At 41.5% G+C, this 117792-nt stretch overlaps 5 protein-coding genes across 7 annotated transcripts; 2 read left to right on the top strand and 3 right to left on the bottom strand.

Moving 5' to 3' along the window:
* Positions 1-10611: 10611 nt before the first annotated feature.
* Positions 10612-18122, bottom strand: LOC130250882 (serine/threonine-protein phosphatase 4 regulatory subunit 3B-like). Its single transcript, XM_056486996.1, is given in 12 exon segments — positions 10612-10695; positions 11280-11454; positions 11906-12045; positions 12388-12557; positions 13211-13369; positions 13817-13919; positions 14564-14695; positions 14888-15004; positions 15764-15877; positions 16085-16162; positions 17413-17966; positions 17969-18122. Coding segments are annotated over 12 exon segments (1980 nt in total).
* Positions 18123-56536: 38414 nt separating this feature from the next.
* PROKR1 (prokineticin receptor 1) lies at positions 56537-63732 on the top strand. Its single transcript, XM_056487677.1, has 3 exons — positions 56537-56701; positions 58203-58871; positions 61473-63732. Exons 2-3 carry the CDS (start codon positions 58375-58377, stop codon positions 62167-62169), a joined length of 1194 nt encoding a protein of 397 aa, XP_056343652.1. The 5' UTR covers positions 56537-56701; positions 58203-58374; the 3' UTR covers positions 62170-63732.
* Positions 63733-71104: 7372 nt separating this feature from the next.
* On the bottom strand, positions 71105-90098 carry APLF (aprataxin and PNKP like factor). 2 transcript variants are annotated; one of them, XM_056487680.1, is made up of 8 exons: positions 90010-90098; positions 88490-88641; positions 87585-87708; positions 85215-85393; positions 83058-83446; positions 77746-77871; positions 76500-76546; positions 71105-71998 (listed from the first exon to the last, which is right to left on the bottom strand). In XM_056487680.1, exons 2-8 carry the CDS (start codon positions 88586-88588, stop codon positions 71790-71792), a joined length of 1173 nt encoding a protein of 390 aa, XP_056343655.1. In that variant the 5' UTR covers positions 88589-88641; positions 90010-90098; the 3' UTR covers positions 71105-71789. The 2 variants fall into 2 exon arrangements, with proteins under 2 accessions (XP_056343655.1, XP_056343654.1); XM_056487679.1 differs by having other exon boundaries at positions 89980-90061.
* A 21-nt stretch (positions 90099-90119) lies between these two features.
* FBXO48 (F-box protein 48) lies at positions 90120-92471 on the top strand. Its single transcript, XM_056487683.1, has 2 exons — positions 90120-90630; positions 91947-92471. Exons 1-2 carry the CDS (start codon positions 90259-90261, stop codon positions 92106-92108), a joined length of 534 nt encoding a protein of 177 aa, XP_056343658.1. The 5' UTR covers positions 90120-90258; the 3' UTR covers positions 92109-92471.
* Positions 92472-100371: 7900 nt separating this feature from the next.
* Positions 100372-116869, bottom strand: PLEK (pleckstrin). 2 transcript variants are annotated; one of them, XM_056487682.1, is made up of 9 exons: positions 116680-116863; positions 116020-116175; positions 111140-111264; positions 109979-110070; positions 108956-109140; positions 107485-107589; positions 105772-105855; positions 105046-105115; positions 100372-104239 (listed from the first exon to the last, which is right to left on the bottom strand). In XM_056487682.1, exons 1-9 carry the CDS (start codon positions 116725-116727, stop codon positions 104100-104102), a joined length of 1005 nt encoding a protein of 334 aa, XP_056343657.1. In that variant the 5' UTR covers positions 116728-116863; the 3' UTR covers positions 100372-104099. The 2 variants fall into 2 exon arrangements, with proteins under 2 accessions (XP_056343657.1, XP_056343656.1); XM_056487681.1 differs by having other exon boundaries at positions 102490-104239; positions 111083-111264; positions 116680-116869.
* Between the last annotated feature and the right edge of the window lie 923 nt (positions 116870-117792).

Below are 117792 nucleotides of genomic sequence, written 5' to 3'. Positions count from 1 at the left end.
CCTTAACAAGAACAGACAAAGTAAAGATGAGGCATTTACTTTTATAAATAAGTCAAAAATCTGCATCTTGAAGTCCATATTCCAAGTGTTCCACTCAACTGTTACCTCCACTTTTATATTCAGGAGAGCTGAAAGGACACAAGGGATAAAGGCAACCAAATGTTCAGAATTAAACAGAATCAAATTAAATACTATAGCTCCGAAAAGAAAATCAGGGTATGACAATGTAATTGATATTCCTGTGCATTAAGACATAGCCTTTTAAAACATGATATTACACTGTTTTATATAAGAACTTCTAACCCATCATTACTGGATATTTTCTCATTGAATGCCTATAGACTCCAGACTAAATTACTTTATTAGGGTGAATACAATACTAAAATTTTCCCTGTTGGCACTCCATGCATTGCTGTAGTTCTGCTCGGGGGAAGTCATCAAATTCAGAAGTGGGAAGTCCAACATGAAAAACTCAGGTCTGTCATGTGAGAACATGGTGTTGATGCTTTGGGTTTTAGCCTCTATATTTTTCAGATTCTCTGCTGCTTAGTGTGTAACTCTGAAACTTCATATTAGGTGTTAGTAAGTTCTCTTCAAAGGGAAGTTAGACAAAACAATCCCTTCCTAGCTAGAGAATCAAGGGCGACTGGCACCCAAAAAAGCATAAACAATGGCGAAGGAAAGGGGGCAAGCTGCGGGTTGAGACTTCATAGGAGGCTGCAGTTGAATAATTGACCCCAAATCATAGATGAACCAAAACTTATACAAATGTAAAGACTTGTGACCAGGATCCATCTTGGATTTGATTTGGGTGTAGCCGCAGCCAGGCTCTTGCACTGCCCAAAATGTACCCTTTTAATAAATACCTATTTTATCCCTTTTGCCCTGTCTAGTCTCTGTTTCAGATCGACCTTTCCAGGCATCAGTTTGAGGGATTATCTCTAGGGATAACTGGCATCTCTAGCATTACACTGAGCTACTTTGAACAAGGAGGACAGATATGAGTTTGCCAAGAGAAGAGCTGGTAGTGTCTGTCACTGGAAATGTAGGGGAAGGTCCAAGCAGCAGCTCTGGCTCTGCGCCCATTTTGCCCCAAGTTCATGACAGACCACACAGCAGTGGTGGTCCTTGGAAAAAAAGCAGTAATCCAGAAGAACTTAAGTAATATCCATTTGCCATCTGACTTCCAGGAGCCAGACACCTGCCTCCATTATGGCATCTTTGAAAATCTCTACAAAGAAATTTCTCAGAAGCCTGCAGTTACCAAGTGCCAGTGCTCCCCTTCACAGTGCTAAGATGATAAAGTGCATTATTATGGATTCAAATGGTACATTCTTATTCCAAAATAATCATTGTATAATTGGGATAATGCCCTTGATTGTCTGCCTAAGTGGAACTTGGGTAGTAAATAACTCCTGGCTTTCAGCCATTTGACCAGTAGTCAGAGCTGACTGAAAACTTACCCTTAAGGCATTGAAGAATAATTAATCTTTTCAAGTAAACAAAAAATGTCACAGTAGTACTCATCTTCCTTATAATATTTTATAGTATTTTAGATCAAAATAATAAAAAACAGTCTTTTCCCTCTTCTAAAAACGTTTGCAATAATTATGACAATATTTCCCACCTCTTCTCCTCATTAACCTCTTCCCATCATCAGTCCTCTTGTATAAGTAGATGACTGTCAAGATTGCAATAGGGAATTATTACCTGTGTGTAGACAATAGGTTCATGCCACTGCAGCCTTGGGAAGATCTCAGAAGGAAGTCAAGAAAAGGTCTCCAGATTCCAGAGAATTTTACAACAGGGGAAACAGGGGAAACTGGATCAATATAGCATCTAAGAGAGAGGATTAAGACTGATAAATTTACTGTATGTGTCCACAGTGCCATAGAGAAAGTAAATATACCCAAGTTATGGTAGGATCTCTGTAGCTGTACAGCCACAGTGACATATGTTTGGCATGTTAAAATTAAGTCTGAGTTAATTCTCTCTGAGCTGGTTAACTCAGGAGTTAACACAGCTTTCAGAGCAAATATTTCAGATAGCACCAAGTCCTAGTTTTGCTAAACTGGAGAAGAGAACTCATCTTGACAAGTTTGAAGACACTTGCTACACTGGAAAGTATTTTTTCATCTTGATTTCCATGTCTAATTTGGAGAGATTCCACTTTTGATAAACTTATGAAAACTATCCTTCTGCCCTGCACTGAAAAATAAAATTTCAAATCCAGTCCTTAAAACACCTTTCAGAACCAGACCCAAGGGCAGGAATTGCACCACTAAAATATCATGGATTATGATATATGGAATACTTGTGAAACAACAGGTCAGCATCAACACATCAACTGTGCACACCAGCATTGAGCACCTGTGTGAGGCCAAAGACTCAGACACCCATGACTGCATACAGATACACTTCTTCAGGCTCACCATCTCAGGCACCATTGGAATATAACAAATCACTGCCTCTCAGTGCAGATTTTGCTTCATAGCAGACTCTTGCCTCTTGGCAAATCCTGCAGCTTCTAATTAACAGAATCAAAAAGATCTTTTGCAGTAAGTATTCAGCATTTCTACTTGGAGGGCTGAGCTCCAAACAAGAGCAGAAGCATCTCCTATGAAATTTTCAATACTCAAGGCATTTAACACCTTCTGTTTTAGTACTCCTGACCAGAGTCTGCATCTGTTGCTATTTGTCTGTGTGGGCTGTATTTCCACAATTGTAAAACATGATTACAGCAATTGTTTACATGACAATGACGTGACTTGACTAGACTTCAACAGAGTGAGATTACAATTCAACATTTTAGGAGAGATTCTCACAGACAAAACGCTGATTTAACTATGGAAAGATTCACTGACCAAAAGAACCCCTCAAAACCTAGTTTCTTATGTGACATTCAGGTGAGGCTACAAGCTCCCTTTCTCCTCTCTTTGATATCTGAAGATGTTAAATGAGGAAGACTCAAGAGGAAGTAGCTAGCAAAAGTGCAAACGAGAATTATACAAGAATCAAAATATGTGAATGGAGAGTAATTTTCTGAATCTAACCATCTACACATACAAAATGAAATTATTCCTTGAGAATTAAATCAAATTGGAGATAAAGTAATTTGGTGTAGTAGTAGTAACAGACATCTATCTAGGTTAGGAACCTGGCTGTAGTATTATATACCAAATGACTGATATTTTTCAGCTCAATCTTCTGATCAAACCAGGAAGATAAAGAAAAGAAATAAGAAGAAAGTAAATACAATAATCTGTAGCAAAGTATTTCTGAAGGTTTCTAATCTAGTAAGGAAGCAGAGAGAGGAAGAACTATTAATCAAAGAAGTGTTGCTTTTTGCCTTAGTGTTCTGCCAAGCAAAAAAATCTACCTCACATATGTGATATAATTATTTATATACATTGACAGTAATGGTACTGAAAAATACCATAAATCTTCCTCAATCTTTTAAAATCCATGACAAACATTAAATATATTCAAATGGCAACAGTAAAGTTGTTCTAGAAGAGTTGGGAGCTTGGTAATGAGCACCCTTACTCCTGGTCCCCTTAATCTCATGTGGTAAAGCTGAGGACTCCTAAGTCAATAATATAATGATTTATACACAATCCTTCACAATGGTGAAAACATTTCACTTCCTTGCATTGAATGCATAAAGACAGAAGAAACACAGCCCAGCAAGCAGAGGACTAGGCTCTAAGACACTACAAGAAACATGAGCAGCAGCTCATATTTCTGCTTTTTATCCTCTCATTTTCTTTTCTCCATGCTTTCTCTGTAACAATACATCTACTCCTTAATTTTTGAGCTTGCACTGATGCCTTAGAATTTCAATTTTTGTATTTTTCATGCATTTATAATCCTGCAATTCTTTAGTGTATAACTCTAGACTCCATGCAGAGTGTTAGCTATTGGTTTTCCATTTTGGTCAGACACAACAATTCTTCTCTAGGCCTGGGAATCAAGGACACCTCACTGTCTCAGGCATAGGGAAATGTATACAAAAGTGAGTTGGGGGAGGAGCAAACTTCGGGTAAACTACTTCATTACCTGAAGATGTAATTGAAAGATTAACCCCCAATTTGCAAATGGTCCAAACTTATAAAAGTATGAAAACTCGTGACCCATTGTCCATTTTTTGAGTGTAGCCCCTGAGGGGGGCATCATCTGCCCTATTTTTTTTTTTAAATGAGGCCTTGCCTCTGGTTAATCTTTGCTTAGTAAGACAGTTTGGTTCAGCTGCTTTTCCACAATTAGTGGAGAGCTAAATTAGCAATGTGGAGTACCAAGAGAGCCCACATACTCACTGCAAAAGCATCACAGCAGCCAAAAGGCCTGTCAACCTGAGAACCTGAGTGCAGCATGTTGCCCGCAGGCAGGGACACAAACATGGAATTACTGATGTAAGATGTTGGAAACTTCTTCCACAGTGGGGCATGTCCTGGATTTGTATGAAACAGCACAGCTGTGAATAAGAAAAGTGGCTCCATGTGGTTTTATATGGACTGGCAGCTCAATCCCCAGGAGCATCTTCCAATCTAGTTACATGGGACTGCACCAGCTAAGATGTCTGCCTGGCTGCTCTGAGCTGGACAGACTGAAGTAATTTGGAAAGCCCAGACTGTGTGGCTAATTCCTCCAGGGGCTGACACACAGTGGAGTTGCATTCCTGAACATCCCCTGTGCTTTGGAGTCCATCCTATTTGCGCTCTTCAGCCTCAGTGAATGTCATCTCAGTCATGTCCTCTAGGAATGAAAAGTGGAACACTATCTGCAGCCAATGTACTGCTGCATAAAGAATCAAATGACGACCCTCCAGCTTGCTTCCCTGCCTCCAACTGGAGCCAAAATTGATGTCTTGGGAGAAGAAGGTTGTCAGAGCAAGCAAATATGAATTATCATCTCCCAAGGGATAGTATGTAGCAGAGCCTGCATGGACAAGATCACAGCAGCTGGCTTCACACCCTGAACAGATGTAGAGATCCTCTCCTTCACCAATAAATCTAACAAATTTTCAGGTGTTTCCTCAAATATTATTAGTTCTGCTCAAATTAGGAAGCATTTCCTGCTGTTAGAAATGGGTATTGGATATGTTCGATTTTGTCCAATTAATCAAACAACAAAGTTAAATTTAGCAGTAATTTATTAATAATAGCAATTGTATATAAATGAATCTAATCAAAATATATGAGTTATATAAATTTGAGTAAATACAAAATTTAGCAGCAATTTAAGTATAATAAAGGTATAGTTCGGTTGAATAAAGCATAGCAAAACTGACTGGGGGATACCCTGACTAGGGGTACAGGTAGGGCCATTCCTCTCACACCGTACCAAATCAGTCAAGCTAAAAATCTCACTTATATACTGTTTACTAATACATATTAATACAGAATCTTCTAGAAAGCTCCTCCTAGTTTCTATTCCTAAAATCTACATCACTATGTTGTATTGCGCATGCTTCACCAGTGGTCAGGGGTCTCTCCTCCTTTCGGGGCTCTTGTTTCCAATGAAGACTCTGGGTCTTCCTCAGCGTTCGCTGTTTGACCTTGCAGGTAGCGCAGGCACACTGAGCTTAAAGTTATATAATTAAATATATGTCCCCAAAACAGGCCTTAGTCCAGTGTCCAGTAGTTTGGAAGCATCCCAATTTGCCTCAATTCAAGGTAAAAAACCTATTTCTAGACACTGTCTTAGACCTATACCCTTCCCATCCTGCCTCCCGCCTAACATCTGGAGGATGATTTTTTTCTGCTTTGTTTAACCATTTCCTTTATCTCTTTTTGCTTTATAGTAATTAAAAGCAATTTTTCTATTGATTATAATGCCACAATTTTGCCAATATTGTTACAATTTAATTAGCATGAATAGCATATATAGTACTGCTAAGAGGCACAATTAACCTGTGCAGGCCTAGGGCTTGGTTGGCTACAGCTCCTGCATTCCATGCAGTCACTGCCATGAAGTGCTGCCATGGCTCTGCAGACTTCTCACTGAACTCACTCAGAAATGACCGCTGTCCTCCTGCCTTGTCACCTGACAGGCCCAAACTTAAAAGCCTCATCTACATGAAGCAAGGAAAAAGTGTGCTATTCACTGACAAAATATGCGATTCACATTCAAAAAACCCCAAACAATTCAGCTTCATTGGTTTTTGTGGATCAGGGCTCTCTGCTGGAAACAGTGACCATGAACTATTTCAGTGTTCTGGGGTAAAATAACCAGCTGTTCTGTTCTGTGGGCCTTTCTCACATTTGTTTTCCAAGAAAAGACATGGTCTTCTGTAGCTGAGATTTGCTCCAAATTACAACAACCTACAGTTGAGGTGACAACTTCAATCATGTTTCAAGGCAGTTGGACTTCTTCAACTCCTCACATTTCTATTCTGTAGCACTTCTGAGGATAGCTGTGAAATTTCAACTGATTTGAACTGATTCCGGATATTGCCTTGGACTTCTTCATGAATACAGAGATAAATAGGACATACTGCAGTAAATACAGTAAATATCTCATTAATAAGTGGATATTTTTATTGTTTGTAGCAGAATTTGGATGATGACTGATTTGTCTCTGAGTAGTCAAAGTTGAGACATATTCTAATATGTGAAAATGCAGTGAAAGAAAGGGGTATGCACAAAGCAAATGTATGGAATCAGACTGCATGCCATTTCCAGAGTCCTGTGATATTTCACTGTCACAAACTCTAATGTTTGCTCTTTGCCTGTTACTAGGAGCAAGTATCAAGTATTTATCAGAACAAATTATTAGAAAAAATAAGCCAAACAGAAAATAAATAAAGACTCATTTGTGTGAAAAAAAATTGCTTCTCCCCATGTCTGATAAATAGCCAGGCAGGCAGAGCTGAAGGATCTCTATGTCAAATTAATATTTGAGGTACTGTAAAATAAATTTCAGTGAATTACAGCAGGTTCACCTAACAGGGTGCTAAATGTAGCTTAATTTTTTATTCCTACTGGCATGAAAAAATTTTATACACAATGAAATCACTAGGTGAAACTACAACATGTATGTGACTTAAGCTTATTAACTTGCCTTTCTATTGGTTTTCCCAATTTAGATGAAAAAGATTAATAACTATAGAGTTCCTCCTTATTTGGAATAAAAGGGCTCAGTATCCAGTCATTTTTATTTTCTGATTTCTCATATTTGTCTTGTTAAACAAGCTCAATTGTTTGTAACCTTATGTCATGGCAAATATCTATCAGGCAATCATTTTTCCTCAGAACTGCTCAGCCCACAAGTTTAATAAAGGCAGACCACATGGACATCCACCACCCATTTCCTGGCACTCTAAAAAACCTCCTGCCACAAGACACTCTCCAGTTATTTCCTTTTTCTTCCTCTGCTATTATTTTTTCTCCATTTCTGAGCATCATCCATCATCATCTTCGCTCACACATGTTAGTTTTTCCCTATGACTTTCCTGTGTCTTCTTATGGTAGGATCATTCTGCTCGTTTTATAGGTGGGAACACTGCAGCTGTGTCACACCATATTTGGTGTGAAGATGCGGAAAGGTATAGGCAGCTGCGGGCCTCTTCCAGAGTGGAGGAGGAGAAGGATGACAAACATTAAGATACAACAGAAAATTAGGAAATAAATAATAAAAAACAAAAAACCAAACCAAACAAACAAACAAACAAACAAACAAACAAACAAAAAAAAAACAAAAACAAAAACAAAAAAAAACCAGAAAAAGAAAAAAAAACCATCTAATTTGGATTGGGCATTTGAGAAAATAATGCTTTGAATACTTTCAGGGCACAAAGAGCATAAATTGTATAATCACTATTAATAGCTTTTTTAACATCTCTCTCTGTCATTCAGGTTGATGCTGTGTTTTATTTCAGTAGATAGTAACCACAGAAATAAAAAATCAAACAAAAAAGAGCTCTCAGTGATAGAAGCATGGTGATATGACACAGAATCATATTCTATGCCTTTGTTATCTGTGACCGCCAGAAATACAGACAGGAAGAGAGAAAACACCAGGGTTACTTTAATATGCATTTAATTCTCAGGTTGTCAAAGCACACCACCAGAGATACATCTGCAGCAAACTCCTGAAACAAAGAATTCTGTTATGAGACAGCTTCAGCGGACGAAACTGCATTTTTTCACCATAAAACCAACTTCATGATTTAGTCTCTCCAAAATGTTGGATACAAGCTGTCAGTAGAGAGAATGCTCTAAAAAATAAGTAGCTTTATGTGGTGAGCAGTCTGCAAACTGCATGTACTTCTTGTGGCAGTGTCTAGAACATTCACGAGAGTCACCCAAAACAAGCACTCCAGATTCCACAGCTAGCTGGAAGATATGGAAGAACCATGAATTTAGCCTATTCTTGAACGTCCACTTGCACAAAGTTTTTTGTCCACTCATACATCGAACCTTTAGAGATAAAACCACCCAGATTTTTCCTGCTTTCTGGTGACAAGAAAAGCAACCAGTGTAAGAGTTGCACTTTAATTTCGTTTAGAGAGATGTTTATCCTCTTGCACTTCTCTAATTTGGAACAGGACAGTCACCAATATGAGCTGTATCTAAATAGCCACAAAAAAAGTGTTTGTAACCTGGTTTACTTTCCATGCAGAGAGATTCTGTAACAGAGAGATTTCTCTAGCAAAGAGAAATCTTAAATAGACAGATAATTCAGAGAAACACTTTGAACTCATGATTTCATGATTTCTGCGCGCTGCCTTATTAAGTGAGGCCTAAATTTCCCTGTATATGTGGCAGGAGAAGTAATATCTGTTCACACAGTCCTAGTTTGAAGGACAGGTGTCTGCCGATAAAGGCAGAAGTTTTCCTTTGAAATACAGACTTTAATTCCACTCCCTCCAAGTATTATAATTGTTTGAATCAAGGACTCTGAGGCAGAGATAAGGGGGTAGGAATAACAGCGCTTTTACTAATATATCTAACCGTACAAGCAGAAACAACAGCAGTTGTTAAAATTACCAACAAAGCAGAATAGATAACTCAGTTCCAGTCCTTTCTTTAGCTGTGGGCACGCTCTCTCTGCACTCGGTCCCGGCGCTGCAGATGAGCAAAGCCCGACAGCTGCAGAGAGCAGACGGGAGTGGAGGTGGGAGGGGGTGGCCGCGGCCATAGCGGTCTCAAGTGGGAACGGGCTGGAGCGGGCAGCTCCTCGCTCACCGTTTGTGCCCGGGTGATTAGCTGTGTTCTCAGAGGCAGGAGGCTGGAATGGGGGAGATGCAGGCCAGGTGATTGCAGAGGGTCTGGCTCTCCTGCGTTCGGCCTCATGGGCTGGAGATGGGGGCAGTCCTCCTCCGAGCTCCCGGAAACACGAGTCCCGTCCGGAAACAAGAGTCCCTCCTGAAGCCCAGCTCCCACCTACCCCTTTTATCTAGAGTAGTCAAAGGTCCTGGGTGTAACCCAACCAGCTCCATTGGCATGATAATGGGAAAAATTCTTTAAATTGACACAGTAATAGAAAAACACTCAACCCCCAACAATACACATTTGAAATAAACAACTCAAATATTTCAAAGTCTAGACTATCATTAAAAAGCCAGCCTTGGTCAAGAGCAATCGTAGTTATTACATTTCTTCTAGTTTGGTCAGTTTTGGTTGGGTTTGGTTTTTTGGATTTTTTTTTAAAGATAAATTTATTTTCAGCATAAAATGTCTCCACTTAACTAAATTTTATCCATTTTCAGTTTTCCTAATTTTGCCTTTCACTTTCTGCTTTTGCAGAGCATCCCTGCAGTGTAGATTTGCTCAACCACTGGCCTCAGTCTCTTGAGAGCTCATAAACAACCAGATACTGAAATCTGCTAAAATAAAATTGGGAAAAAAGAATTCCTTTAGTTGCGAAGTTTGAGATGTCACCTGCAATTCAGTCGAAAAAGAGTAAAAATATTTTTGAAACTCTGTACTGGCTTGGCCATGACAGATTGAAAGTGAAGCCAAGAATATGGTTACCCTTTGCACAGGGCATGACATCACTGACTGAAGCAGTACCTCACAGGAAAAGAAGCAAACCCACCCAGTTAGGTTTCATGTAACTTTTTATTAAAATAGTACTTACAAATAACACATCCTATGAAATTACGGAGTTAGATTTTAATTCCTGAATTTTACAGCTCAGCATTAATATTGCCACATATTTACAAATGGTGTAAAACAAGTACATTGGGATCTTTAGTACAAAATAAACTTGTTTGATGGAACAAACTATCTGAGCATATCTATACAGAAAGCAATATTTTTCCAAACAAGAGTTGCAATTAAAACTAGCTACTACCCTAAACTAACTACTATCTATATCTCTAAACATAGTAATGGCTTCACCTTAAACTGTTCCAGGAGCAGTTGACCTAACATATGTTGCTACATATTACTACTATACTGCATAATATTAATTATATTACTTATATTATATTGTATTTTATTATAATTTAAACATATATTACCATTACATTATTATTCTATAATAACATATATTACAAGAGAGATATATGTGATGTACTGCAGCTGGTTCCATACTTTAACATTAAACAGTTGCAGCATTGGAAAACCTGTAATAAAAGTCCTTATTTAAAAATTTCAGTTTCCTTTAGGAATCCAGACGAGCTCTTTTCTTTGGAGATGTTTCATCATCTTCATCACCTGGATAATCAAATACTTCAAATAGACCTCTCTGCCAAATAGAAAAAGGTGCAAAAATGAAATTCACACATTGAAAAAATACAGTCTGCACATCTGTTTTGCCCCCAGGTCAAAAGGGGTGAGCAATAAAATTCTTGCCAGAGTTTTCTGTAGCTGCTTGGAAGCTAAGATTCAAATAATGCTCAGCTGTAAAAGGCACAAAAGAGGTATCACTTCCTGCATTTTGTCTGCTTAAAAACACTTATTCATTCCCTAATGGGGAATAGACTCCAAAAAAGGGAATCCCATCTGTATATCACACACACAGGGCACTAGCTGGGCAGGGAAGGAAGCCAAAGAGCAGGAACAGTTCAATCATGCAGAAGAGGCAAAATTAACCTGTGTCCACCAGATTAAGAACAGACTCCAGTCCCACCCTATCATCCTTAAACCATACCCTAAACTAGTCAGGGTTTCATTCTTGGTGAAAGTAATCTGGGATTTGGATGAATTTATCCCTAAGATACCCTGTACAAGGCTATGGTTGACCATGCCGCATTAGAGCCAGTAAAGCCCTAGGAGGCTGCTCTGCTGTCCTGCATGAGGATAGGAGCTTCCATAAAAGTTCTCTCCCACCTTGGGTGCTGTCACCACTGTGGTCAGGGTTGTGTATGGTGGATAGGAGCCATTGGAGCTTGCTGGTGGCATTGGAGCTGCCTTCTCTTCACCTTCACTGAGCTGCAGATCTTCATCCACCTGAAAGCTTATTGCTTCTTTGACAAATGTCTCACCAGGCAATATGGAGGGGACACTGCGAGAGACACAGGACAAGTGATTGAAGCTTTGCCTGATGTTTCAGACTCAGCCAGGCCATAAATGGCTTCCAAAACTTTAGAATTAATTAGGTGACTTGGGGAAGACAATCCAACTCCATCCCTGCTTCCACCCTCACCATAAGCTTCACAAATACCCAGCTGATAACAAGGCAGACTGAATCCTAACTCAGAAGAGCAGAGCAAGATTCTGCTCTCCATAAGCTGACAATTTTCTCAGTGGAACATTTAATCTACTGACCACATTAGCTCTACTCAAAAAAGGTGGATTGGGGGGTTACTCTAACCCACAAAGTTTTTCAGAAGGAATGAAACCCAACCCCAATCCCAGCTACCTGCTTCTGCTGCTCTATGGGAAATTAAAAACCAACCAGCAGGCCTGAAGAATGGCAGTCACTGCATCCTCATTAGACAGAAACTGGGCCATACCTGTTTGGTTTCTCATTTTGCCGGTCTTTATTTTGCTCATATTTTGTCTTCAGTCTCTGGAATGTGTGAATGTATTTGAGAGATTCCAGTGCATCAGAGAAGTTCTCAACTATATGTGCAATAAGGAACTGAATGTCCTCCTGAATAAGAACAAAACAGGGCTTCACTCTCAAATGTTCGCATGTTCAAAGTCAGAAAGCTTTTAACTTTATTTTGGAAAGTAACTGATTCCTTATCTAGAACCATAATATTCTTGTCAAGAACAAATGGGGAGCAATCAGATTTATTCTTAGGAAAAGAGCTGAAATCTAGAGAGAATTATTAAACTTCCCTTATAAATGGACAATAGACTCAGCAATGTCCCTGTTCCATTTATGACCATTCCATTAAAACAGGATGTTTGCTATCTTGGAAATCTTCCTTTTGCCTCCTGCCCTGCAAGGTCATGGACATGTCAGTGCTGAAGCTGCTGCTGAACTTACCATTCGGATGAATTCAAACAGCTCTAGCAAGGCAGAGTTGAGCAGATTGTACCTATTCCTGTTGTCCAACACAGCATTTACAACTGGTTCAAACAGGTTTCCCAGAGTGATGTAGCGGTTATAAAGTTCATCTTTCAGGCCAATTATCCTCCTCATAAAGCGAAGAGCACCTGTGTGAAGAAAGATATTCAAGCACTCATCAACCACATGCCAGGGCTGTCACCTTCTTGCGGAAGAATTTAAAAACTTGGTGTTATCCCAAGAGGAAGATGCACCCCCAAACCGCAGAAGCAGATTTGTTGACAGGTGCCCTTTCTTTCCTTCTTTGACTTTCATGGGTATTTGAAGATCATCAGGAACCATGGATTTTTTTTCCTCAAGTCCAGAAGCAATGCATTCCAGCATGCATGAAGTTAAACTATCAACTCCCTTGTATTCTTCTTCCTTGTTCCCCTCTCAGAACCAGCCCTGAGTCTTTAAAGACCCTGGTTCACAGGATTTCATACTCTCCACAAGGAGAACCAGATTCAGAACAATTTCCACTGAAATGAGGCAAGAAATCTGATTATGAAGGGTCCTGTCATGGAGATTTGAAAGGATCCCTGTAGACTTCAAAAGGGACAACAATTCTCCTTTCACCAGAAACTGCATTGGTCTGTGCTTACAGACAGCTGCTACCTCTTTTTTTCCAAATTACTTAATTGTAATGAAACACAGCAAATGAACATGAATTCTGAGTTCAAGTGTACATCGACACTCTTACAACTTCCACATAGGACACACAAAGCCTTTAAAAAGGAAATCACAGCAGTTCCATACTCACACAAGGCCAGAAATTTGTGTTTGGATTTCATCAAGACCAGTATTCTTCTTAGGAGATCTTTGTTCATAATGTAAATCTTCATGTGATACTTGTGCCGTTCCACACAAAAAGACAGCAGCTCCAAAACTGAGGCAAGAATTTCTGCTGTTTGATAATTATCTACAAAATAAATTAATGCTTTAAGTTGTACAAAAATTAAATAATGTACTGTCAGCGTACACTAAGTTCAGTTGCTATTGCAGTTCCTGATATATTTTTAGTGGATTTTTGTTTTACTGTTTTGCTTTGGGAAGTCAGAACAACTGTGCCTTTTTTTGCCTTTTTTGATATTATAATAAGTAAATATTCTTTAAAATTAGACTAGTAAAACTATGACAATATTCTCAATACACATGAAGGAAGTTCATCTTTACAAAGTACACCATCAAGCTATGTCAGCATTCACAGCTTCAGGAAAGAGCTATGAAAACTCCTGCCCACATAATCCCTGTCCCTGGAGGAACAGAAGCTTGCAGTTAGCCTGTTCCCAGCAGGCGCCACAGGTCTGTTGCTATTACCAGGACTGCACTGCCCTTCAAATGGAAAAAAAATTTAAATTGTCATTACCTATTTCATGCCATTCTTCTGATGTATCAGCCAGAAGTGGTGCAGTAAGAACATGAATGTAATGGTCGTAGAAGATATCGAGAAATTCAAATATTTCTAAATTCTAAAACAACAATAAATTCATTAAACACTGATATACATACAACCTTTTAAATTAAAAATAGTGGTAACAGAAGAAACAGCCTACAAAGAATTCTACTGAGTTCTTTAGGTCTGCAGAACTGTCTTTACACAGGATCAATTTCTTTATTTTGGGAAAAATTTGTGAGACATCCAACCAACCTAGCTGTCATTAAAATAATCCCCAGCATGGGTGCAAATATATACTGGAAAAAATATCAAGGACTCAAAGTGCTTGATGAAGTGTCCGTAAACCGTTCTAAAATGCATGTAGTTTTGCCCAGAAAAACCTGTAAACCATTTTACAGGTATTCTGGTACATTGCAATGTATTTAAATCATTCAGGATTTATCATCCAGATGGAGAGAGCTATGGTCAGACTGTTCTATGGCACTGACACATGGTACTGTGTGGTTTAATACTGGCACAATGCCCCAGACACATACCTTGCATTAGCAAAATTAGCTAATCTTTTGCTTATTTAAAGTTGCTGTCAGCCCAAATTCCACTCAGTTAAAAAGCTCCTATAATTTTTTGTCCTCTGCCCACAATAACAGCAATAGAGAATATCAGGCTTTTAAGTTTGACAAGACAGTATCATGTCTTCTGCCATTCCTGTTCTCTTACACTAGCTATGGTCAGCATTTTCTCTGGATCGATCAGTGCACGCAAAATCTCCATTAACTGATTGTCACCTCCAAATTCAGGGTCAGGACTACCGATTATCTGCTTAATGACCTCAATGATGAGTTGGGCATCCTGCAAAATAATCCAAAGAAAGAAATCACAAAATAATTATTCACAAGAATGGAATGAGTTCCCCATTTTCTGCAATTTTTTAAAAATAAAAATTAAAACAAAATACAGAAATTTAGGTTTTATTTTGCTGGTTACTTTCCTGTTTGCCCTAAAACTGGTATATTCAACAAACTCCAAATCACTTTTACTCACATTTTCACTCTGTCGGGCCTCTTGCATTACAAATTCTTGGACCATGGCTGGACTAAATTCTACTAGATAAGACAATATATCTGTAGCAGCAGATTTAACTTGCAGATCATCCACTCCCTCACACACAAAAATAAAAAAAAAAGAGATTAATTTGTTAGAGTAATAAAGTTTGCTATTTCTTATTGCATGAAGCTGCAAAGAAGAGGCAGTTTAAAAACTAGAGAACATTTCGTTACAAAACTTTTCATGAGAAACACGATAATATGGTTACAGAAAAACCACAAGGAACCAGGCAAATCCTTCCCTTACTATTTTCATCCTTTAGAAAGGGCAAAAAGCTTTCTGTGAATTTAAGAGCCCTAACTTAGGCTGGAAACATTCACAACATCCTACTTGCTTGAATATCTAAGACGTTATTGATATTCTGTATCTGCTGTCCACAATTTATTCGTTTTGTACTAAAGAACCACTGTACAAATCAAGGTGTACAACAGTTTCTGTACCCATTTAGAGGCAACAAGAATTCAGACCTTTCCTTAAGGGATGTGATTTTCTCCAATAAAAAAAACAACAATCAAGCTTCCACATGAAAAAGTCTCTTTCACGTTTTGACTACCTTGTCACAAGGACTTCACTGCCCTCAGACTTCTCCATTATGAAAAGTAAAATAGTAAGAGGAGTCAAGTCAAGTATTCCAGAGCAGAACTGTGGCAGCGTCTGGATTCTGCACATTATCAGAAACCTCCACTCTCAGCAGAGCAAAGGTCTCCAATCAGACTTACAAAAAGATGCTCAGCAGATAAAAAATATTTTAAAAGGCTATATGGCTGTAGGATTTTATAGTTTTATTAAAACCAGTTCTAAGTTTTTACTTACCATTAACATTTCAAGAGTTGGAAGAAATCCCAACTTCGCCAAAGTTTGAAGAAATTCATCTCTTTTTTCAGGTAACGTGAAAGAAAAGGCACAGAATTCCTTGAAAAACTTCATCTGGTGCACAGAGGAAAAAAAGTTTTGTGCATTTAAGTCAGAAACCCTCTGAAAGAAGGAAACAGTTACAATTTGTACTGCGGGGTGGTGTACTGGCTGCTTCTCCAGAAGTACTTCAGTAACTGCAGAATTCTCAGAACAGTTTCACTTTCTAATTAATCCCTCTCACTTAAAGCCTTTGAGGAACCACCAAGACTACTGACTTACCAATTCACATCGTTGCTCTCCAGCTGTAGCTTCATTTCTTAATTGTGCAAAAATTTCAGGCAAAAATTCTTCATCCTGCTGTGGAGCACACAAAAAGAACACAAATTACACAGTGCCTTCTGTAAAGTGCAAGCATGATCTTTCTAGGATTCCACACTGCATGAAGTCAAACTTTCCACACTGCCATTATTTTTATCACAAAGAAGGCAAATGCTAGAGTACACATCCAGCAGGATCATTTCCAGTCTTTCAGCACAACTTCAGTGCAGCTGGAGCATCTCCAGCACACCAGAGGCACAGTAAAGCTGGCCATAGGAGATGATCCCCAAAGATGATCCCTGAATTAGTGTCTACAGAGTGTGACATTTCCTTTCCATCTCTGCCCTGCCAGCCTTATGCTTTGCAGTTCCGCCCAACCCCATAGACTCCCTGTGTGATTTGCCACACCCACACCCACATCGAAGGGACAGAAAGGACAGTGCTAGTTTGTTTCAGACTCCCTCACAGCACTTTGCACATAAACTTCTAGGTAAACCACTCCTACACTTCTGATGTAAAAAGTGCTAACCAAGAGAAAACTTTGGCCCTACTGTACCTGAGCCATTCCTACTACACTGTGAACATCCCAATGAGATCAGTTTCCCTCTTTTGGATCTGCAGCATTGCAAAGCACCTTCTCAGTTCATCTCTGTGAGATTAACAGATTACAGGTTGGCTGCAGCCGCATTGTTCTGAATCCTACTTGCAGTAAAACCAGCTCTCCCACATGCAGGTGCTCCGCTTTGCCAAGATGGGAAACTTTTGTGACTATTATTTGCTTTTCAGATTCACATCCTCTACTGATACGAGATATTTAAGGATAATACAGGACAAAACTGCACTTCTTGTAAATCATTTCATGCTTCAGACTCCAAAAACCTGGGAACATCATCATCTCTCAAGTGTTTTGGCGCTTTCTGCCATATCTGTCCACCCATTTCTCTGCGCCCCTTTACATGGAACACAGTGTAATAAATGTCCCTGGAACAGAATACCGGAAGTTGCATGTTCCTTAAATACTTATACAAAACCAGCTCCAAAGATTTGCTTGGCAACCAAAGAGCAGGACTTTGTCTTGTTACAGCCCATAAAAAGTATTAAGATAGTGACCTGAAATGTATGATTTTGAAAATACAAAATCCAAGGGATCAGAAGGCAATTCAAAATATTGTGCAAATGAAAGTGCTTGTGATTAATTTATATAGTGTTCACCAGCTGTAGACCACTTCCAAACTACAGCCAGAGGGATCTTTACAGATCCCATCTATGCCACATTAAAAAACACTTACCTGCAACCCACGTAAAATCTCCTCTTTGCTGGAGCTGATGAAGGAATTGAGGGTAGAAAGAAAACCCTCTTCAAAATCTGATGGATTAGGCATGATGATGGCCCGAATGTACTGTGCCCTGGACACCTGGTGGATTTTCTGCCTGAGTTCAGGGTCTCTGGTAGGAATAACCTCCTGTAGCTTTGCTCTTTTGGTCAAGGATTCCCTGTGCCATCTTGGCTGAGCCAAACAAGGATCATACTCAAGGCATCCGACAACATCCAGAATACACTCGTCAGAAAACATCACCTCAAACAGAATGGCTTTGTCCAGGTACAGAATTCCTCTCACAATATCAAACAGAAGATGCAAGCCTTCAGTGTTCTTTACACGCTCACAGACTCGGAAAAGCTGTAGCAGCTTTGGAATATAGCCTTCATTCTTCAAGGCCAGCGCTAGCTTTCCCTTACGGATGCGTGAGAGGCGAACAGAGGTCACTAGGTCTGCAATCTCTCCAAGTTTGGGGAGTTCACAGGTAGGAAGGTCCATGAAACGACTAATTCTACCCATTTCTTTAGGTGCTCCTCTTCTGACTCAAGAAGGTCCTCGGTGACTTCCACAGAATGACACCAATACCCAAAGGGGACAAGAGGGAAGCAAGACCAGAGGCTACTCTGCAATGTGTTTCTGTTGCTCTGCCCCTCCAACTGCTTAAGGTGTTCTTCAGTCATTATGATGTACCTGGATCAGAGCCTGCTGATTGGTCCGTCCCTCTAACTCCCAGACTTCAGAATGTTGGGCTCATGACTGTCAAGGGTCACGGCAGATGACCAACGGCTACTGTTCGTTGTTGACCTTTTGGACTTCTCGAACCCCTTCCAGAAACTTCTGAGGGCCTCTAAGAAGGCTGGAGAAGGCCTCTTCCCAAGGCAGGCAGGGAAGACAGGGAATAGCCTTAAGCTGTTTCTATTAGATATTAGGAAGAAATGCTGGTGGTAAGGCACTGTCACAGGCTGCCCAGAGAAGTTGTGGCTGCCCCATCTCTGGAAGCCAGGCTGGATAGGGCTTTGAGATCCTGGTCTAGTAGAAGGTGTCCCTGACTATGGCAGGGGTGTTGGAACCAGATGAGCTTTTAGGTCCCTTCCAAAATTGTCATCATGGAAGCATGCTAGAACACTTCTCCAACTGGAGCACTATAGCTGAGGGCTATGAGCTTTTCAGAAGCAAGAGGTTAGCAAGGGAGAGTCTCAGGGTTAAGGAAATTTCCCTGTCCAACTACCCAAGACCACTCTGGAGGCATTCTCACATTACCTCATGTGGGACCAAAGTCCTTCACAGCTATACCCTCCACTTTCACATAGTCAGACCAGGCTTCCTTGCCAGCTTAACCCTGGGTCTGCCATAGCAGAGTCACAGATGTCCAGATCCTCAAAACAATTTAATCATGATGCAGCAACTGAATAACAAAATTACACCTCAAGCTGGTGCCTCTGAGAAGGAACCTGGAATAAAGAAACTCCTGTGCTTTTATCCCCTCACTGTCTAAGTTCATGAAGGTCTGGAGCTCATTAGCTCATACTGTGTCTCTGAGTGTCTGATCCCCTGGCTGCCCCACAAGGTCCCTGTGCCCTTTGTAATGCAAAGGGTAGCTCATGGCCTCTTGCCTTGGGCTTTGACTCCTGACCCCCAGAGTTCAACCTGCATCTTGTACTTCAGCTTCATCTCCACTTACCTGCACTGAATGTATTCTTGAACATCTACCTCACCGACATCTGCTGGGAAAGTAATACAGGTGGCTGCAAGCAACAAAGGGCATTCCTGGAGTGTGTAGAGGCCAACTTCCTGATCCAGGAAGACAAGCCATTCAGAGGTTGTGGATGCTCCATCCCTGGAAGTGTTGAAGGCCAGGCTGGATGGGGCCCTGAAAAACCATGTCTAGTGAGAAGCATCCCTGCTCATGGCAGAGGGCTTGGAACTGGATGATCTTTAAGGTCCCCACCCATGAAAACCATTCTGTGATTCTATCATTTGGAAGAGATATAAAAACAGTAATAACTGGAGCATGGTTCTTACCCTGTGTTGGCTTGGTAATAGCAGCTGTTTTTGGCTTTTCAGTAAGCGCAAAGAATAATTTGTGTTCGTGCAACAACTTAGAAATTTCAAATTACTGGGACTACAAATACACTAATAGGCTGCAAATACATGTGTAAAGAGTACAGAGAATATATAAAAGGACTAAAATAAATTTGGCATCAGTTGAAAACTGCATCTTAAATAGGCATGGAATGAGTCCCGTGGAAAGCAACACCGAAAATTTTGTGGAGGCCTTGAGCAAACAGGAGACCACATTCAGGCACAAGCTGTGATGCTTTTTCTCATCAGAATCCCTTTCACAGAGAGTTTTTACTGGAAGATGTTGATTTATTTTTAGCAAAATAATCATAGAAGTGACTTCACCTAGAAGTCAGTTTTGAGGAATTTCTTGTTTGAGCCTTATGCTATGAAGCTTCTCTTTATAATTCTGATATTCTGCTTCCTTTTGCCTTTGAAAACACTTTTCTAAAAAAAAGAGAGAGCAAGTGTTATAAATGAGAGAGATTAGAATTAAAATGTTTCAAGCCTAGTCATATATTTTTAATTTTCATTTTATGAAAATGCTCAGCCCTGGATTTTCACCTCAATTAAACATCAAAAAATCAAGAAAAATGTTTCTACCTACTCCATTAAAATATGCAAAAGTACTTTGTGGAATATGAATTGAAGGGTATTTGATCTCAAAAGAACCAGAGATCTGTCTTTCCATTTGTGGAGGGTGAGGGGTTGGGGGGAAAGTGATGAAAGCATTTCATGGAAAACATCAATTTGAAATGTAAAAGAAAGGACTTTTAAAAAGACTGGCTAAAGGGTAGGAGACACTTCAACCATACAGTCTTACCTTCTTTTCAAAGGCTATGCCAATAATCTTACTTACAAAGTCTCTTGTTTCAGTGCTTCCCACAACTGTTTCTTGAGTGACTGCTTGGCACTGAGTGTTTGCTCTGGACCTGCCTTCAGCTGTGTTGCTCTTTGCAGTTTTTCTGCTCTAACTCCACATTCACACAGTAGGAACTCCTCAATGCTGATTTTAAAATAATAGGCGGCCTTTTCCAGTGTTTTTTCTGTATAGATACAAGAGAAATAACAAACTGGTGAGTCGTACCACTGTCACTCAGATGTGGAGGTGGTAGTGAGAAAAACAATGCCAACAATTAATGTTTACATTGGAAAAAGGCACATCAAATTGACTTGCAATGGTCAGCTGTAGCATTATTCTAATTGGCATCTCACTGTGTAATTAGATGATCATACTTCATACATACTTCAGCAACATACTTATAATAAAAAACTAGATAATTTATGGGAGAAAAAATACTAGACTGGGTAATCAACACTGTGAAATACATGTGATATATCTCATTCATCTTTTTAAAAATTCCTGAAATGTGGACACCATTACTGCCCTATTATGGGGGTGCCCTCCAGAAACCACTAGCCTTTCTGCCTCTACACTTGAACAGCTCCTGCCCTGAGGGGCTTTTCATAGCACCTATTCAATGAAAAAAATCCCAAACAAATAAAACCACACATTCACATGTTCATACATGTGCCTCTGCCACAATGAAAACTCCAAGTTTTGTCCTTCTTCTGCACAACCCTCTCTAACTTATCTCTCACAAAGTAGCTGTAATGGCAGCTGAAGACATCAAAAATATGATGCCCATGAGTTTTTTTGTAGAGAGTTTATCCACATATGGATGGGGCTTTTTACCACATAGGGATTGCACAGAAAGACTATAAGAATAGTACGATTCCCTGGCTCTGTTTTACAGTAACAGGCTTGTCAAGCGATAATTTGGACTCCTCCTCTGCAAAGAACTCCATGATGTCAAAAACTCACAAGTGTTGTCAATAAAAGTGTCTGCTGAGAAATGAAACTGTTTTGAACTTGTGTTTTTTTCTCCCTGAGTTTCTACTTTCTCTCTGCTTCCCACCCTTCTCTTGCATCTATTATCCAGCTTGAGTCTAAAAATGTCATGATCTGAGCAAAGGGCATAAATTGTCTTCATCTAAATGCAGGAGGCAACTGCTCCTGCAGCTTATGTGTGTTTCACAGTCATGAACTGCATAGAAGACAAAAACTTCAATAAAATAACCTTAAATCTTCTCAGCATCATCTATGGTAAGTCTTTGTCATAATGATAAAAGGACATTCATTACCCAGTCACATAACTGCATTATATCATTCGCAATAAAAGGACATTAAGACTGAAATTCTTGGAAATAGCATGACAGTTGTAATGAAGCTCATGCATCATTCCAACATTATTCATTCCAAATTGTAAGAGTTTCAGATTAGGATGCTTCAGTATGTTGAATGTAAGCACCCTATAAATCCAGATAAAAAGCTTGAGATATGTCCCTTCCAGTCTATCCTCACTAGTGACAATACGAGGCAGGGACTGAAGAGAAAAACTACTGTGGGAGTATTTTTTAAATAATTATCTGTAACACCAAAAATACTCTGTTTTAAAATCAAAATTTTGCTAATAATTAGAAAGTCACCAAGAATTACATTGTGCCACTGCATTTTCTTAGCACAGGAAAGGCATTCCTAGGAAGAAGAATTTCCTCAGGGCTGAGAATATTTTCTTTGCTCTCATCCTAGCTGAGGTAAAAAGAAAATTGCTTTTTAGACAAATGTGCAGCATGGCAGACTGTGCTGCTTAGAAAATCCTCATGTCTAAACTTCCAATGGGCAAGACCTGAAGTGTCTTTTTTGTCCAAGTCAGGATCCATGGAGAGTGTTCTGTGCTTTGCAGAATAGGCTCATCAGCATGCAGGATCTGACTGACAAGGATCTGATTGACAACAATCTGTGAGGCACAATGACATCCCAGTAACTTGGAGCATTTCAGCAGGTGTATTTCTAGCTTTTTTCCCAGAGAAAGCTACTCATATGACCCCTGCAACACTCATGAGAGAGTCCTAAACACAAGTATGAAAGCTCAAAATTTCAGTTGTTTAAGGGTATATTTGAAAAGCTGATGTTTTCTTTCCCTTCCCCTAAGAAGAGAACCGACAGGGAACTCACAATTCCTCCCAGTCTCCCTCATTAAACAGCTCTTCCTCTTAGCGCTTGCATTCACAGTATCAAAAGACAGATGTCAATTAGTCTGGCACAGACATAACTTCAAGGTTCACTGCTTCTGAATATCAGATTGTGTGAAAATTTAAGCGTCTGTTCGCACCTCAGAGATAAATAGATGTCTTTTCCAAATACACAGGTTATAGTTATTCATATCTGTGACTTTTGGGACAATCACAAGTAATAACAGCAATCAAATCATTACAAGAAAGTGGGCTGGGTAAATAGGAATTGCTGAGATTCAGCCTCCCTGGGAAAAACAGACATGTTACCATTCATTTTGGGTGTTTTCTGTATGAAAAAAAAAAATTATTCACCACCAATATACAACATCTGTATGGATTACAGAGAAGTAAACATTGGATACTAACTTGTGCTTTCTGCACAACTCTTTGGAGATAAGAAGAGTGGCAAACAAACTCTTAGAGTATCTACTAAATAATGCATCTTCATATAATTATATTCTAGTTAGTAGCCTTCAGCTCTTAGACTTTTTAGACAATTCTCAGAATGATTATCTGACAAGTACAATTAGGACCATGAAGCCAGCATGGATTTTATTCTGTTTATTTTAAACTTATGACTGCATAATTGAATTTTTATCTGATCAGGGCAAAATTATTTCTGAAACTTAAGGGTACTAAACTATCATGGTTTCCACTGCTATACATATTTCTTCACTGACTAAGCCCTCACTTTTCTACAGCCACAGGACTGTTAATTTTACCAGGAAACTGACCCTAGCAATTCACTTGTAACAAATTTTGCAGAGCATATACTTGGCAGTGGTTGGAAATGTCATCCACTTAAAAAATGCCAAAACAGAAGCCAATTCCTGGGAGCTTTGACAGTAAGGGAAAGACAGAAGAAACCACTGATACAATGCCTGTGAGGCAGGTGTTCTGCTACTCCAGGGGCACTCATGCATCCACAATTATAATGCCAATGTGGATGCCACCTTCCCCTTCTCCTAACACTACTGTTACTCCCTCAAGCAGCCAGATTTCTCACACCTTGCAATCCCATCAACAATAACTGGACTAGTGAATATAACAGACAGAGAAATCAAGCGTGGAAAAGGTGTCATTAGGAAAGTTATTTACAGATTGAATTGCCACCTCTTTCAGCCATATCCTAGTTAAATTCACAGAGTCCAGCAGATAAATGGGAATACTGGTGAATCACACCTGCTCCAACATTAATTGCCTTAGGCTGCATGAACTGGTGTTCATAAATTTATTTCCCCTTCGGTTTCAAAGCCAGGTAATAATTGTAGGACTTCCCATGCTTAAGGCACAAGCAAACCAGATTAGTAGGCCCAAAAATACCTTTGTTATAAAACAGAAGAACAAATGAATGGCAAAAATATATTTTTTTTGCAACCAGAAAAATGCACAGTAGGGAAGATAAAAAATTTCAACTTATTTTCATGATTTTGTCACAAAACTGGTGCTTTGGAGGACAAGATGTTTGCTTGCTCTGCTCAGCCAAGTGGAAAAGGCTTAGAAGAGGCTCAGACAGCCTGTGCTGATGCCACCTCATAAGTGCTCATGTGATTCCTGGGTGAGGATGCAGGGATTCACCCCATTCCTATTGCAGGGTATGTCAGGCAGTCAAAACTGCAGCTGTGCCCTGCCCACGGACTCAGGAGCTATCCTGCAGGTTGCACAGATGCCAGAAATGCTAACATAGTGTGCTATATTACATCCAGCTGTGAAAAGGTCCCATCTGCACATCCTTTTCAATTTTCTGCATCAGAAAAAAAGAAGATTCTAAACTATTGAAGCTGTTCATATAAATAACCCTTCTAATATGCAACATGCCTACAATTTTATTTCCCCTCTAGCATGCAGCTTAAGCATTACCATAGACAGAGAACTTCTTTCCTGCTATTTTGATGAATGAGAGAGTCACTGGCAGTAAGCCTTAAGAGCCTGTAAATGAAACAACACATACTAACAAGATAATACTAGTATAGGAGGTAATATAAAGCCTGGTCTTTATTGGAGACCTCCAGGGGTAGATATGAAAAATTTCTACAAAAGCCCACCCCCTCGGAGGTGAATACTGTTTTATAGGATTAGGAAATTAGTATGTTTGACAAAAATCGCCAATTGGGAGCAAAAATGGCGATGTAATTTCCCATCCTCAGCCCCCCATCCTGTCCAAGCCCCTTCTAAATCCTCCCTCCTCAGATAGGCCTAAATATTGTTGATGAAAATGTGTCCCAAAGAGCTGTTTCTTTGCCTTGGTTTCTAAGGAGAAACAAGATAGGATAGGGGCTTCTGAATGTGTTTTGTCTTTCTGTCTATCAGGGTGTAAGAGATGGTCTGAAGTTTTCCTGATCTGCCTCATGACTGCCACAAGAACTGACCCTAATATCCTGAGGACCCCACCACTCGCTCTGGACAGGGTACCAGGCCTGGCTGAGGTGGATGCTTGCCAAATGACTACAAGTGCTGGCTGTATTGCTATGGTACGCTGCCTTCGAGCAGGTACATGGATGAGAACACCATGTTTCTGCACCTGTTTGTTGGAGGAATGGTCTCCACACACAATAGTCCATAAATCTCCCCACCTTTTGGCCAGAGGCGACTCACTTTGAAAAACGATTATAAAAAGATGACTTTCTGAAGAGATTTTCAAGATCTCCCCGCAGAAGACACATCTATTGGTTGGACCATGAGGACACCGTGTCTATTGGCCGACCACAAGGTGCATCCCATCTGTTGGTAACTATTCCCCATTCCCCTCTTTCTCTCTCTCTTTCTTTACTTTGTTTCCTTTATTTCTCTTCCCTCTATCGCAAAAAATGAGTTGTTGGTACTCAAAAAAGGTTCTTTGCTGTTGCTGTTGAATAAAAACCTTAGTCCCTTGATGTATGTCTTTTGCACCCCGAGGTCAAATGAACCATCACAACTCCCACTTGTGTTGAGCCGATCATGACACAAGGGAGGGAAAAGTACTGGGAAAACTAGCTACAAATGCAATAATAGGCTGCAAAACTACAAATATATGTGTAAAGAATGCAGAGAATATGAAAAGAAAAAGAAAAGAAAAAGAAAAGAAAAAGAAAAGAAAAAGAAAAGAAAAAGAAAAGAAAAGAAAAAGAAAAAGAAAAGAAAAAAAAGAAAAGAAAAGAAAAGAAAAGAAAAGAAAAGAAAAGAAAAGAAAAGAAAAGAAAAGAAAAGAAAAGAAAAGAAAAGAAAAGAAAAGAAAAGAAAAGAAAAGAAAAGAAAAGAAAAGAAAAGAAAAGAAAAGAAAAGAAAAGAAAAGAAAAGAAAAGAAAAGAAAAGAAAAGAAAAGAAAAGAAAGAGAAAAATCATTCAGCATCACCCCAAGCTGTAACTTGCTGTCTCTGTGCTGAATTCAACCCCTGCCAGGCAGTTCTCCAGCCACAAGACTGCAGAGGGAGAAGTGCTGAAGTTAATTCAGTTTTCTGCACTGCATCTCTGCAGCACAAATCTCCAAGTCTACTTCTTTGGTAGATATGGTGCCAACTGTGAGGCAGATAGAGAAGAGCAAAAAACTTGGAGATATATAGAGTTACAACTAATAACCAGTAAGATCATGAGTGTTAAGCTATTAAAATACAGCTACTGGCCAGCCATCCGTAGGAAGCTATGTTGGAGAACTGATAAGGAGAACTTAGGCACAAAGACTTTATTTCAAAGCCAGTTAAAAAGTAGCTCAGCTATGTTTCCAGTACAGTGTTGAAATGAAGCTGGTATACCAGAAATCCTTTGTCTTCCCGCCACACAGCCTCTGAGAGACCTGGGTAAGAGAACTCAGGAGTTAGAAATGGGTGTTACTGGCACTCTTCTGTGGTCATGCAGGAAACTGAGGGATACACTTCTCCTCAATAACCTTCCATCAACAGACTCACAAATACAAGCCTCTGACATGCTGATCCTTAAAATCTGGGGACAAAGTCACAATCCAACTTCCCAGCTATTCTCTTCCTTCTCCTCCTTACTTCCTGTAGGAGTAAGCAGGCACAGAATTTCAGCCCTACTGTATCGATTTGGTTGTGGAAAGCCAAGTTTCAAACCTAATCAGCAACTTCAAACTCCTTTTCCCAAGGAATCTGCTATGTGGAGGGGATAGAAATTGCAGTGAGAGCCTGTCTGAAGTGCAGATTTTTGATTTTATTTTCAGGTAACATGAAACAATACGCAAAGCTAAACTTCAAACATGCTACTTTGTCCTTTCAATTTGAGCAATGCTATAAAATCTGTATTATAAGTTTAGGGTATAAGAACAGAACACTAAAATAATCTATCACCAGTTATTTATTCTAATTTCAATTAAAGATTGTATTTTTTATGTTTCCTACCATTTTAAAGCAATTGGCCCTTCACTGAACTTCAACAAATAAGAGCTTTGAAAATACAGCTATTAAGAGAGATTAATAACAGCTTCTAATTTCTTATCCCAGGAACCCAAGATATTCTTCCATTATTGCTATTCCTCTCAACATGCAGAACTAGAAAAGGATGAGAGGACGTGGAACCCATTAGCAGTTTCCAATTGTAAAGATCTGGCAAGACAGGCAGTAACATTTTGTTTCAAAGCATAGCCCATTTAGTCCACTGAAATTATTTTAGCCTCTAAAATTGCAAATCCATTTAAAACTAGAGGTCACTGAGCATCTAAGCTGCCATGAAGCATGAGTACAGTCAGGTGCCTTTTGACACTTGAAAGCTCAGTATTAACAGATCTGTTGTCTAATGCTTATGCCTGGTTTTAATGCTCTCTTTCATGTATATGTTGCTAACAAATATATTCCCCCTAACTTAATACTACTTGTGTAGCTACAGCATTTTGGGTAATCAAGGAGATAGAATTTCCAAGTAAGATTTCTTCAGAGCCAGGTCAGAAAGTGCTAACACAACATAATTGCCCTGAATATATGCATCTTCCTTCTGAATCTATACGGCTTCCTTTTATTAAGGAAAACAAACAGTGAGCAGTTATCAAACACCTGTAGCAGATAACCCCATGTGAGAAAAATACTGAGACTTCAATAGAGTCAACTATCTGTTTTGGAGTTTTGTGGATATGGGTAATGCAAATGAGACTGATAGTACTGCAGATTTAATCACCATATGCAGCTTCATAATGAGGGTGCCATGTCAAGAGCAAACAGAGCTCTGAAGATTGTAAGAAGATAGAATCAAGTCTGGCTGATGGGAAATAAGATGTTACTAAGTAGAAGTGTAAAGTTTGTCCATGCGATGTTTAACTAGATGATTGTAGTAAAATATAACTAGCTTTCCTGAAATGGTATATAAACATATGTAGTCCTCAGTAAAGTAGGATTCTGATCACCGTTCAGTGTCCCCATCTCTCATCGTCGATAGAGGTTAGATGATATTTACAGAGAGAAATCCTGATAATATTTCTATGAGAAGTACAGCAGCTAATGTGATACAGTACATTTATAAAGGAGAATGTTTAAGGCAAATTACCTCTCTTTGGTAACATAATTTCTTGTTATAAATCAAGACAAGGTTGTCACCTGTTTTAGATCAAGGTTAATCCACTCATAGCCATTAAATTCACGTACATGCATTATCAAGGATGTCTTTTACAGCTTCTCACTTTAATAATTTGAAGCATTACCAGCTGAAGATGACACTTTCTATCACCGATGCAGAAGAGCCAGAAAGGATTTGCACTGTTCTGTCTAGCTTTCAGGCAATGCACTTAGCTGTACAGGAACAAGATCAGTAAGAAATTTTAGCAATACAGCAAGTCAAAGCAATAAAAACAGATTGTCACACTATTGAGTTTTTTCCCCCCAGCAGATGATGGAGAATATTTCTGCACAGCAACAGAAGTGTTAATTCCAAAAGCCTAGGTAAAAGGTGACCAAGCTAAGCCTCACCACTCCCAAAGGCTGGAAATTATTGCATGATAAAACCCAGCCCACACTCTCCTTGCTAACAAACTAAAGTTTTATTCCATTTAATAGACTTTGCTGCACTGACACATCTCTAATTTAAAGATACCAAGTTTTAGTGTGAAAAATCCTGAACCAGAAGGGAAAATCAGAATCCTATTCCACATTCATATTTCAGAAATCCCCTACAAAAACCTAGCAGAAGTAAAAGCCATATGTTTTGGTAAGAATGGACAGACTACTGTTTAGCTTTGAAAACAGAACAAATCAACAGCAATTTTACACCATGTGAAGATTTATGTCGCTTTCTCCTCATTGCATGCTGCAAACAGCTGGGCAATTTGTGAGAGCACTGCAAATCTCCAAGAGCTCAAATGTCTAAATGAGAGCAATGATAAACACGAGGTAAATGCAAACTTGAAAACTCCACAATCAAAGAGGACTGATCTCAGACATATGAAAGCCAGGCTAAGTGCATTTAGTGACCCACTAGCATTTGCTGCCAAAATCAGCTGGATTTGAAATGTTAGCCTCATCTTTGATTAACTACCTAGTAATCTATAAGCTGCTGTAAGACACTAAACAGATGCATCTCTAAGAGGAAATAGAAAAGAAAATGTTTCCTCTGATTAAGTTTTGCAAAAAACTTGACATACAGTTTTGCAAACAGTTGAGACGCAGCAAATACAGAGATCAGACTATCAGAGAGATGAGGCACTGTTTTTTTACAGCAGGAGTAAACACCAAATTTTAGACTAATTGTCCTACTTTAATGTTACCAGATGTATTATTGGTGCTTGACTAAACTCAAAGCAGTGGCACATTTAGTATACGCACTGCATTACTGACTGGAAAGCCAAAGTCAGAGGCTGAGTAGTTTATTTTACATGTAACAAAACTCACAAGATCCTCCAAGATTCCTCCTGCATGAAATGGCTGTACTGATTACATGAACATTCCCTGAGAGCACTCAAGTGGATGCAGAATGAACAGACAGGCAATGGATTCACAGCACCAGGCCCTTGGAAACTGAAATGTGCCATCCACAAACAGTCCACTAAATTAGTTTTAAAATAGGTTATAAAAGAGATTTCAGGGAATTAGAAGTTCAGTGAGTTCATCCACTGACATGTGTCTCCAAAGTGGCATTTTCACAGACTAAAGCAGTATCCCTGTCAGTATATTACAAAAGGTGTAATTACCTGGCAGCAAATTATATATTTTTGCTAAGGAAGAGGACTGAGGCTTTTTATGAAGACCAGTGTAGGCAGCACACAGGGATGAAGGTTAAGTTTCTTAGATTCAGAGTGAAAAACAATAGCACATTCAAACATCCCACATAGTGCCTCATCTCACACAGCCAAAGGACTCAGAATTTTCTCACAAGGATCTTGTAAATATGCACCTCCAGGAGAGATGAGGGAGGGCAACTGCTGACCCTGGGAAAGCATATGGGAGAGCACATGGCCTCAGCAGAGCCGGGAGCTCCAGAAAGGCTTCTGCTACCATGGAGGTTCTGATCCTGCTTCTTTCCCTTCTGGCAGAAAACACTAAATGTACATGACTTCTAAACACTTTCAGCCAGACTTCAATACATTACAGCCCATGTGGAAGAAGTGAAACTATATGGAAATATGTAACCCACATACCTGGCTTCCTTTTTGTAGCAGCTTTCCTGACACAATGGAAACTTCCCTGATAAGAAGTCCTGCTGTTGTCAAAATAGAGAAGATTGGCATTGGTTTCAAAAGACTCCCTGGGGAAATTTTTCCACAATTTCTCAGTGCAAAATTTCCCCTGCACTTTCTCTGCCAGTTGTGTGCTCATGGCACAGTTTTAACCTGCTCATACTTTGGTGAAAAGACAACTGCAACAAAAAGTATCCATCAGTTAATGCAAAAATGCAGAGGTGACCAAGGTTGTCAAATCAGTCCAAGTACTGTGGCAATGTCTGTTCTTGTACAGACTGAATCTCAAAAAAATGGTGATGCTTCCACTCACTGCTCTGAGTGACTAATTAGGTTAAATGGACTGCTGCACTATGGGAGTAAATGCCAAACTCAAAAGAGGTTAATGGAGCTTTCCCTTCCAGTGGCATTTCTTTTAAAAATGAAGGGAGTATCTACTCAAATTGGACTCCCAGGCCAGAAAAGGAGCAGTGTCTAAATGCAAATACAGGTAAAGACACCTGGAACAGCCATCTGGAACTACTCAGCGTCAAGTCAGTCAACATGACAGAGTTCTTCTTGTCTGACCACGTGTTAAGAACGGCGATATTCTCTGTCAAGATTTACCTTAAAATGGATCCAAGCATAACCTGAAGTGAACTGCAGCACAGCTGTATTCATGAAGGTGAGGCAGGGATGAGAGCAGCAAGCTTTTCAGCCAGAAGAAAAGGACACAGCTGCACAGCCAGATACCAGTAAGAGCACCACAGTCGCAATCAGGACACATGGTCATCACAGGCCAGCCAGATGTCTAAAACAGTATGAAAAGCACTTAATGAAAATAGTCATGCGATCAAAAGAGCGCAAATCTTATTTTCTGTTTATCTGCTTTATTCTGTTTATGTACTGGTTTGAAGACAACCCAGCAGGAGGAATTAAGTCCACATAAATATATTGTGAGAGATGCCAAGTCAGAACTACAATTTAATAGGAAAATTACAATAAAGGCAATAGCACAGAAACAGTGGCTTACACCAACAAAATCAGAATGCAATCTGACACCCTGTTGGCCACGGTGGTGGCAGCAGTCTGATTGGAGTGATGGATGTGGTCCTGTTGAAGTGGTGATCCTGTAGAAAGGTCTGGTCTTCTCTGGAGGTCCTGTGGTAGTTATCAAGAGCTTTTCTCCTCTGGAAATCCAGTGGTGATATTGTGGTGTCCCAAACTTCAGATTATATACAGGTAGGAATGTTCCATTCCTCCCTCAGGGCAGGGCATCTCACAATAGGATGGTGCAATTTTATGAGAAATTCTGGGAGATCTTGATGGCACATTAGCAGAGATGGTCCCCCATCTCTGGATGGTGGCTGCTTCCCCAGAAGGAGTTATCAGGGCTGAGTAATGGAGAAGATAAAGAACACTTCTCCAACCATTTTAACAGCTCATGTCGATGGTAGCAGAATATATATTTTTGTTTACACCTTACATTGGAACCCAAGACACCTCATTTTCTCTGACCTTCATGAAGCTTTCTGAGCAGGCATACCCTAACCTGTTTGAGTAACTAAGAGAATTTTAACCCTTCTTTCTCAAATAGGCAGAGGGAGGACAGATCTTCAACACAGTGAATGCTCCCTTTATTTCCATACCTTTATATCAACTATTTCAATCAACCAGGCCCTCCTACAACATTCCTAATCACTGCTGCATGTTCAGAGCCAAAGCATATTAATCTCAGAATCTGCAGTTCTAAAGACAGTATAGTTGAAGAGAAGTAAAGTATTTAAAACCACTAAAATAATAATGAAGTGATAAATACCATTATCTACCAATATTATCTTAATTTTACAGAGTGCACACATAGACAATGTAAGAATCCCTTTGCGCTTGGAAAGGATTGCAACTTGCTTTAACATTACAGGGATTTTCTTGATCTTTCTTCAAAGCATTGGGACAATTCTATAAATTTCCTGATTTAACTTGCAAATTAATTCTGCAAATACAACTCTAGAGCCTGCTTCTCTCTATGCCTGCACTCTTAATTTTTCTCAAGGAATAGCAGCAGCAGCTGAGGACAGAATGTTGCTGCTCTCTGCCAGGGAAGTGTTCACCAACCCTGCCAGCAGCAGCAAATGCACTGAGTGTAACAAGACAAATGAGATCCAGCTGTTTTAACACAGACCCACAATACAGCTGGATAGTGCACTGCAAGTGGAGTGGCAGGTCTAGATACTTTTTTTCTCTAAATATTTCTACATCTAGGAATAACTCATGCAGAAGAGGCAAATGTTGTTAGATACCCCAAACAAACAGTTTGTCTGACATTTTGGAGCTTGGCAGAAACCCACATGACTAAAAGCTACAATCAGCAGCTTGGCATTGGACCATCCAGTCATCACATTTGGTCCCATCATTCCTGCCACAGAACTATAGGCACAGTAGGAGCAAAGCATCTTTTATGATGCAAATTTCAAAGTCACCAGAAGTTTTAATCGAAGAAAGCCTCTGTTGCAGGTCATCTGCCTCAGTGGGGTTCCGGGTTTTCAGCCTGATTTTTAGTGTGTCCCATTTCCTCATAAACAGAAGTTTCACTTGTCCACATTGATCTCCTGTGCAATACACCTGCTGAAAATCAGCCTTTCATATTAGTGATGGTTAAACAACTTTCTCTGTACCTGCTCCCAGCAAAGTAGATGACTGATTTTCTTCCATATGTTCAGGATTTTTGGCTGCCTGGCTCCAATTTAGCCTTTTGCAGTCACCTATATTTTTCCTTGTTTGGCAGTCCAGAAGGCACAAATTAATGAGAGGAAAGATGTGTGCTAGTGTCTTTAAAAATAATTTAATGAGTGGAGGTATGGCTGTTAACATCTTTGAAATGGGTCTTACTGACTTTGGGCAGCAGGTTTGTTACAGAGCTCAGATGTCTTGGCTTCTGAAACAGACAAGGGCCTCTGCACAAGGCTAAACTTTGGGATAAAACAGTAGGTTCAGTGGGGATACGTGGTAGGCGATTTGGGAAGGCTGTACCTTCCTAGTACCTCAGCCACTGGGGAAAGGAAGAGGGCAACATGCGGCTGGGAGTTTAGATAAAAGGAGGCCATGCCCTCCAAAACCCCAAGAGAGAAAAGCCTGTAGAGGTGTGCACTGGTGGACACTCTCCCTTTATTCAAATAAAGTTGAAGGACTCCTCTGTCTCCTTTTCAGTTGTATGTGTCAGGAAAATTAATCCACAAATGTCGTTGGATACTGCTGGGAGACAAGGAAAAAACACCCTTGAAGCCTTGGGTTTCTCAGGCTGCAAGGACAAGAAATAATAACAATTATTAAACACCTGCTGGAGATGTGATGTTTTGCAGAAAGCATGTTTTCAAAGAGATGTTGCCTTCTTGGACCAATGAGCCTTTTATATTTTGTATTGCACGAACTACCGTATATAACTATAGTGTTTCTTTAAATAAAGCTCTCTTTCTGTTTGTCCATTGCACGAAGAACTATGTTGCATTATCCTTTCTGCCTCTCCTATAGTCAAAATGCAACATTTGGAGGTTCCACCATCATAGCTACTCAAGTGAATTGAGATCACCTTAAGTGATTGTCACCAATGGGACAGTACCAGGATAAACTCGGAGCTGACAGTCTGCAGACCCCCCGAGGCTGTCAACAACCAAGGCTGTGGTCCAAGCTAGGTTTTTCTAGCCAGAGCTGTGCCGAGAGCAGACTGAGTTACCCAGAGACTAGGATTGAAATCCTGGGGCCAAAACCAGCCCCGGGAATCAGCAGGTCAAGAGCCATCTGGGGACATCGCAGACGCCCCCTGACTGCAGCAGAACGGGAGATCCACGGAAATTGTCAGCTGTTTCCTCCCTCACTGAGAGAGGTAAGATGAGCAGCAAATTCTGGAGCAAATGGGCTCGTTTTGGAGAGGGGAACTCCTGGCTACCTGCTAGGAGGATCAGAGGTTTCTTTAAAATGGGGACTCAACAATCTAAAAAAAGGGGAAGCTGCACTCTCAATATGGAGAGGTGCTTTGGCAGAATTAGACTGCACCGGAGGCTCTAACCTCTGTAACTTTTCCTAAAAATCTGCCGATCGCGGTGGTTCCATGTGCAGCAAATCTCAATGGAAGCTTTACTGGCCGCCTATGCGGAGCAGCCCATGGCGATAGCGCCCGCGTCTGCGGCGGGCGTCGAATCGCGGCAGTCGTGGGCTGCGGGTGGCCGGGCCACAGGGGCAGGAGTGGTGCCGGCCATTCCTTCTTTACTGATAATGAGCTTGGCCTATTCAGGCAGAGCTGAGGGAGCCGTGGGTGCCACCCACTCCACATAAAGAGGTGGTGATAGGTCTTCCCTCGCCTCTGATGTCAAAGCTTGACCCGCCGCCCATCGGGGAGGGGTCTTGGTTGCCCTCCTCTGCCTCAGCAGAGGCATGGTTTTCCTCTGTTTTCCCCTCAGCATCCCAACTCGTCAACCCGGAAGCGGTGACCTCCTCCTCCAGGTCACCGGAGATGGTGCTCCCCCCGCTGCCTCCAATGCTGCTGCTTCCATCCACGCCAGCCAGGGAAGACGTTCCTGTCAATCAAGCAGCCAAGCCTCAGGCGGTGCAGCAGGGTGAAGGGGGTTCAGTGAGGCACATGGAAATCCTGGGGGGTCCCAGGGACAAATGGCATTTATGTGTGTGGGGGGGAGGGGGGAGTCAGAGTCCTCGAGCAAATGTTTCTAAGCTCGATCTAATTTCTGGGAAAGAATTGTTGGAAAATTGTAATAATAGCATCCAAATGAAAGAAAGTAAAGCTGGACAGCATATTTGGAAAAAGAGAAAAAATATTTAAATAATCCCGTTGTTACAGGCTTCATTACAGGACATGCGTGCTTCGTGCTGAGGTCCTTGCTGGGGACCTGCAAGGTTGTTGCATTTTGCTGACCTGTGATGCAGAAGGCAGAGTGTGTTCAATGTACTGCCTTCAAGTGCTGATCACCATCCCTCTACGAGCAGGGAATGGACATTCATCTGTTCCTGTTTGGACTGTTTTGACATCAGAACTGTTGAACTGTTGTGGTGAACTGTTTTGAACTCAGAACTGCTTTGAACTTAATGGACAATTTTTAGATTTTTAGTTCTGGTGAATTGTATTTATGTATTAGACATAGTACCTTCTGTTATGCTTTAAGCCATATTTGAAAAATGTATTAGAGTATTATGTATTAGACATAGTACCTTTTGAGTTTTAAACCAGATTTTTAAAATGTATTAGTAATGGTAATGGATTTTATTGAACCAATGGACAATTTTAGATTTTGGTCCTGGTGAATTGTATTGATTTTAGTTCTGGGGAATTGTATTACATTTTGTTAAGATTTTTAGCCAGAATTTTACAATGTATTAAGATAATAATGAGTTTTGGTTCTAGTAAATTTTATTACAGATGGATTTTAGTTAACTGCTAAAACTCCATGAGAAGTTTTTGCCAGATTTTTTGAAATGTATTAAGAATGGTGATGGATTTTAGTTCTGGGGAACAGTGGCAGATTTTACTGCTGTATTAGAAATAGTGCTTTGGTGGTGGATTTTTTGCAAGGAAGGTCAACAAATTTGGAACGTTCCCAGGCCAGTATCCTCAGGTCTTCTGCATGTGTTTGTCCTCCCTAGCAAAGGGCCCTGCTAGGGAGCAGAGATACATTTTTTTCCTTTTTTTTTAAATATATTTCAGAAAGGGGGACATGTCGTTGGATACTGCTGGGAAGTAGGGAAAAAGCAGCCTTGAAGCCTTGGGTTTCCCAGGCAAGGACAAGAAATTATACTAATGATTAAACACCTGCTGAAGACGTGTGCTTCGTGATGTTCTCAGAAAGCATGTTTTCAAAGAGGTGTTGCTTTCTTGGACCAGAGTCTTTTCTATTCTGTTTTGCATGAACTACCCTATATAACTGTAGTGTTTCTTTAAATAAAGCTCTCTTTCTGTTTGTCCATTGCAGGAAAAACTATGTTACATTATCACTTCTGCTGCTTCTGTAGTCAAAATGCAACACACAAACACCAGAGGTTTATGTCCAAGAAGGAGACAGAAGAGTCCTTTTGCTTTATTCTAATAAAGGGAGAGGCCATGGGGCATCCCCCTGGGATCTCTCAAATTTTTGGAGGATGCAGCCTCCTTTTAATCCTAATTTCCTGCTGCATTTCCCTCTCTCTTTCCCCATTGGCTGAGGTACTTGAGAGGTACAGACTTCCCAGAATGCCTGATACCTGAGATTTCCCTCTAATGTGTAAGCCTTCCTTTTAATTTTTAATTCTTATAGAATTAATAGTTTTTCCCCATTGCTTCTTTCATCTTCCAATATCCAATTTCATTTATCAGCAAACCTAAGTTTTGTTTGTAAAGGCAAATATCTTTTTCCATTCATCAATCATAATTTGCTGTCAATACTCTTTCCTCAAAGAATAGAAACCCAATAAAGAATTAAGGTCTGAAATGTGAAAGCACAGCAACACATTTTGGAAAGGTGTTTTTCTTATACTGAGTAAATGAATATGAAGTGTTGTCTTGAAGTGAGTGTATTCCACGATTCCATGTATTCCTGGATAGTGTATTCCATGATCCTCTGCCTTGTGCCCAAAAAATGGCTATTGTATCTTTAAGGCCAGGTTCCAGTGTATAGGGGGCCAGGGAGGCTTCTTCTTTGTTGTGCAGGCATTTTGAAACACCACTTCAAGGCCAGGTTTTACCATGTCTCTGGTCAACATGCTTTTTGCTTGACTGGAAAGCTTTTTTTTTTTGGCCCAGGCAAAAAAGCTTTTCCTTGACTAGTTGTAGAGAGGCTGCCTTAGACTGCCTTGAGCTGAGCAGCTGCTTTGTCAGACACCAGGGACTCCTGGCTGGCAGGAGCACAGTGGCACCTCTCCAGTCCAATGCCCCTGTGAGCCAGCCAAGGAAACACACTGAGACTTCAGCCCAGCCTTTCCGCCATCATGGGGAGGAGTTCAATGCTGGCCCTGTCTTGTACTGCATGTCAGGAGCAGGTATTTCTTTGGGCTTTTGGGTCTTCTGTCCCAGTGTATGTGCATGGGGTAAGGTCTGACTGCTTAATATCTTAACAGTTTTGAGGATTTTTCCTTGGTTTGTGGGCATTCTGTTTCTTAACAAGCCATTGGGATTTTTTTCACTTTCATTTATTGGTAATACTTCCCTATTGGTGGAAAGGGATTATTGGAACCTTGTAGAAGAGATGGCACTCGTTCCAGTGTCCTCTTTTAATATGTTTCTCAAACTCAGACAAGTGTAAAATTCAGAAGAGAATGTGCCCCCAGCCAAAAGCTCCTGTTTGCTCAGGTTTCTCCTGAGGCTGATTGTAGCTCTCCTGTCAGCCAAATTCCTACAGCTCTTTTGCAGACAAGTAATTTAATTTCTATAATATTTTAAAAAGCTCCATGTGAATACTCCTTTCACTAAGAATAATTGGGGGGAGGGTGTGTGGGGGAAGATTATCATATGTATGGACAATACAGTTAAACAAAATTCTTCTAGATCAATATGTCCTCGTGCTGCATTTTCAGCCCTGCCTTTTAATTCACGTAGTTGCTATCTTCTCCAATAATTGTTTAAGACTTTGTGCAGGTTTTGCCTGAAAGTTTCAGAGAAGAAGAGCACAGACACACACACAGAGAGATTTTTTCTCTGAGAACTTCCTCTGTGAGCTGCAGGGACCAATCGGAAAGCCGTTTTAATAATTGACAGTTTGGGTAACTAATTCAAAACTTACTTCGCCTTTATGAGTCACATGGGTAAAAGTGAAACTCACTCTTTTCTCTTCTGGCTTGTGAAGAAGTAAGGCCAGCTAGCTTGGCTCAGCTCAGCTCAGCCTGGCCTGGCCCCTCTCCTCATGCGGCCTGGGGGGGGGGGGCAGCTGAGGCCCCCCTTGTTTTCAACTAGAGACCCTGATGGCTAGGGGAATGGGAAACGTTTGCTAAAATCTTGGTTTTTCCTTTCTTCTAGTGTGACCACAGATAAGCCAGGGCCCTGCCACCGTCTTAGAGCAGCTGTAAGAAGGTGAAGCCCCCCAGCTGCCCATGTAGCTTGGGGAAATGCACCTGGGCTCTGTTTTAGCTGAGCTTCTCTCTCACATTTGCTTGCTGGGCTCCGCAGTTTTATTTTAGCCTCTTTTACAGGGCCTGCACAGCTTGAAAGTCCTAGCATGGCTCCAAGATGGCCTGGTCCACCTCCTTTACCTTCTATGTGCAACTTTAACCCTTCCAATGCTCAGATAAGACTGCAGATCTCTTGAGCTCCCTTGAATGAGAAGAATAAAGCAGAAAGTATACTAGAGTTAGTGAAGTAAGAGCCAAGTTTCTAGATGGGAAGAAATTGAGAAAATGCCATAAATGAGTTGACTAAAAAACCTTTTTTTAAGCTATGGAGTAGACTAGATTACACTAAAAATTTCTATAAATTATAGAGAAATACATGGGAGTGTTAAGGTGTTTGAAAAAAAGATTCTATAGTCCGAGGAAATGGGGGTTTCTGCTCTGGAGAATGGAAAGATAAACAAAGACATTTGATGGAAAAAAGAGATGAAGAGGACTTCTGCTTTTGAACAGTTTGTCCTTAAAAGTAATACCTCATGAGTTTTTTCACATTACCTTCTGGAAAGACTGTAAAGATACAAGGAGTTCCAAGATTTGCAAATTTTCCCGGGCAGATGCAAATTTTGAAAGTAAAGACAAACCCTATGGCTAAAACAAGAAGGTATTTCTCTCTCTAAAGTGAACTGAAATGATTATTTAAGTAAAAGACTGACTAAAGTGTATTTCTGTGTTGTTGTTAAGAAATATAGAAGGTAGGGGGCAGGAGGGAGTGATCTAGAAATCTTATTCCGAATTTCTTATTTTCTCTATGTTATTAATAAATTTTTTCTTTATACTCTTTTAAATTTTAAGCCTGCCTTGTTTTTGCTCCTAAATCCTACCTCAAAGAAAAATTAGGTATATTAAAATTAGCAAACCTAAATTAAACCAAAACACTTTTTGGTGGAGAATGCGGGCAAGGAAAATTAATATAAGTGTGAAATGAGATCAATTAAGAAGAGTAAAGGGAAGGCATGTAATAGATTATAGGATTGTGTTGGTTTCACGTGCTGGGGAAGATGGGTGGATTCGCCTCGGGGGAGGGCTCCATGAGGCTGGGGAGTGGGAGGGACTCTCCTGTCTCTGGGAACTTCCCCTGTGAGCTGCTGGCACCAATTGGAGAGCTGATTTGGTAATGGACAGCTCGGGAAGCCAATGGAAGGTTGCTTCGCTTTCACAAATATCATGGGATTAAGTTAACTGCTCTCTTTCGGTTTCCAGCTCCTGGGAGGAGAAGTGGCTTTGGCCGGGGCCTCCGGCCTGGCTCCAGGCTTGGCCTCGGCCCTGGCTCGCGTGGCCCCGGCTCCACATGGCCCCCGGCCCCGTGCTCCTTTCAGCTCGGCTCCGCTCGGCTCGGCTCGCCTTTGCTACCCTTTCCACGTGGCATGGCCAAGTGAGGGGATGGGGCAGCCAACAAAGGCTCTCCCTTCCCCCCCCTAACCCCATCCCCCCATGTTCTGAAAAGAGAGGCCCCAGATGATGCATGTGGCTTAGAGTTTTTCCAGCAACAGCCTGGCCTGGCTTCTTCACGACCTGGATGCAATTTTAACTTCTTAATGCCTGGATAAGATTCTCGATCTGCCGAGCTCCCCTGAATGAGAAGAAATGAAGCATGGAGACTACAAAGGTCAGCGGAATGAAGATAAAGTTCCTGGTGGGAAGAGATTGAAAAGATGCAACTGATAAGTAGCAGAAAACCTTTTTTGTGGGCTAAGGGGATTGTGGCTACACTAAAAATTCCTTTAAACTGTTGTCCTGGTTTGAAGGACAGGGGTCTGCCAATAAAGGCAGAAGTTTTCCTTTGAAACAGAGATCTTAATTCCACTCCCCCCAAGTATTATAAACATTGGAATCAAGGACTCTGAGGCAGAGATAAGGGGGTAGGAATAACAGCTCTTTTACTAATATACCTAACTGTAGAGACAGAAAAAACAGCAGTTGTTAAAATTACCAACAAAACAGAACAGATAACTTGGTTCCAGTCCTTTCTTTAGCTGTGGGCACTCTCTCTTTTGGCAGGAATGGGCGCAGGAGGGGGCGGGTGCGGCCATGCCAGTCTTGGGTGGGAGCAGGCTGGAGCGGGCAGCTCCTCACTCACCGTTTGTGTCCCAGTGATTTGCTGTGTCTGGAGAGGCAGGAGGCTGCAGTGGGACAGATGCAGGGCAGGTGATGGCAGAGGGTCTGGCTCTCCTGCATTCTGCCGTGTGGCTCCAGATGGGGGAATCCTCCTCCAAGCTCCCGGAAACACGAGTCCCTTCGGAAGCACGAGTGCCCATCTTCAAGCCGATCCCACCTACCCCTTTTGTCTAGAGTCCTTAAAAGTTCCTGGGTATAACCTGGCCAGCCCCATTGGCATGATAATGAGAAAAATTATTTAAATTGACACAGTAATAGAAAAACACTCAACCCCCAACATTATCCACCCCGAATTTTTCCCATGCCAACATGCTACATCAAATTAAAACTACTAAATCATATACATACATGCAGTTACAGGCACAGTATCATAGATAGCCCACCCTAGAACAAGGTCTCCTTAGGGTATGCATCGGGTCTCTCCATCCTTTTGCATCACCCACCAAGTGCAACCTGGTCCTTGAGCAAAAACCACCCCATGAACAGGACTGTCTTTGCTGGAGGGAGAGTTCACCCAAACAGTTTTTCCTAACATGCCTCTCAGGTGTACCACTGGGACCTTATCTCCATCTGGTGCTCCCAAGGGCTCAGATTGGGCAGGGCCTGCTAGGTTAGTGGAACCTTTGGTATTCACTAACCATGTGGCCTTTGGTAGATTGATCTCCCAGTTCTTGAAAGTTGCCCCACTAAGTGCCTTTAAGGTGGTTTTAAGCAGGCCATTGCACCGTTCGACTTTCCCAGCCGCTGGTGCATGGTAGGGAATATGGTACACCCACTCAATGCCATGTTCTCTAGCCTAGGTGCTTATAAGGCTATTTTTGAAATGAGTCCTGTTGTCTGACTCAATTCTCTCAGGGGTACCATGCCTCCAGAGGACTTGCTTTTCCAGGCCCAGGATGGTGTTCCGAGCAGTGGCATGAGGCACAGGGTAGGTCTCCAACCACCTGGTGGTAGCTTCCACCATGGTCAGCACATAGCACTTGCCTTGGCGGGTCTGAGGCAGTGTGATGTAGTCAATCTGCCAGGCCTCTCCATACTTATACCTGGACCACCGCCCCCCATACCAGAGGGGCTTCACCCGCTTGGCCTGCTTGATGGCAGCACACGTCTCACAATCATGGATAACCTGAGAGGTACTGTTCATGGTTAAATCCACCCCTTGGTCTCGTGCCCACTTATGGGTGGCATCTCTGCCCTGATGACCTGAGGCATCGTGGGCCCATCGAACCAGGAACAATTTTCTCTTGTGTTCCCAATCTAAGTCTATCTCTGACACCTCTATCTGTGCAGCCTGATTTACCTGCTCGTTATGCCGGTGTTCTTCATTAGCCCGACTCTTGGGAACATGGGCATCCACATGACGGACTTTCATGGGTAGCTTCTCTACCCGAGTGGCAATGTCTTTCCATTCATCAGCAGCCCAGATTGATTTTCCTCTACGTTGCCAGTTAGCCTTTTTCCACCTTTCCAGCCACCCTCACAGAGCATTGGCTATCATCCAGGAATCAGTGTAAAGGCAGAGCTTTGGCCATTTCTCTCTCTCAGCAATGTCCAAGGCCAGCTGAACAGGTTTGAGTTCAGCAAGTTGACTTGATTCCCCTTCTCCTTCGGTAGCTTGTGCAACCTGTTGTGTGTGGCTCCATATGGCTGCTTTCCACTTCCGGTTCATCCCCACAATGCGACAGGAACCGTCGGTGAAAAGGGCGTAGCATGTTTCATCTGCTGGCAGTTGGTTGTACGGTGGGACTTCTTCAGCCCGGGTCACTTGCTTCTGCTCCTCTTCATCAGCGAGACCAAAACTTTCACCTTCTGGCCAGTTTGTAATTATCTCCAAAATCCCAGGGCGATTCAGGTTTCCAATGTGAGTGCGCTGCGTGATGAGGGCAATCCACTTGCTCCATGTGGCGTCGGTGGCGTGGTGGGTAGAGGAAACCTTTCCTTTGAAAATCCAGCACTACCGGTCAGGGTGCCAGGAGAAGTTGTGCTTCCATGCCAGTCACCTCTGAGGCAGCTTGAACTCCTTCATAGGCAGCCAGGATTTCCTTCTCTGTGGGAGTGTAATTGGCTTCAGACCCTTTGTAACTTCTGCTCCAGAATCCCAGGGGTCGGCCTCGGGTCTCACCAGGCACCTTCTGCCAAAGGCTCCAGGACAGATCATGGTTCCTGGCTGCAGAGTAGAGCACATTCTTTACCTCTGGTCCCGTCCTGACTGGGCTAAGGGCTACTGCATGAGCAATCTCCTGTTTGATCTGGGCAAAGGCTTGCTGTTGTTCAGGGCCCCAGTGGAAGTCGTTCTTCTTGCGGGTGATCAGGTAGAGAGGGCTCACAATCTCGCTGTACTCAGGGATGTGCGTTCTCCAAAAACCTATGGCACCTAGGAAAGCCTGTGTTTCCTTCTTGCTTGTTGGTGGAGACATTGCAGTGATCTTATTGATGACCTCAGTGGGGACCTGGCACCATCCATCTTGCCACTTCACTCCCAGGAACTGGATCTCTCGGGCATGTCCTTTGACTTTGCTCTTTTTAATGGCAAAACTGGCTTCCAGCAAAATCTGGATGATCTTCTCTCCCTTCTCAAATACCTCCATTGCCGTGTTCCCCCACACAATGATGTCATCAATGTACTGCAAATGTCCTGGAGCTTCACCCTTTTCCAGTGCACCCTGGATCAGTCCATGGCAGATGGTGGGGCTGTGTTTCCACCCCTGGGGCAATCAGTTCCAGGTGTACTGCACACCCCTTAAGGTGAAAGCAAACTGAGGCCTGCACTCTGCTGCCAGAGGAATGGAGAAAAATGCATTGGCAATGTCAATGGTGGCATACCACTTTGCTGCCTTGGACTCCAGCTCGTACTGCAGCTCTAGCATGTCTGGCACAGCAGCGCTCAGCGGTGGAGTCACTTCATTTAATGCATGATAGTCCACAGTCAATCTCCATTCTCCATCAGATTTGCACACAGGCCAGATGGGGCTGTTGAAGGGTGAGTGGGCTTTGCTCACCACCCCTTGGCTCTCCAGCTCACAGATCATCTAGTGGATGGGGATCACAGCATCTCGATTTGTCTGGTACTGCCGGCGGTGCACTGTCATGGTGGCAATTGGTACCTGTTGCTCTGTTACTTTCAGGAGTCCCACTGCAGATGGGTTTTCTGATAGGCCAGGCAAGGTGTTCAACTGCTTAATGCTCTCTGTTGCTACAGCAGCTATTCCAAAAGCCCACCTGAACCCCTTTGGGTCTTTGTAGTAGCCATTCCTGAGAAAGTCTCTGCCTAGAATACGTGATGCCCCTGGGCCAGTTACAATAGGATGTTTCTGCCACCCCTTCCCTGTCAGGCTAATCTCAGCTTCCAGCAAAGTGTATTCCTGTGATCCCCCCGTCACCCCAACAATGGAAACAGGTACCTTCCCCACATGTTCTGATGGTATCAGGGTGAATTGTGACCCACTATCAACTAGCACTTTATGTTTCTGTGGCTTTGATGTGCCAGGCCATCGCACCCACACTGTCCAATACTCTCTGTCATCCCATGCCCCTCCCTGGCTAGAGGCAGGGCCCCTCTAGCCTTGGTTATTATATCTTTCCTGGGCATACATAGTGGAGGTTCCTTCCAGGCGATCAGACAGATAATCCTCCCTTCTGTAATACCCTGTACCTTTACCATGGGAGGTTGAGGCTACCTTCATTTTAGCGCGGTTCCCTCGGTTAGCATTTCCCTCCCTGAGCTGACGCACCCATGCTGCCAGGACAGAAGTGGGTTTCCCATCCCATTTTCCCATGTCTTCCCCATGGTCTCACAGGAAGAACCACAGGTCAGCTCGTGGGGTGTACCCTCTCTCCCTCGCTGGGGGGCATTGGGTTCTAGATTTGGGGCCTGTGACTCGCACTGGTGCTGCACTGATCTTCCTTATCTCCTCCCTTATCTCCTCCCTCATCTCCTCCCTCATCTCCTCCATCCTGTCTTGGACCTCTTGGAGGTCCCTGGCCATGGCAGAGACATTGGCCTGCATTGGGCCATTCATCATACTCTCAAAATTTCTGAGTTTGTTGGCAACAGAACCCACTGTCTCTCGGTGGTTATCAGCATTGAAGGTGGTATACTGAGATGGCCCCAGGGTTGCCAGATTCCACAGCATCTGCCCTGTGCACCTGACCTTGTCAGGGTCATTGTCATGCTGTCCATCCCTCCCAAAGAGTACCTCTAATACTGCCACTTCTCTCAGCTGCTGGATCCCTTCCTCAAGGGTCTTCCAGTGCATTCTACGGTGGTGCTCCTGCATTCTCTCTTTGTGGATAGAGCTCTCTCTCACACTCATTAAAAGCCGGTCCCAGAGGGAAAGGAGGCCTTGCTCCCTTACGAGTATCTGGTCCACACCTGAATCCTGGGCCAAGGATCCCAAATTCCTGGCCTCAGTTCCATCCAGTTGCACACCTATTCCTGTAAGGTCCCAGACCTGGAGTAACCAAGTTGTAAAAGGCTCACGGCCCCGCCATACATTGTCTTTACACAGGTTACGGAGACTATCGTATGAGAAGGACTCGGTGATGATCTCAACCTCTGGCTCCCTTGCTGGTTGTGAGGACCCTCCTGGCTGATCCCCATTATCTAGGTACCTCGTTTTAATCTTAGATTTTCTAGTTTCCACAGGGGCAACTGCTGCTGGCTGTGGCTGCCCTTGTGATCCAGCTGGAACCTGGACAGATACAACATCTACGGGTTCCACTGCAGCACCATCAGACTCTCCCTCTTTAGGGCAGGGGGAGGGTTTCTCACTAGCTGGAGAAAAGTGCTCCTTCAACATCTGGCTGTGCTCCTTCAACGTCTGGCCTATATCCTTCACTAGAGTTCCCACCCACTCTGGGTGGTTCATTTCTGTGGTGGGCTGTGGGGCAGCATCAGGCTCTGGGGCAGCATCCCTACTCCCTTAGGTAGGGTCAGGCTCTGGGGTAGCATCCCTACTCCCCGGAGCAGAGTCATGTTCTGGGGCAACATCCCTAGTCCCTGGAGCAGAGTCATGGTCTGGGGCAACATCTCTAGTCCCTGGGGCAGTGGCAGACTCTGGGGCAACATCCCTAGTCCCTGGGGCAGGGTCATGTTCTGGGGCAACAACCCTAGTCCCTGGGGCAGGGGCAGACTCTGGGGCAACATCCCTAGTCCCTGTGGTAGGTATCAGGGTTGTTATCCAAGCCAATATTCCCTTGTCTCTGAATGCTAAACAGAACAGGCATATCAGCAACACCAGCCACTGTGTGATTTCATTAGCATTTAAAGCAGATCTGAAGTCCTTGAAAACTGATGGGGTAGCCTCAAATAACTGGGTGATGGGTTGGGAGAAAATTTCCATTGCGTTCATTACCTCACAGTAAGTACCATTATTGAAATAACCCCAGAAACACACAGTTAGAGTATGATAGCTCTGGATCCATGTGGCCACTTCCCAGACAAAATTAAAAAACCATGAATTCCTGACATAATCAATCCACCAAACTAATCAGATAATAGCTACAGTAACTTTGGCGAGGGGGCCCATATTCAAATAAGGGCTTGCAAATGGGAGAGAGATATCTGTGGCCACATGGAGCCCAAAGCAGATTAAACCGGACAACATGTTGCCACTTAGGAGAGCTGTTACTCCTGTCTTAACTCTCCACACAGTGCCCTCTGCCCCGCGATAGGCGTCAAAATCTGTCCTGGTTTGAAGGACAGGTGTCTGCCGATAAAGGCAGAAGTTTTCCTTTGAAACAGAGATCTTAATTCCACTCCCCCCAAGTATTATAAACATTGGAATCAAGGACTCTGAGGCAGAGATAAGGGGGTAGGAATAACAGCTCTTTTACTAATATACCTAACCGTAGAGACAGAAACAACAGCAGTTGTTAAAATTACCAACAAAACAGAACAGATAACTTGGTTCCAGTCCTTTCTTTAGCTCTGGGCACACTCTCTCTCGGCAGGAGCGGAGGTGGGAGGGGGTGGCCGCGGCCGGTGGGAGCAGGCTGGAGCGGGCAGCTCCTCACTCACCGTTTGGGTTCTGGTGCTCAGCTGTGTCTGCAGAGGCAGGAGGCTGGAACGGGGCAGATGCAGGGCAGGTGATGGCAGAGGGTCTGGCTCTCCTGCGTTCGGCCGCGTGGCTCCAGACGGGGAATCCTCCTCCAAGCTCCCGGAAACACGAGTCCCTTCGGAAGCACAAGTGCCCATCTTCAAGCCAATCCCACCTACCCCTTTTGTCTAGAGTCCTTAAAAGTTCCTGGGTGTAACCCGGCCAGCTCCATTGGCATGGTAATGGCGAGGAGAGGAGAGGAGAGGAGAGGAGAGGAGAGGAGAGGAGAGGAGAGGAGAGGAGAGGAGAGGAGAGGAGAGGAGAGGAGAGGAGAGGAGAGGAGAGGAGAGGAGAGGAGAGGAGAGGAGAGGAGAGGAGAGGAGAGGAGAGGAGAGGAGAGGAGAGGAGAGGAGAGGAGAGGAGAGGAGAGGAGAGGAGAGGAGAGGAGAGGAGAGGAGAGGTACTAATTTACTTTGGGATCAGTAGTCAAGAGACACAAATGACCTCTGAACAGCTAAATTTCTTTCCAAAAAATTCTGGAGATTGTATTCTAGCTGATTAATCCATTGTCCTGGTTTTGGCTGGGAAACAGTTCTTTTTCATCTTAGCAGCTGGTAGGTACATGGCTGTGTTTTGGGTTGGGATGAGAATAATGTTGATAACACACTATTTTGGCTGTTGCTGAGCGTTGCTTGCCCTAAGTCAAGGACTTCTCAGTGTCTTCTGCTCAGCCAGCGAGGAGCAGAGCAAGTGAGGGAGCATAGCCGGGACAGCAGAACTGGCCAAAGTGATATTCCACACTGTAGAGCATCATGCCCAGTACATAAACTGGAGGAAGCTGTCTGAGAGCGGCTGATCACTGCTAGAAGACTGGATGGGCTTTGGTCAGCAAGTGGTGAGTAGCTGTATACCTTGGGAATCAGTTATCTATTCTTGTTGTTCTTGTTCTTGTTATTCTTGTTCTTGTTATTATTATATTTAAATTTACTTCCATTATTAAACTGTTCTTATGTCAACCCACTAGGGATTTTTATTTTCTTTCTGATTCTTCTCCCCATCCCTCTGAGAGGGGGCATGCAGTAAGCGAGTGTCTGCATGAGGCTTTGTTGCCAACTGGGGTTAAACCATGACATTCCCAGTACTGACGGATGCCAATTTGGGCTGAACAGTTAATTCCTCCTGAGCTAGATTTGTGGCACTCTGTCATAGCCCCTCTACAGGGAGTCTTTTAGGAAGATCACAATTAATGGGATCTGATTTCAAAAGTGTGGGATTCTCTGTTGGTGGGACAGTTGTCAGGACAAACTCAGGAGCTCTCTGTATTTTGATCCAGAAGTTTGCAGTTTATTGTAACAGGCTTGGGTATACAGAGTCCTGCTGAGAGCTGCCAGCTGCAGCTCAGAGCAGAACTGAGAGAGAGAATGGGGGCAGGAGTTCTCAGAGAAGAGAAGGAAATGATGTAAGAGGTAAGAGTGAGGGGTAAGAAAGTGGTGGGAGAAGTAAGAAGTAAGAGCAGTAAGAGAGTTAGGAGAAGTAAGAGAAGTAAGAGCGTGATTTTCCCGTTTACAACACAATATATCTTCTTCTATGTTGAATATTCTAATTTCCACTAACCAATCTATTACGAGATACAAATTCTCTAATATTTGCATGCGACCTATAGGAATTGCTATATTATCATGTTTTATTGCTTTCTTATCTAGAAACCTTATCTCTAAACCTTTCCTGCCATACTTGGAAGAGGATGTCTGCTTGCTTCTTTGGTATTTCTGGCATTTGGCATTACCTAAACAAAGGAAGGAGGCCTCAAACATTCACCTTGTTGCTCTCAGCCCCACAGTCGAAAACTGCTATCATTTCTATTTCGCTTATGGTTTCAAAATCTTTTGCTAAGCACTTATATTTATAAGGTTTTCCTGTTTCATCATTCCCAACACAAAAGGGCAATATAACCTTCTGATTTTGGTCTCTATCAAATAGAAATTATTTATAAGTAGATGCCTTAGAAAACATTTGGACTTAGCATGCATTTTATTCCTTAAGAAACTGCAATACTGGAATTGAGGGATATGCATTCCCACACAGCTGTAGCCATGCCACATTCTCCTATTGCCTCTAATTTGACCACAGCATTTCTAAATATTCCCCGAAAAGCACCACCACTGTTTTGAACTAAGAGGTGCCAATGTTGTGAACATAGTAAACAAAGTACTCAAACTTTGTATTTTATCACCTAAAATGTGTTTTCTTACAGCTAATATGACAAAAATGAGAGCATGGATAATCTTACCTGACTCATATGGGACAAATGAGCTGTACTCAGTGGGTCTCCAAGTACACCATCCTGATGGACATCCATAGAAAGGTTTCCCCACTTTGGTGTTTTGAGCTTTGACACAATTTTCTCAAATCCTACTCATCAGTCCTACTACCAAAGAAAAAGATTTTTTCATAAGAACGTGTGGCTGCACGAGAAACATGGGGGTATAATTGCTTGATGACTGTGACCACCAGCAGAGAGGAGGAAGGGTTTTCCTCCTCACCATTACCAAATGATAAAGAGATTCCTTTCACAGTGTGGGGGCTTTGTCATTCCTGCCCCAAAGTATTTAGCTCTGTCTGTCTGTCTCACCAGAAGTGAGATGATGAGCCCTTGGCTCTGACATCCATGTCCCTGAGCTGTCCCTCTCAAACAACCAGCATCTGGCTCCTTTTGACCGTAAATAACCTGTATTCCACAGAGCCCTGAACAAGAGCCTGTTCCACCACTCTGCCAGCCATATGGTCAGCAGTCAGCCCTTGAGTGCCTAGGAGGACACAGACTCCATCTCAAAATATGGATGGACATCTTCTGGCATGGATTTACTTCATCTCCACTGAGTTTGGGGAGCACGGACATGCCTTCAGATTTCAAACAGAGGAGGAAAAGGAAGTCACTGAAGGCCCTGCACTTTTGACACTATATCAGAAGTACCACAAGGCCTTTTTTATGTTAGAAATAAGTGACACCAGCTTTTCGTGAGCCATCCTGACACCAAGATTGTGTTTTCATGCTCTGAATAACTTCAAATGAAACCACTATGAAGCATTATTCTGTTGAATTCAAGAAAATCTTGGAACCATTCTGCCTGCCATCGTGAAATACCAAATTGTCAATGACAAATAGCAATGGAAACCCCACCACAATATTCCAAAGGGGAGATGTGAAGGAGCAGGATGCTGTCCACAGCAAATGAACAGAAAGTAATGATCACTGAATACAAAGAACAGAATCAAGAGGATGTTGAAGTGTTTATAATGCAAATCACATGGCTTTGTTAATAGAGAATAGCAGTGGCAAAGGAAAGTGCTGACAATTGAGCTTAAATTTGAGATTGTAGCTGGAATGGATAACACTTAATTTTTTTTAATTAATGCAGCATCCAATTTTTCTTACTTAGACCATCAAAGAAGTCGGCAGGTTTTTGGAAGGATATATCTCCTACCGAGACACTTCAATTAAAAAGCTGCTTCATTTCCAAAAACATTCCACAGCTTAAAGAAAGAGAAAGAGAAGATAAACCAGGTGTTTCTCTGAGTAAAATGCAAAGTCAACAAGACTGTCTCTGAAAATCCAAGGGAGTGACAAGACTGAATAAGACATCAGACATATTAAACTCCTTTTGGATGTTTCTAAATTCAAAGGCTTTTCAATGGGGTCTTTATAAATCTGTATAAACCTTGAGGAAAAGGCCAAATGCAGACTTCAGATCCGGATCAGAGATAGTAAAATAAGGAATTTTAAATAGGACCACTAGAGTTCTATCTGGTGCAGCTAAGAAACATTTATAGTTTAATATAGAAGATATGAGCTCTACATTAAAAAGATCATTTGCCATCAGGTCAGGAAATATTTTTCACAAATTATTTGTTGTCTTGGTTTAAAAGACAGCTGTCTGCTAAGAAAGATAGGCACCTCCCTTTGAATGGAAAATACTAATCCCTCCCCTGAATTATTATCATTTTGAAATTAAGAGGCTTTCAGGCAAAGATATGAGAAAATGAAAACCAGTTCTTTACTAGATTATATATATATAGCAAGGCAAAGAAACAAGCACAATGGCAGCAACAACAAACAGAAGCGCAAACCCAGTCGCAGCCGCTCTCTCTTGGCCGCAGGCACTTTCCCCTTTGGTGCAGTTCCACTCCCAGCCAGCAGGGGCGCTGGTGGCAGGAACCTCGGAGTAGCAAGCTGGGAAGGCAGGAGCGAGCAAAGCCCTGGAGAGGTAGATGAGATCAGCAGCTGTGGCTGGAGCTACAGAGTGTCCCGGCCGGGCGGGGGGAGGGTGCGATTTACAGTGTGCCAAAGAAACCTCGGAGGAGTGGCAGAGAAACAGTGGGGGCTGGGCAGCGGCTGCCCGGCTCCCAAACACAGCCGAAAGAGGCCCCCTTGGGCTCGGGCATCCCAGGGTTTCCCCTGAGGCACCCCTGTAGATGTGAAGGGTCCTTTGTTTGGTGAGGTCGGGTGTTAATAAGGTCCCAGTGCAGCAGCTGCTCTTAGGGAAGAGCTCCACTTATGGTAGAAGGCAGCAGAAGATAGAACCCTGCAGTGCTGTGAATTCTCCCCACAGCGACTCCAGCCTTCCTCCCCTTCCAGTGCTGAGAGCAAGAAGGAATGCCCCCTAGCAGCTGCCCCAGCCGCTTTTTTCCCCAGCCCAATTCTTTGGTATCTCTGCCCGTCGGAGAGAAACCCTCAGATGCAGCCAAGTGCCCTCCTTCCCTGAACTTGGCAACTTCTTTTGTCTGTCATAAGTACCTGGTTGTTATTGTCTCCTAGCAGCACATATGGGGGAAAAATTCCCTGAGAGAAAGAAACAAAAGGAAGAATCTTAAACCCCAACATTCGTGTATATGTAACACAGCCCAGGAACAGCAGTACAGATTAGACAATAATCCTGCGATTTCTTAACATTTACCTTGCAGAGTCCTTCTGCTCAAGAGAAAAGTTTGTGCTAACAGACATTTGCACTAAGGCAGGCTGATATTAAAAAAAAAAAAAAACCAAAACAAAAACAACAACAACAACAACAACAACAACAAACAAAAAAAAACCCCAAAAAACAAAAACAAAGCCTAAAAGATACATCCAGAAAACATATCAGGAAAACTAATCCACAAACACCAGAGGTTTATGTCCAAAAAGGAGACGGAGAAGTCCTTTTTGCTTTGTTCGAATAAAGGGAGAGGTCATGGGGCATTCCCTTGGGATCTCTCAAATTTTTGGAGGACGCAGCCTCCCTTTTTATCCTAATTTCCCGGCCGCATTTCCCTCTCTCTCTCTCCATTGGCTGAGGTACCTGAGAGATACAGACTTCCCGGAATGCCTGATACGCTAAGATTCCCCTGTAATGTACAACCCTTCCTTTTAATTTTTAATTCATATCGAATTAATAGTTTTTCCCCATTGCTTCTTTCATCTTCCAATATCCGATTTCATTTATCAGCAAACCTAAGTTTTGTTTGTAAAGGCAAATATCTTTTTCCATTCATCAATCAGTGGAATCCATCCCATTGCTTCTTTTAATTCTCAGTGCTAGCCTTATCTACCAGCAGATCCACAGCTCGTTTGCAAAAACAAATCCGACATTCCTCTCAAACCCAAAGGAATAGTTAATAATTAAACAAAAAGTTGAATGTTTAAAGACTGAAATGTTTTTCTTGTCATTCATGTCATATACTGTGGCATCAAGACTCATGCACAGTTCCTGGGCTGGTCCTTGTTTCCTACCCTACCCCAAATACTGTTATTTTTGCTTCTTTATTGAGGGTGACAAGTGACAGTCAGAACATCAGCTTCTTAGAGCTGTTTCTACATATTTCATACACTGTTGTTGAGGTGCTTCTTACAAAATACCATGCTAAGTAGCCAGAAGCAATCAAAATAAGCACTGTTTTCCTACACAATCACAAAAGGATGAACAAAGATGAAGAAAGTGGGAAATAGACACTGTCAGAGAATTATAAAGGAAAAAAGCCCAGATAAGGGAAGACAAAGGAGCTTCTACTTGGAAAAGAGCTGCTGATGGCCCTTCATCACCTTGCACCTGAAGTGAGCTCTGAGTAGCTCAGCTAAATCTTGTGTCATTCAGCTGTGAAAGCCACCTAAACGGCCTTGTCCACAGAAACCTGTGCTGCTCTGAAAGGGTGAAAGTGCCACATCTGCTGTTCCAGTAGTGCTCACAGCCATCTTGGCAGTGTCACTGTGTTTGTTGACAGTCTGCTCTATGTTTCCTTCACGTGCTTCATGCCTTTTCCCAAGCCACAAAGTGATACACACTCAGTAAGGATGCAGAAGAAGGTAATAATAGGAAACTAACATGGTGGAATAACCAAGTAATAAAATCATTTCCACATCTCAAGTTACCATTGGAACAGCTGAGTAGGGTGGGATTTCTTCAGTGTGCCATATATTTTTGTCAAACTCTATCCAAAAGCCTCTTTCCTCTTGTGCCATAAGGCACATTTTCATATATTAAAAAATATCTATACCTAACTTTCTGCAGGCAAATGTACTGTTCATTAACATCAGTTATAGACTCTCAGATTGAATAAAGCCCCTGAGCCAAATGGTGGGAATACAGAGCAAAAATACACATGGTTGTAATCCATGTGTGCCTGCACCATCTGTTTGCTTGTTTCCCCAGAAAATCACAAATCTGATGCTTTGTCCCACTTCACTGCCTGGGTTATATTAGCAACCTTTGGAAAACCCCAGCTATATTTTATGCAAAGCTTAGGTAAGGTTTATTACCTCACTGAGAGTCTAATTTATGTAGCAATTACAAAAAATTAGACAGCTAGTGAGTTTGCTGTTTTGGAACAAAGAGCCAGAGTTCTCACATCTGTTCCCAGGCTAAATGCTGGGTTTAGAACTTCATGATTTCAAAGTCTCCAAACAAGTATTTTACACTGCAATTGTTTGTGCATTATTCAGCCTCCAAATAACCTCCCTGTTCAACTTGTGAGCATACTAATGATCAAAACAAATAAACAGGAATGTGAATCTTTGTCATGGTTCAATGCTGGCAAAATGCCAGGCACACACAAAAGTAGCTTACCCACCTTCCCCTGCCTCAGCTGGGCAGAGGAAAGAGAAAAATTTAATGAAGGCTTCATGAGTTGAGATAAGGGCAAAACAAGGTCAGCCTAGAGGTACAAAGTGAATTTATTACTAACAAAATCAGAGGACGATAGTAAGAAGTAAAATAAACTCTTAAAAACACCTCCCTCCTTCCCACTGACAATGCAGTGAGACAGGGCATGGGGGTTTTGGTTAGATTGTCACTGAGATATTCTTCTGCTGCTCCAGGACAGGAGTCCTTCCCCTATGAGACTGTGGGGTCCCATAGGAGACAGTTCTCCATGAGCTTCCCCAGAGTGGGTCCATTCTTATGAGCAGCAGCCAAACTGCACCTGCTGCAAACGTGAGTCCCACTCACAGGCACACAGCCCTCCCACAAATACTGTGACGTGGGTCTCTCTTTTCCAGGAGGTGCAGCCCTCCAAGGACAGGCTGCTCCAGCCTGGAAGCAGGGACCCTCTCTCTCCACCGGGTCTCCCACTGGATCACAGCCTCCTCCAGGCATCCACTCGCTTTGGCATGGGCACCTCCCCCAGGGGCTGTGGATGGATCTCTGCATCCCCCATGGATCCCCATGGGCTGTGCATGGATCTCTGAATCCCTCATGAATCCCCACGGGCTCTGGGTGGATCTCTGCATTCCCTGTGGATCACCGTGGGCTGCGGGGGCACAGCTGCTTCACCATGGCCTCACCACAGCCTGGAGGATCTCCTCCCCTCCTTCTCCAGTAACTTCGGTGTCTCCACATTGTTTCCCTCACGTGTTCTCACCTCCTTCTCTTCTCTGGCTAAAAAAAAGAAAATCCTGTGTCACCCATTGTTTTGGTTTTCTTCTTAGATACGTTATCACAGAGGCATTACCAACATCTCTAATTGGCCCAGGGTTGGCCAGCAGCATGTCCATCTTCAGAGCCATCTGGGATTGACTCTGCTGGACATGATGGAAGCTTCTAGCAACTTCTCACAGAAGCCACCTCTGTGGACCCCCACTACCAATAACGAGGTACAAAACCAACATATTATTTTCCAAGATAGCAACTTCTTTTTCTCAGCCTGAATTTGTCACACTGGTAACACTGGTCCCAGGAAGTGCCTTGTCATGCTGTGTTGAATGTTGTGACACCATTGGGGAATCATCAATTAATGTTATTAAGAAGAAAGCTTGTCGTCTGCAGAAATTGTACACTTGAATCATGTGCACACACATTGCTGCATATACCCCATGGCTTTAGAGCCCCTAGACTACTATGCTAGCCCTTGCTGCAGTGGGGCAGGGTACTGGGACAGTCATTGAGGCTCTAGACCCATCCCTGAACTTCCAGTCTGCCCAAGGACAGTTCCCAGCACCACTGGTTTTGTTCTGTATTTGATAACTCCCAGTTAACAGCTACAAAGCATCGCCTTGCACAGCACATGTAAATTACATTGTTTCACAATGCTACTGGTGTTTTCTGAGAAACAGCTTGACACAGACTGCACAATTCTTTGGAGCACAGGAGATTAACTACTGCTGTACAGAAGCTCACATTGAGCATGCAGTGCAAATCTGAAGTAATCAAGGTTCTGATGCCAGCTTGCCTTGAGTCAATGGGGAGAGAAGTTCAGCAGCAGATGAGGTTTTGGCCTAAAGGAATATAAATACCTGGGTATCATATCGCTTGATTAGCTCACTAGATAAATTCATGTGAGACAGCTGCACAAAGTCTTAAAGAGATCACGAATAATGCAAAGCTCCCTTGAGTGTTTCTTCAGGGGCATTTAAGGTTTATGTGGCCCATTTTAGGAATCATTTTAACATGGCTCTGATGTACACAGTTTCCTTTGCCTCTCTCTCCGTACTTACTATATTTACATTATTTTGTGACAGAATTTAACAGGTGGACAGGATCTGATTCATCTGGTTTCACCTTTTCAGGACATTAAAAATCTCTTAGTGTATTTTCTAGTAATAGATTGGCTGTTCAAAACATAGCCATGCAAAGTATGTGTTGTGAAATTCTTAATGCTCTCTGCTGTCTGTAGACATTAGAGACTTTCTGATCTTCTTGAAGGTTTTTGAAGGAATAAAGCAGTCATGGCTTTTTTACCCCAAACATATTTTATGTTCACAGGTTTCTTTCCTTATCTTCTTTTTCCTGAGCTAAGTGCCCACTAGCTCACAAGAGCCCAGCCCTATGAATGTGCATTGGGGACAAACAGTCTAAGTTTTCTGCAAACCTCCTACACTCTTCATGACCTTTGACAGTCTCTAATGGTCTCATCTGCTGGGGATTATGTAATGTGTCCCACTGTGTAGCTTGGAAAATGTCAGCTAAGTGAATAAGTCTGGAGGTGAAGAAGACAAGGTGAGGTGCCACATCTTTCCTTCTGGAGAATTGGAAAGCAAAGAACTGCTCCCTCAGGTGTGAGTGCTTTAGAGCAGTGAGGAGGCAGCATTAGAAAAGGACACCAAGTGTTTAAGGATTCGCTGCTACTTTTTTGCTCTGAATAATTCCCTGAGAGGGCAAAGAAAGCTGTCAGGAGTCGTCTGATTTACAGCTATTCACTGTGAGTTTCTCCTGCTGGAGCTGCTGCAGCTGCAGTCCAAAAGACAATAGCCAGAGAGAGACAAGCAGAGAAAGGTTCCTGGGAAAGCACATCACCCTCCTTTCTCCCCTGCCTTTCCAGTGGGAGGTTTGTATTTTGCTTCTGTGGCACATCAGGTGCAGGCTGCTACTGCCCAGCACAGAGAAAACCCAAGGAACAAGGGCATTCCAGAGTTTATATGATCCATGCTCAGGCTTGCTGAAAAAGCCACTCTGCCAATTGCATGCATTCAGAGGGTTTAAGGCAGAGGAACCCCAAAAGTGCTGTGTTCTATTGTCTCCAGATCATGCTGCCTCTTTAAAATCAGAAGTGCACGGACAGCTTCAAGGTGCCTCCCACTGGGCAAAGGCTTTAGATGCAGGCACAGAGGCAGAGGAGCCATCCTCCCCTGAGCAGAGGGCTAATCTAATGGTAGAGAAAGGAGTGCTCAGCAGAGTCCTTGGGCTACTTCCAGTGATGCTTTCTGTCCTCCGGTAACAGCAGCACATGCAGACAAGAAACCTGGCGGCTCTCCACCGGGTGCCTGAGACCTACGAGAAGATGAGTGCAACTGCAGGTATCCTTTGCTAATAGTGTTATGTCAGTTTGTGGATGGCTGTGTTGTCAGTTTGTGGATGGTTGTTATAGCTCTTTTGGTATTTAGCAATCAAATGTAATTCAGATACTGCCCCTTGCTTTGGCCAGCAGATTTTGCATCCAAGTGTTTATTTAGCACTTCTCTTAAATTAATGTTTACCTTTCCAGGCAGCTGTAGTGATGTCTCCTAAAGCAGTCCCCTGTCAGAACTGTTTCGTTTCAGTCTTTGGCTTTCTGTTATTCTGTTCTGCAATGCTCCGTTTGAAAAACAGTGTGGTCACCAAAGTTGTAAAAGAGAGTTTCTGACATATTTTTTAAGTGTCTGTACATCAGGGTCAGAGAGTGATTCCAGGGAAAGAAGGGAACAACAGCTTCATTAGGCAGATTATCCTTTGTAGCCATGAATGCTATTGTTCAGTAGCGGTTAGACACCCTGAGGACTTACTGTTCAAGGGCAGAAAAAGAAGTAATGCTCCCTGATCCTCTGCTGGGATGAGGTGATACTGCCCTGACAACCGGGAGTCTAGTGTGAAGATTCCTAGATGAACCATGGGAAGATACAAGAAGATGCTCTCTCAGCATTTTGATACAGAGAGGCAAAAATAAGATGAGATGTTATTTCCTCCCTCTGTGTGGGAAAAAAAAAAATATATATTTTTTTAATATTTGATACAATTGGCAGTACAAAGAGGGGAGCCTGTTTCTCCCCAACATCAAAAATGCAAGGCACTCTGTCTTGCTTACAGAAGATTTTCCCTTTCACATTTCACTCTCTGTGGAAACACTTCCCCCATGAATGGCAGATTTGCCTTCACAGCTAACTTCTCTACAAGCTGGTTCATGGGACAATATTCTTGTCTCTGCAAATTGGCAGAGCTTCACCTATTTGCCGAAGTGATAATGGATTATGCTGGCAGAAAATTTTGTCCTTTATACAATTAATGGCTGCCAAAAGGGAAGCTGGATTTAGTATTTTCTTGGGTCTTTGCAACTCTTCCTTCATTAAGAAATGTATTTAGAAGCAAGGACATCAGTTCTCTTTTCATTATCTCTACCACATCACTCTGAAACAACCAGAATAAAGTATAAACTTTGTCCAAAAGGCACATCAAATGCTTTACAGCACACTGATTTGTCATTTTTGTGTCTTTTACCTTGCACAACGATGACAGCACCGTGGGCTTGCAGGCCAGTGGAGGTTTAAACTAGATTTTACATTCTTCCTATATTGTCATTTCACCGCCCAATGAAAATTTCATTGTTGATAAAAAAACCCTGCTGCTGTAACAAACAGTGCATGAAGGAACTAGAAGTATTTATTTTATGAGAACAGAAGCATCCCTTCACAGAGTATTTCTTCATTCTGTGCACATGCAGCAACAGATCTGTGGGGCAATATGGTGGCTATTGCTTTCCTTCAAGATCAGTACTTTTGCTGTCATTTCATTTCAGGAAACATTTTCCTCTTTTTGTTCCCACAGAAGGAGATAAGTGAGGCTGTTGTCCTATAATCTGGGGACAAAGAAAAGGTTACTCACTACTCAAAAGGAAGTTTTGGGTGAGGTCTCTCAACTGCCACTCTTGTGCCCTGCCATCCTGGGCTAACAGAACACCGAGGGCCAGCCAAGCTGCACATGTCAAAAGAAGTCAGATATGGCCACAGAACAAACTGAACACAACCTAAATGCTACCCTCCACCTCAACTTTGCTGCAATCTACAACATCCGTGATGGGGATTTCACCTCTTTGCAAAACTTCTCTTTCCCTTTCAATTTCACTTACAGTGATTATGACCTGCCACTGGACGGTGAAGATGACATGACCAAAAGCCGCACCTTCTTCACAGCCAAGATTGTGATTGGGGTTGCTCTGGTTGGCATCATGGTGGTCTGTGGCATTGGCAATTTCATCTTCATTGCTGCTCTCGCCCGCTACAAGAAGCTGCGAAACCTCACTAACCTGCTGATTGCCAACCTGGCCATCTCAGACTTCATCGTGGCTATCGTGTGCTGCCCCTTTGAGATGGACTACTACGTGGTGCAGCAGCTGTCCTGGGAGCACGGTCATGTCCTCTGTGCCTCAGTCAACTACCTACGAACTGCCTCTCTCTATGTTTCAACCAATGCTCTCCTGGCTATAGCTGTTGACAGGTAAGTGGGATGCTATGACTGCACAAAGATGTGGCCACAGCTTCCGAGATTCTAAACCATGTCCTGAAGTGCCACATCCACACTTTTTGTGAACTATTCCCTGGGCAGCTTGTTTTGATGCCTGACCACTCTTTCAGAAGAATTTTTTTTCCAATTATGCTGCAGTCCTAAGAGACTGCCTGCCTTTTACTCCAGGAATTTTAACAATTTAATTTAATTGTATCCTTTCTCAAGGCTCTTCTCTCAGCCTCATGCACCACGGACTCTGAGACACCAAGGACCAAGACTGAAGATCAGCCTCATGCTGACATAAGTCTGACACGACTAACTCACAGCCAGAGACCTGCTCAGTAAACTCTACAGAAAGGCCATGATCACATGACCTCTTTCATGTACAAACACAATACACATCTCTGTAAACCCTTTGCACATACATATGTGATTCCCACCCCTCCTTCTTCTTCTTTCCCCCAGTTTCTCTCACGTGCCACTTCAAACTTTAGTATAGCATTGCAGTTTTCAGACCCTGAGGGAAAAGTCAGCTCAGGAGTAGTGAGCCTTGCTGAAGGCTGTACAGATACAGCTTGTGTATGGCTGGTTCAGCTGTTCCTGACATCAACTCAAGTTGAAGTCTGTGAAAAGACTCTGGAGAAGCTCAGAGATATTTTGCCTGGTGTGGGCAAAGGGACGATCAGCTCCTACAAAACAAATCCTTAACAAGCATCTAACAGAATAACATTTCAACAGCAGCTGAGGACTCGGGGTAAAGCTTCTAAACACTACCATGTATGCCTTACCATTTTCTATCAGTTATTCAGCTTCTACGAAGTTTTCTTGGAAAGCTCTGCTAGTACATCCGAGGTTGATGAAGTAACATGGGTCATGGTGCCCTTATGTCTGCTAAGAAATCAGATTTATAGCATATCTTCCCACACATCTTTAAAAACAAGCCTGGCAAAGATTAATCACTGAAGCTTATTGTAAGAACATGCTGTTTTGGTTTCATTGCTTTTTTTTTTCTTTCTTTTTGCAAGATGTTGATTTGGTAAACAGGGAGAAATCTCATTGTTTAACAACCACTCATTCCATGTTAGTTATGTCATATGGATTGTTGACTTCTGTCTCTAAAAAGAACAGGCTCCTGAAAAATGTCTTCCCATGTTTAGATAATTTTAAAGGAATCAGCTGTGTAAAACAAGTAAGTCTGTCCCACTGAGGATTTCCTTTAGGGAGGGCTCTCTTTCTTCTTCCTCCATGTCTATTCACATGAAAAAATAGGAATTTCACCTTTTTAAGGCCACACCTACACTAGAAAAAATACAACATCTGAAGAGTAAGAGCATGTCATAAGGGTCCAATGTCCACACAGCAAATATCCAGCTGGGGACCCTGGACCAAACACCCATAGGGACTTAAGTACACTTTTGGATCACATCTTCCAGGACAGTTTCATCTGAATTCAGTTCACGAACTGCAGGACCACTCCATGGTAACAGCCCAAGCATGGTAAGCAATGACAATCAGGAAATCCACTGCAAAAGTTTCCTCCTAACTCTGTTGGACAGATTGATCCCATCCAGCCAAGTGTTCTGCTCAGTAGATATGCGTATTTATGAATACATACACATATATTATGCCACAACATACTTCCCCAGGATCTGGTATAAAAATGTTAACCTATCTGCTCCACAATCAGGCTGACTCCTATCCCCTGACATTTACCCTGCACTATTAAGAGCCATGAACAGTTCATCTGCTTTCAAGATCTGGCTGATGAAAAGTGCTGCTGACTTTTCATTTTACTTTAGAATTAATATATCTTGTGGATGCTATTCTATGTATTGAATATATACAGATGGAAGAGACTCCAAAGGAATAAGATATTCCACTTTTTGAAACAATACTTTGGGTTAAATAGGTTGTACTAGGACCTCTGATAAAAATCTCCTCCTAGCCGGAATACCACAGCCTTGCAGCTTTACAGTCCTAAGCAGTGCAACTACCTAATTCAAGTTTTCTCCTTTGCCATCTTACTTAATACTGTATCTTTAAGATGAATAAGCAATAGTCACCCCCAGAACACACACCAAAAAGGTTTGCATGGGCATAAAATAGATACACACTCCTCTAGACTGTATATATATAAAATAGATTCACATTCTGTTGGTTGCTTAAAATCATGGTAGCCTGTAACCATATATTAGCATTGCCTTCAGGTCTTTGCACCCCATGGAATAACTTGCATGGAATAACTGCAGAAATAAGAAAAACACTGTGATGTATATTTCACCTCTTTGTAAAAAGAGCTATTTAAGTAGCTCTCTAGGGAAAATTTTCCTGATTCTACATATCTGCATTTTTCAAACTCTTGTTCCTGTTTAAAGGGAAAAGTTGTGATGCAAAATTGTTACTCAGCTCCAGACTGCTACTTCCCAAAATGTTCTTACAGATGATTATGTCCTTACAGATGAATATGTTCAGGCTCTCCCCTCAGGAATGATAGCAATTTCCTTCTGCCCAATTCTGTTTGCTTGTATTTTGAAGTGTGTTCTGACCAACAGTGTTTTCAGACTTTACTTTGAATATATTTTTCTGTTCCAGGTATCTGGCCATTGTTCACCCTCTGAAACCACGCATGAATTATCAAACAGCAACCTTCCTCATTGCCTTGGTCTGGGTTGTCTCCATACTTGTAGCTATTCCATCTGCATACTTTGCTACTGAAACTGTGTTGTTTATAGTGAAAAATCAGAAGAAATTTTTCTGTGGCCAAATTTGGCCAATTGACCAGCAGATATACTATAAGTCATACTTTCTCTTCATCTTTGGCATTGAATTTGTAGCACCTGTGATTACAATGACCTTGTGTTATGCCAGGATCTCTCAGGAGCTTTGGTTTAAAACTGTCCCAGGATTCCAGACAGAACAAATCAGAAAGAGGCTTCAGTGCAGAAGGAAAACTGTTATGGTACTGATATGCATCCTGACTGCCTATGTTCTCTGCTGGGCACCTTTCTATGGCTTCACAATTGTCCGAGACTTCTTCCCCACCCTCTTGGTGAAAGAGAAACACTATCTTACTGCCTTTTACATAGTTAGGTGCATCGCCATGAGTAACAGCATGATAAACACCATGTGTTTCATAACTGTGAAAAACAACACCATGAAGTACTTCAAGAAGATTATGCTGCTCAGATGGAGGTCAGCGTATAAGGGAAGCAAATCTAGCACAGATTTGGACCTGAGAACAAGTGCAATGCCAATCACAGAGGAAGTAGACTGCATAAAACTACAATAAATTTGCTGAGGTTCTAATCTCACCTCTTTTAGAGGGGGTAAAGAGGAAGTAATACCTTCTCAGAAACGTCTTCCTTGTTTGTGGGAATACACACCACAGTTGAGAGCCCTCAAGGAAGCAGCCTACTTTGCATTCACACCAGAACTCTTCTGGTCTGTTGGATAATCCTTAAGCTTGTACAGATGCTGTACTTCAGTTCACGTATCTGTCAATTTGGGATGTAGGCACTCATTTTAGAGTTGTTTAATAGGAACAAAGAAGTCTATGAGTGGATTAGAGCATATACAATGATGGAAAAGTTGAGTGCTGATCCTAGCAGTGATGCTTCTTTGTTTCTTAAGAGAAACCACTTAATCCCTTTGAGCTTATGACTTGTACATTTAAGCTATTTGGTATCTTTTTCTTTCTGCTCAGAAGAGAAAGGAGCCAAGAAAGCCCATTTTGCTTCCTGTCACTCTTTAACCTCTCAGTTTACCCCTCCTGATGAAGCTTCTTGAAATCTACAGACCACCAGCTTTCTACTATCATTGGACAACATGCATAGCATGCTCTTATGAAAGGCACATGCTCTGAAAGCTAAAATCTGCTTCCCAGGCAAGTGAAAACCTCAAGTCTCTTCCTGTTACACCTTGTTTAAGAATCCATTATCAATATTCCACTCTTTAGTTTTATGGAGAGTGTCACTCTGTCTGTTATGTACTTGAAAATGCCACAGATACATATGAAAATAATCTCTTTCCTAATCTCCAGGAACCCTGCCAGCTTCTGCTGCCTTGAGATGCTGAGTTCCTCACAGAATCAATCACAAAATTGTAGAATTTGGGAAAAACATCTCCACATTGTCTAGCTCACTCTACATACATTGGCCAGGATTGTGTCCAGCTAGGCTTTGGCTGACTCCAGGGAATGCTGATAGTCTCCCTGGATCACCAGTGTCAGTGTTCAACAGCTCGCACTCAGTGAAAATATGTTTTCTTATGTTCAGATGGAATTTCATGTGTTTTTCCTTGCTTGTTGGTGGGATCCATATAAAACTACAGCATGATGGTGGGAAAAATCCAACCAGACATCTTACCAAGTCTGTACACCTTCATGATAAAGGATAAGAGAAGCCAAAATACCAAGGAGATCCCAAGATGATCCATCTTTCTAGGAGCAAGACAGGCTTAGGCTTCAGTGAGCCAGATTCTAGTTGAGTTGAGTGGCTTATTGTCTGCTCCGATACAAGGCAACAACTCTAGATGAATTCTACATTTCCTTCCGCAGTGCTTCTTTTACTGTTATGATTTAGTGCAACTCCATTTTGGATGTTTTTTAACTGATAATTGTGACAAAGCAGGTGACAGTAACAGTAATATCAACTCACTTCAACTACACATAAGATATCCTGGATTTCTATGTACGGAAATATAATCTTTTCTGTCGTGATGATAAATGCTTCCTGTTTTAAAGTATGTGGTTGTGCGTACTTTTGCAGTAAATAGTTTTGGTAAAAAACTTGTCTATTTGTGAATTTAAAGTGAGCAGCAAATCCTGCAAATAAAATATGGCTTCAGGATCAGTATTCTGAATTATTTTTTGTCTTTTTCCCTTAGCCATCACTTTCTTACCCAACTGAATAATGTGAATGATCCCATTCCTGCTAAAGAAAAATTGATCAATTAAATTTAAGGGCAAAAGGATATTCAAATCCATTAAAAAGCTCAAAGTCTTTCATCATTAGCTGCTCTTAAATATATGTCGAAGACTATTTAATCATTTGCTGTTAGGCAAAAAAAAAAGACTGAAATCATCCTTCAAAATGTCAGTTTTGAAGAACAGGGGTAAGTACTAAATCCATTTGTTTTCTAGCCTGCCACAGAAATTTAAGGGACCCGAGAGTTGAAGTATTTCACTATCAAAAGGCTTAATCTTAATCTAACCTCACCGGAAATCTCATGATTCCTTCTGAAACTGTGCTCCCATATTTTTCTCCTGAAACCTGCCCTAGTTGTTGGGGATTAATTAACATTACTGTTTGTTATTAGATTGTGTTGATACTCCTGTTTTCCCTACATGGTTTTGGTGCAACAAAGTCAACTGACAATTTCCACACTACGGAAATCCATCTAAGTCTGAGTTAATAAAAAAACCTTACACTTCCACCAAGAAATACAGCAGTAAACAAAATCTGGGGCAAAGAAGTGCTTTAAAACTCTGGAAATCACCCTGAGAGTTCCAAGAGAGCTTTTGTGGTCTGGCCTAACCACTGTTCTTATCCCTGTGCCTTCCAAGGGCATCAAAGCAGCATCCTCCACAGCCTCTACTGAGGGTTTATGTTTTGGGACTGTTTTATTTTTGACATTTTGAGGTCCTCCTAGCAGCAAAGCAGTGTTGCTGCATGAACCTCTAGATAGGGCAGGAGAAGTCATGCTTTGCCCTCAACTGCATTTGTTGCGAGCAACATGCACAGAGAGTGGGGGATTCCCACTGAACCAAACAGCCTAAAAACAGGGCACTTTCAGAGACAGTATTTGCTCCCAAACTGAGCTCCAGCAAGCAGAGGCCTGGGGCCTTGCATGGGGACAAAAAGGCACTTAAAAACTAGTGTGAATGCTCCTGAAGTGTGCAGGCATTGGGAGTAGGCCATGACCCAATTGACTCCCTCAGGCAGGGGGGAGCAGGCAGGGCAGGGTCTGAGGGAGAGGATCAGACCCCACATTCCCTAGGATTTAGGTGAACTGTGCAGGGAAGAAAAGAACAAAAAGGCCTATTTTGTACCCACACAACTTATTAAAGAACATTTGGAGAGGGAATTGACTTTGGACTGCATCTACCTAGAGCTCTGCTTGTAAGAGCCACGCCTTAACAGAGAAAGACAAGCACAAACTGGGAAGAAGAAGCACAACCTGTCTCAGAGGAGAAGCAGGCCTTTCCAACACAACTCCTGCCTACTGGAAGGCAAGACCTCTGTGGCCACCAGTTGCCTACTACAAGCTCTAGGGAACAGATGCAATAAGGGCTCCATCATGCAAGAATTGGATGGATGGATGGATGGATGGATGGATGGATGGATGGATGGATGGATGAGTGGGTGGGTGGGAGTGAGGCATCCTCCTGAGAGCCTTTGGCAGCATTTACATAACCATGCAGTGAATCAGCCAGATGCTACCATGTCTTGGTTGTGGCTAGCTCCAATTTTTACTGCCAAATATAAAACTGTGGTGCAATCACACCAGATCACTGCTCAGCTGTCTTCCTGCAGCACAGCTCCAAAACCATAGGCTTACTTCCTTCTACAGCAGCTTCTCCAGGGATAACATGAAGCTAAAATCCAGTCTCTGCTTCTTCACACTTAAAAACATAAACCCAGGTGCACCTGGAAGCTAAAATGGTAACCCAAGATGGCTAAGATAGCATTAGGAGAAGAAAAAGCAGCTATTCTCAGCAACAGGCACTGAGAAGACAAAGGCTGTGTAATTAAAGCAATTGTCCCTCTACAAAAGGGGGCTGGCCTGCAAGATCCCAGGTCAGTGTACATCAAAATAGCCAGCACAGAAAATTTCCCTGAAGACTGATGCATTCAGCAGCTAAGACTTTGCTGTGCTGCTTCTTCTTTAAGCTTCTCCTGTAGCAACAGCACCCTCCAGCTGCTGTCTCTACAGCACAGCATCACTGCAATCATCAGCACACACATCTAGCACCTTGGGAATGGCGTCATGCAAGTTTTCCCAGGATTCCCATGACTCCAACAAGTAGCAACACATGCTTCAGCTTTTGACAGCTGGGTACCCAGGCACTTATTCAATGCTTGTAGTGTTTGCATTCTCCCTCTCTCTGTGTTGGCAGGGCTGTGGTGCATGCTGGATGCTTGAGTTGACCCCTTTCAAAATGCTCCATACCAGCTGTGCAGAAAAACACACCACTGAGCAGAAAAAAACCAGAATTGAGGCAAGATAGACACTTGTCCCTCAGATTCACATAGATCTTGCTCTGTTATCATACACTGGATCATACACTCTGTTAGGATCATATAGGCTGCACTGTAACACACATTGCCAGGAAAAGCCTTAAATCACAGACTCAATTAGGTTGGAAAAGACCTCTGAGATCCTTGAGTCCAGCCTTTGGCCAAACACCACCATATCAACTAGACTATGGCACTGAGTGCCAGTCTTTCCTTAAACACCTCCAGAGTCATTGACTCCACCACCTCCATTCCAATGTCTAACTACTCCTTCTGTGAAGGAAATGCCTCCTAATGTCCAACCTGAATCTCCCCCAGTGCAGCTTAAGACTATGTTTGTCGCAGCAGGGTGATGGTGGAGTGCCATGACCTTCCAGAGAAGCGTCTTAAAAAAGACGTCCTGGTGGCACAGGCAATGTCCTCGCTCCCAGGCAAAAGTGATCGAGCTCTTTTGTGAATTTGGCATCGCTGAAGAAAGGGACAGGAGCCTTGTGTGGGGTTCTGAAGAGCACGTTTATTGGTTTCCTCCTCGAAGGGGGCCAGGGATAGGATCAGGGGAGAGGAGTTTATATAGGGAAGCTCAGGGGAGTGGTAGAGCGAACAACCAATTTGCTGAGGGTGCCAGGGGAGGAACAAGGGGGGAAGAGCAAATTGGATACAAATTATTTGAATAGAGCAGGGAGGCATTATGGGAGGAATATTCTTTTCTAATATCAATAAGGTGGGTGCCTAAAAACCTTCTCTCCAAGGAAGAATGGCTAATTCCATTCCTGTAGGCTCACCAGCCTCCACATATGTTCTCTTGTCCTGTTCCCTGGGAGAAGAGACTAATCCCCACCTGGCTACAACTTCCTTTCAGGTAATTGTAGAGAGGGATAATGTCACCCCTGAGCCCCATCTTCTCCTGGCTAAACACACCCAGCTCCCTCAGCTGTTCCTCAAAACCACTGACGAGGCACGATTTCCTGCAGCTTCAAAACTGACCTTTTTAACACCAACCAGAACAAAAGAACGTGGAGCAAATTTCACTATAAAAAACACTATAAAAATAATCACAGATAATAAGAAACACCACTGAGCACAAAGTTGCTCAAAGTGTAAATTCACCTTCTTCAAAACCAAGAGAAAGTGACACTAAGTGACACTCAGTGAAAACACTGAGATGGTAACACTTCCTGGAAAAATTCATCCCTGAACTGAAAAGGAACATCAAAATTCCATGCAAACTCTACCTGCTCATCTGTGGATTCCAGAAGAAAAAATGTGGAAGGTAACACATATAAAACAATCATAGAAAGCAGGCTGAGGCAAAGCAATAGGATCTGGGTACTCTGAAAGAGCCAGGGGTGATGTACTGCTCCAGGATGGCTCTGTAAAGTGCTCCAATATATGCCAGGCACTGTAGAAATAAAGAAAAAAGCCACAGGGTGAAATGTCCCCAAAAAAGATGGAAGCGTCTGAAAAAGCCAAATGGAAAAACACTCCAAAAAACACCAAAAAGGTGTAGAAGAATCCCTCCAGGGCCATGTGGTGACACTCTGGAAACACCAGGTTAGGAGGAAACTATAAGAGACAGTAAGCAATATCCAGTCAAGGACTCATCTGCCAGGATGTGATTAGCAACTCCAATAAGAGTTAGGCAGCAGTGTGGTGAAGGAATCCAAGAAAATTAGATCTAAGATTCAAAAAAGAGCTGGGCCTCATGGCAAAGGGATCCTGAGGGTCAACAAAAAGGGTTCCTGTGAGGCTGCAGGCTGAAGGGCTCCTGAGAGATGGCACTGTGAAGAACTGTGGGGCTGCACTGTGAAGAACTCCTGAGGGTTGACAAGGGAAAGAAGCTCCTAAGGAGTGGCACAGGGAAGATCTTCTGTAGAAGAGAACATTAAAGGGCTCCTGTGGTGTGGCAAAGAACTGGCTCCTCCACAAGAACACAAGACAATAAAACCCTACAATGGATATAATGCAAAATACAATACTGTATCATATGCTAAAACAGCTACACAATAAACCATGATATAATGCAGTACATACTCTGCAATATATTTATAATAAGTAAACTACAATAAACATGAATGACAGCACACAGCACAAGTAGCACCATAATGAAAGGAATGAGAGGGATGTATCTTTACAAACTGTGGGCCTGCTTGCAGATAAAGCCACATAGTGATACATGAAAGAAGCAATGGAAGGAACCATAAATTCCAGAGGAATTCCACTAATTGACATAGACTTTTGTTCACCAAGACTGTGCTAAATTCCTGGAGTAGAGAAAAAGAACAGAGATATAAAGAAAAACAGGGGAATGGGGGGGGGGGGGGGGGTGCGGTTTGCACATTAGGAAGGGGTCTGTATTAGGTGATTCAGGAAGTCTGTACCTCTCACGTACCTCAGCCAAGGGGGAAAGAGAGGAAAATGCAGTGAGGAAATGTGGATAAAAAAAGGACTGCATCCTTCAGAAATTTGAGAGACCCTACGGGAAATGCCCCATGGCTTCTCCCTTTTATTGGAATAAAGTTACAGGACTCCTCTGTCTCCTTTTAGGACATAAACCTCTGCCATTGTGGATTTTTCTAACAATAAAATACAGTAAATACGACATGGCACAGCACACACTGTAATACACAACCCACTTCTTAGCCTTTGAAGAAACCTGCAATCACACAAGGCCAAGGTACAAGGTGTCTCCCAAAACAATCCCCTCAGCCCCTTCAAGTTACCTGGAGAGCTTCTACTTCACTCAGGAGCTGCATCTGTGCTCCCCTGGTCACTTTCACCTCACCCTCCCTGTGCGCCCAACACACAGGAGACAGACAAGCAGCACAAATCCCATTGCAGCTTTTCCCCAATGCCAGATGCCACAAGGCCCAGACATGGCACTGTACCTAAGAGGCAGATGGAAATCCCTCCTCCCTAGTGAATGAATTCACCTCATGGGAATGCCCTCCCTCGGCAGAGGGAAGGGGACCTGAAAGGGACCAATTTGACTTTTCCTTGTATCTCAACATATGTTATACATGGGATGAAAAATTACTATAGGAGCTGTTAAACATGCTGGGAGCCTTAACACAGACCATGTATTAAGGAGGCAGAAAATAGAGGTGTCAGGAAAACTAAACCACACTATCAGAAGTTTATGTCTTAAAAGGAGACAGAGGAGTCCTGCAACTTTATTCAAACAAAGGCCATGGGACATTTTCCATGAGATCTCTCAAACTGCTGGAGGACTCAGCCTCCTTTTTATCCTCATTCCCCTGCTGCATTTCTCTCTTTCCTCCTTGGCTGAGGTACTTGAGAGGTGCAGACTTCCTGAATCGCCTAATACCCTAAGACCTCCTTTTTCTTTCTATCTCTGTTCTTCTTCTCTAAGTCCAGGAATCTAGTAAGGTCTTGGGTGAACAACAGTCTGTGTCAATTAGTGGAATTCCTCTGGAATTTATGGTTCCTTCCATAACTTCTTTCACCTATCAGTATGTGGCTTTATCTGCAAGCAGGCCCAGTTTGTAAAGACATGTGCCTCTCATTCCTTTCAGAGGAAAGCTCTGTCCCTGGAAGGACTTCGCCTGAGAGCTGATCAGGGACCTCAGGCTCTACAGCCCCATCTTGCATTCTACAGCCTGAAGCACACCTCTCCTGTGCCCCAGAGGAAAGTGGCTTCTCCCTTGCCAACACTTCCGCATGAGGCTGGCACCTCTCCTCCTCTTCTGCCAGAGAGCACTGCTCCAGCCTGTGGCAGCTGCACGCACCTGCTTGTGGAGGTGCCTCCTGGGCAGGGCTTGCTGGGACAGTTCCTCTTTGACACAGCTCAGCTCCAGCCAGGTCTGGGCTTTTCTGCCTCCTAGCCACGAGGACAGCTTCCCCTGAGGCCAGCAGCTTCGTTCATAGGGCAGCTTCCCTGCCCAAGACAGCCCTAGCGTGATGGGAGCAGATCTAGCTGAGAGAGCGGAGCCCGCACACAGCCCAATGCAGCAGTGGCAAGGCCCAGGCAATGCTTGATTTGATTTCCCTCTTGGCAGTTTTTCCTGTAAGAGGAGCTGCGGGAGACTCCTGGATTCTTTGTACCAGGGTGGACGTGTGGAAGGAGACCCAAATGCTCTGTCGAGGCTAGCAGCTACAGTTGCAGTTTATTATAAAAGAGCCTGCTGGGGCTGCCCGGCACAGCCACAGAGCAGGTTAAAGAGATAAGGGGAGAGAGAGAGAGAGAAGAAGAAGGAGGGTAGAGAGAGAGAGTAAAGAGAGTAGAGAGCGTAAAAAGGAGCAGGGGGAGGGAGAGAGAGTAATGGGATAAAAGGGTATTGGGGTAATAGAAGAGGGAGAGGAGAAGTGGGAGAAGGAAAGAAGAGTAAAGAGAGCAATTTCCCGTTTGCAACACAGTAAATGATTTTCCATGATGAATATTCTAATTTCCAATAACCAATGTACTACAAGATACAAATTTTATAGCATTTACATAGAGCCTATAGGAATCCTTATATTAGCATGATGTGTTACATTCTAAACTCTAAGATCTAATCTTTGGGTGCTGGCTAGTCTTTTGTGTCCTTTGGCCTTGCCCTCTGGCCGAAGGCATTGTTTAATCAAGAGGGGATTACCTCCAGGGGCCATTCTATTGTTTTATGGTAATTGAGTAACTAGGGCTTTCCTGTTTTACCTTCCCCAAGAAGGAGCCTCATCACAAGAAGACAAGCACACAAGCTCAGTCAAAAACCAGTGCATTGGTGGTGTAGAGGGCACATCCACAAAATCCTCCTGAAAAGTCCATAAAATCAGCTGGAGCATATTTGGATGCCTCCTTGAAGCCATACAAAAATGTTCCCCTGCTAAACTTCAGGACTTTGACAAAAAAGGTGTCAAGTTCACAGTCATCTGTCCCAAAATATAGTAAAACCTTTTAACTTGCTTTCTAAGAAGCTCAGGGGAGTGAGGAACACACTGAAGGCAAAATCTTCCAACAACGTCTTTAGAAATCACAGACACAGTTACACACTCTTCTCACTGTATGTTACAAGTTTAATTATGCAAAAATACAGTCATCAAGACTTTGCTGAGAACTGAACACAATTCCAGCGATGTTCAGAGAAAGAGGTACTGTTGTAATTAAAGCAAATAACACTATAATTGTTGTTGAGACAATCAAGTGGTTCAATACACTCAGATCCTGTTCTCAAGTGATTTAGACAACCTGTATTTAACTACTGTACTTGAAGAGAACCAAAAAAATGACACCTGGGAAAGATGGGGGCAGAGTAACGAATTTTAAAACTCCACTAACTCAACAACAGAAATGGCTTAGGCATTCCTACCACAAATATTTCTTTCAAGCACAGGAAGATCAAGTTTTAACAACCTTTAAAATTGTATTTCAAAATATGAAATACCAATGGCTTTGCAAAAAAAAAAAAAAAAAAAAAAAGAGAGAGAGAAAAAAAGAAAAAACAACCAAAAATTTTCACAACTCTATCTTCTGGGTCCACAACTTAATAAAACAAACACCATACTAGCCCCAAAATAATACATATGGACAAGAAAGGCATTGAGAATTCCTTCATTCCCATTATTACCTTCCTGTAGCGCTTACACAGTGGAGAAAAAAAAATTTCAACCAATTCCTCTCCTTTGTGCAACCATGTTTAAACACAACCACAAGGAACATTCATAAGGCTATTCTGAGCAGCTATTTTTTGATCCTAACAAATCTATGTGTTTTTTGCACAGGTGTCTCAGCATCTTCATTATCCTTTTCTTCTGAACTTGGTTCCCAGTCCGAGTCTTCATCAGTAGGTTCGCAGTCCTCCTCCTCGTCGTCGTCCAGAAAGCTGTCATCGAGATCATATTCATTGGCTTCACCATCACTGACACCATCTTTCTCCACAGCCCTTTTTCCTGTAGGGACAAAAATGTCATGTATTCATGATTAATAAATGTAGAGCTCAAGATCCCTCCCAGAGCCCACAAAATTAAGCGTCCCTCCTCAAAATAAAGAATCACCTAAACAACACATCTATCTTCCGGTTAAGCCTCTAGTTACTGCTAGATGCCTACTCTGACCCTAGTTTTTCTTCCTCCACCCATCCATCCATCCATCCATCCATCCATCCATCCATCCATCCATCCATCCATCCATTTTTATTTTTAGTCCTAGGAAGCTGATATGACTTAATTCCTACTCACTTCTTTCCTGAGCTTCACATGAGAGAAGGAAATCTTCTAGATCACTCACCTCCTAGGTTCTGCACTTACCTTCATGCTGGATAGTCTGTGTTTCCCTTCTGAAGATAATTTCCTTCAGAACTGCCTTTTAGCAGATGTGTTTAAGCCTCACTCTCAACATCTGTGACACCTCTTTTCTTAAATGTCCAAAATTCTTAACTAGTCATGGCATGTTAATATTCCAATCATGTTTTATTCTGTCCTTAAGTCACATCTCTGAGTAAAATCATGTTCATTTCTATACCTCCCACCCTCCCATTTTTTCATTCTCACCTCATCTAGAAATAATCATTCAATTATATCAGTTTAGCTAACTTATCTGTTGAACAGTTGTCAACAGCTTTCATATGAAATTATGAATATGTATTTTTTCTTTAGCTACAGACAACAGCCCAAATCCTAACTCTTTAAATTAACCACAAGCACTTCTCAGCATACTCTTGAAACCTCAGGTAAGAGCTCCAGGTACAAATACCACCACCAGTACTTTATGTAGCCAGACACAGCCTCTATCAGTCACACTTTTCTATGAGTGGGAATGCTCCTGTTCCAGGGTTACCTTCCTTTTTATACTTGCTGGCTTATTGTTTAACACACTTCAAAGGAAATTAAGCATGCCATAACTAGGAATTAACATGTTAATTTCAGAATGTTTCCTCCCAATTTGTTTCAAATCAAGACACCATGTTAGCCCACAACCAGCAGCATTTCTAACCAGAATCACAGACTACAGTCCTTGCAGAATTAATTATTTCTTAGAGGAGAGGGATCAAAATGAAGAATGCTGAATAAAGTAAGAACAAAATCCCCCTTCTCACACTGAGGTTATGAGAATAATAAGCCCAAGAGCTGCCTGTGAGTGGTATTTTACAACAGAAGGACGAATTCTGGAAAATATTGATGACTTTCATATTCTTCCTATAAGTATAGGAAGTGCATATTACACTCTTCCTCCCTATACATCAATGCTTTGATTTTAGCAGTGAATGATGTACTTCCTTTTATGCCTTTCCTCTCCACTTCTTTCCACTGTAGTTTAATTCAGCCCTACAACCCCTAAAGCTGATGATTTAGTTCAATTTTGACTTTTCTCTAGCAGCATATGTATAAAAATTACCTTGAAACTTTCTGTGAAAGTATCTCCTTGATGTGGGGGGAAACAGGCTTAATGGCTGCTCCCTCCAAAATGTTCTATTTTGAAGTGAGCTGATCAGCTAGAAAAGCTACACAAAAGTTTGTAGGGGAATCCTGCATATTCCATAGTTACTTATAGGTGTTATTTATCTCAGTAGCAACAACCTAGAGAAGCCATTCAGTAGTGATATTTTAACAACAGCATTACTCTGACTTTTTTTTCAATTCCTTCCCTACAACTATTCCCCACTAATTTGCCTCAGACTATTTTTCTGAACATTCTCTACAAGCAATTCTGGCAGCAATTAGACTTAAAAGCTAACCATGTTAACTGCCATGTGGAGGGCTCCTCTCTTCTCTTGGCTGGTGGAATTTAAATACACTTGTAGGGAATTTAATCCTGCTGTGTCTAACAGTGCAGTTGTGCCAAATATAACAAAATAAGGTTAATGGAGCCCTTACTGTCTGTCTGACCCTGCAGGTTGTGGTATGCAGCCTCAGGTGTGAACTTGCTGAGCACCACCTTTTATAAGCTTTGCCCTTCAAAGAGCTAAGCAAGGCAGTCAATAAGTCATTAAAAAAAAATTTAAATAGTAAGTATAAACAGAACTTAATAAATTAATTCCCTTCTTTCCCATGTGTGGATAATATCAATTCTTCCCCAGTTTGTTCTTAGTAAGAAAAGTTCAATTTGACAGACTGAATTTCACTTCTGTGTGCAAGTTTTACATGCTACAAGAGCAGCACCTTCAGAGTCACTCCTGCCTGACAATCAGCTGCACTCACAGGACCTACTATTTGGCTAAGAATCACGCTCTTATGAGAGGCACAGCTACAATTTAAAACCTTCAAGAATATATTTAGACTTTTAGATATGCACAAAGTCCACCTTCTTAATTCTAAAATCTTCACCACTCAGTGGATGCCTCAATGCTGTAACACAGATTTCTACCACAGACCTCTAACCAATATGGGGCTGATACTTGTAACACAGGATGCACTAAAGTACACAGGAAACAAACATGCCTCAGAATATGCTGGTGCACAGATATAAGCATAGCAAAAATTTAGCGATAGCCAAAGTGCACACAAACTTGATAAGGAAATGGTATGGCAAAGAAATTTCTCATGGTAAGTTTAAAACAATCTCCTGCGTTCACCCATAACAGAAATGGAGACCAAAACACTTTGCCTAGCTAACTACAGATATTGGCACTTTTATTTATTTTCTGTAGAAAGCAGATCTGTTTTGAAGATTTCTTTAGGACATTTCCAGCCACTCCTTGGTGATCTCAAGGAAGGCAAGCCTGTTCTCACTCCCACTCAAAATGCCGAAGTTCCACATCCTCCTGCCTTACTCCAGCAATTGAAAGCGAAGACTGAACAGCATCAGATTTTCAGACTGCTCACTTTTAATTTTAGAAAGCATAGAAAGCTTCACATTTGGAAGATGAGACACAAAAGAATCCTGGAAGCAGACCTAAGCATGTTTAAAACTTGAGTCTATGTGTTTACAAGATACATAAACTTCTACACTTTGATCCTAACAGGCCTTGAAACATCAATACCTCACAGTAAGAGTAAGCAAGTTCATCAGCACATGCACAGATTATCACCTGAAAGTTATTTAAAGGTCAATGCAATGCTGAGAGAGTATCTCCATGTTGCAGGAGCAATCACTCCTTATAAGGCAACCTTAACTAGCTGTGCATGAAATACTGAATTCCTTTCATCCTATTATGGGTGCTGTGTAAGGAGTGAAAATGGAAGACACCATCTAGCTATATGTGTCTCTCCTTAAAATATGTTTGTTTTCTTGTCTGCTTCTAGGGAAATACAGGTATGATTATTCAGGAAGACTGGCACAAATTCAATTGAAGTGCTCTTACTTGTAAGAAAACAAGAAGGATTTTACTAAAATAATGACTACTTTCTCCTCAGCTAAGTATTATTAAGCATCTCTAGCACTATTAAATGCCAAAAGAGCCACAGCAGACCAACTGTGTCATCTCAGGTTGATGTGCCCTCTCATAACTTCAGAATACACTCACTACGGCTTGAAGTTTGTTGTTGTGTTCCTCTTCCAGTTACTAAAGAAAGAGAAGTTGTTACGACAGAGGGAACCTTGCCATAAGGGTTATTCTTAGAGCTGCTACAATAGAAAACTGACCTATTAAACAAATGCTGAAATGGTTGTGCTGTATTTACAAGTATAAAAGCTACTCTGATGCCCCAAAAATACCATTTTTGTCTTGAATCATTCCCAAGAGATTACCCAAATAAACTATGCTTAAAATTATTACCCCTGAATGTCATCAATTCTGACTAGGGGTTTTTAATAAGGAAATTGGAATATTTTAGGGCATTCAAATATTTTACTCTACTGTTTCCATAAATGCTTTCATGTCATAGCCCTGAATCTTCAAAGTGAAATGCATTATCATGACATTTTCATAAGTGTTCTGCTCTAAACTACTGTTTATTGCATTGGGATTTCATGTGGAAAAACTCCAATCCAATAATCAAGAGAAAGCACCCAAGAAAAATAAACCAAAGAAGTATCTCTTTCAACTCTTTAAGAGCAGACAAAGTGTAAACAGCACACTTCCCTGTGTTTTTTCCTCAAATCAAATTATTGGAATATAAAACAGACTACGAAGTGTTATATTAGGAACTCAAATTCAGTTTTAGTTATATTTTCTCCAGGCCTCAAGAAGGTCTCAGAAGAACATAAATGCAAAAATTAGTTCTCACAGTAAGAAAATCACTGGTAAAAAAATCCAATACAAAAAGACGACAGATATGGTTGCCGTATTTTGTTTAGAGCATCAGAATACTTTAAAACTGTATCTTATCTGAGAATTTCTGATTTAAAAAAAATCCCAGAAAAAAATAATCCTAATACATAGGGAGCTATAAATGCAACTTTATTCCCTAAAGAGAAATTAAAGCATTTTATTGAGATGGACTTAATGGTCCTTGTGGGTCCATTCCAGTTCATAATTTTCTATGTTTCTGTAATATTGATACATTGGCCCACCTGGAGGTGCACTGTGCTTGTATTCCAGTTTGTGCTGGGGGTTCTTCCTGCAAAGAAGAAAACAGTAAAACCTTGATTCCATCACCTTGTTCCACATTTAGGAAGTGCAGAATTCCCTGGTATTTTATGGATAATTTTCAAGGCACAGCAGATCAGTCAAATAATAGACAACAGATAATGACAACAAAATTAACATAAAACCCCTTCAAATTCTATCTGCTGCTTCACCAAAAGAATGATCAATTTTTCATGGCTGCCTCCTTTCCTCTATCCACAAAGAATGAAACACAGATTAAGAAATTACCAACTAATGCAATACAGAGGTTGTCTTATGTGGAAGGAGAGGCTGTTTGGGATTTAGATAAAGCATCCATTGCAATCCTGAAAAGTATGTTGGCAATTTCATTACTGACTTAAGCCTGTATTGCTCAGCTGGAAATGGGAAATTCATCTCATAGGTGTTTTTAAGAGAACCACTTTTTCTCCATTAGCTGAGTATCACCAAGTTTTTCTCCTAAGAGCTGCCCTCATTTTGTTACACTTCACTTTTTAGGACAACCACACTTTCCAGGAGAAAATGTTTCCGTGTGTAAACAATCTTTAACAACAGCCACCAGTTTCAGTATGCTCTCATACAAATGCTATTGCCTCAAAATATATCTTCTTGTCCATTGTGATAATTATACAGTCTGCTAAATATGTAAAATCTAGATATTGAAAAACAAATGGAATACAACAATATTTTGAAGAAAATCAACAGTCCTTAAAAGAAACAGCAGCCATAAACTGGATTTTATTGCTGTTACCTCAATTATGCTTTGTAACAAATCAATTACTGATTAAAATAGTTTTTGTACAAAATCCCAACAAATACATTATCAAATTTTAAACTAAAAGTTACAGATGAAGAACAACATGTAACAATAAATTGTTTATCTAAAAGAACAAGTTACTGAATGTTGAAAAGAGATACAGTAGTGATCTCCAGACTACTGAATGGGCTCTTTGAATAGTCAAGTTTTCATCTCTGACAGCTGATATCATTACCAAAATAGTGATTTTTACTGTGTCAATGTTAAAAATATGCACAGACTTGGGTGCTTTAAGGATAGCAGTCTGGCTGCAGTAAAGGCTACAGTCAAAGTTAACATCAAGAATTAGTCATTATTCTACTGTCTTTCTGCAACTGCAGGGGAGAACATTCTTAATCTGTAAACAAGAAAAGCCACTTTGCAGTGTTTCTCACCTATAACAAGCCATTCCATATGGACACTCCAGCCGGTTGTCATTGTCATCCTTAGCCATCATCTCCATGTCATGATAGTCATCATCATTAGGATGACTGAACTGCTGGAAGTGAACAGGATTCCTCCTGCAAAAGACAAATATACACCGAAACTGACTCTTCAACACAAGAAGGGGACATATAAAATGTGTTACTGAATCCCTGACACCTCATTGTTCTGTGGTTACATGAAGAGGAGCTTTTAATGTTTAACTTGATGCAGAATGTATGACCTACTTTCAGGATAACAGAAAAAAATTTGCCTTAGCACCTGCTGCAACAGAAATTAAACCAGGAATTTTCCTATTTCCCATCAGCTTTAAGTTTCAGACCTCTGACACATACACTGATTTTATTTTAATTACAAATTAGCATGCTGACATTAGGTTGTACCACAAGACATTAACAACTCTATGTGTAGCTCAGTCACACCAGTGTTAGTGAGGACAGTACAAGACCATCATCCACAACTTCTTGCTCTACAACACTTGAATATGAGGTGAACAGGTAGGGAACACAAATTTATGCATCACTGAAAGAACATTTCTACCATTTCTAGGCAAGAGCTTTGTACACATACCACTCACTAGTCATTAACATCACTTAAAGAAGAGTTTTCTTATTTCTAGAACTGTTTTAAGTGGAGTTAAAAAGAATACAGAAAATCAAGTTCTGACTTCAGGAGAAATTAATGTGACAGATTAAAACATGCTACAAAAATTACATCAAAATTAACATACTAGTAGCAAAGGCAAATCTACTTTTCCCTTATAATTTCTCAGAGACTTTTTTTTCCAAGCATAATAGTGAGAAGCAAGAAATGTGAGATTTTAAAATAAATTATTTTCCAAAAGACATCTACAAAATACTTTAGTGATTACCTCAATTATTCCCAAAGTACATAACCTCTAGTGTATTTCTGCAAATTATAAAGTGGGCTGTCTGCTTCAAGCAGGAGGAATAACAACTTTCAGCCACAGAGTACTTACTGCTTTAACTTAGACTAGCTACAGCTGCATTTAAAAGCAAGTATGGAACACACCAAGGACATGTGCAGCCACCTCCATACACAGCAACTTCCTCACTGATCAGAGAAATTCCTTTAAATTCACAAGTACCTCTTCTGAACTTCATAGAGGAGAATTAATATTCATTTTAGCATTTCAACTACCACCGTAACAAAAGAGCATTTGTACAGCTTTTACAAAATGATGACTTAAACACTGTGAGCTCCTCTGGCCATTCAGGCCACCTTTTAACATTTGAAAAGTACCAGATATTTAGTATTAATTATTTAAATGCCATTTCCATGTATCTTTCACTCAGGAAACTCCACAAGCAAGCTACAGATGAACTCTTCTATAAGCCACTTATGAAAGATCCAGTATCACTTGGATTTACTTACATAGGTGATAGGGTTCTTGTCCTAGTCTTTTGTTGCTGCTGCATACTGTAGGATAATTGAATAACGTTTCACTAGAAACTATTGCAAGGTTGCAGTCTTTTATTCTACAACAAATTCTCATGAAACATCACTTGTTGTGACAAATTCAGAGTGGCTGCCTTCTTCTTTCCCCATTCAAAATAAGGAATTCTTAGTCACATGAAATACTTTTTGTCTTCTGAAAGGGATGCAGCAGCAACGGATATTCTTTGAAGTAATTTTAATGCTTATTCCTACATCAAGATACACACAGCATCATAGTTGCCAAGGAAAGGAGGACTAACAGCTGTCAATTAGCAGATTTATTGTATTTTAGGAGATACACATTTCCTTTTAAAACGTTGCTTCAATACCTACTTGGACAACACCAAACAGCCATTATTGAAAGAGAGGGGAAACAAAAAGAAAAGGAAGTATGGGAGAAAGGAGGAAGAACAACGGAAGAGTTGTTATGTACAAGTCCTTGTCACTAGGCTTCAGAAGTCTTTTGGCCAGTAGACGATGCTCATCAAATTATACACCACCTGCGGAGGATCACGAGCATGTCCTATCTCTTGAACATGTCCTGCCTCAGATGCTCAGTAGAAACATCCTATTTAATCTTAGCTTTACCTGGTTAATTATACTTATTATGTGTAGTGCAACAATACCCTGTAAAATAAAAGGAAGCAGAGAAGTGCATAGCTAATAAGCAAACATACTCCTTTTTTCAAAAAAACCCTAAGGCTTCTTCCTTAAAAGTTTCATTTAGGGATTTTTAATATTTATTTGTAGACATAAGATATTTGAGTTACAGGAGCACACCTATCACACTGTAAGTTGCACTCCAAAGTTAACTGTTTCACAACAAAACCTCAGCGCATAGGAATGTGTTAATTCATTTGATGAAAACAAAATCATTAGCTTTACTTGCATGAAAAGTAACCAATTAAAAGCCTATTTTAATAAGGTTTTATGACTATTATGTTCAAATAAACATACCGACACAGTTACTGAAGCTTTGCTTTCACAGAAACTCTAAATTTGTGTACTCAACACTTCATGATGCAGGAAACTATGTGAACAAAAACTATGCAAATAAAACTTTAAAACTTCTTCAGAATCTATGCAATCATCCTAAAGCAAAAGTCAAGTATTGCTCAGTGAAATATTTGAGACAGTTAAATATATTATTATATGTAAATCTGTGTAGCTATCAAAAGCAACTTTAAAAACTTTATATAAAGCAAATTTAACTGACCAGCATTCCTGCCTCTTCACAATCTCATGCAGAAGACCCCTTGCCATCTCATGGGCTTATTTGTTCAGCTACTGAAAGAACCTTCTAGCGAAAATGTAATGAGTTACCAGCACTGCTAATAAAACAATAGAATTAAAGCCTGAAGTTATGCCATGACTGCACATAATATGTTTGTAAGTTCCACAGTTTAATTCTTAATTAAAATATAGGAGACAGGACTCAAAAAAAAGACAGATGCAGGTCTTTAACTGCTCAATTTACAAGCTTAGACTGAAAGGAAAAATACTTATTTTCATATAAACAAACAAACAAATGGCAAAGTATTCAGAAGAACACACAAACAAATCCAAATGTTTTTTGAGCATCTCTTGCTTTAACAGAGATCTGGGAGAGATTTTCACACACCCAGTCAGCAGAGAACTGCACTCCAGGCTAGGGCAAGAAGATTTAATTGTGGAAGAAAGATTGTGTGTTCCAATTTCAGAGATGAGAGTTCAGGTCTACTACACCTCTTCTATGGCGGCCCTTAAAAAGGGTGGTGGTGGTAGATTTATTTTAATTCCTTGTTCTTCTAACTTCAGAACAGCAAGCAGCAAAGAACATGCGACAGTATTCATGGGGCAAGTTCCTCAGCAACAAATATAGGCAGCTACAACATACACAGAGCACTTTGTCTCCTAATGATAACAGCAGTTTCTTTGAATTTGGCCACCTCAGAAAGTGACACTGAATGAAGGTGGCAAGAAGACTCCTTTAGGCAAGAGGTATGCATCAAGTTTTATTCTTTCAAAAAGAGGTGTTTTCAAATTCATAAATGAAGAAAGTGAATTGTGGGTTACAAATTTACTTCCTAAATGTTTACAATAGGCTAACAGAAATGTAGTCAAATAATGACAACTAACATTTGATTTTGCTTTAACACACTTTTGCCACCATGCAGAAACAACAACTTAGGGACCTTGAATTTTAAAAGCAAATACAAAAACAGACTACAAAGCACATTCCTTTTGCTGCAAGCGAACAAGTTCCTGAAGACCAAAGCTGACAATTTTGCTTCTCCCTATTTACAAATTTCTCTGACAAAGTAAGACTGCTATTTGTTATTTCAGAACATTCTTTTCTTTTTATAAAGCAACACTTTCCAAAAGTATTGCTGCCAATGTTTCACAATCCAGAGACCCAGGAAGAAACGTGCACATTCGGACTCCTACTCCCTGCTACCAGTACTTAAGATTTGCCTTCTTAAAGATAGGGAATATTTCATTGTATCAGAGCATTAAATCTCCTTAATACCCATACAGGGCAAAACTTGTCTCAGAAAAATTCAAAGTAGGTGGAGCAATTCAAAAGCTGCATTTGTGCTACTGGATCAACATAACTGTCTAATAAGACATGCTTTTGTCATAATCATTAAGGGGAAAAAAATGAGGTAAGTCAAAGTTACATGGAAACCGACGTGATGTGCTCATGAATACAACAGCTTTACAGCTGTAAACTGATATACACAGTTTCCTCAGCATCAGGCCCACCAAACATACAGGAACCTGGTCACTGCTGCTTGTTTTGTTCCTAATCAGATTCACTGTTTTTATTATTGCTGAAGCCCCTTGGGCGAAGATAAAAAAGTCACAGGATCTGCTGTTTCCTGGATTAGCCTTGTCTTTTGCATTTACAAAGTACATGGGATTATCTAGCGCTCAAAACCTCCTCCTAAATGTAGTTCACAGGTCACTGGGCATTTTCTAGACTCAAGAGCACCTCTAGATTTCAACGTTCTGTTCAATATATAACACCACAGGACAGCACAGATCTTTTCTGGGCAGAAAGAACTAGCAGGAGGCCAGGCACCAAGCATGGCATTTTGGAACTTCTCTGGAACATTTGTATGACAAATCTTCTACTACCTCCATCTTGAAAGGATATGAATGGGAGAAAAAGAAGAGAAAAAACCCCGCTTATTCCTCACTTGCAGTATTTCCAAAGACTGTCACATGAGGGTTAACGGTACGTTCTAAATATGCTTCATTTTGCTTTTAGGGGTGACTGAAAGCTTAAACAATTGAAGAAACACCAAGTTATAATAAAATAAATTCTTGATTATTTATAGATGACAAATGGTAAGTATTTTAAACATTCAGATCACAAAGCAGGCAGTAACTTCAATAAACACAATAATCTTTCATATAAGACTCACCTGCTAATAAAGCAAACCCACAGGGTCTGTATTTGGGCATTTGAACCTTTTACATCTCTTCTCCCTACTAGTATCTCATACCATACACACAGGTCTTTGATTTCTTTTCCTTATAATGGACTTTTATATTTTATTTCCCGCAACACTTAATCTTTTAATTTGGTCAAGTACTTCATCCTTTGTTTGGGTTGGATTAGGAGTTAGCAAGACATCTCAGCTCCTCCTTTCATCCTTCTAAAATTAGTGTTCTGCTATTTGTTTCTCCTCAGTCCCCTGTTCACCAACAGATTTTTTTCCAAATCAAAGCTTGTAACAACTTCACAGTTTTCTCTTCCATAGCTAATACGTTACTTCTGAAAAAAAGATAACCTAAGCTAGTTTTAATTTTGCTTTACCTGTAACAGCCACTTCCATACATGCAAGGTGTCCTCTTATGCTGCATCTGTTTGGAGCTTTCTGAAGAATCTGCACTTCTGGCTGAATCAGAAATCTCAGTGTTGTAGTCCAGATTTGCATCAGGCTCAAGAATCCCTTCCTGGGCACTAAAATATTGGGAAGTCCTGCCCCAGTGAGCTTGTTGGCTTGTAGAACCAGTAATCTGCTCTTTGTTTTCTGTTTCCTCAATTCTATTGTGTTCACTGGAGATCTGACCAACTCTTTTAGAGCATATGCTATGCAGCTGCATATAATTTTTTTCCAGAGAACTTCCAGGGATTTTTGTTCCAGTCTTGCCGCATCCTTCCATATCCCTCATGATAGTCTCAAGAGGAAATCCAGATGTATTCTGTGGAACAAGGTTACACTTTGAAGAACCTGGAAATTTACACTCCTCAGAATTAAAAACTCCGAAGAAAACCTGTGTCTCATCACCCCTGCTTTCAAAATCAGTTACAGAACAGCCCAGGTTAGAAAGGACCTTGAAAGATTGTCTGGTCGAGACCTGAAAAATCTTCTACACCCCAAACTCTAGTTCACTACTAAACATAGCTGCTGAATAAAAAACTCAAGTTCAGAAAACACACAGAGAGCACATTCTTAAAAGAAAAATTTATCTAACTGCTTCCTTCCGCAGCCTCAGTTCATTCGCAACATGACCTCTACTCTCACCACATCAGTTTGTAAACAGTCCAAGGACTAGTTTAAATTAACTTACAATTAAAAGCACTGCTCCTGAAAAATTATTGGGGATTATACAGATGAAGATGTAGTAGACCGTAGAAGAATGTAGACTGCTACTCAAGAATCAATTTAAATGATTAAGGAATTATTAATTTATTGAATTTCTTAATAATTTAAGCACCAAGATATACAGAGTATATAAGTATTTATCTATACAGAAGATACGTGGGAACACAGGATACATACCCTGAGGTTAATCCCACATTGATACATCTTAAATGCTTCAGCTCATGAGTCTGTATCATTTCAGTCTGTCATAGACACCATTAAGCAAATATTTCTGTTTTGACACAAACTGCATTTTAAATTTTGGAAAAAAATGTACATCTAAAATAAGAAATGTGTTCTTTAGAAAAAGTCACTCATTTTATAACCCAGCAAAGAGAAAATAGTTCAGTAGCTTTTATTAATGCATGTAGTGGACACTGTTATATCAAAACTACTACTACTACTTGCTCTCCATGCAGGGTTTGTTTCATTATTTGTTTTTGGTAAAACAAAAACCCCCAATAATTTTCAGTGTCAGAAGCATTTTTAATATTTTATTAGATCCTAGAACACACCCAGGCAATTTTAATGCCAGACATTAAAAACACCTCCCCAAGTGGTTCACTTAAAGGAAACAAGTCCGTGAAACCCTCAGTTTGCTTTCACCAGAATATGCTTTGTCTTTAGCAATGATCCTTCTCTTTTCACCACTTGTAGGATGTTAATAGCAAGGATTTAACTGCCTGTAAATGCAGCTGTACTGTGAGGTCACAGAGACACTGGACAAGCTGGACAAGGGTCTGTTCACTCATTGTTCACCCACAAATCTTTTGGGTTTCAGGCCTACTTTTTCTTCCCCTTTCCATTTTTTGACTCAGATTTTGACATGGTGGTATAAGCACACTCCATGCTACTTTCCTTTGAAACACAGCAGTTGCTGAGCCACACACCATCCTTATCTGACCATAAACCCTCACCTACTAGAATGGCAATAGCACGAGCAAAGCATTGTATCAGTATCACACAATCACCTAGCCCCAAAGGTTCCCAGAAAAAGAAACCACACGCACCAGCCACTCCTAGAAGCAGTGCTCTGGCCAACATATTCCTACCCCTTGCTGCAAAGTTCAAAGTCTGGTACTTCTGTGGGACGTTTGGGGCCCAAGTCCCATATCCTTTGAAGGAAATGCAGAAAACCAAATCTTTGAGGATTCCATGATCCCTGCTACAGAGCTAACCAACAAACTGGTATTTCAAAACAACAAATTGTGAGCAGAACACATAGAACAAAAAGCTGTGTTGTACACCCACCCTTCAACATGACATTGCCAACTACATTCTCATTTTTTGTGATATCATGGTTTTGCTCTGAGCCAAAAAGTTACCTGAGATGGAGGAACAGGGACGGAAAGGCAGCTCCTTTTCCCTTGATCTTGCTCTGCACCTTCAAAATGCTCTATAGATTCTTCTGAAGCCAATCTTTTTTTCTGCTGTACACGTACTTCTGATTTTAATGACTCTGTATGACCCTCTCCCCGTCCTTGGCCCTTTTTCTTCCTACTACCTTAAAAAAAAAAGGAAAAGAGTACTTTCGGAATGTAACTTTTTCAGTGAAATGCTGGCACTAGAAATCATTAAAGCAGAACACTGGGCACATGTCATGAGAAACATCAACTGCTGTGAAAAATACTTTGAAAACAGTTCCAAAAATGTTTGCTTGTACCCCCAGCTCCCCTTAAGGTCAGGCCTTCCGATACAGCTCACCCACACAGCTCCTAATCTGAACAACTGTGGAGGCCAATGGGCCAACAGGAATGGAGTTAGCCACTCTCCCTTGGAGAGAAGGCTCTCAGACACCCAACTTTCTGATAGTAGAAAAGAATATTTCTCCCATAATGCCTCCCTGTTCTAGGCAAATCGTTTATATCCTGTTGGTCCTTCCCCCCTTGTGCCCCCCCTGCACCCTCAGTGAATTGGTCTGTTGCTCTATCCCTCCCCTAAGCTTTCCTATATAAACCCTTCTCCCCCGACCCTATTCGGAGCCTCTCGTCCCTGGACCCCTTCAAGGAGAAGACGAATAAAGCCGCTCTTTGGAACCCTATACGAGGCTCTCGTCCCTTCTCTTCAGTGTCGCCAATAGGAATCACAAAAGAGCTCAATTACTTCGCCCGAGAGCGAGGATGTTGCCTGAGGCCTCAGCGCGTCTTTCTAAAGACACTTCTCTGGAAGGTTGTGACAAGCCACCACCGCCCCGCCGCGACACAGTCAAAGCATTCAGTCTTTGAAATAAACATTATATTAACACATATAACAAACTTTACAGTTCTGGCAGAGAAACAAATAAACAAACAAACCCCACTCCCCCAAAAAGGCAAAACAAAAGCACAAACATAAGAAAAGTATCACACCAGTACAGGACTCGACACAACCAGTTGAAGTCCATGCAATTTTTATTATAAATAAGGCAGGAAGAAACAGTCTAGATTTAAAAGGGGGATGAAAGAAAATATTACTGAAACATAGATTTTCTTTGGCATCTTAAAATTTTTTCCAAACTAGCTTTTGAGGAAAAGAATAGGCAGTGTGGTGGATGGCACTTCAATGAGGTGTTTAAAGCCACAGTTGTCCTCATCAGTGCACACAGACACCTGTATTTACAACAGGAGAGAAAAAGCAACCGGCCAGACACTGCAGAACATACTCCTGTGGGGCTGATTGGCATTAAGAGCCAAATTCATCACAGCATCTCAGCAGAAACAGTAGCTGAGAGTCGCTAAAGCAGAACTGCTGCACACAGGGGAGCAGACACACTCACCAGCCAGTACATACACTTGGACTGATCAGCAAAGAAAACTCAACAGTTTGCACCCAAACCACTTCACACCGGCCCATGGAAGGGCAAACAGGGTGGTGTGTGCTGCGTTCAGCACAGAGAATGACAGAAAGTCTCCTCCTCTCTCTTCTTTAGCCCTCCTGTTCCATCAATACAAGTCACAAGGGCAATAAATGCCATGTAGAAAGATTGTCTAGTGGCAGTTTTAGAAGCTCCCAGGACCAAAGTCATACATGTTAGAAAGTTTTCTTGAACTTGAGCCGATGCATAGGCACCTTATGTGTCCCACTGACAGAGACTGAACACAGCCTTCTGCTGCTGTTACTGCTGATATGCAGCAGCAGCAGTACATGACATGTCTAGCAATTTCTTTTCCTGCAAGAATAGGAGAAAATGCAACACTATTTTAGCCTCGTGTTGGTAAGAAACTATGAGACTGTAATGAACTGCTCCTCCTAGGAAAAAGCTTTCAACTAAATAACCAAGTTTGATTCAGTAATGACTAAAAAATTAACATGCAACACCACTCAAACCCTTCCACCTTTAAAACCTGTGAAATTAAGAATCTAAATTTAGAAGGGCACTAAGTGTGACTTAAGTGTGGATAAGGCTAAGAATTAAAGATACAGAAACTACCTAGAATTTACATACAAAATAGGCAAGTTTATAGGAAAGGGCTCCAGAACATCCAACACTCAGTTGTACAGAATTTATTATCTGTCATTAAAAACAAAAAGAACAGAAAGAAAATTAACTGATGAAAAAGAGCTCTATCACACCCATAGGACTGATGACAAAAAAAGAGCATGGAAAGAGAAGTAGCAAATTAATACTTCCTACTACCACCATTATAATTTTTTAAATTACATCAAAGCACAGAAATTCATATTGGAATGCAATTGTTATTACACTGCAAACCTACCTCCTGTCATTACAGGCTTGGAAACCTTCTGTACCAGATCTCTTTCCAGCATCCAAAATGGAAGCACTCTCTTTCTTTGAATAGATTTTGACTGTTTGCTTTCATTATTATCAGGAAGAGGAATCTGAAACAACATTTACTGTTTAGTGCCTTTATCCAGAAGAGTGGGGGAAAATTAGACCACAGTCTGTACTCAGTTATGCCCTTCAAAAGCAGTCTGGGTAACCACGTAGTTTTTGTATGGGGATCATCGCTGAAATATTTTACTTTTGCAGTTTCCACCCACTCAGAAAAACAACATCTACAGGAACATTTCGTGCAGTCAAAACATACATAACATAACATAACATAACATAACATAACATAACATAACATAGCATAGCATAGCATAGCATAGCATAGCATAGCATAGCATAGCATAGCATAGCATAACATAACATAACATAACATAACATAACATAACATAACTTCTTAGATCTTTGGAATAAATATCTAAAAGGCTACAAATGGAAAGATTCATAGAAGAGCTTTACCACCATCTTGCTCCAGTTTCCACACATAGACGTAACAGAAAGAGCAAGTTTAACAAAAACCTATTTGTCCAAGAAAAAAAAACAAACACCCAAACCCCACAAACAGAAAAGTCTTTCCTGCATTCCTACAATTTATTTCTCCAGAAAGTGATCAAACTGTAAATCTCTGTAAAAACAATGCAAATACACCAAAGTCACATTCATTATTTACTGAAAACAGCACTATCATTTTGAATTTCCTGAGCCAGTCCACCCCTGAGATTTCAACTACAGCAAAGGCTGACATTTAATTTGTATAGAAAATACAACACCTCCTTAACTTCCAACACATGCTTACAAAAGTTAAATTTTGTTAAAAACTTAGGCACCCACCAAAAGTCTGTAGGCAGCCTCATTATTCCTCTTCTTTGCAGCTCCCTGGACCTCAGAGCTGGAACATGCTGGTTCCATTAACAATGGAATACAGGACATCTCAATAGCATGAACAGTTGGTGCTTCTTCTGCATCAACCTCCTAATTTTTTTCTGACAAAGCAAAATAAATTTTAGCTATTCACATACTAAAAATATAAACATGCACTTTTGACTCAAACACAAAAGCTGGTCTGAATGTCTGCCATCAACAAATGCAGTTTGAAACTGACTGTCAACATCCTCTTACATCAACTTAGAGGAAATAAATGCACCTTCCTTTTACTTCAAATCTAAAAGGTTTTGAAGAAAAGACTCTCTAATAACTGCTGACCACAACTGTGGTGTTTTGGGGTTCAAGTACATAATTTACACTGGATGCTGCCATGACAAAACTTCTAGAAAGCTGAAATTGCATCTCAGAATTTGCTTTATGGTAAATCTGCACAACTCCCCAAAATCTGATCCTATCCCGAAAGTCAGGCAACAATTTTAAGATGCAGTTTTCAGGATCAGATGCCCAATGAATGAAGCACTTCCCAGCAAGTTCCCACTACAGGCTACAAGCCTGAAGCACTGAGGTGACACTAGATACCCAGGTGCTGGTTTCAAAAGCTTCAGTTCTGAGCCACTTCATCTAAAAAGCTTTTTATGGAAGCACACTCCAATTGCAAATGCTTTCCATTCAACACACTGCCTTTCAACTACTCAATTCACCAGCACAAATAATTAGGGAAAACAAAGTCTAATTGCTGCAGTATTCCCTATACAGAAGCACTGGGGAGTCAGTCTCTGCCAACCCTTCCAGAACTTTCTCCACCGCAGAGACAGCACACTGACCAGCAGAACTTCTTCTTTGTCATCCTATGAAGAGAAATACCAAGGGCTAAACTCTGCCCTCACCCCTTCAGCTCTGCAGGGGCTTACAAAAACCCCAGGATAGGTGAGGTTCAATGGAACCACAGTGGGTCATCTGGCCCCACTTCCCTGCTCAAGGGTCATCCCAGAACACATGGCACGGGACTGCATCCAGATGGTTCTGGAATATCTCCACTGAGGGACACTCCACAACCTCTCTGGGCAATCTGTTCCATGTGCAGCCACTGCACAGTAGAGAAGTTCTTCCTTATATTCAGGTGGAACGTCTGTGCATCAGTTTCTGCCCATTTCCTCTTGTACTATTGCTCTGCAAGACTGGGTACAGCCGGGCCCATCCTCTCGGCACTCTTAGATACTTATACTGACGAATGAAGCCCCCTCTCAGCCGCCTCTTCTCGAAGCTGAATAGGCCCAGTTTCTCCAAGCCTTTCCTCCTACGAGAGAAGCTTCACCCTCCCAGTCATCCTCGTTGCCCTCCGCTGGAGCCGAGCTTCCCCCGCCCCTTCCACCTGCGGCAGAGCCGGGTCGGGGCTGCAGCACTCCCCTTCAAACCCCGCCGCTGCGGACACGAACCACTCCGGCCCTGAGAGCGGGCGTCGCTACCTCGGGCCCGCGGCTCTGCGAGGCCGGGCCGGCCTATGCCCGAGGGTTCCGGAGCCGGCAGGACTGGAAAGGAGGTGGTGCCGAGCCCGGCAGGAGCCGCCCCCGCCGCCTGATGACGCGCAGCCGGCCCGCGACACGCGGCTTCCTGGAGCCGTGGGGCGGCACCACCTCCGTGCTCCCGAAACTGCGGAGATTAGCCCCGAAACCAGCGCCCCACGCGCACGCCCGCAGCGGGCGGGCGACGGGGACATGGCAGCAGGCAGGCAGCCAGTCAGTCCAGAGCGCTGCCGGCGGCGGCAGCCCGCACACACGGAGGCCGCGGTGACACCTCCCCACCCCGAGGCCGCGGGGATGGACGCGGAGCGCGCTGCCGGTCGGGACAGCACCGAGGGAGGAAGAGGAGGACTGGGTGACTTCGTGTCTGCCCTTCCTCCCGAGATCAGCTCCCGGATTTTCAGCGGGCTGGATGTCGAGAGCTTGTGTCACGCGTCCTTGACGTGCAAGGGCTGGCACCGCGTCATCGAGAGCAACGAGCGGTTGTGGCGGCACCACTGCCTGGCCGTGCGTGCCGTCTGCCAGCGGGAGATCGACTGCGACCGCGGGAACGGGTATTCCTGGAAGGTAAATGCGCCTCCAGCGGCAGAACACCGGCAGTGACATTAACGAGGCTGCTAGGAGGGCCAATAGAAATGTGTAAGGAAATGACATCAGCGCGTCTCACCCGTCCTAGGGTTGTGGGGCGGACCAGCGGCGGTGACAGCCGAGACGGACATCTGGTAAAATACACTGAGAGGTAAAGCGTCCATTTTCCTACCCAGAACAGAGCCTGTCCGGCTCGGCATTAGTCCTCCTGCTGCCCCGCACAGCCTCAGCGCTGATCATCATCCTACGCAAGCCCTAACATGGGTCGAAGCCCACGTTCCCGCAGATAGGGCTGGCAGGGAGGAGATAACAGAACCCCGCTGGGCAGTGTGTGCTCTCTGGTTATGTTTTGTGGAAATAGATCCGCTGGTTAGGAATAACTTCCTGAAAAGTCATTCTGGATAGTGTTATCTCAATATATGTCTCAGGTGACACGCATTCGGGAGGAAAAAAAAAAAAAAGAAAAGGGAATAGAAGAGGAAATGTGCAGGAGCTTTTATAAACTATTCAGAAAATCTCCCCACACACAGACTGCTCTGAGGAGTTTGCAGCAGTTAGTTCCAGAACATGCTGAATGATTTGTCACTGTTGAATCTAGCCTGGAAGCTGAGGTAGATCAGGATCTGATCAGGTAGATCGGATAGCTGGTTCCACAGATTACTCTGGGCCAGCTAGAGGGTAATCTCCCACCTTACTTTTGCTGATATGTTTAAGAGCAGGGGGACACTGGAGGGGTGAAAAGAGAGAAGCAGCAGCAAAACAAAAGCAGCCACTGGACTCTGACATTTCAGTAAAGTTACTGCAGCGTGAGGCACAGCCATGAGCTGATAGTGGTTACCCTTTCAGTGTATATATCTTGCTACCCTTGCACAGCAGTTTTCAGAACTCCCTGCACTGTTTTCTCTGGAGGGCATTTGAAATAGAAGCAACAAACACACTGAGTCTTTTCTTGTCCTAAAAGACTGGCAGAAGAGAAGAATCCAGCCAGCTTCCAAAGATAAAGGTCCCAGCATAAACAGAAAGTGAAAGGTGCCTTTTTAAAGGAGTAAGATAAATTCTTGGTTTGGGTTTTTCATCTTGACCACTAAATAATTGAGGCAGGAACAGAAAATTCGGAAGTGGAGCATGTTCTGCTTCTCAGCAGCATTGCACCTTCCTGGGCTTAATGTCTAGATATCCAAAGGCATATTCCAAATCCTTTTTCTAGCTCTACTCTTCTACTGCTAAACTTAGTTATATTGAATGCAGTTTAAATTGGTTCCTTTCCAAAATCTGACTATATGTTTTTTTACCAGATTACATTGTTGAGAAACTACTGGAAAAGCAAAGTGAAGCAAGAATGGCTTAGTGGGAAATACAGCAATATTCCTTCACAATTCAGCTTGCCAGAGAAAAGCATGTATCCAATGGATGTCAGCACCTGGGGAGAAATCTTGGAAGCAGAACTTGAGAGATGAGAAAGCAGTGCTGGTTCTTGCAACTCAAACAACTTTTGCCAATAGCACACACACTGTTTAGAAGTTGCAAAGTGACTATGAATGATTTTGGACTGATTATGAAAATAATGATGAAAGCTTCTAAAAAAAAATTATGGGTGTATGTTTTTAATTTGCAGTTTACTGTATTAATTTTATGTAAAATTCTAAAGACAACTATTCAGTTGTATTTTATATTTATAAATTTAATTGCACTGTCAAAAATACGCTGATTATAATTTCAGTTTGCACTTTTTGTTTTGGAAGAGATGATTTTTATATTAAAAAACCAAAAAACCCCCAAACAAACAAAAAAAACCAAAACAAAACAAAAAAAAACCCCAAGGTGTGTTTGACTTCTTGACATGAAGTTTATTTTATCAGCAGCACATGAGAGCCCATAAAGAAAGGCTGGGGAAGGGACAAATCCAGACACCAGAAAAGAGAACAAGGTGGCCACCTCAGAATCAGCTGAACATTCTCAGTACCCACTTCAAGGGACAGAATCCTCACAAGGATCTCGGACTTGCACAAGTATCTGAACTTGCACTCACAGATTGGCAGGGCTGAATTTCTACTACCCAGCTGTGGAATTTTTGGATTAGGACTCTCAGATTCAGGACAGGGTGGAAGCAGATGGGTAACTAACAGTTTCTCAGTCATTAGCTATGCACATTAGTCATTTGCATGATAAGGAGTACAGCAAAATTTAACTACTTTAAACAAAGTAAGTCAGATAACCCTATGAGGTAACACATCTTGATATATTTTCATAGTCAGGTTAAAACACATTGAGAAACTTAGATTTTTTTTTCCTATATGCTGATCTTCTGTCACACAGGCCTTGCTTTACTAGCACTGATTTTTGGCACCAACTTTAAAAACTGATGCTAGTAAAACAGGAGCTGCCTGTCATATTACTCAATATAAAAGTGATCATAAAATCTATTTACTACTCTTACGAATATCACCTTTCCCTACCTCCTTTAGACTAAAGAATAAAATCAGTGAGAAAATGCTGGGAAGATCCCCATTGCCTGATGCATTCCTGCAGAATTCAGTCAGCAATCTGGAAGCAATTTTCTATAGAAAGATTTCTACCATGCTTATGAAACTTGGTTAGATTTTAAATCCCTTTACACAAGTACTGCAAACATTGGCAGAATACATTCTGACAGTGTAGAAGTGTCCTGTTAGGAGCATGAGCTTCAATGGCACTAAGTCAGGCCCCTATTAGATACTGAGTTTACCCAAAATAGGTCCAGCCCTTACCTTTATTAGGACCCAGTAACAGTAGATTAAGCAGAACAGCTTTCCTCTAAAAATACAGGTTGTGGTCATCTGGCTAAGATCCAGTAGCTTTTTTTTTTTTTTTTTTTTTTTTTTTTATGATGCTGATGTTTAAACAAACCATTAGTTTAAACTTGCTTTCTATTTATACTTTATTTTCTCACACTTATTTAACCGTTGCAGAATATCTGGTGAAAATATCTAGTATTTCTTACCTCTCTTTATTGCAGGTGTCTGGGCTTATGGACTTTATCTTGTAGGTGCCCACATCTACAGGTCAAGGAAGAAACAGATCAGCCAGGTGAAATGGGCAACTCTTAAGGGCTTTCAAGAACAGAATGCTACCTGATCGTTTTTCTGGGTTAGAGTATTCAACAGACTCCCTCAAAACTAGTCCACTTTCCTCAGCCCATGGCCCCTGTTTGAACAGGTTTTCATGCAAAAACCACTGGTACCTTTTCTAAATCATGAGTAGCATATCTAATTTAGACATCTTTTTCAGTATCATGATGCAATGACTGGATAATCTTTATCACACATCTTCTGTAATGTATTCCTTGTAGGTAAGTCTTAGCTATAGGATCAAGGCCTCATTGCACTAGGTTTTAAAAATCTCCCTTTGCTCACTGTTCTTGTGGGACAACTACTACATTATCAAAAACAGATGTACCCAAAATTCACTGAACCTTCTGCTGTCAACCTGCTGCCAAACATGACTGAAGTATGTCCTGGCTTGGTGTCTGCCAAGGAAGGCAGCAACGTCCCTTGGAATGTAAAATATTCCCTTCCCTCCAAATTATTATAACTTTGAAATCGTAGGGCTTTCAGGCAAAGATATGAGAAAAGGAAAACCAATTCTTTACTAGAATATATACATAAGGCAAAGAAACAAGCACAATGGCAGCAACAACAAACAGAAGCGCAAACCCAGTCCCAGCCGCTCTCTTGGCCGAAGATCTTTCCCCTTTGGTGCAGTTCCACTCCCAGCCAGCAGGGGCGCTGGTTGCAGTGATTCCCCCACACCTACAGGGGGCGCTGTGGCGCGAACTCAGCTGTGTCTCCCTCGTGGGCCATGGCGGGTGGGCCAGCGAAACAGATGGAAAGGGTGCTTCCTTTGCAAGCTCCTCCGGGCAGCCGGTCCTGCTGCCACTCTGGATGCTGAAATGGGCTGTAGCAGGAACCTCAGAGCAGGAAGCTGGAGTGACAGAGGTAAACAGACACCAGGTTGGCAAACAAAATGCAGCAGAAACTCCACAGCTGTAGCAGGAACCGTAGAGGGTTGGGCAGACATGGGGTCATGGGTTAAAGTGTATCGAAAAAGGCCGAGGCAGCAGCAGAAAACAGCAAAGCTGGGCAGTGGCAGCCAGGCTTCTGCAAGCAAGCCGGGAGAGGCTCCCTCGAAGGGGCTCGGGCTCCTGGGTTTTCCTGTAAGGGACACCCGAGTAGATGGTGAGGGTTCTTTCCAGTGAGGTCAGGTGTTAATAAGGTCACAGTTCAACAGCTGCTCTTAAAAGCAGAGCTTCACACATGGTAGGAGAAGCAGTGAGAGTACAAAAGCTCAGCAGCAGCCGTGAATCCTCTGGGCAGCAACCTCGGGTCCGTTCCCCTCCGAGCTGAGCTGAGCCCAGCCCCTCACCTCCCTGCCAAAATCTCACGATATCTCTGCCCTTTCCCAAGGAGAAAAACCTCTCACCTGTGTGAGAGTGAAGACAGCTGTACCCGCTCCCCCTTGGCTAAATATTTTGTCTCTCTTAAGTACCGTTGTTATCCTCTCTTAGGCAACAGATGAGAGAAAATTCCCGGAGGAAAAAAAGAAAAAAAAAAAAGAAAAATTCTAACTTCCAACAAGTGTAACTCAGAGTAGAGACCATTCCTAAATATAGAGGATATAGCATAAAGATCAATGAATTGCAAACGCTGCTTCCGCTATTGTTAGCTATTCTACTCCAAGATTATATCTAGTCAACTCAAATTAAAAAAAAGAAAACAGCAACATAAAAAGCCACACCCAAGTACATTGAAGGTACTGCTTCACTCCCTGCTCACAGCATGTTACCCTGACTTATGAGAGCTAGAAGTGCAAAAAGTGCATCTAAGTTAATCAAGAAGAAAACAATACTAGCAGTACATTCTCGTCACCTCAAAACTGCCCAATTTTTAAAATCATAACATCGAGAAACTGTACAGGAATGGATCTAGTCCCTCACCTTTTTCATCCAGCCTCCTCTGTTACCGCCAGTCTGTAACTCCCTGGCATTTATCCCCTATTCCTGCTCCTTTCATGCCCCTATGCTGTAAGTTCTCATGTATATGTCTCAGGATAGAGTTTGTAAATAGAATAATATTCAGGTATGAATCCTAAAACAGTTACTTTGCTGTGCAGTTAGGTGTAGCTTTTCCCCATTCTCAAATGAGCATTAAGAATCCTCAGCATCTGCTGTGTCTCTGCTCTGTTCAGATCAGGTGGCTGTGCCTCTTTAAATGCAAGGAATTAAACATGCAGCTATGCAATTACACAAGGATTGCATTTTTAAAGCTGAGTAATGGTGTAAATTTCCTGTGAAAAATCTATTACTGAGAAAAAAAGTATTTAAGTATAAATTTTCATAAAAACAAAGTTTTCTTCCTCTCTCTACTCTAAGTCCTTCCTTTAAGGGTTTTAATTCCCTGGAGACTTCGTTACATCAGTTCTGGTAATCTGTTCTTCTCTCTGCCCCTGCACTATCTGCGCGGCCTCCCATCTCTGCTTCAGGATGGTTGTGTTCTCTTCCCTTTAAAGAGACCCCAGCAGCATCCAGTGGTGCACTCCTTGCACCACCTGGTTGGGGCACATCTCTTATCCCTTCTACCTGCTGACAAAAGCCACTGAAATGCCAGAAATAGAAGGACTGTAGTAATGCCTAAATTAGCACTCTTTTGTGGGTGTCCTTCCCCAGAGAGTATCCTCAGCAGCGAAGACCACACATGTAAAGCCCACACCACCCAGGGCACCACCTGGGACATATTAGCTACCCTCATGCGGGGGGTGGGGGTGGTCCCCAACAATATGTTTTTGGGTTCCTCTGATATTAGGGCAATAGTGGCAGAAAATAAAAGAAGAGCGGTGAAACGACCACAACTAGCAACATAAAATACTTTAATAATAGTGAAAATAAATGTGGGATGAGGCCCAAAAATCAGAACACTAACCTAAAGGCCTTTGTAGGAGTCGGTGGTCAAAGACCAAGATGTAGGGAGGTCCAGAGTATAAATGTGGGGCAGGAAAGGGGGTGGAGTTGAGGTTAGGGTCCAGTGGGTATAGGGGAAGGTGGTGCAGAGGTGGGGTAAGGGAAGCTAGGGTCCAGTGGGGATACAAGGAGGGGAGAACATTCTAGGGACTGGGAGTGGTGATGATAACTGGGAAATGAGGGTTGGGAATATGTATGAGGCATTAACGTGGGCAATCCCATAACTCCTTGGAACTTCTTTTGGGATTGCCACAACTCAACAGATGCCTGCCAAGGCCTAGCATTGGGGAGCAGGTCTTCTTCAGTAATACAGGTCAGGCTGACTTCTACACTCTTACACCTTGGTGGCTGGTGAAACCACTTTTCTGCTCCAGGGCTTACCTCCTGCCACGTTTTTGCTGAAGTGCAAAGTTCTACTTTTGCAAGCCTCACTGACCTTCCCAATGTATTCCCATGCCATTTTTATGTCCCTGACACTTGGAATGAGAAATGTGCTGGAGGTGTCCATCACCCAGGCTTCCCATTAGCCACCTAGCCTTCCTGACATTCATCTTCCTATCCACCTGGCTTTGCTAGGATACAGAGCCCTTTGGAGAATGCACATGAAGTTTGTGCAGAGCTGTTTGCAAATGTTTTCTGCCCACACAACTCAACTATGCAACGAGGCCTTAAACCAGCCAGGCTTCTATGAGTAAAAAAGGCTTCGCTCCTGCACAAAACCCTGTGAGCTGCTGCATAGCTGGATATCAAAAAGACCAGCACTGAAGCTCAGCTGGAGGGCCCCCCAGGTCAGGATTTTATTTCTGCATCTCCAAAACCACCTGTGATGTTTTTAATAACACCTATTGGTGTGAGAACTCTCCTTGCAACTACTCACTGTTCTAGTGCTCCATTTCTGAAGCACCTAGCTGCCAGCGTGGCTTTATTTCATCATGGTGCAGGATGTGGCTTTGGGCCATTGCCATTAATAGACTAAATGAAAAAGCATGCATGAGATACTTAATCACCACAGACTTTTAATCAGACCGCTCAAATTTCAAGGCTAATTTTGTCAAGCGTTTCTGCCAATAGGCAGAAACATGCAGATAGTCACGTCTTTATCCTGATCATCTTTGGAAGTGACAAAGTTATTCCTGTTATTAACTGTTCTGAAGACAGAACAGTTGAGCTTAGGACTGGGATCAGCTGTTTCAGCCCACCAGAGCTGACAGAAAGACAATAAAAGCATACAGCTGGGGGACTTAGGTAGAGTGTGGGTTTTTTTTACTTTCCCTCCAGATGAACTTGGCATGAGGTCTATTGGGTTCCCAAGAGCATGTTGACACTTGGCAGTTGTTTCTCACCATATTGCTTGTTTGGAAAAGTCCAAAACTATAGAAGAAATCACCTGCTGCATTTAACATCTTAAGTCAGCATCAGCTTCTGATCAGCACAATGCTAATAATTGAGTCTTGGGGGCTGGGAGGCATTCAGGCCTCAGTGCTAAGGGCTAGACCCACTTTTGCTATTCTGGTAAACCAAAAAAAACAAAGATACAACTGTGGGTTGAAAGTCATGGAGGAGGGAGGTGATGGACTGTAAACTCAGAGATCCTGGAGGATGTACCAAGATGAAACCCTAGAGGATAATTCTATGTGCTGGCAGTTTGCTGCAGTCACCCCCAACTCCTAAGAATCATCCTGTCCAGCATTGCCAATCCATGCCCAGCAACTATGGATTCAAAAAGCCATAGGGGAATAAAACCCAGCCTGCTAGAGCATGCAAATTAGGTACAACATGGTTTGTTGGTTGGTTTTTACTCCCATTTAAAAATGTTGTTAAAACTGCATGTGTTGGTTTTAATGCACAGTCCTTAAAAACCTTAAACAGGAAAGGAGCTGCTGTTTACCAGTCCAGGAATGCTGACTGCATGGGCTGTTTTGTTGCTGAGATATCAGACATTCAGAGCTATACAGAAAAGTTTCTCCAGATGCCACAGGACACCAGTGGCCATGAGATAATGTATCAGTCATAGCACCAACTACTGCTTTTAAACATTTCCGTGGCCTCAGAATGCCAAAACTAAAAGATGCTGCCAGCTGTCTACTGGAAGATTCAGCTTGAAGACTTGAACCAAAGGTATAGATTGAGCAAGCTGGGAACAGAGAGAGAAAACTTCAGTCAAAGAAACCAGCTACCTTAAGTCTTTAATCCTTTCTGGGAAAAAGGAAAAATTGAGAAAGACAAAGTATTTCTTTTGCAACAGCAGTATCTAGCAACTAATAAATGAAATATTACAATACCCCATAAGAGCTTTACTTGTCTGTTCCATTGAAGAAGTATTTTCAATAGTTGCCACTACTTTTCCATCACATTGCTAAAGAACAAGAGCATTGAAAAAATATATCTGGGATATCCTAACACCTAGGTTTCACCAGGTACACTATATAGCCATTCAACAGCCTAGCCAATGACAAAAATGTGCCTAAAGTCAGCTCGTGTGGCTAACCAACTAAATTGGCTTTTCTAATGCACCTTTATTTTTGAACATCATCAATCTGTAGACAATTTGTTTCACTAAGTTATACTGCTCTTTAAAGTAATTTTAACATGCAGCTCATCAATGTGTGTACTTAGAGATAACATACTAGAGACCTGTTGAAACAGGGACCCAAAACCCATAGAGCAACTACACATGTATGTACAGCTCACCATTATGAGGAGATGAGAGGAGGTATTTACCGTTTTAAGGGGGTGACTAAAGAACACATAGTATGTTGTAGCAATTCTAAAATGACACCAAGATCCACTCTATGATGCGTAAAATCAGAAACACAAGCTGTCTTTTAGGATGCTTAGGTCATAAAAGTTATAAGGAGAAGGATATGGGGGACAGCAGAAGAGAAAAAAGGGAAAATTGAAGCTATAACTTGGGAAAGAAACTGTTCCTTTAAGAAAAATATTAATTAAAAGAAACCCAAACTTACCTTATTTTACCAGTTGTATATCAGAATCATGAAATACTTCCTTTTAGGGGAAAAAAAAACTCCATAAGAGTGTTAAAAGCCTGATTTAAAGAACTCTTCCTGTTATTCAAAAATGTCTCACACGTGCATTGATTTTGTTACTTTACTTTAACCATCATGTACTTGGGAAACACAGCAACTTAAGCTTTCAAAAGCAGGATACCTACATACAGATATAGCAGAAGCAATGGAGGACAAAAGAGATGGTTTCTTGATTTTCTTTTGATATACTTTGGTGATTAAGAAAGGATTTTTAGACTTTTCCTTATGATATGGAAACAGGTACGTGAAAAGATTGATCATACACTGATTTACATAATTGATACTCTATTAGTCTGCAACAGGCTGTTCTAGTATAATTGATAAAGGGGCTAATGGAAATATTCTAAGAGTTCTCGATGTCCTTTTTGTATCAGTTTGAGGATGTAGGAAGATTAGGGTGTCTAGTTGTTTGGGATTTTTTGATTAAACTAGTCAGGTCTCTTTCCTCTCCCTTGATCACTCCGTTTTATTAATATTCAAAATTTTGGTGAAAGACATACTGAAGGCAAATTTTTAAAAACACTAACATCATCTCTCCCTTTCAAGTGCTGGAAGCAAAATTCCGTCAGTTTTATCAGCATTTCCCTTTGATTATTTTCCTACCTCCTGCTCAGTCATCTTTTAATGAGTTGAAGAAAAGGAGGGAAAGACATTGCCGTTTTAAAAGAATGGCAGAGTCCATTCAGGAAAGTGAAAAGTTTTACTGTAGCCCATTAGATGTAACATGAAAGGCAAAAGAAACATGAAAAGCAACATTTTGCCCACTTTTCATATAGTCTTAATCTCCCTTTTACCACACTGGAAGGAAAAAAAAAAAAATCCATCTACAAGAACGAGAAGCAAAGTATGGAAAGCCACAGTTTTGGTTCTAAATGCAAAGCAGGAAGTGCTATGTTCTAATCAACCCCCCCCTCGCCCCCCCAACCTTATTTTGAAGCCAACTAAGCAGTTCTATTTCAAGAAGTCTAATGAGTAACAACAAAAGAAGAACTTTGTTTTCAGTGAGGGTTCACCTTCAGCATAAGAAAATATACAACAATGAGAAGATCACAATTCACAGACAAAAAACATGTGCACTTTTCAAAACACAAACTGAAGGCACTCACAGAAATACCAACAACCTGCAGAGGACTCATACCTATTCATTGTGCTTTTTCAAGTTCGTCCTTTAGTCTACTGCAGTTTTAAAAGTCACAAACTGAAAAAATACAGCCAAAAAACCTAACTCATTCCCACTCAACTGCCCTCCCCAAAAAACTCTCACCCTACTTAAATGTTTCTGGCCTCTACCAAAAAGATTATTTAAAGAAATTTTTTCTGGATTTCAGTGCTGCCCAAACATGAACTCAGAACAAATGGAGGAACACTTCAAATAGTGAAAAGCACTAATCAAAAGCCCTGTGGAGCAAATAGTCTAAACTTAAAATAACTTCTTAAATATTTGAGAACAAATTAGGGGGTAAAAATAGGTGTTTAATATTTGTAGTAAGGTGAACTCTAAGCAAAGACAGAAGAGGTACTACTGCATTGAAGAATTATATGTAATATTGCGAGAAGAAATGAAAATAAAAAATTTTCTAGAAGAGAGATTTGACAGTAAATTTTCAATACCTCAGAGGCCTTAATCAGTTTTTTGCCTTTATGAACAAACTTTGATTAAATATTACTAAGTAAACTGTTCTGTTACCAAAATACATTTTCAGTAGACCTTTCACACTTTCTGTTGACTATTCTTTCAAATAAAAAGCAAAGACAGCACACTGCAAGGAAAAGCACCAAAATAACTACATGTAGCAACAGTTATATCACCTTACCCTTCAGAAGAAAGTTGTGGGGCAGGGAAAGTAAACAGCTCTTTGAAAAAAATGCTAGAGACATTTTAAGTCCAAACTACCTTCATATGTACTTGTTGGATTATAAGAAGTACTAACACCTGTAGCTGAAAGCTTGTTGTGCTGGGGTTACTATTTTTTCAGTATCTGTGTTTGTGGTTTACTTCATAGCATTTTCTTTTAAACTTCATTTTAAAATGGAAGTAGGAGTGCTGTGTCTATGTGGGTGTTTTTATGGGTGCATGGCTAGTCAACATTCCCAAAAATCTGACTCTGACTGTAGTAAGTACATAGGCAGTGTTCCAGGGGAAGGAAAATTGCTCAGTGCAACTTGTGGCAAGACAAATGTGAACTTAAGAAGATGTTTAAATGAGATTATACAGGTATTTAAATAACTGATGATTATAAATTCAGTCCACATAAATTATCCACAATGGTTTGTTTATTTTGTTTCCTTTTTACAAGTAAAAAAGAACTGATGTTAATGTAGTAATTGCTGAGGGTGTAGTAGAAGTGTGATTTAAATAGTTAGAGGGTGAAAGAGGAAGCATGGCACTTGTAGGTCTTCTGTTTTCTCCCTTTTGTTTAGTAGTTCCTTGCACTTCTTCTTTGTGCCAGTATTCAGGATCTGTGCGTCTTCCATGCCTTCTGAGTTACTGGGCTGGCCTCATCGTCTCTGACAGACATGTAGTTGCTTTTAATAATGAATTCCCTTTGACAAGATCTTATCACTGCTGCCAAGAAGCAGAGGCACCTACAAACCCTTGAAATGTGTCTTCTGAAACACTTCCTGAGATTACAGACCCCGTCAGTATAGGATGGCACAAACATAAAGAGCTCTTCCATAAATGCACTCTCATCCTCTGCCTGAGAAAACACCATTTATAGGTGGCCAGCCATACCTTGGGCTGGGCACAAGCTAAAATTATAAGGTCATGGACTGGTAAAACATTTTAGTTTTATTAAATTTGGTAAGCTGGTAAGTTTCTGTTGTTTGGTTGTGTGGGGTAGTTTTTTTCTCTTTTCCTGTGCCCTTGGGTATTTTTGGGTTAGTGAGTTCTGAACGCAAAAATAAGAAGCAACAAGCAGCAATTATCAAGAAAGCAGGCTGAACAAACAGTGGGTCTTTTTACCGTGAGTCTTCCTTCCTCAGAATGACACATCAGACTTCAATGATCCGATGAGCTTGCATGAGAGACAGGAAATGCCTGCCAGGAGCTGATTTCTGCTGTCCAACTTAAGTGGACATGATGGTGCAGTGTCTCAGCCTGCTGCTCCGTCAAGGTTGTTTTATTTGGGATAAGTAATGCAAGGCAACAGGGGTTCAGGCTCATTAGCTCAGCTGCAAGTATAATTAAGTACAACTGAAGAGAAGCTTTAGCTCCGCATTTATTTTTAGATGGAATAGATACCAATAAGAATTCTTAAGGATAAGGTACCTTATTAGATCTATGAACAGAGTTTTAAAGTTCACTAAAACATCAGTCTGTACCAGGAAAAGCCTACATGCATAATCTGACATTAACTTGATTTTCAACTCCTCCTGAGAGTTTAAGACGTAGAAGTTTGTTTGATATACAGTCAGACAAAAATACAAGAATTAATCAGGGGAACTGACCCTATCAAATGAAAACATTTATTTCAGTTACCAGCACAAGGTTTCTCTTATATTATTAAGCCACAGAATCTAGGATTGAGGATGTTGCTGGAAGTTAAAAAATTGAAACCACTTCAATCAATAGTTCAAGTAATCAACCCATGCATCCTTTCCTTTCTCCTGCAAGATTCTTAATTCAAATAGAGTACAGTACCTGACAACTCAGCATCTGCTTTGTAGACCTAAATAAAGGGAAACAATGGTCCCAGTGCAGAATCTTGTGGAGAAATTTGGCAAGGTTTAAAATTGAGTTATATGGAGTTTGAAGTGAGATTGCTTTGTGTTTGAAATACTGTGGGAAGAGACTTTTCCTTATACTGCTGTCATGGAGTTATACTTGGTTCCACTTAGTGTTTCCATAGTTCTCTGCATTCTTCCCTCCTTTATTGCTGACAGATTATAAAGGAGTGGATCAGGTTTTCAAATGAGTTGACTTCTTTTCCTTATATCTATGGCATTATTTGTATATGTGAACAAGCAGCAAGAAGATCAGGTAAAGAAGAAGGTATAAACATTGTCTAGAGAAGACTGAAATACATGCAAATCCTGAAACATCACAGGCTGAAGAGGGTGATTAACTGAGGTCCTCTCTGTCAGTGGCATGACTCTGTACCCTGTTAATGGTGAGATTTCCACTATCAGCTGTGGCAGTAGGGACAACCTTCTCAAGGTCGACTGATTACTCTAAGCAACACACTAATATGGCATGTTCTGTGTTATAATATAGTAAAATATTACCATAATACAAGTGGAAAAATGTTAGTTTGTTAGTGCTCACTATAGAGTTGAAACTTCTACTCAGTCTTCAACCCCAACATGCAAGCCCTTTGGGATTTTACTGCTTTCTCTTGGTGAAATGCTAAATTCTGTTTTGAGTAACTAATTTAATTTAAGTATGTCTTCTTGTTGGAAGAGCATCTTCATTTACCAGTCCTAGCAACTGACTGGATTGCTTTGATCCACTCTGTACGCTCTGTGGATGAGGCTGCTTGCAAGTAATAGTGGATTTCATTTGCTGTGATGATTTCAAAGAGGATGTTGTCAACATCATACTTCTTGGCTACAGGGAAATATAAGAAAGTCAGCTATGAGAGAAAAAAAGTCTTGTACCTCCAATATTTCCTCCTTTACACACTGTAAGGAGATCTTTCTTTCTACAGCTGAGCCTGATCAGGCCTTCACAAAAACTGATGAGTTTCTCTTTCAGAGAAACCACGCATTAATTCTGTAAGTTTCACCTTCAGGAGTCTCTGGTTTGTTGGTCTCAAATTATGGAAGGATCTGTAATCCTGCAGACAGATCATATTCCCCAAACCTTGCTATCTACAAAAACAAGATGTTCATGACACATCTGTTTATTTTCTGAGATGCAGAAAAACTTTATTGCTGGATAGCCACCTCTCCTGTGGAGAGGAGAATGCATGAAATTAATGTTTCGTGGTCCTTGCAGCAACACCATTTCTGTTCCCATAACTTTTAGCTTTGGGAGGAGAGAGAAGGTGCACAGTAACAATTTGTTGGCATTACCATTTCTAACACGAATCTTCCATCCCAATTTCATTAACTAAAGAGATCAAACTCAACTTACTTTGCCTAAAGGCCAGTTATCCTAACACAGGGTTTGTGTCATCCATTTGATCAGCCTTCCTTAAAAGTACTGACAATACACAAGATTCCCTATTGCTACCTTTACCACAGTACCCTTCCCCAGTAATTCAGACAAGAGAGAGACGTGTTACTAGAATTACTGGATCTTTGTGCATAGATTGCTTTGGAATACAAAACACTTGTGATTTTAGGCAGATTGAAAGGCAGGGTGATTTGTACCAAAAACTTATTAGAGAGCTCATTCAATACGTTACTTACTGTCTGGCATATCTTCCACTGCTGTCACCACACAACCTCTCAAGTGAATTGCTCCCAGTGGTTCTTCCCCCTGGGGAGGACATGAAATCAAAATGAAATGCAACACTTCTGAAACCAGTAACATGTTAATATATGGCTACATTTCCAGAATGGAGACAAAACAATTTGATTACTTAGTATGTCTCACCTGAGAGAACAGGGGGTCTTCAGTCTGTGTGTGACATGGAGGGTTGGGGGTGTGGCAAGAGAAAGGCTTATAAATAAATAGGGAATCTCTTGTGATTTAGAATGCAGGATCTGCAGAATATTTAGCATGGGAATGGGCCCATTAGAAATAAACAAGAAATAGGATGTCGTGTCTCAGCCTGGCATGTCAAATACCTCAAATATAAACTGCGAAAATACTGTATTGTGCTTATTTGCACCAATAGGTTTTGATCAAGTGACAGTACATATTAATTCTAATTAATCACAGACAAGAGGTGAAAATACAATGCAGTGTTACTTGTTCCCAGGTCTGGGTGGCACTTGCCACCCTGACTTGACAGCCCCAGAAACTATCCTTCACTCTGCTTTTCCAGAGGATGGCTGGGCCATGTAAGAACAAAGAGTCCCACTGTCCTGCCTGATCTTCCCTGTCACAGTCTCATGCAAATATTCAGTTCGGGTACTTCTACAAGGCATTGGATTCAAAACAAACAGGGAAATAAACCGAATCTCTCTTACTCCAGCAGGATCATAATAGTGAAGATATGCAGGATCATCTCTTAAAACGAACTTTCTCACTTTCCAGTTCTTCCTCCGATGTCCCTAGAAAAATTCAAAACCAGGAATGTCACAGAGCTGCTTTGCCTGCATGTAAATCTTACCCACACATGAAAAGACAGGCAAATACAAAATACAAATACAAAAGGGAAAAAAACCTGAATATTCTGGACAGGAAATACTCGAGTGGGATTTGAATATGCCTTATCTACATTCCAATCTTTTGCATAAGAATTGGACTATCAAACTGCTGAGCAGAGGAGCTTCAACATGGGAGATTTCCCTAAATATATCACACAGTCTGGCAGTAATGACATTAATGTGAGATCTGTGAGAGCTGGGTTTAACTGCTTGCTAGAAAACATAGCTGCAAAGTGCCTTGTAGGAAGGTACCTTGAATTATTGGCAAGGATAAACTGAAAGTCTTTCTGTCCCTGCAAAGATAACAACAACAACAAAAAAGCTTATCTAGCTTAAACACCCTGGAGGGCTTATGGCTGAGAAGCTCAGGCAGAAATATGAATGTAGGTGCATCGTGGCCCATTTTCACAACTGAAAAGATGGGTGTAGGTTTAGAACCACTGAAAGCATTTTCAGCAGAAGCAGTGACCTTTCCAAGAAATGGAAAGGTGAGGTCACTGAGGGTGACCAAGTGCAGACTAACACTGGTGGAAGATTCTCATGAATCACTTCCTCTGGCATTTCAAAATACAAGTTTCTCAATTAGCTACTGTTTGCACAGAAGCTCTTACTAACTAGGTTCATATGAACATGGCAGAGTAAAAGAGCAGCAAGGTGTGGGTCTAATTTCTTCCATTGCTTTTTGATTAAACAAGAGAAATACATATGAGCACCACCAAAAAGTTCTTAGGCCCTCGAGGACCATTTTAATAGTGCAGGTTCAGACTCAATATTAGGAAATATTTCTTTAGAGTGGGTGGTCCAACATTGCAATAGGTTACCTCGAGAGGTGGTCAATGCACCATGTCTGTAAATGTGTAAGAAGCTTTTGAACAACAAAACCCTTAACAATGTGCTTTAACCCTTGGTCAGCCCTGAAGTGGTCAGGCCATTGCACCAGAGGATTGCGGCAGGTCCCTCCCATCTGACCCATTTTATTAATCAAAGAATCCTGATTTTGCCCTCAGTTTGCTAATATCTCTTTGCAATGGCCTTGGAAACATGGCATTCACTGTATTGCTTAAAGTTCTGCTAGAAAGGAAGGTGTCCAGTAATCTCCTGTCTTACACATCAAACACTAGTGACTGAAACAGCTCCTTTGCTCAAGCATGCTGAAAAAGTCCATGAAAACTAGCAACTGAATCCAGTTGTGTGTCCAGAGGGACACAAGAATGGCAACTTTTTTCACCTGAGTTCAGTTTTGCATTGTACCAATGACTTGTCACATCTTCTGTGTTAGGACGCTTTCCTAATTAAAGCTATCAACCCTTATTTTGTGGTAAGAGCAATAAACCTTGCAGTATTTGTCCAGAGTCCTGCCGCCATGTTGCAACAAGTGTTCCTTGTGCAAAGGCAGGAGTGACAGAGATGAAACCTGCCAAGTGTGGAGATGCCATTGGGTAGTTTCTCTCTTAAGTTTTTAAGTGTAAAAGAATAATCTTGCACCCATGTAACATCATCCTAGTGACAGGATGGAACATAGGCAATACTGACCTGTTTCAGCAAACATCCTTGTTTAACAATTGTGCCTCTGAATTCTTCTTTTAGGACCACATCATCATCACTGGAATACCCCTCACAGAAAAATCCACTGTCTGGCTGCAAGACCACAAGAGAAATGTTACAGAAGTTACACAGTTGCTTATGTACATGTACCAATCTGGCTTCTTTTGGCTTCCCTCTGCCCTGTTTTTTGCCACCCCCCCAAAAAAAATTATTATTATTATTGCTATTATTATTACTATATTTATTACTATTATTACTATTATTGCTATTACTACTGTTGTTGTTATGGTTATTGTTAAATAATCTAACCTTTTACTGGAACAACCTCCCTTTTTTACTTTTTTACTGAAAGGCAGTGAAGTTGAGGAGCTTTCCAAACACCATGGACACATTTCAATGTGAGATGGGACTACACTTCTATGATACCAAGTCAGACATTGACTTGCTATGGCCTCCTCACACCACATTGTTATCGAATCAAACTAGAAATAATCTAAAAGCAAGCAGGGTACACATGGGCTGCTACAAGAAGCATTCCAGGAGGCCACAAGGCTGCCTTTACCAGCAGTGTCTCTGCTGAACAGGTAAAGTCCCTTAGCACAAACACATTTACAAAAACAAATGAGTAGTGGGAAAGTAATTTTGCTGAAGCCAAGTGATTCACAAGCAAGCTCTGTGTGTGCACACTCACACTGAGTCAGATTTGATGACTGCACAAAAATGGGCTTGTTGTGGAGAGACTCACACCTGGTATGTGGGCCAGAGAGGTTTGGTGAATAAGGGTTATTTCTGAAAGGTATTCTACCAAGGCCGTTGGCCTGGAGAGCAAGAAGAGAAGAAGGAAAAGAAGATTAGCAAGAAGAAACCTGGAGCTGTGAAAAGTATTTTAGAAAAGTCTTGGGAAAAACAGAGGCATAGATGTTTTACACCGATGAACATTATGTAGATCTATTGTAACCAATTAACAAAGTGTAAACTTTGTAGACAGTATAAAAGACAGCCGGTTGTTGTAATAAATGGGATATTAGCCTTCTGAAATGTCATGTGTCTATGTGTATGTTGCACCCACCTCTACAGTGGCAGTTTGGACCTTCTGCCACTCTGTGAAGCCCTGTGATAATGAATTACTCTCATCTTCCACTGAATCATAGATGGTTTAATTCTGGTCACCAGTACAATTACCAGGAACAAAGTCTTAGCTAAAAAGAGCCCGGCTTGGTCTCAGCACTCAATTCACACTTAGAAGGGTGCCAGAAAAAAAACCCCCTTGTTACAGCTATTAAAGTGAGCATTCTGAGTTCTGAGTATTCTGAGCATCACAGGAAAAAGACAACTGAGATAGATTTCTCTATTTATGTACAATCTTTCCTCCAGAATTTAAGAAGCCCAATAAGAAACATGAGAAAAGCAGAGCATCAGTAAGTCTGAGACAGTAAAAAAGCCAGAATACAATGCTTACAAAGTAATAGTAGGCATCACTGAGGTCTAGGAATGGGGTGTCTGACAATCCCTCGGCAGCTGCCTTGGACGTATCCCCAGCAGGCTGTAGGTAGCCTTCACTCAAGAGGGAAGAGGCAAGCAGGAGACCTTCTTTGCGATTTCGGACAGAGCTGCTGGACACCAGCCAGTCAATCACACAGGTGCCTGGTGACAAAAGAACAAAATATCAGCCACAAACCAAGACAGACATGAAGAAGCCTAAAAGTACGCAGGCAACAAGCCTACTCCATGTATTCATCAATCTCCTGAAAAATGTTCTTAGCAGCAATATGGGGAGCTAGTCTAGGGAGGTTTCTGGCCAGTTAGGCACAGCCTTTCTAGCTGATGGCAGGGGTCAGGACAGCTCTCAAACACCATTCCTGAGGGAGAAGAGAGCTGGGAGGGGATGCACGGCTGAGCAGAGAAGCCTCAAAGATGGATTGGGGATGTATGAAGGCTAGACAAGCCTAGGAAAGGCAGCTTTCCAGGCTGCCATGCTACTAACATAATGCTCTTGGAAACACCATGACTTTATAGAATCACAGAATCACTAAGGTTGGAAAAGACCTCCAAGATCATCAGTCCAGCCATTTACCCAACACTGCCATGTCCACTAAACAATGTCCTAAAGTGCTGTATCTGTGTGATTTTGAGCACAAACACAGATTTGACTTGGAGAGAAACAGGAATTACAATGGGACACCATTCAGTGATGAAAAATTCAGATGGAATAATTCTTCTTTACTTAAGTGTTTCACAAAACAATCTATGCAAAAGATTACTTCAATCTTTCTGACACTGGTAAAATTTCATCATTGTCCTTTGTCTACCATGGCCCTAACTGAATACTTTTCCAAGATACATCCTCTGAGTGTCTCCTGGGTTATTCAAGAAAACATCAAACTTCTCTGTGCTCTACAGAGCTTAGAGCTGTTTCATCTCTTTAGTTTTATAATGCTGTGCCTCCTTTTTTGTATGAAATAGAGGGACAGGAGCTCCTTACCTGTAAAGCAGTGATTGAACACTCTCTTATCTTTTTCCAGCTTCAACTCCTTTATTCCCTTTTCAGGATCTTTCATTGAGAGGTACAAAGCACTGTGCATAAAAAGAACCACAGAAGCTGTTGGCAAATAAAAATGTTTTGCCAGTTTGTACAATAATGTCATTATCATTCATGGAGGCTTCATGATTTGTTGGCACATGGCTCCCTGCAGAGCTGTGACATGGCTTAGTTTCATTTCCTGCATCTCCTGAAAAATTCAAGTTGCAAAGCCTGGAGGTCTCACTACATTACCTCACGGCTGTGGGAGTAGAGGGTGGAGGGCACAAAGGGCTCACCACATCTCCCTATTTTGCAAATGCAACTACATGTGGTAACAATAGCATGAAAAGAGGAACACCCACTGCTGAGGCACCTTCACAGGGCCCCACAGTCCCAGTAGGAGGGTTCACTGCTGTGTTCTGTATTCACCCAAAGGTCCTGGGCTGAACAGAAAACCTGTCCCTATCCCAAAGCCTGCATGCTCTCAGACGATCTTGGCCCTGTGTGGTTTTACTGTCTTATAAGAACACTTCAGGTTCATTTTTATCTTGATATTTACAGCTTAGAGACAGAAAATAAGTAATCCTTGATTTTTTAAAAGTGCTAAGAGATTGCTTCCTTTTATCTCTTCTTCTCCCTTTGCCAGTTTTATCTTCTTGCTAGGCACCACAGTCCCCTCATCATCCAAAAACTAGGCTAACATCAGCATTTCTTCTTTGGAGAGCAAACAAAAGGTCTAAAATATTTTTGCAATAATTGATTTATGGTATAAAATGCTTCTCCTGAAAGAGTCACACTTTGGTATACTCTTCACTGCAGTATGCCCAGAAATCTTTTTATCAGCAAGCATTCTTTGGTAAATGATAGTACATTAAAGAAAAGCTTCCCAGTTTTGATTGCTAGCTCATTTCTGACGCATTGTACAAACTGAAATTTTTAGTCATGCAGAAAGTGTGAGAGAATCCATGGACAGACAGGCTCATTGTTCTTCCTAACCAAGGTTACGTGTCTGACACACTGACTGCAGATGGAAATAAATGGGGGAGCAGAGCTATGAGAGCAAACCTCAGATTGATTGTTTCAGGCAATCTGATGGACTTTCTCGTGGATTTTCTGGCAAACCTTTGGCCTCCATCTATGCGATGAATTGCTTTCTTGATATCCCGCACCCAAGCATCTCTTTCCTCCAGGTAGGCAGCTTGAAAAAAGTGGTCCTGCTGCTTGGCCACAGTGAGCTTGAAGACAAACTGGAATGATAAATTATGGGAGGGTTTGTTTTTTTTTTTAAAGTTACTTTGGTGTAGCCAGTTGGGCCAAATTGAGCTAGTACCACAACATACAGCCTACCTATGCCTAAGGACTATGTGAAGTGCCTTAGAGACACAGTAAAATCATAGAAACTCTGAAGAAAACTATGAACAAGCACTGCACATAACCGAATCCTTTTATTACTTCACTGTGACTGAACCTGACATCATCAGGATATCCAAGATGTGTGACCCCAATTCTGCTGATTCTAACTTCTGCTGGGAAGTTCAGCATAGCTGAAAGGCTGAAGTGATTCCTTGGAGTAGCTACCTGGAACAGAGGCTAAATAAGGTTAAGAGAATAAAAGTGAGTATTTATTTAAGGCTTTCACTAGGTACACCTTGGGCAGTCAGAAGCCTCTGAGGGTCTACACCCAATATGGACAATGGTCACAAATTTTTCAGACAGATATAAGTTTGGTCTATTTACATATCAGGGGTTAATCTTCCAATTACAGCCTCAGATAATGACATCGTATACTCCCAGTTTGCTTCCTCCCCGCCCAACTCACTTTTTGTGTATACTTTCGGGGTCTGAGGCAATGAGGTGTCCTTGAGCTTCAGGCCTAGAGGAATCACTTTGTCTGACCAAAATGTGAAGGCAGTAGCTAACACTCTATATGAAGTTTTAGAGTTATACACTGAAGCAGTACAGGATTTGAAAAATACAAGGGTTTAAAATCCTAAGGCATCAGAAGCATCCATCCCCTGCAGGCTTTACAATGGATGTAAATTTGTTTTAATGTTTAGTGACACATGAACAGTCACAAGGAGGAAAAATACCCCATATTCAATACATCATGTTCAATTCACAGCCCATATTCAATACATCATTTTCAGCTACTGACTCAAAAAAGGGGAAAAAAGTCATATACTGGAGAGCACCTGAGTATATCTGCAGCCTAGTAAACCTTTAATGGCTTAGTAGTGATGATGATACATGCAACCCTTGGCTACACCTTAGGATCACCTATCTAAACACACAAGCAATAATGGAAAGACTGTATTTCCCAAAAATGAGAATAGATCATCTAGAAGTAGTTGTAAACAGAAAAAATAACAACAACCTGAAAAACCAAATAAAACAAAATAAAACAAAAAAAACAACCCCCAAAAACCATCCAACAAAGTTCACACAGTTTGAACTCATTTCCATCCAGTGATCTTCCAGATGAAAAATCTGGATGTAATTAGTCAGATCTCCACTTCCTCTAAAATATAGTTACCCATGAGTGACACTAATTTGTTCTGTAGTTGTGTTATAAAATATATCACAGGTTCTGACTCAGCAGGTGTATAAAAATGCCAAGCTAAGCCACAAGCCAACTGCATGACTTGATGAGGGCAAGGAAAGCAAAGGCTACTGTCAAAGAGCAGCAAATTTACGACAGTGAAACCAACACACTGTGTGAATCTGCTGAAGCCCAAGTTTGTAAATTATACATTTCTGAACATCCCTCACAGTCATTTTCCAAACTATGGCCAACAGAAAAAATTCTGACATCCTGAGAATTGTGCAGAAGTCCATCTGAATTTCATGGAAGATACATTTCAAACTTATAAAGCAACAAGCCCTCAAAAATCCATCTCAGACAGAAAAGTAACCTTTTCTTATCTGATACTGTCCATATTTCCAGCAATACTCATCTTTTCTGTTATGCAGGAAAGACCTGCATACTGAAAATCAATGTACAGTACATGAGAAAAGCAAATAGACAGATCTATCCAAATCCCAATATTCAATAGTCAAGTTAACACTCCACATTGACAGAACAAAACACCAAAGCATTGACAAGATTTATTACCAAAGGAAAAAATTAGCCTTCTCAAAGAGCTGAGAAGCAACATATAGTGAAATGCTAAAGAAGAGTTTTAATTTTCAGCATGCAGAGACTATCAAAGCCCTTTCTTTTTAGCATTTATAAAGTTAGCCCAGTAAGCTAGATAGATTTCCAGGCTTCTTCTGAAATTGGCAAAGAGATTGAGTCTCCAGTCCTAGATGTGACCAGACCTTCCTCTGATGATGTATATCTGGTTGTGTTTTTGAGAAAATTAGAACATTAGACTAAACTAAATACCAACATTTTAGATAATTTAAACTCTGATAGATGAATCTAACTATAAGCAACCAAACATGATAATGCTGTCTGCAAGAAAACCATGGGGAAAATGGAAAAAGCTGAAGAATATCAGAATTCATGTTACATTAAACAATGATCAAACATCAAATCAAGGACAGTGAACAGTGGTGAATGCATTTTGAAATATAATCTCAAAATATGCAGTTGCAGCCCCTTCTGAACAACCTTTATCTGTGCTTAACAAATCCAAGATTGCTTCTTTCCCTTCAGCACCTGCATATTGCAATTGATATGGTAAACAAAGCATGTTGGTGATATGCTCTGAGCTTTCAAACAAAGTCCTGATGCGGACACACAAGTTAATTCAAAAATTCAACCAGAGAAATATAGAGGTTTGTTTGTAGCCCAATAGTCCATGCTCCAAATTGGGCCCAGACAAATGAGACTATACTTAAAACTGACCCAATGAGAATTATCCCACTATTCACCATACAGAATTCCTGTCCTAAAAATATCCTTTATTTTCTAGCCATATAAATTTAGGAACCAGAATAATTCCTGTAAGAGGAATAACTGTATGCTTTGACACATAACCAGTGAGAAGCCAGAACAGAATGCGGAGACATTGAATTCAGCAGTACAATAATGCTGTAAAATGTAAGATGCAAAAATAAAGATACTACGTTTTCAAGGAATACAAGTAGAAACTTAGGTTTAATAATATTGGGCAGTAACTACTTGTAAGAACAATCCTGGTGACAGCTTTGCTCATACGAATATTAAATTTTTGACTCTTTGAACAATGTAAATTTTAAAAGAAAATCCTTCTCCAGGGCTACTGGTCTACGGACTTGCAGAACAATCTCAGCCCCTCAATATGGAAGATATGCTCCAATGCCTGCTGAAGTAGTTTGGATTGTTTCCACTGACTTCAGCAAACCCTGCAGCAAATCTCATTTATGAAAAGCTGTTTTGGATCCTCAACCCTTGGGTCTCTTTATTTTTATTATTCCTCAGAAAGGATTCCAGGAACTAAAATGAAACATAATGTAAAGTTCATTATGTAAACACCTAATGTAAAATGAAGCATAACACAAAACTCAGTGCAGCCAAAGGAATAATCTTCAGCGACTATCACCCTTCCATACAGATACAATGCACTTTCTGGAGACTGGTACACCCCAAAGGAACCCTTTGGGCAAGTGAGGATCTCTCGCACTTTGCCTTCAGCAGACATCAGATACTTCAGACCTCTACTTTGTTGAATGCACATATGCTGGTGAACTATTTTTCCTTTATTGTAAATATGTTACTGACATTTTCAAACAACTACTATGAAACAATATTGATGGCAGTGCCTTTCTGAGAGTTAAAGGAAAAAAAACAAAACCCAACACAAAACTGCTTGGAAAATAATGCTTTGTGAGAAAAATTTAATTTCAACCATTATAATGTAGGTCTGTGATACTCTTGAACACAGTACTCTTCATACTTATGTTTAGAGTTAAGGAGTGTTGTGCTAAGGCTTGTTAATGAGATAATCAGCAAAGGATTTACAGCAATCTTTATTCTCTGCCTCATCCTTTTTCTATACTTTCTCAAAGACAGCTTGGAAGTTAACAGGCCCTTTCTCTTGACAGATGTCTAAAAAGACTTAGTAAGAAGCAAGGAGGGTTTTTTCATATAAATATGGGTTCTGCAATAAAAAAATCCCAACACCATCACCCCACTACCTAACTACACCCCCCCCCCAAAAAAAAAAAAAAGGAAAAGCAAGAAAAAAAAAGAAGAAAAAAGCAAAGCCAGCAGGTCCAAATCTGAAACAAGGCATTCTGATTCCACTTACTACAAAACCTAAGGACAAGTTTAATTATCCTCCCTTTACTCATATGAAAAAGTAAAGTTCACTGTCTCAGCAGTCTCTCACACTTTCTATTTTTCTAATATTCTCACAGAGACTTCTATCTTTAGTTAGGCATCCCTGTGGTAAATTTCTTTAAACTATCATGGGATAACATTCCAGATTCTGGGGGACTCTTTTGTCAGAGGAATTCCTGGGGATGTTATGCCTATTTGATGAAACTGAGTTGACAAAATAGTAAATGACTAATGTTATGATTCTTTGCTCTTATGAGAAATCCGGTTTTACCAACAATTATTTTTCAGGAGCCGTGCAACAAAATATGTGTGTCACAGCATTTATCTCCATCTGAGCAAGCCAGTTGTTGTACCTTGACAATAAATAAATGCTTCTCCTGCTCACAAAATATTTTCCTACAGCTTTATTCTATGGCAACTAGATTTATATTTAATACAGGAGTTGTTGTCATTCAGCTGCAAAATGTCTTCACACCAATAAAACTTAGTTCTGCTCCCTGAGAGACTCAGAAGTTTAACAAAAACCAATTAACCAACCTCCCAAATGCTTTCTGAATTAGTCCTCTTGAAGTGTCCTGAATTCAAATAGTACACAATACCAAGCCTGCTTGCCTTGTGTAAGGCAAGTGAGAATCACCACAAAGATGAGTGCAAGGAATTTGCAGCTGTCAACCTTTTGCCTTTTCAGTGCTTCCAGAAGTATAATTTAAATTCTTTTTATAAAAAAGGTACTTACCATTCTTTTGCCAAAATCTTGGCATGGGCTGTGAATAGAGCTTCCTTTTAGTGGGATCATCCCTTTGGGACTGTTATCAGCCTTCCGCTTATAGAATTCAACTCCATCTTCTAAGAGCACAACCCACATTGGCTTCCAGGTTTTAAACATGCTGCCCTGCATCAATAAATCATGTATTAAGTTCAATGAATCGCTCTTCACATGATACCCAAGGAAAATATGAGCTCCCAAGGAATGTCTGACTGATGCTAAAATAACTACAGTTTGTGTTTCAAGGGGAACAAACCACAGCCACCCATCCTACTATGCAGTTAGACATTGTTATTTTTCTGACCACCATTTATTTCCCCTTGTAGTTGCTCTGCCAATGGAAGCCACTATGGATTTAAATAAAAGTAAAGGCTTCATCCTATGGGCTCTGCCACAAAAGACTCCAGAGCAGAGTCCACAACATGTGACTGTGGCCCCACACACTGTCTTGAGGCTAAGGTGATGTGTCCTCTTTAATCTCATCCTTGATGTTTAACCCAATTAAGTGTAGCTGAGTGGGGTGTGGCTATTTCCTGTTACCTCTTTGCAAATATTTCATAATATGTTTCCCTACATCTTCCCAACCTGTTCAGAGTTAGTTTTCCACTCAGTCCAAAACTACCCACTTACCTTCTTAACCAAGTAGCCCTCCCTTATGCGCATTGGTTCTCGCTCCATGGCTTGGACAATTCTGCTCTCAGGTCTATAAGGGCTGGCTGCTGTGTTCCTCTGGTAGCAAAGTCTGTGGGATGGTGTTTTTACAGTACAGCTGTGTCATTTCACAAGTTCCTCTGAATGCTAATCGCAAGCCCATTTCCTCTTACAGAGTGAGAGATAGGGAAATGCAGAAGCACATGTGTATTTATAGTCTGTCTCTAACAGCACAGGCAACAGCCTGATAAAACACTCCAGCTTATCAAATACAGCCAGGCTTGATGACAGAATCCTGGGAAATTAAATAAGCACTTTAGTGCTCAGTCACAAGAAATTGGGCCTGCTCTGCAAATACATGTACTCTACCAGAACTACAAACATGGTACAGTGCTGCTGCCTGGAGCATGCCAAATGATTTCAGAAACAGGTTTCCAACGCATCAGTGCTTTCACTTCACTCTGTCTTCCAAATCTAGCTCACAGTGGGCAAGCATGTGGAGTCTGGCAGGAAGGTGGAGGACCCTCACTTGGTTAACGAGGATGCGCCCTCTGCTGACATTAGAAATTTGTTTATCAGACTTGATCAGGTTTAGCATTTTGATGCTGAGGCCTCCAAAGGTGTCAGCTGTCAAATAATCACAGATGGATTAGATCCGTGCATTACATAAAACACTGACCACAGAATGCTTTCTACAAGCATCTTTTACTCACTGCAGAGCTTGTTTAGATTTATTTGGGAAAAGACAAGGCAAATACACAGTTTTTGTAAATACCAGAGTCAATCCCTCTTCCCCATATAGAAGAAATTGGGCATATATGGGAGGTAATAAGAGGCTGCTTCATAGTATCTTGAAGAAGTCTTTTGTGTTCTTCCAAACACAAGATTCCAGGTCACTTTTGCAGCTAAGCTCATTCAGATAAGTGTTGACTGAGCCCAGGGTGACTCCATCTGTCACCTCTGCCAAGTGTAAAGGTCCCTAAACAGGGACTGTTTTTACAGACAGAAATTCCTATTTTCTATATGACTCTCTGTCTCAGCCTTCACTCTGAAAGAAGTCTTACTCAGAAGTCTGACAAGGTCTGTGATAGA

The sequence above is a fragment of the Oenanthe melanoleuca genome, chromosome 3, assembly GCF_029582105.1.
Source record: "Oenanthe melanoleuca isolate GR-GAL-2019-014 chromosome 3, OMel1.0, whole genome shotgun sequence".
Lineage (NCBI taxonomy): Eukaryota > Metazoa > Chordata > Aves > Passeriformes > Muscicapidae > Oenanthe > Oenanthe melanoleuca.
This window is presented reverse-complemented; position numbering and strand designations above follow the sequence as displayed.

Coding starts and splice junctions, on each gene's coding strand:
- PROKR1 (XM_056487677.1), top strand. CDS start 58,375: ATGGCCACAGAACAAACTGAACACAACCTAAATGCTACCCTCCACCTC. Junction 58,872..61,472: donor CTGGCTATAGCTGTTGACAG/GTAAGTGGGATG, acceptor TTTCTGTTCCAG/GTATCTGGCCATTGTTCACC.
- APLF (XM_056487680.1), bottom strand. CDS start 88,588: ATGTCCTGTATTCCATTGTTAATGGAACCAGCATGTTCCAGCTCTGAG. Junction 83,447..85,214: donor TCCCTGTTCCTCCATCTCAG/GTAACTTTTTGG, acceptor CTTGTTCCACAG/AATACATCTGGATTTCCTCT. Junction 77,872..83,057: donor TATGGAAGTGGCTGTTACAG/GTAAAGCAAAAT, acceptor TGTCTTTTGCAG/GAGGAATCCTGTTCACTTCC.
- FBXO48 (XM_056487683.1), top strand. CDS start 90,259: ATGGCAGCAGGCAGGCAGCCAGTCAGTCCAGAGCGCTGCCGGCGGCGG. Junction 90,631..91,946: donor GGAACGGGTATTCCTGGAAG/GTAAATGCGCCT, acceptor TTTTTTTACCAG/ATTACATTGTTGAGAAACTA.
- PLEK (XM_056487681.1), bottom strand. CDS start 116,727: ATGGAGCGAGAACCAATGCGCATAAGGGAGGGCTACTTGGTTAAGAAG. Junction 107,590..108,955: donor GTGATGCCTACTATTACTTT/GTAAGCATTGTA, acceptor GTGGTCTTGCAG/CCAGACAGTGGATTTTTCTG. Junction 104,240..105,045: donor AGTGGAAGATATGCCAGACA/GTAAGTAACGTA, acceptor ATTTCCCTGTAG/CCAAGAAGTATGATGTTGAC.